Source organism: Trachemys scripta, chromosome 3, assembly GCF_013100865.1.
Source record: "Trachemys scripta elegans isolate TJP31775 chromosome 3, CAS_Tse_1.0, whole genome shotgun sequence".
NCBI lineage: Eukaryota > Metazoa > Chordata > Testudines > Emydidae > Trachemys > Trachemys scripta.
In genome coordinates this window covers 158,183,177-158,327,355 of record NC_048300.1, presented here as the reverse complement: position 1 = coordinate 158,327,355, position 144,179 = coordinate 158,183,177, and the positions used below count along the sequence as shown (strand labels likewise).

At 40.8% G+C, this 144,179-nt stretch overlaps 1 protein-coding gene and 2 long non-coding RNA genes across 10 annotated transcripts; 2 read left to right on the top strand and 1 right to left on the bottom strand.

Annotated features, from left to right (window-relative positions):
- Positions 1 to 24,347: 24,347 nt before the first annotated feature.
- BMP5 (bone morphogenetic protein 5) lies at positions 24,348 to 97,402 on the bottom strand. Of its 3 annotated transcripts, XM_034766299.1 has the most exons (9): positions 96,780 to 97,402; positions 96,205 to 96,572; positions 67,458 to 67,650; positions 59,485 to 59,633; positions 42,331 to 42,528; positions 34,067 to 34,143; positions 30,788 to 30,898; positions 26,352 to 26,477; positions 24,348 to 25,716 (listed from the first exon to the last, which is right to left on the bottom strand). In XM_034766299.1, exons 1-9 carry the CDS (start codon positions 96,809 to 96,811, stop codon positions 25,582 to 25,584), a joined length of 1,389 nt encoding a protein of 462 aa, XP_034622190.1. In that variant the 5' UTR covers positions 96,812 to 97,402; the 3' UTR covers positions 24,348 to 25,581. The 3 variants fall into 3 exon arrangements, with proteins under 3 accessions (XP_034622190.1, XP_034622189.1, XP_034622191.1); XM_034766298.1 differs by having other exon boundaries at positions 96,205 to 97,402; XM_034766300.1 differs by lacking the exons at positions 96,205 to 96,572; positions 96,780 to 97,402 and adding an exon at positions 87,145 to 87,238.
- LOC117875218 lies at positions 45,755 to 86,512 on the top strand. Of its 5 annotated transcripts, none has more exons than XR_004645221.1 (4): positions 45,755 to 46,364; positions 60,903 to 61,048; positions 72,650 to 72,762; positions 74,099 to 74,843. It is a non-coding gene; the product is annotated as an uncharacterized LOC117875218 (long non-coding RNA). The 5 variants fall into 5 exon arrangements; XR_004645220.1 differs by lacking the exons at positions 45,755 to 46,364; positions 74,099 to 74,843 and adding exons at positions 47,495 to 48,220; positions 86,006 to 86,512 and having other exon boundaries at positions 60,906 to 61,048; XR_004645222.1 differs by lacking the exons at positions 45,755 to 46,364; positions 74,099 to 74,843 and adding exons at positions 47,495 to 48,220; positions 82,944 to 85,208 and having other exon boundaries at positions 60,906 to 61,048.
- On the top strand, positions 91,685 to 125,269 carry LOC117875217. 2 transcript variants are annotated; one of them, XR_004645218.1, is made up of 4 exons: positions 91,685 to 93,028; positions 109,721 to 109,775; positions 117,489 to 117,540; positions 123,808 to 125,269. It is a non-coding gene; the product is annotated as an uncharacterized LOC117875217 (long non-coding RNA). The 2 variants fall into 2 exon arrangements; XR_004645217.1 differs by lacking the exons at positions 91,685 to 93,028; positions 109,721 to 109,775 and adding an exon at positions 114,991 to 116,896.
- Positions 125,270 to 144,179: the final 18,910 nt, after the last annotated feature.

Below are 144,179 nucleotides of genomic sequence, written 5' to 3'. Positions count from 1 at the left end.
ATAGTGAATGACAATGGATAAGCTTAAGGCTTGAGTTTCAGGCTTAATTTTGAACCATCATGTTTATAGGGGTAAATTTAATCAGATTCCTGATATTATCTGAATATATTTGTCATGGGTTTTATTCATTTTTTAAATGTTTGAGTTTGCTCTAATTTATTTAGCAGATCCAACATTGGAGGCAGAAATCCCAACATTATTAAATTCAAGAACTCAAAGAAAGGAAGGCATAAAAACATATTCCTTAAGAAAAATCAGTTGATTAATACTGAAGGGCCCTCTAACCAATTTAAAATTATGATTAATCTCAATATATATAATATATGGAAAACCATTTAAAAACTGCAACTTGAGAAACCTAAATCTATTTTTTATTCTTGAAAGGGTTTGGTTACTTTTGCTAGAGCACAGTGAATGTCTATTTTGTACTTTGACTTAATACATGTGTAACTCTTATTCTCCAAAAAAAAAAAAAAAAAAAAAAACTCTCTCTTTAGAGTGCTCAGCAGTGGTGTAAAGTAATCCCTTCTCTAATTTACAGACTCTCCAGGGTTTTGCAATTTGGGGATTGCAAAAAATCAAAATAAAAAATGATTCCTATGCCAAGAGAAGCCCTCTGCTCCATAGTATACACATTGGAATTTTCCATGTTGTTTCTTTATATTCTTGGAATATTTCCAGACATTTTGTTGCATCTAATTATCCTGTCTGTCCATTAAACACAAACATTATCTCTCATTGTGTCTTTTATTCTTACACTGCTTTAGCCCAGCTGTGCTGCCCAGTTCTTACTGTTTTGGTGCCATTGCGGTATGTGCTCTGAATGGACTCTGAATAGACTATAGCATTTCCCCACGTTAGGGTGGAACACAGAATCTACACTGAATGGAAATGTTATTACAAATCCAGTTCATGCTGAGCCTGATAATTTGGCCCTAATATGTGCCTAAGTGACAGTGTTGGGTCAAATTTGGCCCAAAATGTAGGTTTTACCAAAAAAAACCCCTTTCTATTGTATACCCAATATCACTGGTCCCAGGACTTCCTTCCCGCAGTGTTTCCCAATCAAACCCTGCAGCGCTATGCTAGTGCGTGAGAACCAGAATGGAAAAGAACTGGTTTATTTCCATTTTCTGAACTGAAAGCAAAAAGTAAATAAGCAGCGTAAAAACTGAAAAGTAAATGAGATAAAAAGATTCTTTTCTATTTTAATAATAGGAGGTAAAGGTTAGTAACAAGAATAAGGAAATTATATGTGGAGGCTGGCAGTGATAGTTTAAGTTGCCTGATCTTTATTATAAGACCCTGTGTTTTCAATTGTTTATAACTTTCATCAACTTTAAATCTTTGGGTCTTTTAAAATAAAACTGGCTCTGGGTGGGGGCTCAAGCCATATACTCTTATTCTGTCTCTGATAAGTTAAACTAGAATCTCTCTGCTCCTTTCTGCAGATGGTTCTGCCCCACGAGCAAGCCTGCAGAATCCCTGGTAACATGAAACCACAAGTATCTTTTTGGGGGTTGGGGAGAGGGGAATGAAGGAAGGAAAAAAACAGGAAACATGAAACAAAATGGAGCAATAGTACCTCATGAGTTTGGTCAGCCCCACAGTTCCAAAAAGTAATTGTACAGATTGCTGAGATCCAGAACTCATGGTCCCACCACAAACCCTACCACCTAAAACCCCAGCTCACAGATCCAGTTAGACTCAGTGGTAGTCAAAGGGCACCAAAGTGTGGTTCTGCTTTGCCAATCTGCTCCAGTTCAGAGAGAACCACTCTGCCAGGTCCTACCACAGTGTGCAGATACCTGGGGTATCAGCTCTGCTTCTGGCAGGCTGGTGCACCTTTGTGAGGTAAAATCAACTCTTTTCCACTGTTGGTCTGGTCAAGCCACACTGCAAGATCAGCTCTGCATTGCAACTAGTCCAAACTGGTCTAGTCTCACAGATTCACTCCTCAGAGGGCACAAATCTCCAGGAGGGAAACTCAAATCCAAAGTTGACCCTTGAACAGTGCCTGCTTCCAGGATGAAAACCTAGTCATAGGCATAGAACCCTCTATCCTCTTGATGATCTTTGATTTCATTACCAAACCAAAGTTCACTATCCATAAAGCCAGAGTGACCCACTCACTTCAGGGCATATCCCATACATTTTTATGCTCTCTTATCAGTACAGCAATAGTAACAACCTATTATCACTTTGATTATACAATCAAAACATAAATAAATTCCAACTAAAGTAACAAAATTCAGTGGATGGAATTATGGGTAAGCATCTATATAATTCATTCTGATCTTCCACACACTACTGAGTAACTGTTGACTTCAGAAGACTTATTCCAGTTGTATACTGGTGTAATTGATGTGAATCTAGCTCTCTGACTCTATTGGGCCTAATTACGAGAAAGCAGACTCTTGGGAATGATGTTGGAGAACTCCACTAAGCACGCCAAATGAGTTCCATCATATCTAATATGGGATCCTAATTATTATTTATTTGTATAATCATAGTGCCTAGGAGCCCGCTCAAGGACCAAGAGTCCATTGTGCAAGGCTCTGTACAAACACAGAATAAAAAAACAATACCTGCCTCAAAGATCTTACAATCAAAGTATGGTTTCTTCCATAGTTGTCAGACAGGCAGAATGTTTAAAAAGCACCTGACCATTAAGATGAAAGCCCCTGTTAGAGTAAAGAAGAAAGTGATGATTGCCCTAGGGAAGCTGAGAAATTATGCTCACATGCTTACCAGTCAGTGGGACATCAGTTTAGGATTAGAAAGTCCACCTTTGGCGCTGTTTGGTTGGAAATGTGCATGACAATACGTCAAGTGCTGTAGGGGCATTTAAACAAGTGCAAAATGTGCCTGAGATTAGTAAGGGCTTTTTGAGCAGTTGGACTTCCCAAACTGTACCCTCAACAGTTCTTATGTGCTCATCCCATCAATCGAGTATGTGAACAGGAAAGGCTGCCTCTTTGTGACAATCAATGCAAGCCTTGTTAGATCGTCATGGCTATTTCCCAGATGCTTACAGGCCAGGTTAAACTGTATGATGGCAGCAGATTCTCCCTAACTTCCATCATTTAGAAGTTGGTTTACATCCTAAAGTCTGAGGGATTATGTCTCTTTCAAAACTTTTGGCTAGTTCTTGTTAACCCTTACTATTATAACTCTGGACGTTCTTGTTAGCCATATACATGTCCAATTCTTTTTTGAATCCTGCTAAGTTCCTACCTTCAATGAGCTCATGTAGAAATAAAGTTCCACAGGTGAATTGTGCATTGCATGAAAAAAAACATCCTTATATCAATATTACATTTGCTGCCATGGGACCACTTTGTTTTTCCTGGGCTGTCTCAGCTAGCTGATCTTTCCAGTGAATAGGGTGACCTGAAAGTTGGTACACCTGTGGTGTTCTGTAGTTTGCATGGCTAGAAATGCCAAACAAACATTCTATAGAATCTTATATAGAATCAGGCCCCTATAGCTTTAGAAGACTGACACATAGGTGTGGGACTGCTACATCTGTAATTTCTTTCTTTAAATATAGAAATAATGCAATAACCAGTAGTACTAGTTGACATTTTGAATGTAGATAAATTAAGTACAGGAATGCCATTTAGTTGTAAAGCATTTTTAAAAGTAACTGTGAATTATCCCTTTGATGAGCCAAGCCCGAAGGCTGATGACCATAAACATTCCTGTCTAATGGCAGTCTTCATTAACAGACCTCTGACAGTTGTCTTAAAAATAAATAAATAGATAAATTCTGTGAGAGCTGCATTTCCAGTGCTCACCATGGCTTGGGAGAAAAAAAAAAGACATTTTTATGAGTTGAATTTGATGATGCACTTGTTCCTACACTTTAATTTGTAAAAAGCTATTGTTATTTAAATGAATTGCAGCAGATGCAGTTTCCCCAATGGGTTATCATGGAACAAATGTGTGTCTATGGTGCTGGGTTCGTGAGAAATTAGTTGTGACTCTGAACATAAAAAATAAAAACTGTTTTCAAAGTCTGCTATGTTCTAATATTGTCACTATCTTGTTTTTACTGACAGAGGTTGTTCAAGAAGCAGTTTGTTAACACCCTAAAGACGTGCAAAAAGAAGATCTGTTGCAGGTTAGCTTGTTGATGGTATAGACTGCTTTTTCCCCAGCACTTGCCAAATAATGTTAGGAGCCTTTATTAAATGACTAACATTGTTGTAGACTTTTACAAGCTACTACCACAAGATGTGTAACATAGGAAAAATCATACAGCACAGATTCAGTCTGGAAAACATGACATATGTGGGAATTGCCCATCTTGCTCTTGGGAGGTAAACCACACACAGAATGATTTGTTCAATATGCTTATACATTGCCTCCTGTGTGACCTTTGTGAAAGCTAGAGATTAGAACTTCACAGAAGTGACTAACTTTTCCCCCAAATATTTTGTATGAAAAGTTTATAGTAGTATCATAATGGGCTATTTGGTAAGCCAGAAATGTTTTTTTTCCCTACCATGAAACCTCTGTGAAATAGCCATTGCCACAATAAAAATGTGACCTTTCCCATGTTTTTGATACCAAGCTGATTTTTGTTTGAAGACCTTAGGATTTTGTGTTTGAAAACAAGAGTACATTTGAATGAAAGTGAGCTAAAAATGTAAAATGGTGTAAACAAGTTAAATTTTTAAAATTCATAGGTTGGAACCTTTTTGCCAATTCAAAATGGAATGAAAAAAATATTTCAAGTTTTTGCATTTCATTTTGAACTTTTCACAGAGAGAATCCAGGTCACAAGTTACTGATAGTTTTACAGCCATGTTTATTTAGTGAACTGTGACACTCATATAGTCAAAAGTTTGTCTCCGTCTACTAGTTATGGGAATATAGCTATATGGGAATATAGGAATATGGCTATATTCACCTTCTCATATTTTATTACATTTCTAAAATAGGTTTGATAAGGCAGCTTGAATCATGGAGGTATAACCTGTGTGAGCAGATACAAGAAGCAGGTACACCAATTTTTCCCCCAGCAGTACTACAAGTACTTTCCCTGTTAATTGCCTTTCAGCCATTCTAATCCATAATATCTCTGCATACTACCTAACAACTACAGCTAACTCTATATGACTTACCCTGCCTTACCATTTAGACACTTGTCCATAGTATATAGGTCACAAATCTTTTATATATTAATGCTGGTGTAACAGCTGTCTTCATTTGGCAATCACTGGAACTTTAATGCACTCATTCGTACTCTGGAAAGAAGTAACCATATTATGTGCTTTTAAAATAAATGAGCTCTGATTATAAAATGACATTTCCACACACACTTTTTTGCAAGCCTTCCCCCCACCCCCCATAAAAATAAAGTTATGTGAAATATACAACATTGTCCAGAGAAAGCACTAGTTGTGTGACAGTCATGTTATAGGTACCTGAAATGGTTATCTGCTAACTATTTAGAAGCTTATTCTGAAGTAACTTATATTGCTCTCACTCTGATGTAACCCTGCAAAGTTCAACAGAGTTGCTCCTAATTTAAACTGGGGTAATGAAAGCAGAATTGGGACCACTGAGGAGAACCAAGGTCCTATTTAATCCAACACATAGAGAGATATACGCAAGCAGGTTTTTTTAAACAGAGGGGCTTTTGTGCTTTAGTCAACATTACTGTAAAACTATGGGACTTTCCCATCACAATGCTTTAGGTAAATATCTCAGCTGAAGTTAGTATGCTCATAGATGGCCCAACCTTTCCTCTTACGTGGTTTATTTAGTTTGTTCCTCTTTGCTTAAACAATTTGTATATTTGTATGTTACACTGAAGCACCTTTAACAGAGAAATACTATTTGCATATGTAAGTCAGTTAAGGAACTGGAAATATGAGAAAGTCACTTCATGGAATTCTGGCCTAGTATCAGGAAACTGTGGAGAAGTAAACATTACATCTCATCTACTGACCATGAGGTCATAGTACACTCAATTATGAAAAGTCATTTATAAACTATTACTGCTGTTCCTTCAGTTTGCATCTATAAATATTACAAACCTTAGGATTCCACTTTTATAGGAAGAAGCTTGTTAGTAATGCTACTCCATCACTGGATGCTGTTTTTAAAAGTAATGGTTTCATTATTAAAAGACTGCATCAGGGCAAGAGGATAAGCTGTTTGTATTGTGGCCAGAAATCCTTACATTAAGCAGCCTCTCTGCCAAGTGTGATACTGGAATGTAACAGCTGTGGGAGATTCAGCTAACTTGTGGGAGATTCAAGACCAGTAGATTAATTTGCTTTTCACCTATTATAATTAATCTTATATCAGGACTGTTTACATTTCTCCTGTCATCTACATGCATTAGCACCAGGTTAATGTGCAAACCATGGACTAAATTATGCTCAGTATAAATCTTTCCTGCTAAATACCAAAGTCCCTGTCCTTACTTCCTGAGAATAACCTTTGATCTTCACATCATCAACAAAAATAATTACCATCTCCCCCCAGTCCAGAACTAGTCATTTCACTTCTAAATAGCTGCACAGCTGGAGACAGATGTGCACTTCTCCCTGGTTAGGCCCTAAAGGCTCTTCTACTAGTCTTTATATCATACTTGTCATTCGTTTATCAGTGTCCAAATGTTGTACACTGTAAATGCGTGTAAAGCATTCTCAGAATTTCAAACAATAACAAATCAGAGGTGGAAAAAAGGCTGAAAAAATAGAAGTCTCCCAGCTGTGCAAACTGAATTAGTTGTTGTATTAGCAGACAATGAACTCCAAAAGTTAATGCTATTAACATTTTCATCTACAGCAAATAATGACGGACCACAATGCAGACATCTAGAAAAATACCAGTTTTCTCATGCAATTATTAATTGAGAAAGTACTTTTACTATGGAGTCTCCTTCCTTTCTTTTAAGGAGACAAATGCTTTTCCCTTAAGAGCCAGTTTTAGTGTTTGCTTATATTTTTTCCAGAAATATTTTTTGTGAAAATTATATTTTAGTTGCTTTGCCTTGCTCTGGTTGTCATTGGTTTGGATAAATACAAAATTTACTCCCTTCCTTGAGAACAGAATACAGGTGATAAGAAATTCTCATCACTAGAGTCCCTTTTGATTCTTAATCATATGAAAAGAGATTGGAGTAGTTGGATCTGTTTACCCTGAAGAGGAGACAAATAAGTGGGATCATGATAAAGGTATACAAATTAATCAATGGTATAAATAAGGTAGATCAGGAATATCTGTTCATCTTCTTATGATACAAGAAAAAAAAAGGACAGTCAATGAAATCAGGAGATAGCAAACTTAAAAGTGTTAGAAAGAAATATATTTTTACACATTGCACACTTAGCCTGTGAAACTCATTGCCACAAGAGATCTTTGAGGCTAAGAGCTACTCATAATTCAAATAACAATTGGACATTTACATGGATAGTAACAACATCCGGAGTTAATAGTAATGATTTTAAAAATAACCAAGAGTTTTAGAAGGGAAATAAAACATCAAGCTTTAAGGACTAAGCCAACCTCTAATTAACGAGTTAGAAAAAAATTCTGTTGTAGACAGGGTATATTTCTCTAAATCATCTCGTTGCTCTGATCCAATATGTCACCCCTTATCATCCTACAAGGGACAGAAAAAAAAGAACAAATATAGGTAGAAGCAGCATGAATAATTAATCTCTCTAACAGAGTATCTTCTTTAAAATCAGTAAGCTCTAGGGTTTATCACAAAATGTCAGTCATTAAATAAACTGGGGACAGCTCTGTGATTAAGCCATCTTTTTCCTACCTTTTACAGCGGTTTAGTTTGTCTTCTTCTTCCTCCTCCTCCTCTTCTATTTTTTTTTTTTTTGAGTCTTTGTTGAAATTAAGGACAGTACTGGGTGCATTCAGATTCTAGCTCCCCCTCCTCTGATACTTTCTGCTCCTTTCTTCACTATAGCACCTTCAAAATAGTGTCTCTCTCTCCTGTCTGCATTTAGAGAGTTAGGGGAAATCACATGGGCAGAAACAGTGAAGACAAATAAGAGTATGGCCTATTGCCGAGTGAGCATGATGATAGACAGATGAACACTTATCTTGAGGCTCCCCCTGAGGCTTAAGTGAGAGGTAGGCACTAGCTGTCAGGACCGAGGTGGCTTTGTGTATGCCAACCAGCTGAAATCTTCCAGCACAGAGTTAAAACCCTGTTAAGAGAGAGTTAAGTGGCAGCTCAGTAGATGTTTTGAGGATCCAGATTTTGGATTTGGGAAGCTATGCTTTAACATGTGGCTACTGATATTAAACAATTACTTATATTGAATAATCCTCCAACTGTTCTTCCAATAGCAATTACAATTATGGTACAAGATGCTGTTACTAATTTAGTGAAAGGTTGCATGGAACATTGATTGCCATAGCTGCTTTTCTTCACAAACTGCTTCTGTACTGCTTGCAGTAGCTACGGACCAGGACCTGTTTCCACACATAATCAGCTTGAGTTATAGGCACACAAACCTATTCATTCTATTGTTAACAGTAGACAATACAAACAGTGGTCTGATGTAATGTTTTGCTTTCTGCAGAACTCTTGCGTCAACACTTCAGGAAGATTTCACGCACAGGCAAAGACTTTAAGGCCCTCAGTCCCCAAGGAACCTTAAACTGTACAAAGAGAGGAAGTCATTCTCTACTTCCTGCATATCTCTTCAAGCTTTTATGGAAGAAGAGGGCAAGAACACAAGCCTTCAATTCCCTTTAGAGCAACAGCCAAAGCTCTAGCAACATAACGGTGAAGGGGGAAGGATGCTCATTTTCATCCTTGCTGCGAGCATTCTCCTAGAGACAAGGTGGGTGAGATATCTTATATTGGACCAACTTCTGTTGGTGAAAGAGAGAAGCTTTCGAGCTACACAGAGCTCTTCTTCAGGTCAGCATATCAACATTTCTTCAACACTGCAAACAGCATTCTCCTGTTCATTTATGTGTGATGATATAGTCCTGCAGGACCACCAGCAAGCTAGGTATGAAGTCTAGGAAAGGACATGGAGACTTGACTTAGCAGATGAAAAATGGAAAGAAAATATTTTTTTCCTTTGTACCATTTCCATAAGATTCCCAACAGCAGCCAAACTAGAAAAGCATGTGGAGGTCAGGGCAAGAGAAGGGGGCGATGAAGGGACACTGGTTAGGTCTTCCATCATGTAACAACATTCTTGTAAAGACAATTTATCAAACAGGGTGGGGGGAGGAACTTGTAAATTGTTGTGATCTAAAGTTGTTTTCCATTGCTAGTGGAATCCGATAAGATTCAATAGTAAGCCTGTTATTTTTCCATTCTTTGTCAATTATATTTATGTAGGTTGTTAGATAAATTCCATAACTAGGTTCCATCTCTGTATGCACAACATTGTCATTGTGTATGATATTGATATAACAAGAGTGGAAATCATGGTCACAAAACGTAGGGCCAGATTCACAGCTGGTGTCACCTGAAGCGAATGGAGATGCTCCAAATTACACCAGTTGAGGATCTGGCCAAAGAACTGAACACTTGAGTCTCATGCCTTGTCTGTTTGTGCATCACCCAAAAGTAAAGCAGGATGGTGACAAACAACAGCCTAAGCAATAAGGAGTAGCCATGCCAGGATATTGCTGTCTTTTGTCTATGCGGATTGGGACAGACACATGGGGCCATCACACCTGTACTCAAGTGTCCCAGAAGAGAGCCATGGCTAGTCCAAATGAGAAGGTGATAGCCCTACCCACTGTACAGCTATCTGCCTAATCCTATAGGAAGAAAGTCTATTCATAAGCATACTATACACTAACTGGAATAAGCCCCATGCTTCAGCTGGGCTAAAATTCAAAGCCTAGTGGGATCTATCTGCCTACATGTGATTTTTGCGTACCTTCCAGCTAATTTGGAGATCCATTTACAAAATTCAGACCTTGAAAATAGCATATTGATCTCTGACCCTACCTAAGGGATTTAGAGCACATAAACCAATTAATTACACTCAACTATAGTTTCTTTAATTGTTAGACATACTTTTCTACTTATAAATGGATAAACAACTTCAACAATTCCAAAGACAGCATATCTCCACCTCTACAGGAGGTGTTCACAAATAATGCAGGTAAAAGATACTCCCTAACATATTCAACTTGTCAGAGCCTTTTGTATTTATTGCCCTTCTGAGTATATTGTGTAGAAAGGGGGTGGGGGAGACCTGAAGAGCCGATTATGAGATTGTGGAGGGTAGGAAACTATTCAAGAGAGAAAAATAATCAAAATTAATAATCTGTTACATATTACATGTGCAATATTTTTCATTTAATCCAAATATAATTCAATAGAAGTTTTGCAGCATTTTGTGGCATATTGGTCCTGAATAATAAATTGTGCTGGAGTGATAACTAAGTTTTGATTGTAGCAGTTACAAGTAGGGTGTGCATAACAAAGATAAATATCTCTGTTGTCTTTTTTGGTTATACATATTGAACTCTGCACTTCCAACTGAACAATGCTTACTTCTCACATCTCATATGAGGTGGATCTTAGAGAGCGATTTGAAGGAGAAGAGCACAGGAACCTGTATGGACCAGTTCAATGAAGGCAGCACTGAAGAAGATATAGAGACATTTGTCCGAGAAGCTGAGGAACAGACAGACAAGGCTGGTGTTGATGGAGAAGAGGAACCATGGATGGAAAAGCAACAAGAGACAAGACCAGGTAAGGCAGGTGAGGTAATATCTTTTATGGGACCAACTTATATTGGTGAGAGAGGCAAGCTTTCGAGCTCCACAGGCTCTTCCTTCAGGTCTGGAAAAGGTATTAAGGACTTGTCTTCACATATAGCGCTACAGCAATTCAGCTGTGCCATGAAACACTTTAGTGAAGGCGCTCCTATGCTGACAGAGGAGTCCGCAATGGTGGACTGTGACAGGGGAGGAGTGGAATGTCACGAGTATAGACTGGAGCCAGGAGGTTGATAAGAGTCTGTTGGCAGTGTCTGAGGGGATCATGGGAAAGATTTTTGTGACAGTGGCTGTAGGGGAGGGCGAGAGTGGAGCTGCTCAGTTTGAAGAGCTAGTATCACTTGGAGTGTGTCTGCTTGGTGCTGCATAACCTTTAAGAGCCATTCCATGGCTTCATTCTGGCACGCTGTGTTCTCCTTTTGATCCATCTTCTCGCTGTCCTGCCACTCCTTCAATTCCTGTTTCTCAGTGGTGGGGTGCATCATAACATCACTCAGAAAGTCCTCCTTAGTTTTTCTTGGCTGCTTTCTAATTCTGCGCAGCCATTCAGCCACCGATAACAAAGAGGGAAACTGGGCTCCCAAGGTCATCTCTGTGAAGCTCCTGAAGCTCGTGGGCACAGCACCGGAGTGGCAGTTTGCCTCCCGCACCTTGTGGTAGGCGTGCCACAGCTCCTTCATTTTGACCCTGCACTGCAATGTGTCCCGGGCATGCATCGTGAAATCTGTCCTTAGGTATCATAATTTCCATGGCTGGCGCACAGTTTGGACTGGACAGCCTCCTCTCCCCAAATGCTGATGAGGTCCAGCAGTTTGGCATTGCTCAAAGCAGGGGGGATAACCTGGTGCATGGAGCAGGCATGGCCACCTGGAAAGATACACTGAGAGCAAAGAGGAAGGGGATTTTCAAAATTCCAAAGGAATTTACAGGGTGGGGATGACGGTTGGTCACCTGAAGGCAGGGCAGTACAGTTCAAACCGATGACCAGAGAGGCGAGAATAGGCATTGTGGAACACCTCCCGGAGGCCAATCGCAACATTGTAAACGACCACAGTGTCAATTCTGGCACCACAGTGCTGTACCCCCGACGCAGAAAGCTTTACATCTCTTGTCAGGGTGTTTTTTTTACAGTACTACAACTGCGCAGTTTCTGCACACTAAATGGCTTGGCAGTGTGTACACCTCAGGAGTTACAGCACAGAAAGCTGCTTTACTGCACAGAAACTTGCCAGTGTAGACAGGGCCTTAGTGTAATAGATTCTACATCACCGGAAGACACTTTACCACCTGATCTGGATCTTTGCAGCGGTTGAGAGGACAGTGCTATAATCTTACAGAATGTAACAAGACAGCTTCAAAAACATATCAGTGGAACATATTTTATTTTAATTTCATTCTCTAGTGCTTGATTTTTCCTTTCATGTAGATGTAAATTTTAAGAGTTTGCCAAAGTCAAGGAATTCTCAGCTGTGCACAGATGATTGTACTACTTAGTATCTCACTCAGTTAACCATTTCATCAGGTATTTGTTGCAAAAGAGAAACAAGAAAGCCACATCTTTCTATAAATTAGGGACATGTAGAGGTACCAAGTGAAGCAGAGCTAGAAGCAGGTAAGAGCATTCATAAGAAGTCAGTCAGTCAGAAGATGGCACTGTTACAACAGGACTCCAAAGGCAGCAGAGAATTTATAGGGAGCTACAAGCTATTTAGCAGATCATCAGGCAGGGTGTATAGCATGCTCTTTTCCCTCATCAAGAATCAAATTTCATTTCAATGGGAGTTGAGCGTGCCCACACATCACACAATCAGGAGAGGAGTCACTGAGATTTTAGGTACAGAACTTGGTTTTAAATAATAATGAGTAAACATGAAAAGGAAAATTGTCAAGAACATAAGAATGGCCATATTGGGTCAGGGCAATGGTCCATTTAGCCCAATATCTGGTCTTCTGACATTGGCCAATGCCAGGTGCTTCAGAGGGAATGAATAGAATAGGGCAATTATCAAGTGATCCATCCCTGTAGTTCAGTCCCAGCATCTGGCGGTCAGAGGCTTAGGAACACCTGGAGGATGGGGTTGCATCCATGACCATCTTGGCTAATTACCATTGGTGGACCTGTCCTCCACGAACGTATCTAATTCTTTTTTGAATTCAGTCATAGTCTTGGCCTTCACAACATCCCTTGTCAATGAGTTCCACAGGTTAACTGTGTTTTGTGTGAAGAAATATGTCCTTTTGTTTTAAACCTGCTTCTTATTAATTTCATTGGGTGACCCTGACTCTTGTGTTATGTGAAGAGGTAAGTAATACTTTCTTATTTACTTTCTCCACACCATTCATGAGATTATAGACCTCTATCATATCCCCCCCTAGTCGTGTCTTTTCCAAACTGAACCGTCCGAGTGTCCTCATATGGAAGCTTTTCCATACCCCCTGATCATTTTTGTTGCCCTTCTCTGTATTTTTTCCAATTTTAATATAGCCTTTTTTGAGCTGTGGTGACCAGAACTGCACGCAGTATTCAAGATGTGGGCGTACCATTGATTTGTATAGTGGCATGGTTTTGGGATGTACCAGTAATTGGTAAGAATAGGGGAAACGTGATTAACAAAAGTTCTGGGTGACAGTAAATGAGTGTGGCACCAGGCCAGGAAGCAAATGTGTGACTAGAAATGCATTAGCCACAGGAAGAGTAAGTTGTGACTAAAGAAATGTTTAAAGATGTGTGAAATTACTTCTGCAAACTGTTGGGCAATCTCTGAACTAGAGTAGAGACAAACATGTAGAGGAGAAAACTAGATGTAAGTGAGAGTAAACTCACTGAACTGTTGGTGTTGTGGTGTTTCTGAAAAACAATCCTCTACAAACAATAGAGGCTGGGAAAATTTATCAGGTTTGCAACAGTCTGTATTGGGCAGAAATTTATTTTAAACTTCATTGTGCAAAGACCAGAGCATTTTTTTAAACAAGTGTTGTTCATAAAAGAAAAAAAAAAAACACCTAACGAATGGTACATTTGAAGTTATGTTTCTATTTTATAGATAACCGGTAAATTACAGTAGACTCATGCTAGAATTTCCAATTATCTATGTCTAGGTAAAATGTGAATTCCTTGTGAATTACACATGGTTAATTCATTGTTTTTGTGCTATATATCATTAACACTGTAATATGGTTGATGTGTCAAAATATGCAAGCTTCATATTATAGAGGGATTATGTTACTCTGTGTTGGTAAAAAGAATTATAATATTTGTGATACTTTTCCTGGGGAAACTTTCTTATAGGAGAGATTCACAAGATTGGGACTGTTGACTTTAGAAAGGAGACAACTAAGAAAATACAATAAACTAGTGAACAATCTAGAGAAGGTAAATCAGAACTTCTATTCTTCCTGATAGGAAGGAAGGAAGAACACTTTAACCTGTCTGGTCATTTAATGACAGACCTGTGGGTAGCAATTTTGCAACAAAAAAGCTTCAAAAACAGACTCCAATGAGAAACTGCTGAGCTTGAATTGATATGCAAATTAGATACAATCAATTTAGGCTTAAATAGAGACTAGGAATGGCTGAGCCATTACAAACATTGAATCTATCTCCCTATGTAAGTACTCTCACACTTCTTATCAAACTGTCTGTACTGGGCTATCTTGATTATCACTTCAAAAGGTTTTTTTCCTCTTACTTAATTGGCCTCTCAGAGTTGGTAAGACAACTCCCACCTTTTCATGCTCTCTGTATGTGTATATATATATCTCCTCAATATATGTTCCATTCTATGCATCCGAAGAAGTGGGCTGTAGCCCATGAAAGCTTATACTCAAATAAATTTGTTAGTCTCTAAGGTGCCACAAGTACTCCTGTTCTTTTTAATAAGAATATCCAGAGTTTTCATAATTAGTGACAACAAATTTTGAAAAGGATATTAACCTCCTACACCAGGTTTTAGAACAATCTCTATTAGAGATTAGGATAAGACCATCTGCCTACTGTAGGGTTCTTATACCGTCTTCTAAAACATCTGGTGTTGGCTACTGTCTGACCCAGCCTGTCAGTTCCTATGTTCACAGTAAAATTGATCCAAGGGCTATTCAAGGTCTCCTTTTTATTTGAGGAAGACAAGGAAAAAAGACGTTCAATTTTTCTCCACCATTGATTTATTATTGTATAACCCTCATCACCATTGTAGTAGCATTTTCTTTGAAATAACTATCAAGAATCTTCTGGGTATGGTCATTAGAACCACAGCTACTTAACAAGGAAATGTGCTATTTTAGGAGATGAAGGAACCATGCTGCAGATCAGCAAGTTCATAGACACAATTGGACAAGATAAAATGGGTTTTACCACTGGACAGAGTACTCTCTCCTAATAGGAAAGCTCTCGTGTCTTTATTTAAATATCATGAAGTACCCTACACAAACAAAATCAGTTTCCTGCTTTTTTGTATGGGATACATTTCCATTGCAGGTTTCTGATTATGACAGGCACTGTACAAACACATGCAAAGACAGTCTCTACCCCAAAGATGAGTGGCCAATGACAGTGGGGAGAGGAATACAGTTGATACAAACCATTTTATACACACACACACACACACACACACACACACTTTCAATTTTTAACATTACAAATAAAGTGTCAGCTATTCCTCTCTGCCTTTCAATGAGCCATCATTAACTGGGTGCTTTCTTGTAGGTGTCTCAGCAGCAGAGGTAGGTGAGGAAGAGAGATTTGGAGGAGGGAAGGGCCTTACAGATAAGCACAGGGAGGGCATTCCATCATGTGTAAGGGGCAGCATGGGGGAAAGCATGCACATGACTATGTGAAAGGCTGACGAATGGGTGAATGAGGTTGGCATCATTGGAGAGAGTGAAAGAAGTTGGGCATGATGTGATTAAAGACATGGAGCCAACTTGTCTACTGATACAAATGGGCAAAACCCACTGAAGTCAGTGAAGCTGCACCCACTTACAGCAGCAGAGACTTTGGCCCAGCAGTGGATAACTAGTGAGGAGCAGAGCTGTGAAGGGCCTTGCAGAGAGGACAAGAACTTTGAAGATGAAAGAGTTATTTCTTTTCCAATTATAAACAATGCCTGAGGTTGTTATTACTTCAGTGTTAAACAGAAGTAAGCAAAATGGATCTCCATGCTCTAGAAACAGTTTGGGCCAGATTCTAAGCCCACTTATGCCAGAGTAAATATGGAGTAACACCACTGACTTTAATGGAATTTTTCCAGGATTTACACCAGCATAACAAACCAAAAATCTGGCCCTTTCCATCCTAATTGATACAAGTTATTCATGCTCCCCTTTATTAAAACCCCTTTTTATTTTGTAACTTAAACTAGTAGTGATTGCTCTGTCCAGCTACAGTAAATACAATTCAAATGATCTCAGTGACAAGGTAAAATTGCCTTCTCGAATGGGAATACAAACTAGGCACAATTCTTTCACTAGGCACAATCCTTTTTTTTTTTTGAGAGAGAGAGAGAGAGAGGAGGCTGAATGGGATCTGGATGACTGCCCACGATTCCTTTACTTCCAGATTGTTTGGATCAAGCTGCCTTCCATTTACTGTTTTTATTTTCTACTACACATAGTTTTTGATTGCTAAATGCTTTAGTATAATTCAAAACAATATAGCATGGAGTGCCCTGCACTTAGTTATGTATATATATTTCCCTTAAGAGCTTTTATATGAAGGGTACACCAAGAAACTATCCAAATATGTTTAAGGAGAAAAGCAAAAGTAACAAAACACACTTATTTAAGCTGCACATCCCAGTTAAACAAGCAACCAATTTGATAGGTCCTATCTCTCTTCTAACCCTGCAACACAGTGCAGGCAAAATCATTCCCGGTGGAAGTTGTAGTCCTGAATAATAAAACAGATAAAATGCAGAGAAGGGTAGAAAAAAGCTATTTCCATGGTTAAGGGAGAGATGCTGATTTTTAAAATGAATCAAAATGATAGAAGTGCAGTTGGCCCACTAGAAAGGAATGTAGTTTCCTGTGGTAAAATGGTATAAGAGGCTCCAGCATTTAAAAAAACAAAACAAAACAAAACAAAAAACACCACAGCCACGATGATTTGATAGACAGTATTTTAAAGAAGATCAACATGGACTATCTTGATGCAAACATCATGTTTCTACACCCTATCTTGTTCCAGCTTCAATCTCTATGAAATTCACTAGCTAGCAATACTCAAGATTTCTCAGCTCAGATTTCCCACTGTCATAGAAGGAGGCCTGAGGTGTAGAACACTCCACAAGAATCTCCTCACAGTTTTCTCCCTAGAGCATTTGCCCCTCCATGCTGCATGGGATTCCTCCATACAAAAATATTAACATGGTCCCAGGTTTCATTGACTCACTGCTGGGCTTTCCATTAAGCATGGGAAAAATAAATGTGGGGAAATAAATTACACAGCTCATGCTACCACTGCTTTTAACCCTGTCCTCCTGCAGAAGATTACAAATCCTTCTGAGAAGACTCAGCAAGATCTGGGCCAGGGAACAATTGGTTCTGTGGAGGGGTGACTAACACACACACACACACACACACACACACACACACACACACACAGAAAGGGTGTAGTTTGCACAGAGGAGCCCTTTAATGTTGCTGCTATTGGCTTTAACAGCAGCTACCACTCAGACTTCAGAAAACTATCATGAAACTGAAAAATACTCATTAACTGTATAACACAGGCCCAGATATGTTTTCAAGAATGTCCAAAATTAGTAAACATAAGGAGTTGTAGGAGAAGGTGTTCAAAATGTATATATGGCTCAGACAATGTAGCCTAGAAGATAGAGAACCAGACTGAACAGCTCTGGAGACCTAGGTTGTATTCCCTATACTGCCACAGGCATGTCACTGCTCTGTGCCTCTTTCCCCATCTGTAAAAGAAGAAGAATGATACTTACCTCCTTTGTAAAGTGTTTTGAGATCTACTGATGAAAATCTTTCTACAATTACTGTTATTAATCCATTGTGCCCATCTGGATATTAAGCAGTGCAAGACCAGAGCCCCAAATGCCCTATTCTGGCCAGGAATCTAGGCTGCGATTGAAAGTATCCAACTGTGGAATCTACAATAAATACAGGAACCAATGCAAAAGACCACTAATTCAACATGTGATTCCTGGTCAGCCTTGGTCCATGGTCAGTGCTGGGCTACTTGAATTAAAACAGAAAACACTCAGGATTATTTTTTATTAAATGGAATTGTTGCAGAAGAGGAAGTTACTCACCTTGTGCAGTAACAATGGTTCTTCAAAATGTATGTCCGTATGGTTGCTCCACTGTAAATGTATTTGCTTCCCTGTGCTGTAGCAGTGTCCTTTTGGCCCACACGTGTGCTGTCTCCTCCTCGTGTTCTGCCACGAGACTAACCAGTGCACATGGGCGAATCTCCCTGAGTTCCTTCCCTAATGCAGAGTCCTTGACAAGAACTCTGAAGTAGAGGGGAGTAGGGTGGGTGGTGGAACACCCATAGGGACACACATCTTGAAGAACCATTGTTAAGGTGAGTAACTACTACTACTTCTTCGAGGGTGCTCCACTGCAGGTTACTCCCGAGCGGTATTCCCAATGGGAGGTTAGTCCTTCGAAGTCGAGACTGTTATGGATAACAATACTGCAGACCCAAAGCTAGCGCCGGAAGCAAAGTCCCTGGTAATCACAGTGTTTCCTGTGAAGGTATGCGCAGATGCCCGGGTTGCTGCTCTACAGATTTCCGAGATAAGGACATTCTTGAAGAAGGCGACAGAGGAGGAAACCGACCTTGTGAAGTCGATGCAGATTTTGGTTGGAGGTATTATGTTGTGAACTTGGTAGCATGGTTTGATACAGTTCAAGACCATTTGGAGAGTCTCTGGACCAATACTGCTGCACCTTTAGACCTTTCCACAAGAAATAGGAAAAGCTTAGGAGATTTCCTTTAAACTTTTGTCCTGTCCAGGTAAAAAAACAGGGCTCTCCTAACATCTAGCATGTGCAGTATAGCCTCCCTGATATCATGGTGAGGTTTGGGGTAAAAGGTCAGGAGGTGAATCAGTTAGTTTAATGTGAAAAGATGAGGTCACCTTGAGGATGAACTTCAAGTGTGGTCTGAGAGTAACCTTGTCCCGAAATAATATTGTATAAGGGGGATGCGCCATCAGCGCTGCTATTTCCCCTATTCTTCTTGCTGAGGTGATAGCCACCAGGAAGGGCATCTTCATAGACAGATATGCGAGCAAACAAGTAGCCATGCATTCAAAGGGTGGCCTAGTCAGGCTCTTTAATACTAAGTTTAGGTAGGCTGTCTGGGTTGAGGAAAAAGGTTTACTATACCCCGAGAAATCATTTTGTGATTGGGTGTGAGAGCACTGAGTATCCCTCTACTTGTTGATGGAAGGTTGCTATGGCCACTAGGTGAGCTTTGAGAGATAGCCCTGATTACTTGAGAGTCAGTATATAATCTAAGACCATTGGGAGAGTAGCAGATGTCAGGAAAATTTGTCTGGAATTACACCAGACCTGAAACCTGCCCCACTTTTACAGGTAAGTACAATGGGTAGCAGATTTTCTACTGTGTTGTATAGTTCCTGTACTTCATCAGAGCAGGGCCTTTGTATGTGCTGGAACCTGAAGAAACCTTGAGTCAGAGTATCTGCAGACTGAGATGGAGAGCAATCCTTCATTCTGCGAGAGGAGTTATAGAGTGGGTTGGAGAGAAATTGGTGGACACATCGCCAATTGTCACAGGTAATGGTACCACATCTATCTCAGCTAGGAAGGCGCTATCAGTATGATGTTTGCTCTTTCTCTTTTTATTTTTAACATGACTTTTGATAGTAGAGCTGGACCAGGCTACTGTGTAGGCTGCATCAAGCGCTGATTGGAGCACTGTCTTGGCCACCAGTTGTCCCTCCCTAACAATGGCCCAAAACTGTTCATGGTGTGACTCCAGGAGCTGATCAATAAATGTGTTTAAGCTTGGTATAATTGACTTAATCATATTTTGCTGCCAGAGCTTGATAGTTTGCAATTCATAATTGCAGTGTGGCAGAGGAATAGGCCTTTTCCCCAAACAGGTTGAGGTGCTTCCAATCCCTATCATAGGGGGTGGAGCTCACCTGATGTCAGAGACCCTGTGGATTTACTATGTCCACCACAATGGAATTAGAGGTGGGCAGGAAAAAGAAATTCCATATCCCTATCCAGGCTACAATATTTCTTGCCAGCACATTTACAGGTGGGCATGACCAATGTTAGGGTTTGCCATATGAGTCCAGAAGGGCTTTGCTGATGGGGAGGGCTATTCTGGAGGAAGAGGAGGAGTGCAAGATGTTCAAGAGTTTACAATGTGTGTCTTTCACTTCCTCAAGGATATCTGCAACATGTCTGCCACCCTTTTAGCTAGATCTTGAAACAGCCTGAAGTCATCAGCTAGAGATGGTGGTGTGGGCATAACTGCCTCATCTGGAGAGGAGGAAGAGATGTTGGTCTGTGCTGTGACTTCCTCCTCAAATCTGCCTTCCTGTTCCTCCATGATCTCCTCTGGAGGTTTAGAGGTTCTGGATGCTGTGGTTGAGGGAGAGTGCCTCAAGGGTTTACGGTGGGTCACGCTGGATGCTCTGGAGGCATGGAGACTGTAAGCCACCCAGGGATCCCAGTACAGCAACTGGGGCGGTGGAAGGGGTCCCGGTGGTGGCGCCCACGGTTGGCCATACCACAGTGGTTGAGGAGCAGATGGAGAGTATGACTGAGGGGGCACAGGTTGATAGAGAGCATTATAAGGAACAAGGAGTGGTGAAAGATGGCCTCCTCCGTTTCGCTATCTGATTCACCACTGGAGAATGGGCATGCATGACATGGTGCACCAGTGGAGATTCCCACACCTGAAGTAAACTCAGTACTGGAGACCTGGTACAAGCAAGGGAGACTCTGGTATGTCAGATACCATGAGGGCTATAGAGTGTCTCTAAAGCAATGATTCTAAAACTCTAAGTCAGGACCCCAAAGTGGGTCGTGACCCTGTTTCAATGGGGTCTCCAGGGACGGGTTAGATATGCTGGGGCCCAGGGCCAAAGTCTGAATCCTACTGGCTGTGGCCGAGGCCCAAGGACTTTGGCTTTAGCCTCCCTGCCCAGGGTGGCTGGCTCAGACTTCAGTCCCACCTCTTAGGGTCATGTAATAATTTTTGTTATCAGAAGGGGATCACGGTGCAATGAAGTTTGAGAACCCCTGCTCTAGAGTGTCATAACCGGTGCTGATGGTGATTTCCAGTGGGCCGGCAGTTTGGAAGGATCAGGAATCTTGGCCATACTGAGCACTCCAAGGCTGGATGGCTCACTGTTGATGGTACTGATGGTCAGACTTGTACTGGCAGTGTCTTTTTAGAGAAGGTGCAGTCTCTGTCCTTGCCTTTATCTGTCAGTACCATTGCTTCAGTGCCTATGCCCATCAGGTCCTTACACGCATCAATGGTACCTGCTGCTTCAGACCCTCATGAGCTATGGGTACCGTGTTTAGACTATCTTGGTACTGATGATACCAAAAGTGCCAGTGATCTTTTTCGTCAAACTCAGGGCTCACTCTGGGGAGTCACAGGTCTCTTTTTTGAAGCCTTACGTGTGGGGCTGTTTTCTTCGACCGATGATCCTTAGATGTCGAGGATTGTGGGACAGATTCGTGCCATCAGGTGACTCCTAGTGCAGGTCCAAGGAAGGCTGAAGAGCTGCCTCCATGAGGAGGAGTTCTAGTCTCAGTTCTCTGCCCTTCTGAGATCTGAACTTGAGTTGCTGGCAGAGACTACACTTTTAGGAAATGTGGTTTTCCCCCGATACAGCAGGAATGCTTATCCATTACAGGGATGCCCTACTTGCATGAGAGGCACCTCTTAAAGCTCAGTGAACAGGATGTACTCTGGGCAACCCCAGACAAAGGGGAAAATAAAAAGTTTTTTCCCCCCTTTTTCAAGAAAAAGAAAATAAAGAAAGCTCTACAACTAAGAGAAAAAGGACTAACTACTGAAGTGCTAAGAGAGAGATAACAATCCAATGAATGGACTGCTAATAGCTCCGTCTCTAGCCAGACGTGGTTGAGAAGGAACTGAGGAGAGTTCACCCGTGCATGCTGGTTAGCCTCCTGGCAAAGCATGAGGCGGGGACAGCGCATGTGTGGGCCAAATGGACACGGATTTAAAGTTCTCTAAACGGCAGTGCAGGGACGCAAGCGCGCCTATACTGGGCACTAGTTGAAGAAGATAATATTGAGTAAGAATTCAATAAAATATTGTAAATTGCTGTTTACAGGTCATGTGTTTGCAGTTTCAATGCAGCAGTCACAGATAAGGTGCTATGATATACCAGCGGCTCATTTACCAGGGACAAGTACAACATGTCAAACTCTTAATATGCACAGACCAATGTGTGAACAAAAAAGTCAGTACTAAACACAAAGACCTTGATTTACAAAAGCCCTGGATTCAAGGGATCCATATTTCAAACTGTTAGAGAATCACACAGCACCCAAAATGCTTTATTTGGATCAACAGTTCAGAGACTTATGAATAAAGTACAAAAACCTTATTATCAATATCTAACAAGCTTCCTGAATCAAAGACAATTAACCATAAAACTGTTTCAAAAGAACTCAGGGAAAGGAAAATGGAACAGAAGAAATATATTTAAAAAGATGCCCCGTTACCTCTACTGCAAGTGGAGAGGAATGTTGGATTCCAAGCAGAACATGGCTGACAACCTACCAAGGTAGCAGCTGTAACACCAGCATCAAGGTAACAACATTTGGGCAGGGGCAAGGACTGTTATTTACTTTATTTTATCCTGTGCTTAACACAATGGGGTCCCAACCTCTTTGGCTTCCAGGTGCTACCACAATAGAGCTGTTAAATATGCATCATAACCACTCAATGGGTCAATTCTGACCCTTACTTAGATGAGTAGGGCTAAGAAAGAAAAGTAAGTAATGTATGGTAGTAGCTTGATTCTGGCTGAGATTTTATAACAATGATATTAACCATGGGTGGCAGATACCTTAGGCTGGGGGAGGCTGTGCCTCCCCAAACAGCGAGGCATGGCTCCACCCCCAGGCCTCCCCAACCCACTCTGCACGTGGCTCCAGTCCTCCTGTGTGGTGGCCTGCGCCGCCCACCCTTCCAAGGCTTCGGGGCAGGGGCAGCAGCTGCCCACTGCCTGCCCTCCTGGTGGTCTGGGGCTGGGGGGGACTAGCCTAGGGCAGGGGCCAGTGTCCATGGTGAAGAGGGGCTCTGGACTCCAGCAGTGGGGTTGGAAGGGACGGAGACTCAGGTGGAAGGAGCGGGGCTGGAGGCTAGCATCCCCAATCCGGCGGTTCACACACCGCCCATGGTATTAACATTATGAATAAGATAAGGATTGAGGCCAAGTCTACACTACAAACTTACATCAGAATACCTGCATCACTCAGGGGGTGTGAAAAATCCACTCTCCCAAATGACACAGTTATACCAACCTACCCCCAGGTGTCAACAGTGCTATGTTGATGGGAGGGCTTTTCCTTTTGACATAGCTACTGCCACTGATGGAAGTGAATTAACTATGCCAACGGGAGAAGCTCTCCCATTGGCATAGGAGTGTCTTCACTGAAGCGGTACAGGGGTGCAGCTGCACTGATGTAGCTGCACTGTTGCAGCTTTTTAAGTGTAGACCTGCCCTAAGAGTATAAGTGGCAATTGGCTCTGTTGAAATCATTGGAAATACATTGATTGACACCAGCTAAGGATCTGGCCCATAAAGTGCAATTCATTTGAAGAGATAAAATATATATTTTCTCTCTCTTTGTCTTTAGCTCAGTATGTTTATTAGGTACCCACTGTTTTTTTCAGTCTCTAAGGATGATGAAGAAAGTTTAAACTGATTAAAATGGGAACTACTCTCTTATGAATCCTGAATGGAAATGGAATGACCTTAATCATTTACTTAGTATTTTTCAGAGGACAGAAATGTGGAAAGTGTTACATCAGCTACTGTGGGAAAAAGGTGTGGTTGAACATGTGTGTGTTAAAACCCAAAGGTATATGTATGCATTTCTTTGGAGTATGTGAAAATAGTGATGCCAATTGTCTCTCCTCTCAAACAGAGGAAGGACTAGTAAGGAATTGCCAGAGCATTTTTTTTCATCCTTCCTTGTTTGAGCTATATTTTGACTTCAGTTGCTGTTTTAGTAGCTTAGAGAGTTGTAAAACTGTTATTAATACTCAACATGGTTCAAATAATAATTATGTCTTTAAAGTAACCAAATGAAAGCCATTTTGCAACACAGGTCAGTATTAAGACACAGAATTCAGCAAACACTAACCACAGTAATGGCCATTCTCATTTGTTCCAGCTTCTAAAGAACATGAATTTGACTTTCCAGTATAACATGGCTCAGAATCAAAAAGCAAAGCAGAGCAAATTAGTATTACAGGTTTATTAGATCTTAAAATATAGAAACATATTCCAACAACACATTTTAAAGAATAATATAATTTTCAGTTTCTTATTCTCAAAATAATACATCATTATTCAAAAATATATTACTTAATGTACACCAAATTCAGTTTCCATTAAATTTTATTTAGAATAAATTGAATTCAAAATATCATAACCATTTACCTGATTCATAAACAAACCCATAACTTTTCTGAAAGTATCCCCCATGCAGTTTAACGTTCATTATCTAAGTGGTCCCCAAACAGCAATTCACTGAAGAAACTTTATTAATATACCTTATTGTACATGAACTGCAATTAGACATAGTTATGGAGATACATAAAGTATAAAATAGTAATTGAAATGTAATGTTTGGAGAAAATGCTATGACTGAAAAAAAGAAACCCACCCTGTTTAATTTTTCAAAAAGTTAAGTGTATGTTTAACAATTTAAGACAATACTCCAACAGTGAGATAAAATAAATTAGTTTCTGCAAAACACACACATACCTGATTATATTATTCTGCAATAGTCTGTGTTTTGTGGAATGTGCATTAAATAACCATAGACATTGGGATTTAAACGAAAAGATTCTGTAAGGCATGAGAAATGTTCTATTCATTTTAAATAACACTCTAATATAGCAATATTTCTACTGAGGCAATTCCCAATAAAACTATATAAAATAATGACTGGTTGTAGGGATGGGAAATCAGGACCTTCTATTCTCCCATAATAACATGGGGATATTCAATGAAATTAAAAGATGGTAAATTCAAAACCGATAAATGAAAATACTTTTTCATACAATGTGCAATTAGACTGTAGAACTCACTGCCGGAAAATGTAATTGAGGCAAAAAATTTAGCAAGACAATAAAAGGGATGGGACATTTATATGGTAACAGGAATATCCAGAGTATAATAGTTAATGCAAACAAGTTTTGGAAGAGATAGTAAGATTAGAGATTAGGAGAGGACCTATTGTGCACAGAGATTATCCTAAAAACTGCCATATAAGGTTTCTTTCACCTTCATCTAAAGCACCTGCTATTGGCCACTGTGAGAGACAGGATACTGCACTAGACTAACCACAAATCTGACTACGAATGGCAATTTCAATGTTCCTAAATGCCTTACCCAGCAAGAAAAGGAAGCTAAGGAAAACAAATTCTTTCCAGATTTTAATCTTTTACACATTGCACACATTTATTAATTCTTGCCCATATAGTAAGGTGGCTCAGGTGAGTGTGGAGTTTTTTTGTTTTTGTTTTTTTGTTATTAAACACACAAAAAATCTGCAGCAGTAGTCTTATAGATAATAAACTGACAATTTATTTGAGGAAAGAAGGTTGTACTACAAGTGTTTAGTGTTAACTTGGAAAGCTATAGGCACAGACTCAAGCCGATCTCTACAGAATTCCTGAAGCTTTGAGCCTTTTGCAAAATTCCACAAGCCAAAACGTAACATATTCCTCCAGTTACACCGATTCTGTTAAAGAAAATAGCTATAACAATTATGTGCAGTCTTTCAGCTTCTATGTTCTACCTACTGTTTGTTTATTTAAACACTGTTCAACATTTCAATTTGTCTAATGGAGTAAAACTTCTAAAAGAAAAATTATGTTTAGCCAAGCATTTTTTCTTCAGTTTCTTTTTTTAGTGCCTTTTCTAAATAAATATCCAAGTATATATTTCATTTGCACAACATAACCAAATGTATTCAATTTCCTTTAACAATATAACAGTCACAGGAGTTCTGGGCTTTCTAACTTAAAAAAAAAAACTATACAAAGGTCTTACTTTAAAATGTTGAAATGGACAGAAAAAAGTCTCAGTGAGATCGATTGAAAAACAGCTTTGGAGGTTCCCCAACATAGTAAGGTGACCCATAAAATAAACTGTTTTGAAATTTCACCCATAGAAAAGAAACTATATACCTTTAAATAAATAAAAGCTACTATATACATTACTGTACATTAAATGAGAGATGGCATGAAATAGAATAAGTTTAGGGATGCTTTTTCACTAGCAAGAATTGTATTTTGACTTGATTACAATTCTGAACAAACACTGGGTTTGATTTTTTTTCCGTTTTTTATTCTAGTGGCAGCCACACGAACGCACCACCATATTTCTGTATTTTTTCAAAATAACATTGGAACTGTCATCAAAGTAGAGCACTGAGATTGCATTCAGTTTTGTAGGTGCACAGCATGGCTTAGGTACGTGATCAGGGAACATCAGATGAACCTGAAAGAGAGAGAGTGAAATTGCTTGTAGACCAAAATAGAAAGATGTAATGGCAAATCTATGGAAAACACAACTATTCAATTTGCAGAGTTCTGTAGTTACAGATTTTTTTTTTCATTTAGCAACTTTAATAAAAAGCTCACCTCCAGAATGCTCTACTGATTTACATAATAGAGTTATACAATAATAGCAGATGGAGAGATAAATTAGGAGGAATAGCCAAGAGAGAAACTTGGTTTTCAGATGAGATTTGAAAAAGAAATGGAGATAGGTCCTGATTCAGGAAAGCACTCAAACATGTGGTTAATACCATCACTATTCAGAACAGAATTTGAGCATTTGCTTAAGTCCCTGATTTAACTAAACTGTCTTCCTGAATCAGAGCCTCAATGGGGAGGGAGAAAGGAAGTTTGTTCCATACAGCAAATGTAGAGGCAAAGGCTCTCACACGGAATGTCTGGATTCTGTGATGATTCTAAGAACATATTTCTCTTTCAGCATCTATATATTTAAGGTGTCTATTGTCTTGGCATCTGTGATCCCACTGAAGTCAATGACAATTTTGTCAGGGGAAGCAGAATCAAGCCAAAAGATGGGTGTCAGATGCAGGGAAGGGTAAAGAGAGATTATTCTCTGAGGTAGGCTGCAGTATTCCAATGGAATGTTAAATAAAAGAAAGGTAATTTTGAGCAGCTTCTCAAAATGAATGGAGATATAGTGAAAATAACTGAAAATAAGGGCAACTAAACATACTTTCTCCATCCTTCAAAAAAGGCTGGAAGTAATTTTCTACACGTCTGGATAGCTAGAGACTGGGGAGGCCAGAGAGAAGGGAGTTGTGCTAGAGAGGGCAAGAGACTATTATGGTATGGATGAAGACTTCAGCAGTAATGGGTTTCATTTGTATGTTAAGTCTTTTAAAATCTGTTATAGCCATCTTTCTAGGAGTAATATAAGTTGATGGTCTTTGCCAGACCAAGAACAGTCAATCAGGAAGTGATTTTTATGTAACTGTTACCATGAGAAGATCTTTCAAAATGAACAATAATAAATCCCAAAGTATTAGTTTAGTAAGGATGTAGATACACACACACACACACACACACACCCTGCTACCTCAAAACTGATTAACTAATGACAAGCAAAATATTGGAGAAAAAAAAATATTGTCCTCTTTCTAAGCAGACATTTGCCCAGAGCCAGCCTCTGGATTCTATCAAGCCCACAGCTACCACCATCCCAATTCTGGGAACCCCGGGTGGGTGTTGGGGCTAAATTTGGCTTTCACTAAATACATTTCTTGCCTGTTTCATTGTAAAGATAGTTTTGAAAATGGAAGTTAGTCATGAGGATTTGGAATTTGTCGCAGTGATTTTATCTCCTCCGCCCGGGCAATCTCTGCTCAGAGCCATCCAGGGTCAGCCTCCTGAGCCTTTGAACCCCTTAGCTTTGATTTCTGTGATATTTTAGGGATGCCAGTCCTGCTACTGAAGAAGCTAGTGTCTCCACAAGCTACACTCTGGCTGCCTGCCAGTGAGCCAGCTCCTCTTTTAAATAGCTAATTTGGCCTCCCACCACTATAGGTCAGAGAAGGGGAACAGGTCTGACAGTTCAGCAGTGAGAGTGGCAGCTTGACCTGGAGGATTAAATGCAGAATTGGAAGCAAGGAACTCCTGCTCATGAATTTTGGCTCTGACACTACTGCATATATGGCCTTGATCAAATCTCCTAAACATTCTGCCTTACTTTCTCCATCTCCAAAATGGAAATAATAATTAGAGATGGAACAAAAGCCAACCCCTGGATCTGAACACACACGTCCTTTCAAAATCTCTAATAATACTGATACTAGAATTTGTACTGTAGTGAGGATTCACTTTTTAAATGTTTAAAAAGCATTATTAAGGTGGAATTTTCAAAAGCATTCGGCATTGGCCTAACTCTGCTTCCACTGAAGTCAATAGGAGTTTTACCCACGGATGTCAATGGGAGCAGAGTTAGCGCTACTCCAGCGCTTTTTTGACTCCTATGGATACACCTTAGAAAAAGCAGTTTAGCCCCATGCAGAAATGAAGATGTGCTGGACCAAAGATTGTTACAAAACAAACCAAAAAGTCAGTTATATTTGGAAGGGTTTCAAGGAACAATCTTGTCCCAAAACAAAGCTGCTTTTTCAGAATGGTGCAGTCACCATGGACAGGAGTTGATTACATTTGGATTGGGGGAGAGTGTATGAATAATTGTTTCCCGAACTCTCCCTGTGTGAACTCCCTTGAGTAAATCTAAATAATCTGTATAATTTCAAACAAAGTGTTTGGCTACTGCTGACCCAGCTAATTTATGTGCACTTAAAATTCAATTAGCCCGATGGATATCTGGCTGCCCAATAGAATGCATGTGCAGTACAATTTGAACCCCCTGCCCTTAAGAAACTATGGGGGATTTCAGCAAAAACTAGGTGCACATGTGAAAGTTGCCCTGCTATGTTTTACCTTGCATGACACATAATTGCATGAGAGAAACTGTAATCTAATGTCTCACTGAAGCTTGGCAACTTTTCTAGGCAATCTTTGCCATAATAGCTGAAGAGAAATAACAGTTTATTATTGTAAATGTGTTTTTCTTCATCATCACCACATATGCACATTGCCATAGTTCTTGCCAAAGAGCATTACTTCCCCTCTCCAAATGAATCCCTTTCCCACAGCCCATTGCTTACTTCCACCTTTGACTCCCTCCCCTCCTCCTGTCCCCTTCTGCCTCTCTGTGCAGGATCTTGCTGGCTTGAATGTTGGGATGGAAGAATATAAGGTCATTGGCTCTGTAGCTGGGGACTGCTGGGGGTGAGGGGATTGAATGGTGGGAGGAGAAGAGGCACATTTAGTGTATGTTAAAAATGGAACTAACACGAAATGTGCCTGCCATGATCCCAGTCACCTTGCTTGTCCATTGTAGCTCTTTCCCCTGTCCTTCATCGGTCTGCCTTTTAATTATACATGCTGTGCAGAGCATGGGCAGTGGGTCATATCCTCAGCTGGTATAAATGAAAAATGAGAGCCTAACATTAGACTCCTATGTCCATATTTCGGCACATAAATAAGTTCCCCTGATTTTTTGAACTGCTGAGCACCCAGTAGCTCCCACCGAAGCTTTCCTAGGGGACTGTTCCAGCAAATGTAAGTCAGAACATCCCATGGCGCTCCATCTTGTGCTGGGCTGGCTTGACTCCCAGCTGGAACCAGGACTGGGAGAGGTGGAAAGGTGGCTGTAAGGCTCTTCCCACTTCAGCTCCACCAAGCAGAGAATCAAATCCAAATGGTACTATGTTTCTAATCATAACTGGGAGCCAGGCATGACAGCACACAGCACGCTTCTTGCTTGCAACTGCATCAGCTCACATATCTTAGAGGTATTTTTCAGTCCAGTCAACTGATTGAGGCTTTTCTGATAACAATTGAAAACCGAGAGCTGCTGTGCAGCCACGGGTCAAAGTTACTGGAGACTGTAGTGTGAATGTTGATGAGAAACTTCAAAAGGTGCATAAACCACTTGGAAGCAGGGAGGGAGCCCTTCTTTGCTTTACATCAGCACAGTGGCAGATTAGCCACTGGGCCAACGGGGCCCATGCCCAGGGGCCCTGGTCAATTGGGGGACCCCCCAAAATGGGCACCCCTGTGCCCCAACCCTGCTCCCCAGCAGGAATGCCAGGTGGGGTCAGGGAAGCCCCTGTGCCCTAATCCCGGGACTGGAGGAGCTCTAGCTCCCTGCCATGGCCTCAGGGCTGGGGGAGCTCCCAGATGCTGCTGCTGCCTCAGGTCTGTGGCTAGGGGAGGGAGAGAACAGAGCTTCTCCTGTCGTGGGGCCGCAGTGGGGAGGGGATAAAATGAAGGGGGGCCGTGGGAAGGGGCAGAATAGGCTGGGGCTGTCGGCGGGACCGCAGGCAGAAGGAGCGGAATGGGGGAGGGAGTGCAGGTGAAAAGGGGGGGAGGGGCCCTCACTTGCTCTGTCCCAGGGCTCTACAAAACCTTAACCTGCCTTTGCATCAGCAGAACCCCTCAGTGCTGTGACACAGTCTTTTTCATGCATTATTGGGTCCGAAACAAAATGTAAATATATCAAAAGGGGCTTTCTGAGCATTTCATCCACTAGCCATTGAAATCACTAATGCTTTTGTACAAGGGTGTAATTTAAACAAAATTAATCCAAATCCAATAAAATTAATCCGAATCCAACAGTAATAAACCGAGAGGAAAATGTAGCTCCCTGTCCCAAGCTGCTTGCATGTTACAAAAATGATCTAATGGACATACCAGAGTCTGAACTATGGCATGGTTTGTAGCATTCATGTGGGCATTGAGTGGAAAGGAGCATTCTCCATCACAGTAGAACGCAGCATAGCCCTCTGGTGCTATTATCCAATCCTGAAATATAAAACCATAAGCAAACTAAATAATAACAATAACAAACAGACAATCTCAATCCTTCCCAGTTCAATCAATTGAAAACTGTATCACTATCATTCTAATTTGGATCCAGGATGACTGAATAAGGCGTATACAGAAATACAATATTTGGAAAAAAATTGTCCTAATCTCTGTTCCTACAAAACCAAGATGAAAATTGAGTTAAACGTAGAAATATGTACTGAATACCCCCAACTAACCAACCAGTGAAGGAATTTAGCAAAGAAATACATCGGAACTAGCCTTTAAAATACTTTTCCTCCCACTTTGAAATTCTCGCAAGGGTGCTGGAACAATTTGTATAGTGGGGGTGCTGAGAGCCACTGAACCAAACTATAAACCCTGTATAATGGAAACCACTTCAAGCCAGGGAGTGCTACAGTATCACCCACGCTCTTAGTTCCAGCACCTATGAATTCTCAGGCTATTTCTGGTTCACTAAAAACATCCCAAATGCATCATTCTCTGGCATATCCAATGCCATTAATCCCTATGATTTGCTTGAGACTAAGAGTATTTATGGTCTCAGGAGTTGCATGGGGGATGGTGGCATTACTGATGTTACAGAATGATCAGTTTGGGGGGTCTTCAGCAAGCCATAAAACAGATAATTTTTCACAAAGAGAAAAAGGTATTTTTAAAAGTTTAGTTAGAGAATTTTTCTTTGCTGAATTCCCCCATGGCCTGGCTGAGGTGGGGAGGGGGAGGGGAGCATTAAGCACATATTTTGGGGGTTAACCCAATTTTCATTGTAGTCCTGTTCACTGTTAGTTTCACTGACCCATTTTTGAATTGCTATACTTGGTTAGGTGCTTGCATTATGAAATTATCTATTCTTTTTATAAATATGTATTTAGAGAAATCTGAGCTACACAAGCTGCAACATTTTCATGAAATATTATTTTACATTTTCTGTGACACCTTGCTTTGCCCATGATCTCAAAGTGCCTTACAAATGATGGGCCCTGTTGTGGAAAAATCTACGGGAGAACAAGTACCGGGTACTTGGAAAACTCTGAACATCCATGTAGTGAGGAAGGATGGTGCAGCAGTCAGGCACTCACTTAGGAATTGGGAAACTTGCATTCAAGTCCCTGCTCTGCCACAGACTTACTGTGTGACCTCAGGCAAGTCACTTACTCTGTGCCTCAGTTCCCCATCTGTAAAATGACAATAACAATACTACCTTACCTGACAGGGGTTTTGTGAGGATAAAACTCTCAGATACTACAGTAATAGGAGCCCTATAAATACCTAAGATAGATATCTAGAAGCTAGAGCATTTCCAAAGAACATTGAGGGTGTCAGGGCCTGCTGCCTATGGATCTGTCAGGGTGCTTGATATGCTAATCCTATAGCTATCCCATGAGCCACATACAAATAGCACAGGGACACCATAGAGGGCAAAGGCATTTGTGCAGGAGCTGCTATGTCCACATTACTACTCAGATCCTCATCACAATCCCACCACGAGTCAGGAGTCCAGTTCTTCCTTGCCCTAGGCTGGCCTCTCCACCCGCCAAGGGGACGGCCAGACTGAGCAGGAAAACAAAGGAATTAACGTTAATGGCTTTGATGGGAATAGTGCCACAGAGTGACTCTCCTTTAACCACATAAAGGAACTTCTGCTGAGTCAAAAGAAGCTAATGCTGCTCGAGTTCAATCCTCTTTGTCAGTTTTTTTGCCTTTTTAGTGGGGTTTCCAGTACTTTAATCCCCTTTATAGCTAACATTGGAGGCAGATGACATAACCCTAAGAACAGTGGCCAAAAATGTAAAACTTGGGTGCCTAAAGTTAAACATCTATATCCATATTACCCACTCAACTTCTGTTTATGTGCTTAAATATGGATTTAGAACCCTAACTTAAGCCATCTAATTTGAAAATTTTAGCCAGTTGATTCTTTTTGGCCTTATAGCTAAAACCAAGTACAGTATTAGAGGCAATTAAGTATATGCCTCAGCTCATATTTAGGGATTACATCCTGACTACACCTAGCAATGAACACTTTAGTTTTAACATGAGTGTTTTATATTATTTATAGGAATCACATCAACCATCACTGAAATGAAACTACCTCTGGGGTATAATGTTGCAACTGTTTAAGAGCGCACAGCAGTTCTACACATCTAGGAAGCAAAAATGAATTCTGTATTAAATTGATATTGCAGAGGGAATTTAAGTATACATGGAAACCTGAAATGTGTTATCTAAATCAGTTGCTGATGGCCTTCCCATTATTTCCTTAATAAAATATTTCCTTTGCAAACAGCTTTTGCTTCTCTGGAAGAACCCAGCAGAGCCTCTATTTTCTCTGTCTTTTTTTGCCTTACCTCTGCTTTCATGGCCCCACAGGCACCGTCTTTTCTGTTAAACTACGACTGCATAAAGGGGTTGCTGTTCAGTGATTCAGGACACCTTGTAGGGGCTGAAAGCTCTGCTTCCACAGGGCTCCAAACCCAGATGGTATAATTCTCATCTGTCATTACACGGCAAGTGCAGGAACTAGAAAGAGACTCAAGCCAAATCTGGATCTGGATTTCAAATACTCCACAAATTAGCAAGGGTGCTGGAACAATTTGTATAGTGGGGGCTCTGAGACCCATTCAACCAAACTGTATATGATGGAAACCACCTCAAGCCAAGGGGTGCAGCAGCACTCCTACTTCCAGCACCTATGAAGTTTAGGGGTGTTCAGAGCTGGGATTTAGGTTTGATCAAATATTGAAAGAGGGTTGAGTGACAGGATTCTGATGCAGATTCAAACCCCAGCACCACCAATGTACACACGGTGTTCAGATCTGGAGTAATGGTGAAGGCCTATCCCTAGTAAAACCGATTAATTTATCAGGGCTATAAACCTATTTAAGTCTGGGGTATTTATCACACAGCCTCATCAGCTATTTTCCCACAGGACTCAGTGGGTTGTAAACATGAAGAGCTCTATAACTGCTACCAAAGGATTGCATACAGGATCACACATCATTACAAAGTGCACTTTGAGAATTCTTGCCTCTTCAATGCAGCACCAGTTACCACCAGGGAAAATCCCTCTACAACAGACGATAGATTGTAAACGAGATTATAGAAACTAGCACTGATAGGAAAGAGCATTGGTATCCATACCTGCCATCCCAAGTCACGGAAACTCACATAAAGTTCATGTTTTTTACAGGCTTGCTTTTGTTCACTTGTGTTGTAATCTACAGAAAGAAAAAGACACTGTTCAGACATACTGCTCTGGAAGACAAGATTCTTGGCAAACTTGCACAAAGCAAAGGAACAGAAATACTCTCATTTCTACAGGTAGGGCTGATCCATAAAGTCAATATAATTTTTTGAAGTTCAGAAACCCCAATCTCAGGCTGGCATAGAATCATAGAATACCAGGGTTGGAAAGGACCTCAGGAGGTCATCTAGTCCAACCTCCTGCTCAAAGCAGGACCACTCCCCAGACAGATTTTTGCCCCAGATCCCTAAATGGCCCCCTTGAGAATTGAACTCTCAACCCTGGGTTTAGCAGGCCAATGCTCAAACCACTGAGCTAGCCCTTGCCCCATAGTTTGTGTACAGAGTGGAAATAATGCATTCAGGATTAGGGAAAATAACTTTTTATGCTGCCTAACTGCTAGCTATCGAAGTAGCAGGTCCAATAATATTGGCAGATATAATTTTGCAAGCTGGAAAAAGAACATCAAGGGCCTGATCTAAAACTCACTGAAGACAGTGGGAATCTTTGCACTGGGCTTTGGATCAGGTCTCAAGTGCCAAACAAAGAGTGGGAAGGGCCCCAATTTCAAATGATAAATATAAAAGGCATAATTCGAGTTATTTAAATCTTAGCACATTTTGCATAGCTAAATTTTTTACTATGGTAAAAAATATCTGCCAACTAATGGTCTTTAACTATTAATACAAATGTAAGCAAGTAGCACAATAGATGCACTTTAAAGGCTTGACTGTCTCTGGCCCTGGCATAGGTGTGCTTCTCTACACCCTTGCGCACTCTGAAATAATCCCTCTCCTTGGGGAAGTACAAAGATGTGGGGAAGTCCTGGTCCCATCACATCACTACCCTATCTGAGCAGTTGGATGGGAATACAAGACAACAGGCTGTAGCATCTCAAGGGATGCTGCATCTTAGCACATTCTCCTTGCCTGGGATCTGGGAGAGTGATTATGCCTCCTGATGATGTTCAGCATTACAGTCAGTTTAAAAAAAAAAAGATTTTGGTGAAAAAATGTTAAGACAAACAATGGCTTTTTGATCAAAACAAACATTTTCATAGAACATTTTCATTTTGGTAGAAATTTCATAACCCCCCTCCCTTCCTGGAAACTGAAAAACCAAAATACTTTGGTAAATTTGGGGTTTTGAATAAAAATTTCAATGTTCAGAAACTGACGTTTTTAAAACTGAGAATGGTTTTCAAAAAACAAAAGTTTTTGGAGGTTTCAGGGCAGGGGTTTGTGTGTCTGTCTTTTTTAACACATTTTCTTGGGAAATGCAGGGGACCTTTTTTAAAATTTCTGATTACAAATAATTTCATTTTCCAGCCTGCTCTATTTAATGTAGTGTGGAATGACATGGTGAGGCTTTCTTGCCTGGAATAGCTCTGGCATATCCTGCAGGTATGTTAGATAGGTACAGCCATTAAAGGTTCTGGTTAGAAGTTGGGCTTGATTCTGCACAGTGCTCTCCAGCTCAGATCACCAAAATGCTGAAATATGTGCTTAGCTTTAAACATGTTAATGGTCTCATTAACTTCAGCTTAATTTTAAATATTTTTTTTCTAGATTGGCCTGGCGTGCTCACCACTAGGATTGTGACCTTGGTTAATAATGCAAATACACTGAGGACTAATATTAGTTCAAAATCTTAAACAAGTTCTCTTTGATAACTTTCTCTGAATATTTTACTAGTTTTAATGCTCCTTGAAGATGAATTTTGAGCTCGCATGCTCAAACTCTCAAAATTAATTTTAAATTCATGTTCCATGAAAAACCACACAAGAAACTGGATTATAAATTATAATACTCATTCAACAAGGAAATAAAGACAATGCCATGTGTCATTTCAAATTTCAAGCACTAAATTTAGAATAGAAAGCGATAGTATAAATGAAATGTGTGAAAAATATGACTGAATAATTTCAGAAAGAAACACGCAGGATAAAGTCACAATCCATTTGTAGATGGCCACAAACAGAAAAACAGGTGGAAGCTGGTGAATAAATTAGTCTTTATCAAGTTTTCCATCAGATTGAGCTCTGGAATCAATTTCTAATTTTTTCCACTTTTCATGTTTAACACACAACCTTCAGCACCAAAAAGACTGTGGAGGGGGCCCTAGGGCTGTGGGAAGAAGGCTCCATGATAAATATGTATGGCATCACTTCAGATATCTTCACAGTATTGAAAATCCCAAAAAACTACTTTTAAGAAAATAGATTAATGCTGTGTGGATGTGAAAAAGTCCCAGGATACTTGATATGCAGACATGCATTCGACACATAGCTTTCTGAAACCTACCTAACCACACACCTATTTAGAATGCTAAACTACTAAAGCAAATTCATATTCCTTCCCTACATTCTGCCTTTTATATAAGACAAATGTTGTGTGTAATGTAACATTACATAAAAGTAGCCACGGTGACATTTACAACAGGATCTGGTGCCAAGGATCCAGTTTCACATTCTGTAGCTTCAAGGTCCATATGCTTATTCTGTCAGGCATCAAAACCATGGGATATTATGACTGAGTAAACTTTGTACCTAAACCATCCAGGGACTGCAGTTGTGTTCCAAATCTGTATGTGGCAGAAGGAGCTGTGGGGGTAGGGTAAGGGAATCAGATTTGTTATTCCTATGCATATTCACTGGCAGTCAGAGAGTATTTTGGTTTCTAAAGAAGAGATGGAAGTTGAGACATATGAACCTGCCTGCATTTACTATCACAAAGTACCATATGCTTAATTAATTAGTGTGACAGCAACCAATAAAATCCAGGAAATACACTGTTTAGCATGTTTTTCCATTCTTATCTCATAGCATCAGGAATAAAAAGTACCACAGCCTTGCTTTTGAATTTCCGGGTAGATGTCAGTTTGCATCACTGCCTTTATATTATTAAAATATAGATTTCATTTTGTGCCAAATTACTATTTCTCCCCCTTTTCAGAACCACTTTTTGAGGAAAAGGCTGGGTTTTGTTTGTTTTTTGTCCATTTCAGGACAAGTTAAAGAAAGAAAAAATACTTTTCCTCTAATCCCTTACTCAGCTAGACAACTCCATTGTGACCAAAATGGAAGTAGCACCTAAGAACTGAAGAAATACTGCAAATTTCACCCCTCTGCGTGGAACAGAACGGGGGGGGGGCCTGGAGGATACATTCTGCTTTCTGCAGTGTGTTCTTGCATTGCATTTAAGCCATGTGCCCTAAAGTTTTCACTCAACAGAGGGAGGTTAAGCACAGACCTGTCAACATCAAGAAGAAAACTTTTGCCAGATTGTTACAATCAGTAACATTATATATACATATATAGGTTTTGTTCTTATTCACATTTTGTTTGCTTGCGTGCACGTGCAGGAGTATTTCAAAAAGGAGTTTCCCAGTTTTAATTAGCTGTAAAGGAGAAAAGAAATGAAATGAAATATGGGAAGTAGGAATGTCTTTCTTGACTTGGTGAGAGAGTGAAATGAACCTAATTCTCATGAGAACAAAAACAAAAGGTAAGAATGATTGGCTTAAAGTCAAGAAAGGAAGTTCCCAAACAAGTGTCTTCTGATAAAGAAATAAGACTAAATGATAAAGAAATAAGACTAAATCCTGTGCTATACAAATGGCAGCAACCGTAACAGGAGCATGTCATGTGGCTTATACAGAACAGCATTTCCCACCAAACCTACCTGACTCTGAGGCATTTGGCCAGAGGTTACACAACAGGTAAAGAGACAGGAAACCAAATTCTGTAATTACACCACTTACAATTCCATTCACTTTGATGGAATTGCATGGGGTATAAATTGGAGTAGAATTTGACCTACTGACATAAGCTTAGGTATTTGCAGTGTTGTTGTACCCACATTCGTCCCAGGATATTAGAGACACAAGGGGTGAGGCAACATCTTTTCTTGGGCCAATTCTATTGGTGAAGAGGCAAGATTTCAAGCTACCCAGAGCTCTTCTTCAAGGTCCTTCTCTAGCCTGAAGAAGAGTTCTGTGTAGCTCAAATGCTTGTCCCTCTCACCAACAGAAGTTGGCCAATAAAAGATATTACCTCACCCACCTTGTCTCTCTAATAAATGTCAATAGTTAAGCTACTATAATCTGCAAACTCCATTGCCTACGCATGAGCAAGAATGAGCACAGTGGGCAGAACTATTAGGTTTTCTATTCATTTTACAGAAGGGGTCACTGTACCTTTTAGATACTGGCCATTGGTAGGGGCTGTGCAGAACTGCTGCACCCCTGCACACTGGGAGAGTGTGCCTTCTTCTGTACCCCTGCAGGGGATGCAGCATACTTTCCCTTGTGAACCTGCCAGCTCCAGTGGCTGGTGTACAAGCAGAGGAGCCCAGAGATTGTGACTACATTCTGCCACTGTGCAAGGACACAAGACACAAGAAGGCTAGTGGTTTATTTTGCTCTCCTCTCCTCCTTCTAACACCCTAGAGCAGCTGAATAGAATCTGTCACTAAGCTTGCAGCTACTGGTATCTTCATTTGCAGATGGTAACTACTGCAACAATAGCTATTATAGATCTTGAAAAGTTGATATTGTTCAAGTCTTATAACTGATACTTAATAACACCCTAATCAAAGGGACTGGTGTACAGCTACACAGTAATGGGTGATGTGGAAATTGTTCAGAGAAGACGAAAGCAAGGCCATGTAAGAGCAACTTGGTTTGCCATGGTGAAAGTAGGTACCAGGGCTTACCCCCCAGAACAGTTTTGTTTTGTGGGACCTCATTACTTGATTGTCTCTTTTCAGCTACACCATTTAATACTTGAAAACAAATCCTGGAGATGCAAACTAAAAGCTCTTCAGCTATACTGTGAAAATATGCAAACAAACTCCAAGACTACTTTTAAGACTTAGCAAACTCTCTCATGCTCAAACAGACCCTTTTATCTTGAAGGAATCCCAAGGCACTTTGCAACATGAAATATAGATGACTAAATATAATTACAGCACCATTTTTCAAAAGAGTTCTGAACAGACCTGAAATTCAGGAAATATGGGTCATGGGATAAGCACGGGAGCAATTCACAGCATATACAGCTAGTGGGGGATATGACCGGCCATCAGTTAACCAAAGGTCAAATAAATGCAATCATTGTTAATATATAGGAATCATTTCATCAACCACTGAAATGCAAGCATCTCTAGGGTGGAACATGACATTTTTTTTTAACAGTGTAGTACAAACAAATTCCTAAACAGCCTCTATAACATCACAGTGACATCTCCAACACTGAAGCCTGGTGTCAAGTATCAGAGGGGTGGGCATTCACCCACGAAAGCTTATGCTCCAATACATCTGTTAGTCTTAAAGGTGCCACAGGACTCTGTTGCTTTTTACTGAAGCCTGGTTGATTTAAAGGGAATAGTGCTGTCTACAGATAAATGGCTTTGATGAATCATTACAAAATGTACTATATCCAGCTTTTAGAGGAGCTTTCACAAAGTTACTAAAACAATTACAAAACGATGGCACATTCATACAATTTGGTGATGTTGGTCAAAAATCATTGATAAACCTCCCAAAACAATTTGAATTTTTTTGACTTTTTGATTTTTGCCACTACAATTCTGAACAGTTCTTTACCTACCTCTTATTTTAAAATTAGTTTCTCGAGAGATAAGAATAGAAATAAAATACATAATGACTGGAGAATAGCACTACCAAACAGGCCTACTTGACTGAATTATGATGATCAGAATCAGTAAAAATGTTGTGGAAAATATGCAACAATGTTTTTTATATATAATTTATGTAGGAAGTATTATTCACCCTCGAAATCAGTGATTACTTCTTTGGAGTCATTCTGGTTGAATGTATCTGAGTAGGTTTCTTTCCAAAACTTCTATTTATGTCACCTAACTCAAAGCCATTTTATGCTAAGAGGAAAATGCATCTTTCTATGGCAAATATTATTTACTGGGAAGGAACAGTTCCTTAGAGCCATTTCTGACCATCTTGCAATTACACACACAGATACAAACACAGACCTGGTGTAAACAGGTGCAACTCTTTCTATTAAAGTCAATGGATTTTGACAGATTCAGACCTGGTGTAAGCAGGCAAAACTCCATTGACTTGACACAGTGAGTTACACCTGCTAATATCAGCTCTGAATGTCTCAGCTGGTTTAGAACATGCTTAATAGATTTTTAAACCTCAATGGATTACCCCTTTTTGAAATTCTAAACGCATTTAGACCCATAATTACTCTTCATTTCTTAGTAAATATGCTTTAAAACAATCAAATGGGGTTTTCTGATATAAAGCAACAATAAGTAGTTTTTTTTCTTCCCCCAGTAATAATTTAAAACAGTCCAGTCTGTTTTATTTATTTATAATTGTTCCCCAGCCTGATTCTTTCTTGGGTTATCAAGTGCTTTCAGGAACAACTCACCTGCAAGATCATTCGAACCATAAATGAGAGAACTTTACAATACCCAAAAGGGACAGGCAAGAGAGCAATTATAAGTAAAGTACCACTAAGTCTTAACAACTTGCAGGTGCTTTTGAATATATGGAGAGGAGGCTTTTCAAAGGCTGGGCTGTCAGGTTCTCAATCCCCGAGCAATATGAAAAGATGCATGCTTTCTCTCTGCTGCCTGCCTCACAGGATAATTTCTGCTCCAATCCCTCAATGTAGAGTGGGGCAAAGAGGAAGAAGCCCTGCCTTAGTGGACAGCACAGCATTTTATTTATATTTTACATACTAATAAAACCCACCACCACGACAGGTATTAATAATAATAATACTGACTGAGCTCTTTTTCCTTTTTTGTGACATTTTACGGGTGTTGACATTTATTTATACCTTAAAAGCAGGTTTTGGATCCAGTAGATCACCTGGTAAATCTCCATAGCCTCTGACAGAAACACTTCGACAGCCAATCCCAAGTGATCATCACTTTGTTTGTCAACTCAGCAGCAGTTTGTACTCAGTAAAGGTGAAATCCATCCCTGAGCAGATGGCCAGCACAAGGCTTATACACTGCTTAAGAGACACTTAACCTGCTATTTTGAGGGTCTGAATGGAACCTGCATGGTGCACAGGACCTGTACTAATCTCTGCAAATATATGAATGCCACCCTATGGCTGAATTCTGGCCACAAAACTGCATTCCAGGGCACTAATTTACTTACATAATGGACATGTTGGAGAGGCTGGCAACAGCTTTCAAGAAAAATTCTTGATCCACTAGTACTATACTCTACTATAGTATCCTCTAAAAGATACATATTTAGATGTGCAGGTCCTGTCCCCAAAAAGGAAAACTAAGGTTTCTTCAAAAGGGGGAGATCTTGAATTTCAAACAAGTTCTTCATATTCCTCTAACTGGAAACATATCAGGAAATAATTTATTGACCATAATTAATTCCAGACACCTGATGGAGCAAGCAACCACCTTGAGCATCCTTGTTTGCATTAGTGTCTGACTATGTGAGTTTTTCAACACCTTTCAAGTAAGAAAGAGATCAAATTGCACAAGGCATACTAGCATTTAGGGATACCATGTGGATTTATAACACCAAGAGAAATCTGAGTTGTCTAAAACAACAAATGGATTGCACTCATCCCACTAGATAGCTTTTTCTTCTCTGAAAGATGAGACATGGAAAATAGTTTTCATATAAGAACCATTTAAGTGACTTATCAAAAGGTTCAAATTCACCACATTTGGAATAAGTAGTACTTTAATTATCTGCATACCATGTACACTGCTATTTGCGAGAAGGAATTTTAGTTGGATGGCTCACCTGCACTGGTAAAACATTGAAAAAGTATACTGAGTTACCCAATCACCCTCTAGTATATTAAAAGTTCACACAGCCCAGTACACATTTAACCGAGCAAGACATGTACTGGTAGCTGTAGCTGATTTACACATTTTCAATCTCATTACTGACTGTTTCTTTAATTTGAGTTGGATCTTTCACCTTTTCCCAGCCAAAGTTCTCAGTGAATAATTCATCAGCCAAGAAGACTGAGGCTGTTGAACCATCATTGCATTATTCAACTGGACCAAATAACCTGAGAATGGACACATTTATTTCACAGCACCTAACTTTTGAAATGTGCCAACTTGCGGTTGTACTCACAGATGCCCACTATATAGATGGTACTATGGCTTCTTCATCTTACCTGCTACACTGGGCATCCTGGAAGAATCCTGATGGCTACTGGATTTGTTGCGGTTCTGATTTTTCTTTTTATTGTTGGCTGCTCGGACAGATCGAAAAAGCACTTCACTTGCCTTGAAGAATGCAACCATAAATGGCTGCTTTGATTGAGGCCCTTGTCTTCCTATAAGGCCAGCTGATTTAACATTGATACTACGACCTATAAAATAATGCAGACATACAATTAATACCACACATACTGTCAAATTTTGCTTTTTCTGGTTGCCAGATAAATATATGGGTGAAATCCTGGCCCAAATGATGTCATTTTTGCAATTGTCTTCATTGGGGCAAGGATTTTACCCATGATCCTGAAATTACAATATTAGAAACCTTAGCCTTATTTTGTTGAATGTAATCTAAAAGGAAGAGAACTCAACAGATTTATTTACAAAAGTTTCAACAACTTCACAGTCTACCACTGCATGAAAACACTGTCTACACATTCTACACAAAACCCTGATATATTAATTCAGTGGTATATGTACTGATCTATTGCAAAGAAATAAATCAACTCCATTAACTTCTATCCTCTTGGAAAAGGATAACATGATGCAGTCATCTTATTTTACATCACAAGTATGTTAAATCTAGAATTCTATTTCCCTAACTCAAATCAGTAGGAATGAGAAGCGTAGGCAATAAATATAGTTATGCTTTAAACAATGTAAAGCATTACTCCAAGTTCATGTGAAGTCATTACTATAGATACGGGGGCACTCAATCTTTCAGGAGAAATATAAAAGAGTTTGAAATATGTACATGATTGACTCCGGTTCTGCTCCTAAGGGATGTACATACTTCTTTGAAATATTTGTTCAGTCAGGACTGTGTGGTAACCTCACTGTATTGGAGGAACTGACCCTCCCTAGAAGAAAAGTAAGCAAAACAAGTCATTGAAACTGCATCAGTGACATTTTAACAAATAAACCCTTGCTCTTAACAGAATTTATTTTGGCAGCATAAACACTTTTGTGTGTACGTGTATTATGCAGAGCCCTTCAACCGTCAGAAAATGAGACAGTGTCACATGAAGCTGTGCAGCTGTGCAAGGGTGGGGGACACAGAGGTCCTGTAAATGTGAAGGTATTGGTAAAGAAATAGTCTATGCACTGGTGTGGGCAGTATCAGGGCATTCAACTATTGTCCTAATAGATTGGAAGGTTTGTTAAATAGCTACAAGGATAATAAAGGGGAGCATCTGCCTCACAAATGTACTGTATAATGCCATTAAACTTAATTTTACTAGAAAAAGACCTTACAAATAATCATAGGAGTAAACCTTAAACAAATAAGCCTATAGGTTTCCTTTTAAACGCAAACTTACAGTGGCTCCTTGCCAGAGTCTATATTTCTTAGAAAAACTCTATCACTGGCGTAAATGAAAGAGGCAGTTTGATTTGTGGTTAAAGCAGTTTCCATTCTACTTCCACTGTAACAAATGTATTAATTCAGCTCAGACTTCCTCCTTCTGGCAGCCCTTTTGCTGTAAAAAGAGAAATTAGAAGTTCCAGCCAAATACCATACCTTGAACTGACCCACTTCAATACATAAACACTTTTACAACATGTTTATTCAGGTGTAGCACTTTAAATTGGTTTAAGATGTTTCCAGTGACAGAGAACCCAGCAAAGGCAAAAGAAGAACTGAGAAAGTTAGCAGTTTTGGAGCAGAGTAACTGGCAACATATTCTGAACTATTTTGATAATTGCTTTTTTGACTAGAAGGGAAAAATTATTTGTTGAAGCTTCTGATTTTATTTTTAAATGGCTTTTTAGTTTTGTGTTTATCTAATTCTTCTCTTCATCTATTTAAATGACTATGAAATAACACATTAAAATTAATCTCTGAATGTTCAAGTCTTGTAGCAGGTCAGATATGAAACACTGTACAGACTATTCTCTATTCATTACAACATGGACCGACCAGCCACTTACCACAAAGTTCCAGGTTTCCTTTACTTTTCTAGAGGGAATTCTTTTTGTTCCAGTGACTTTCAGAATTTTAATTTTATCTGTAAAAGATTAATACCTTACTGGCAGACATTTTAGGAATCCTATTAGATTTATGTACTGAGGACTGTAAAAGATGTGTGTAGGTTCTCTAAATTTAAATCTAGGTTCACTGAATTTACAAAGGTGGATATTGTGTGAGAAGCAAAATACCCTTCAAACCCATGTGAACACCCTTTAAAATAACTTTTAATATTATTAAGTTTCCTCTTGGTTTCCTTTAGACTTCAGCAGTGAGATGACTATTAAGATTCCACAAGTTAAGGTTTACTTACTTACTCAAGGTATAGAGATATAAACCATAAAAAAAAAAAATCGAAGCCCATAACCCGCACTCTTTTTAGACACAGAAGCAGTTTATGTGGCTCTATACCTTCTGTTTATTTGATCTTTTGAGTAGCCAAACTAAGTTTTTTTTAGGAAAAGAGGTTTTTTCCTCCAACTCTACTGTGGATAAGGACACAATTCTACCAGAACTCAAGTCAATGGTAAAAGTCCAACTGACATTTTACTTCTAAACACTTTGAGTCCCATTATCTACCTTGGTTTATTATATGCCTTAGGTTTAATTGCATCTTTCAGATGATTCCATATAAATATACACTTTTCCACAAGTAGCTACATTTTACATTTGGTAATTACCCTAATTTATCTAAATACATATCAAACTATGTACTGTCTCCTGTAGGTTATTTCTGTGCAGACTACTGAAAGAATCTAAGAATTTGTGTTTACAGAGCGTCCATAAGACTGCTCCCTGGGAAGAACAGGAATCCCACTCAGACCAAAGAATATAGAAGTTTGCCCCTCCCTAAACCTGGGGATCCCTCAAACCCCATGCCTCTGAACTGCCTCAAGCTCCCTGTCCCTACTCTACTTCATCCAATGTGCTAACGGCTTGCTTGTTAGCCACTGCTCCCAGACTAAACCTTCATCTGTAGTGCAGATTTCAGGAGGTGTGCTACACTGTGGCAAGGGAAGTGGATAAGTTAATGCTTAACAAGGTCTGTCAACATTAGTTTATCAAAAAGTCTTGAATGGCTAGTGACAGGAACAGTTATTACTCAAACCTGAATATATCTAAACAGATTAGCTTGAGAGAGAGAGAAAGACAGATTCACTTTGCAAAATTTTGAAAACTGTTCTATTCTTTGCAGCCAAAACCTGTAGTTCTTACTCCACGTGCCAGCAAACCCTCTTTTGATTTCACTGGGAGAACCGTAGGTTCAGGTCCTCTTGAGACACAATTCTCCATGATATAGTATTAGTGTGATATATTCCAAAAGTTGTTGCATCACTCAGGTTGCACCACCCCTTTCAGAGTCATATCAAATGGCAAAGTGCATCTCTGACTCTTCACAGGAGTCAGTTAACTCTTCTATTAATAATTAGATCACAGTTACATTTATCTCGCACCTTTAATCCTGAAAGATTTCAAAGCTCATATCTCCAGTACTGTATGTACATACAGAATCACAAAAATACCATCAACATTGAAGTGGAGGGCAGCAAGCTGGTGATCAACTGGCACCCAGCTCACTGAGCCAGAACAAGGACCAATCCCTACTCTTGAAAAAAATATGCACAGCAGTCAGCAATTACTTTTCAAGATGAGGATCCAGAGAGCTCCCATAACCTTCTCTATCCTAATATGCCAGCATGCACTTCGCAAACCAATGAAGATAAATGATGCTTACTTACTTGTAACTAGAGTTCTTCAGGATGGACTTTGAACATTCACACTCTTGGGGATGCACTGACCAAGTGCATCCGGGATGATGGAATCTTCTAGTTGTAGTGCCACCCTTCCTTTCCCTGCCCTTTGCTTGGTCAGAGAAGAGGCATGGCACGCATTGCCACCTCAGTTTCTTCCAATCACTAAAGTGGAATATGAACTAACCCTAAAATAGGACTCTGCAAGAGAAGGGAAGGTGGATGGAGAAAGTGAATATGCAGAGTCCAGCTCGAAGAACTCCTGTTACAAGTAAGTAACATTCATTTCTTCTTTGAGAATCCTCTGTATATTCCTATTCTTGGGTTGGTTTGGTGAGCAGTACTGTAAATTGGAAGGAGGGCGCACAGTCCTACCTAAACAATGTACTCCCCCGCCGAACTGTGTACTCCCCCGCCGAACTGTGCATCAGACCTGGATGTCCTAGCCAGTGCATAAATGTCTTGTAAAAGTATGCATGGAGATCCATGTAGCAGCCCTCCGTATATCAATAAGGGGAATATGCTTAGTGAATGCTACAGATGTCACAACTCCTCTAGTGGAATGTACTCTAGAGAGTGAAGCTGCACGGTAACACTCTTCAATACACAGCCTGATCCACCTACAGCGGGATTGTGCTAAAATGGCCTGACCCCTTGAAGAACCAGCATATGAAATAAATAATTTGGGAGAAGACCTAAAGCTCTTAGTTCTGTCCCGGTAGAATGAGAGCTCTCTCTTCGCATCTAAGGAACATAATTTAGATTTCCCTTTACCTGTAATAGTTTTTGGGGAAAGAAATAGGTAAATATATACTTTGATTTACATGAAATTCTGAAACCACCTTTGGAAGGAATTTAGGGTTTGATCTAAGAACCATCTTATTTTTTATGAAAGGCAGTATCGGGGGGTCCAGCATCAATGCATGTAGCACATGGACACTGCTAGTAGAAATGATTGCTATTATAAAGGCTGTCTTCACAGAGAGATGAAACAAAGAATAGCTCATGTTAAAGCTAAGTTCAAATTCCATGGAGGGACAGGGTCCCAAATTGGGGGATATAGATTCAATAAACCTTTTAAAAAGCTTTTTGCCAAATTGTTTGTGCATTATGGATTTACCATCAGTGTAATATGGAATGCTGCTGTTGCTGCTAATTGGACTTTAATGGAGGAGGGAGACAAGCCCATTGTCCTTAAGTGTAACAAGTATTCCAAAACCAGTTGCATAGGGACAGAAACTGGATCAATACTCCTATTACTTACCCAGATAACATATCTCTTCCATTTGAAATTGTAGCTGCTTTGGTAGATGGTTTTTGAGCATTAATAAGAATTCACTGCACTTTAATGGAGCATGATTTTTCCAAATCTTGTATTTTCCATTGAACAGATGGAGTAATTCCTTATACCATGTTGTCTTGATCATGCTGGGGCAACTAGAATCATTCTGGCGAATCTTGTTTTATTTTCTTTGAGGGTTAGGAGAAATGCATTTACACCAGACACATTCTCCAATGTAGGAGGAATGTGTCCTTCAATGACTGTTCATCTGAGCCTGGTCTCAAGCAAAAACAAGCACATTTTGTAATGAATCTTTCAGTGACTAGATCTAGGTCATGAATTCCCCAAAGGTTGAAACTGTTCTGAATCATTGAGTCCTTAAGATACCATGTATGCATCTGCAAGGAATCTCTGCTCAGATGATCTGCAAGCTCCCTGTGTCGTCCTGCAACACATAAGGCAATTGGAGAAATGTTGTATAGGATACACCAGTCCAAGTTTTGTCACCTCATGGCATAGGTGAGATGATTAAGTTTCTCCTTGTTTGTTCACATAATAAACTGCAGACATGTCATCCATGGCCACCTGGATTACCACATCCTGAATCTCCAGAAGAAATGCCTTGAGAACCAGCTGAATGGCCTTCAGTTCTAACACATTTATGTGTAGTAAGGATTCCTTATCGTTCCAAAGACCTCAAATGTAAAGGTTGAGGAGGTGTGTGCCCCTGCCTATTCTGGACTCATCTATTGTTTGCAAAGGAGGAAGTGGATTGAACAATACTCCCTTGAGGACATCTTGTGGTTTCAGTCACCATATTAGAAAGAAGCACCTTTCTCAGAATGGTGAGTATTTTGAGCATATTGTCCATACTGTGTTTGAAGTTCTTTAATAGCCAATGCTGAAGTGGCCTCATTCTGACTCTGGTATATGAGGACATATTCGTTGCAGATACTATGAAGCCCATTAACTCCAGGAAATACATTATCCTCTGAGAGGCTTGCAGCAGCAGTCTCTGTATAGTGGTCTTTAGTTCCAAAATTGTCTCCCTTATGGAATTGAGGATCCCCCAATGAAGGGAATCTTTTGCGATGTAATCAGAAGCGACTTCTCTTTGTTTATGAGAAGACCTATGTTTTCACACAGAGAAAAAGTGACTTGAATGGCTTTGTTTAAATCCTTTTCCTACAGGGCCTTGAGCACCCAATCATCTAAGCAAGGGAAAACAAAGATCCCTTGTCTCTTTAAATGTGCTGCTACTGGAGTCAATCATTTGATAAAATCCCTGTGCACAGTGGAGAGGCCAAAGGGTAAGACTCTGTATTGGAAATGATCCAAACCAAGGACAAAATGTAGATAGTTGTGGTGAGATGGTCTTACGGGAATGTGGAAATATGTATCTTTGAGGTCAACAGCAGCAAACCAATCCAGGGTTGACAGGGAGGGAAATAATCAGAGCCAGAGATAGCATTCTGAATTAAAACTTCCTGACATATCTGTTTAGAGCCCTGAGATCCATAACTGGTCTGAAACCTCAATTTTTCCTTCAGGATTAGAAAGTAGAACCCCTTCTTTCTGTAAATTAAAGGTACTTTTTCTACAGCCCCTGCATGCAGTACAGCTTGTACTTCTGTTCTTAATCTCTCATAAAAGGGAGAACAGTGGGGGCTACATGGCAGAAAGGATTTGAATTGGATGGAATAAAACTTTCCCTTAATATTTTCCCCTTTGTTTCAGTTAACTACATGCACACAAAACCCCCCCTCAAGAACAATGTGGGATCAAGTAGAGTCTGTGTGTTGCACTGCCTAGGCCCAACAAAGTCAGGCCACTCAAGTCCCACCATGCCTAGGCCGAAGTCAAAGCTGAAGTTTTAGCTTTAACTTCCGGCAATCTTCCTGTTGTTGCCTTAAGTCCAACCAGCAAAATTAATTTTACATATTTTTTGTGGTTTATCTATACTTGTTGAAAGTGGTATTTGAAAAGCACTTTAAGGCAAGCTCCCTGGATAATTTATGAACATCTGAGGAGCCATGGAACAGTATATTCTACTATAGTATGATATATTATTTAAAAGAAAAATGTTGTAATCATATAAAAATATGGCCCTTTAAATATTTGACCTATTCTTTAAATTTAATGCACTTAAACTGTGAATGGTATGTGGGAGTCTTTCAGTTTTCTTGGCATGCTTAGTATATTTTCAGCAAGAGGATAAAATAGGGAGAGATTGGATTCTTCAGTCATCTATTAGAAGAGTTAAAAAGAGCCAATAGCCTTCAAATAAAACTAACCAAACTCCTATTTTTTGCATCTGGAATGCTGGCAACTATCTAAGTGATGCAGTGGGCCTGATTCTGAACTCAGATTTATCCCAGTGAAAGTCAACTGATCACAGTGAAATCACGTCTGATGTTCTCTATCTGCTTAAGCTCAAAAGACTGTCTCTTTCACGAACAGAAGTTGGTCCAGTGAAAGATATTACCTCACCCACCTTGCTTTCTAGTATGAGTGACTACAGTCTCAGGCCTAGTGTTTCTACTATTTAAGATCCAAATGTGTACTCAGTTCTGTAACGTATGGTCCCTCTTTTAAGGAGCTCATAATCTACTTTATCTACAAGCAGAGGCATCATGGAATGCACAGACTCATGTGGCTCAGTTTACCTACAAATAGAGATATAGCTAATAGATGGGCAATATATCAAACAAATGCCCCATACTTGGTGGATTAATATTGATGGGCCTCATGGAGGAAAAAAATGAAGAAAGGATCTAAAAGGAAGGGTTGCTCACTGACACACAAGGAGACGGGGGACACCCAGTACAATGTGGCCCTGATCCTCACTCTAGCCTTCAAGCATTACCAGAATAATAATTATAGGGGGAGCAAGTAGGTATTCATATATTTAGGTTGCCTAAGATTTTCCATTAGAAAGCATTCTTGCAACCATTTTTCTCTGAGAAGCTCTCACACCTAAATTGTTTGCAGTAGACCTTTGGTATTCTCCATTGGGAGGATCCACTTGCTCTATAAAATGCCTTTTCTTTGTCCCATGAAATTCCACTCAAATTTGGCTGAGACATAAATTAAAAATACAAACAAAAGTAGAAGTAAAATACAAGTAAAAGTACAAGTAATGCTCTCTCTGACTTGCCTGAGGAAAACTTTGGCAGCCTGCCAAAATCATGGAACATTCAAAGGCCAGGCTCATGCCGCCATGAAAGCATCACCTCCATCGCCACCAGATGTTGCATGGAAGCTGGCCAGCCCCAACGCAGCATGTGGTCCCAGTGGCCCAGTTATTCTCTCACCCTTGAGGCACTATAGGAGGCAGGATCTTCCCCAATTCCCAGGTGGTAAGAAATGGAGGCTCATGGGGTAGGAGGGGGGTGAAAGAGAAAGAGGCAGGCCAGGCTCCAACCATCCCCAAAACCCAGCACATGGCACAAGTGGCCAATCTCCCTCTCTGTGGGCAGCACATGGGGCAGGAGCTACCTCAAATCTGGGGGAGAGGAGAGAGAGCACATCACTCCAAGTTGGGCTTCCCTGGACCCAGTTTAGGTAATGGAGGCAGACTTGGGGCAGCTGCTCCACACAGCATGCACATTTCAAACACTGACAGAATTCCAATTCACAATAATAAATGCTGCTAGAAGCAGCTTTAACTCTTTCAAAGTTGCTCTGAGATTCTAATCCCATAATGCTCAGCAACAGGAGAAAGAGCCAAGAGCAGCATGGGCATAGAAAGCTGCATGGAAAGTGCAGGGTCTGAAAGCTCTCCTTGAAGCTGAACTGAGATCTGTGTGTCTGCAGTCTGCTCTCTCTGTGGATTTTCTGTCCTTGATGTTACAGAGCTACATCTTCTTTCTCCTTTGTATTTAGGAGAGAACGTGTTGAGTTCTCTCTAGAGTGAAAAACATGACAGCAAAAGAAATACTGATACTTTTTCCTCTACCGTGGGTTCTTATGTTCCTGTAGCACAAATGATGTGCAAACTGTCACTAATTTCCAATTATACCAATGTTAGGCATGAAAACAAAAGGTGCTGAGTCACTCACACCATTTTTAGAGGCCTATGGGGTGCATGCTCGATATTCAGCATACAATGAAGTTTTTCAAATTGCTTCTGCATCTGCATAAATGATATGTTGGAATTCATCTAGTACCCCACTTGTATCAGTGTGAAAGAGATCACCTCATTTTAAACACCACAGAGGCTTTCAGCATCAAAAGGATGGAATCAGCAAGAAGAATACTGAGGAGATAAATGCAGACATTTAAAAAATAAAAAAACCCACATGATCCTTAATTTACCACAGCTCCAGGGAAATGGTAAATTATATGTTGACAGCTTCCATATGTGTTATGCAACTCTTCATTTTTACTATTCAATATATGTCCCATTAACAGAAAAATGGCTACATTTCATACCAAAGGATGGCTGTGATACTAAATACATCTTAAAGAAAAAACACATTACAATGCCATGTGAACATTTGTACGTTTTCAGCATTTTCAAGGGAAAAAAATATGAACTACATTAACCAGACATTTCTTATTCTTAATGCACTATTGTTTTAAAATAGTAATCATTTAGATTTTTAATGTAAACATTATTTTTCAGACTTCACCAAGTGGGATGGCTCAAGAAAAATATCCATTTTTCTAATTCCCCGAAAATTCTTCTACAAATGACATTGAAAAAATAATTACTAATCAATATTGTATTGCAGTAGCATCTGGAAGGCTCGATCATGACTGGGGCCATATTGAGCAGGTGCCATAGAAATACATACAAATAAATACAGTCTTGTCCTCAAAGAGCTTATCACTTTGGGTCCCAATCTTGCATCTGGATCCCCTGGCATGGACCCTAGCACCCAAGCAGAATCCCATTTATGTCACTGGGACTCCAGCTGGATGCAATGTTCTGTACCCATGGATCTTAACTGAGAAACAGGGCCTAAAATCTCTGCTTTTGCCAGTGCACAGCCCAGTCCTGCATTCCTCACTCACTTAGAGCTCCAGTTGAAGTCACAGGGAATTTTTCTTGAGGACTGCAGGATCAGGCAGGGCCTCCCAGAGTGGGGGGCAGTGGGGGAATTTGCCCCAGGCCCCGGGTCCCACAGGGGCCCCCATGAGAATATAGTATTCTGTAGTATTGCAACTTTTTTTTTATGGAAGGGGCCCCCAAAATTGCTTTGCCCCAGGCCCTCTGAATCCTCTGGGTGGCCCTGGGATCAGGGGTCTGTTCTAATGCCCCCTGAAGTCAATGGCAGGCTTTCCATGGAGTCGAATGGTCCCTGGATCAAGCCCCATATGCACATATAAAATAGATGGGAGGCGGGGAGAGGGGGTTCAATGACTGAGGAACAGAATCTGTTACATACTGAGTCGTGTAAAAATACATATTCCATCTGTGCACAAACATGTCATTCAGTGTTCTATGTTTATAGTATAATAGTTTCCAGAAATAAAAGCAATTCAACAAAAATAATGAAAACCTTAAGCCCAAAATTCTAAAAGTATCTAAGGATGATTTTCCAATTACTAAACTAAGGACGTAGCACAGCATAACTTTCTCCTAGAACTTTACCAAAATCTTTACTCACTATGGATGGGCATTCTTCTGGCATGAATAAACTGAAAAGTTTAAAGAGTGGGGAAAGAGGGGAACTACCTTTCAAAATGAAGATCTTCATTTAGCTGAAACATCACAAAAATCAGACAAGTCAGGCATAGAATTTAAAACTGCCTGTGGCACTTGCACTTAACAGATAGGTAATTTTCTGCTTATCTGACTTGGGGAACTAGACAGGAGTAAAATCTATATAAAGATGAGCTGTACTTATACAATTTCTTCAATGTGTAAGTTAAAAGATTACTTTCTACCTATACAATCTCTCATTATTTACTGAATTTTGATGCTAGTACCAACAAATCGGTTCACCTTTTTCTTTCCAAATTTTCGTACTGAATGCCTCCCATAAGGTATTCAAGAATATTAACTTGTAAGTATTTAACTCTTTAAAAGAAGATGAATTTACATGAAGCCCCTGAAAAAAAGCAGGTAAAATTTATTCTGCAGTAGGAATGCTGTTTTATATCCAATACTGTGTTTTATATCCATGTTTCCACCCAAAAAACTATGTTTAAAGAACATTAAATGTATGTCTGCACTGCAATGTAAGCACAGGGTTAGTAGACCCTGGGTTTGTTAACCTAGGGCTGGAGCATCTACACTCATTCGTAACCCTAGGTTAGGAATTGTTGAACCCTGGGACTCCAGCATTATTATCCGAGACCTACCACTCATATCCCAGACTTCCTACCACCCTCCCAAAATGTGGTCATTCTAGTCCTTCATTCATGGTGTAGTGTGGGAAAACTTGACTGTTCACAGAACTTGACTGTCCAGAAGACAAAAAAAGTCGGACGATGGTATTGTGGAACACTTTTGGTGGACTCCCATAGTATGATTCTAGTGGGCCTGAGTCTACACCGCAAAGCAATAAAGCTTGAATACTGGATCCCAGCTTCACTCAGTCTCAGACCCTCCACCCCATGGGATCTTGAGACTAAGCCCTGGTCTCAAGCATGACTTGTGTGTAGACGGATGGAGGGTTAGGCTTGGGCCTGAGTTCGAACCCTGTTCTTACACTGCAGTGTAGACATATTCTAAGGATGCAAAGCCAACCACTCAAAAGTTAAGAAATGCCAGTATTAAGGTTGCCCGTGCAACCCTAATTTAACCCCCTGGATAATATGCATTATGATTAGGCTAGGAAGAATTCATTTTTTAAATAATTTTGATACATTTTTCCAATTTTTTCCAATTTACATTTTCACACTCGTGGGAAATTATGGGGTGGTGGGAAGGAGTTAAAACCATAATTATTTAATGCAGTAGATGTGGCGATTCAAATAGCTAAAAATTTATAACAGTTAAAATACATATTGTCAACATATACAAAGGAAATATCCTTAAATCAAACTGTAATAAGTTCTCAAGCAGAATTTTTCTTACTTTGCCTATCTGTAAATATTGATTATTACCAATGGAAATATTTTTGCTCAGTTTCTGTGTGTGCAGTGAAATCAACATTGACTGAGGCCATGTCTTTACTTACGGCTAGATTGGCACTGCTACGATTGATGCAATGGTTTCGATTTAGAGGGTCTCATGAAGACCTGCTAAATCAGTGGCAGAGCACTCTCCTGTCAACTTCTGTACTCCAGCTTCCCGAGAAGCATAAGATAAGTCAGCAGGAAAGCATCTCCTGTCAACACAGCGTGATGTAGACAGTGCAATAAGTTGACCAAAGTTACGTCGACTTCAGTTACGCAACTTATGTAACTGAAGTAGTGTAACTTAGGTAGACTTATTGCATCAACCAGCCCTGACATATACCAATATAAATCTAATCCTTCCAAGCCTAGTTATGATACCTTCTTTAATTACATGATCACATACTATTTTTTCCCACAGCAGCCAGGAGCTGCAATTGCAGGGAAAATCCTACTCAGCCCTTGCTGCCCCGGGCTGGACCATGTTCAATGCAGATGGAATCTTTGGATAATTCAGTTGCCAAACTCCAACTAGTCTCTGCAGAGAATGAATGAACTGAGATTTTTTAGAGATTCATAATGTAGCCAGATCTGGGTGGTATTCCATGGAACAGCAAAAGGCACATCCCTGACATGAGGGCAATCGCTCTGTCTAATTTCAAGCACTAGCTCTAAACCATGGAATTTCTCAATGAAACAGCTGTAAGCATTTTTTTAGCATCGGCAAAACAAAGTGGGCTCCCCCACTTCTCTTTCTAGCAAAGGCTGAACCAATTTTGCTGAAATTTAAAAAAAAAAAATGCAGCCTCAAGCATACACTTCATATGGAAAATTTCAGCCCAAATGGTTAAAGTTTGGCAAGTTATAAGCAACCTAAAACAGAGTCTCATAATGGGAAGTGTCAAGCAACCAATAACTTTAGGCAGCACCACAATTCGAACACATACTGCTTTTCAGTGTTCTGCTCTATATCACCTTGTAGGTAGTCATCCTGAGAGTATATTGATTTACAATAATTGCTGATGAATAGGGATAGTAATGTATGGATTAAAAATATATTGTTGGAATAATGCAATATCAATTTTTGGGAGGCAGACAGGAAATCACCTATTTTTATTTTTCATATTAGTTTTGCAAGGAGAATTAATCACAGTTTTAATCACACTGTTAAAAAATAGAAATATTTTTGATGTTCTTCTACATTTTCACATATATTGTATACTGTGTTGTAATTGAAATCAAATTGTATATTATTTTAATTACAAATATTTGCACTGTAAAAACGATAAACAAAAGAAATAGTATTTTTCAATTCACCTCATGCAAGTACTGTAGTGCAATCTCTTTGGTGTGAAAGTGCAATTTACAAATGTAGTTTTTTTTGTTACATAACTGCACTCAAAAACAAAACAATGTAAAACTTCAGAGCCCACAAGTCCACCCAGTCCTACTACTTGTTCAGCCAATCGCTAAGAGAAACTAGCTTGTTTGCATTTACAGGAGATAATGCTGCCCTCTTCTTATTTACAATATTACCAGAAAGTGAGAACAGGCATTTGGATGGCACTTTTGTAGCCAGCATTGCAAGGTATTTACATGCCAGATATGCTAAACATTCATATGCCCCTTTATACTTCGGCCACCATTCCAGAAGGACATGCTTCCATGCTGATGGCACTTGTTAAAAAATTAATGTATTAATTAAATTTGAGACTGAACTCCTTGGGGGAGAATTGTATGTCACCTGCTCTGTTTTACCCGCATTCTGTCATATATTTCATGTTACAGAAGTCTTAGATGATGACCCAGCACATGTTGTTCATTTTAAGGACACTTTCACTGCAGATTTCACAAAACCCAAAGAAGGTACCAATGTGAGATTTCTAAAGATAGCAACAGCACTCGACCCAAGGTTTAAGAATCTGAAGTGCCATCAAAATCTGAGGAGGGACAAGGTGTGGAGCATGTTTTAGAAGTCTTAAAAGAACAACACTCTGATGTGGAAACTACAGAACCCGAACCACCAAAAAAGAAAACCAACCTTCTGCTGGTGGTGTCTGACTCAGATAATGAAAATGAGCATGCATCGGTCTGCACTGCTTTGGATAGTTATCGAGCAGCACCCATCATCAGCATGGATGCATGTCCCCTGGAACGGTGGTTGCAGCATGAAGGGACAGATGAATCTTTAGCGCATCTGTCATGTAAATATCTTGCGATTCTGTCTACAACAGTGCCATGAGAACGCCAGTTCTCACTGTCAGGCAAACAAGAACCAGGCAGTATTATCTCCTGCAAATGTAAGCAGATTTGTTTGCCTGAGCGATTGGCTGAACAAGAAATAGGACTGAGTAGACTTGCAGGCTCTAAAATTTTACATTGTTTTATTTTAGGATTCAGGGTTTTTATACATAATTCTACATTTGTAAGTTCAACTTTCATGATGAAGAGATTGCATTACAGTATTTGTATTAGGTGAATTGAAAAATACTATTTCTTTTGTTTTTTTACAGTGCAAATATTTATAATCAAAAATAAATATAAAGTGAGCACTGTACACTTTGTATTCTGTGTTGAAAATGTAGAAAACATCCACAAATATTTAAATAAATGGTATTCTATTATTGTTTAACAATGATTAATCACACGATTAATTTTTTAATCTCTTGACAACCCTATTAATTTTATATAATTTCTTGAATGAGTAGACATATGTCTTTGCTGCATGTCAGAAGATGATGCAGCTACTCTGGATTTAGCCCACTTCTGTAACCAAGAGCTGAATTTAGCTGAGAATCACCAGCTGTCAGTAGAGAATATGATAGTGGGAGGATACTTTATCCGATCACTGCATTATGGTTTTTGAAAAAGAACTCATTTTGGTGGAAAGAAATCAAAGTAATTTTTCAGTTAAGAGTTCACAGGCATTTTCCATAACAGCAAGAGAGTAATTTTAAACCAATAGCTTTCTTGAAAAATTAAGATGGTGATTTACCCCCTTCGAAAGCCCCAATGTGTGTTAATTACCTAACAGCCTGATCTACTAACACTTACTAATGGGTACATACTTATTACCAAGGATATTCCCACCGATGTGCCTATGTTCAGAAGCAAACATTTGGTAGCTTATGGTCCTGCAAACATTTGGTAGCTTATGGTCCTGCATGCAAGCTACTTTGTCAAAGATTTGCAGTCTCCCAAGAACCATATACTAAAATGCAGCGCCAGATTAAAAAAAAAAAAAAGACAGAAAAACTGTTGAAGCCTCATTTATTTATTATTGTCTCACTTATTGAAAACATCTGTCCCCACAGTAACTTCAGCAAAAAGGAGCTCTTAACATCAGTGAATAAAACCGGGCAATATCTTCATAAGGCAAGGGCCTGTGTGGGGACCTATCAGAGAAGGAGTTGAGGAGCCTTGCTAACTTTCTAAAGCTGGGAATGTTCACAGACTGATGAATGAGAAATGCAATTTCTGAATCCAGATCGTTAACAATGAGAAAGTGCTGCCTAGACATAGGAAAAAAGAAAAATATCAATCCTGACCCCAGAATTTCTTCTGGTCCTTATTAACATCATGTCAGCTAATGTTCAGATTAACTGACACCATAGATCACCTGACCTCCGACACAAATACTAAACTGACAGGGCAAGAATTTAATTTGGAAGACTTTTTGTGGAGTATGGGCTAGTTAAACCATTTCAGAGATAATATAATAACTCAGTTTACTAGTATATTCACTTTTAATTGGTTTTTAATAATGTATATGCAGTGGCTAAATTCTCTAGAATATTCTTTGTAACTAAACTTTCATTTACGCATAAACTGTATGCAGCTGTGTTTAGAAGACATACTTTTAAATGACTAGTATAGCCAGGGGTATGAATGTCTGGTTGAGCAGAGACAAGTCACTACGTTAGTCAGCTGGCAGATTTTTTTATTCAGCAGGGTACTGGGGTTATTCCCTTCTCCATTCCTTGCCTTAAAGCTATTGGAGGGAAAGTGGTATGAATTTTATCCCAGGTTACTCCATAGGGTCCAAGTATTCACTTTACAACTGATCAGGAATTTTGCAGGATAAGGTAGGTTTCAACTAATCTCCCCATTCAAAATATATATTTTCAAAATAAAAGTTTAATATTTTGGTTTGAAAACCAGATCTTTTGACATCTTAGTTATCTATATTTTTAGAAAGGTCATATTTTAAAAAGGTTGAAATGTATCAGTTGACCCAATCTAAAAAAGTTTTTGACTTAACAGTTTGTGAAATTTTTTAAGATTTCAACTTTTTGTCCCAATTCAGGATGGAAATTTTTTTTTTTTTTTTTAAATCTCAAAAATTCTCACAGGAAAGAAAAAAACATCCAACCCAGTTCTTTCTTCCTCCACATCGTTCTCTAGAGGAGGCAGCTCAGTGATGGTTCTAGGGGAGAGGACTCTGGGTAGTTTAGCCAAGGCCAGGGCTCTGGAGGTAGCATGGGCAGGAGCTATGGGCCCTGAAAAATCATCATTTTCAATAGAGGACTGTTGTGATAATTTGTCTTGGATGAAAAATGAAGCCATGTGCTACCTAGGGCAATACTTTTTTTTTTTTTTTTTTTAAAGAAGGGCCCATCTAAACTCTATGAATGTTCATCTTATGGGTATCCTCAGTGTTGCAGACCTGAAGAAGAGTTCTGTATAGTTCAAAAAGTTTGTCTCTCTCATCAGCAGAAATTGTTCCAATGAAAGATATTACCTCACCCATCTTGTCCCTGTCATCTTATGGGTAATCATCAGTGGCAGTCCCATACAATAAATCTTACCTAACCTAAGTGTTCATTAGGCGTAATCAGGTTCACTCCAGTTTGTAAAGTCACCATACTCTATTACACTGAGAACATGTTGTGGAGGTGACAAGGCAAGTTAGCAGTCTCATCCTGCCTACCAACAGCGAATACAACTTTTACCCATTGCAGTTCAAATCGGTCCTGCACACAGGAGGCTTGCAGGCCACACCCCAAGCATATAAAATGAGGTATAAACTGTAACTTACCATCCCCGGTTTCAACACAGAGTTGCAAGCCTAAATTGTTCTGTGGATTAATCACCCAATGATTGCTGGTCACAGTGATATCAAATACAAGCCAGCCCACATTAAAAGCTTGAGTCTTCCTTGTGTCCAGCAGGAACAGTTCTGCATCCCTATTTTAAAAACAAACAGCAGAAAGTTAGGGCAATAGCAAAGTCATTGTTTCTTGTGTTTATCTGCTCTCCTGAAAGTGATTTGCCAGAGCCCATATGAATAATGAGGCACTGTTTTTTGGTCTTCCTTTGCTGTGACACAGGGTATTTTAGCTGTTTCCCCTGGAAAGAAACTGCCTATAACAGAGTCCTTGGTGGTTCCTTTCTCAGGGAGTGGGGAAAACCTGACCACGTCCAGTTATCTGTACAAGACAGTCATATCAGAGACATGTGCCATTGCTGCTGCTGCCTGTGCTACCATGGCTACACTACTATTTTTAGCATGCTAGCTCAGACACACTCAGATGTGTCCTTTTGTGGACACACTAGCAGAAGTGTGTCCACAAAAGCTGGGAGTCAGTCTGGATTGTAGTGTAGACATACCCTAAGTGTTTGGTGTGGATCATCTCTTTGTGTTTGTACAGTACCTAGCACAATAAGCCCTGATCCATGATTGGGGCTTCGTGGGCACAACTGTACTACAAATAAATAAATAAAATAATAATAATGATATCTGTATCCATTTGTTTTTCTTAAAGCAGCATGCAAGTTCAAGTTAAATATTCTTACCACTATTTGCCATGGTGAGCAAGCATTTGTAACCTCAGAAATCTTTTAGTAAGTAAAGTATCTGATTCAAAATTATTTCTGTCTGAATTAATGGTAAATGATTCAAGTCAGACTTAATCCATCCTTTTTTAAAATTATACTAACTGCACACACCAAGATTATATGTTAAAGAAATACAAAGTGACAACAAGCTTATAAAATACTAAACAAACAGGTTAAAAATTATGGTGGCCTTGAGTAAATGATACTTCAGCCAGCAGCTGTGCAGATGGGCATCACAGTGACATGATGGGTGGAACTGGCATGTCTAAAGTGTCAGTTTTAAATGCAGACATAGGCTCTGATTCTGCAAATTTATACAGATGAGAGTAATTTTACATACAAGATTTTGAGAGATATTGCGCACCTACAGCTCTCATAATAGTCAATGGGAGCTGCAAGGGTTCGGATTTTCTAACAATCAGGCCAACAGACCCCCAAGAGACTACAGTATACAGAAGTGCATAAGTATTTGCAGGATCAGAGCTAATAAAAGGTGACCTATGGAGAGGAGACTGGCTTTTTATTAAAACAAGATCAATTACATTTTGCCAATGCTCCCCCTTTTCTTTGTTAAATTATAATGCTTGTGTTGACATTCTCCTATCTATTTGATTATAGCAGAAATGTGTTAATGACCACACAAGAAGAAAACGTACTGCTTCCTCTGGGTATAACTAACATGAAAACAATTCTACAATTCACGAGACCCTGACTTGCTACTCAAGCACTGAACACATTAACAGCGTACCACAAGCTCATAAAAGGTATTCTCTGGGGTCTTAAATGCCTAATTTTCCTCTAATAAGCAGTTTTAATCGGAACTTTAAAAGTTAAACATCTAGCTGTAAACGGGATGCCCTTTTAAGATAGTTATTTATAAATATTTTTATATCACTTAGTAACAAATGTACACAAAGATGACAATTCTGTAATTCTATTTTGGAGCAAAAATACGAGATTTTTAAAAATTGACTGTTTTAATGTTTACTATTCTCTTCAAGAACAAATTACTTAAAATATTAAACACAAACAGGAAAAAATGTTTACAAAACTCAGGATTTTGTAATAAATATTTAAAAGACATCTGAAACAACTTTACAATGATAGAACTGGTAGTTTCATGCACACTCCCCACCAAGGAGTCCATGTGATAATGTCTGTTAAACATCATTTTCTTTAAGATTCAAATTAGCCTTTAGTCCAAATCTGTCATTTTTGCAGGAGAGCCCTTTTCAAGGGACCTGGTCTACACTACACAATTATGTCAGTGTTCACACTACAGCCTTGTCCTACTGATGTAAGTGCCCTACTACATCAGCATAACTTCACCTCCAGGAGAGGCATATGCTTATGTTGGTGTAGTTAGGGCATCCCAGTGTCTGTGTGGACACTGCCTTACTTACATTGGCTGTTGGCTGCCTTGTCAATTTCAGGGCTCCATGCTGGAACCATGAAATTGACAAGAAAGCCAGGCAGCCAGAGCTCCGCTGCCCCTGGGCTGGCAGCAGGGAATTGTGAAGCCCAGGCAGGAATGGGGAGGCAAAAGCTGCAGGGCGGAGGGTGGGGGGACAAGCTGGGCTCCCCATGTGGAGCTTCCCAGAGCTCAAGCCCTGGCTTTCAGCCCCCCACACACTGCCCCTCTTCAGTTGGTGGAAGCACTCCTGGAAAGGATGTGCACCACCCACAGAAGGTGGGTAGCGTGGACATCAGTAATTACTGCGGTGGCTGTAAGTTGACCTAACATAGGTCGACTTAGGGCCGTAGTGTGGACATGCCTAAGGAGTTAGAAACCTTTGGATTTGCACTCCCTCTCTTAGTTATTCTCCCTTATTGATTCACAAAGCTGCTGACTGCTATGTTTTTGACTTGTACGAGAAAGATTCCAAATATGTCCTCAGATGTATCCATGAAAAAGCCAATTGGAGTTGAACATTATTATACAACAAGCCCCTAATAATCAGGGCCGGCTCTAGGTTTTTTGCTGCCCCAAACAAAAAAAGTTTTGGCTGCCCCCCAGCCCCCCCCCCCGCGCCTCGCCCCCCCCCCCCCCCCCCCCCGCCCTGGGCTCTCCCCCCCGACCCGCACCCCACTGCCGCCCCAGCCCAGTGCTCTCGCCCCCCCACTCGCACCCCCTTGCTGCCCCAGCCCTGGGCTCTCCCCCATACACACACCCTGCCGCCCCAGCTCTGAGCTTCCCCCTACCGCCCCACCATTGCCCCCACACACACACCTCCTGCCGCCCCAGCCCTGGGCTCTCCCCCCCGCCGGCCCTGCACCCTCCTTCCGTCGCAGCCCTGGGTCACTGGTAACTCGCTCCCAGGGCAGGTCATTCACCAGGAATTTTAGATGTGCACAGAACACCGACAGGATTGGTTCCCATATGGTTACAGAAGTGCAGTAAAGTGGAAGAATTTTCAGCTTGTGTGATTGGAGGATATCTGGATGCATATTATAAAACTTCCTACATAAATGAGGAAAAGTTGAGGTGCCTTTATTATTCTTTTGTTCCACTCTTTCTTTCTATGGGGAATTTGCCAATGCAATATCACTGTCTTCCTTTTAAACAAACAAACAAGCAAACAAAAGGCAATGGCTGTTGAAAATAGCAATTCCAGTCCTAATAACCACTGGGAAGCATTTCTTGCTCACTTTTATCCTATTTTTTCTACAGCAAGTTACAGTGGATCAGTATATTTGATTTGGGAGAAATGAAGTAACAGCTGCCCAAACTGAGCTTGAGCACTCCTGAATTTTGAGGTGTTCAAATCTGGAAGGCAGGTGCTGGGGGGGCCTATGGCTCCACAGGGGAGCACGGCAGCATGTATGGTGCTGCACGAAGCCAGACACACTGGTCTGAGTGGTACGGTAAAGGGGCTGGGGGGTTGGAGTATGGGGAGGGGGTTCCGGGGGTGCAGTCAAGGGACAGGGAGAAGGGAGGGTTGGATGGGGCAGATGTTCGGGGGGGCAGTCAGGGGACAGGCAGTGGTTGGATAGGCATGGGAGTCCCAGGGGTTTGTCAGGGGACAGGTAGGGGGTGGGGTCCTAGGAGGGATGTTGGGGGGGGTCTCAGGAGGGGGCAGTTGGGGACAAGGATAAGGGAGGCTTAGACAGGAGGTGGGGTCCTGGGGGGCAGTTGGGGCAGGGGTCCCAGGAGGGGATGATCAGGGGACAGGGAGCAGGGGGGTTGGATGGGTTGGGGTTTCTGTGGGGAGCAGTCGGAGGGAGTGGATGGGGGCAGGGTGGGTCTACTCTCCCTCCCCATGGAGTGTCCTATTTTTTGAATGTTAAAATATGGTATCCCTACTCACAGTGCAGCTCTCCATTCACAGCAGGCTGCAGCATGAGGTCTCAGCTTCCTCACTCACTCCCCCTCTTTCCTGTTGGTAGTAGCCAAGGGAATGCTGGGAAATGTAGTTCTTTCCCTGCTCCAGGGCTGGCTCTATAGGCAGGGAGCTAACCAAGGAACTACAACTCCCAGGGCCCCTTGCTAGTTCTCAGCTCCTATGCTGGATCCCTGCCGCCCCTGCAAATGGGCTGCCCCAAGTACCTGCTTGCTTTGCTGGTGCCTAGAGCCACCCCTACTAATAATGAGTCTAGTCCTCAACTCCTTATTAGAGACAAAATCACCAAAGGGAGTTTTGCCCAACTAAGGATCTCAGAGGTGGCCAATATGACTTGCACTGCTAGAGCTGACATGAACTTGGCTACTCTTTGGCATTGGCACTTCGATCTTTTGGTTCTTCCTTCTTCATGCAACAGGATCAGGTAGTGTAACTGGTTGTAACATAGGGATTATTCTTCCTCCTTGGCTTTACATATGGACAAGTTATTCATTTTAGGGAACTACAGAAAACAAGAAATGATAGCTCAAGGGAATGTGATAAAATATAGAGAGTTTCACTTCTGGATCACTGCAAAGAATCTAGCCCAGGTGAATAGTAACTTACTACAAAACATTTGCAACAAAAATTTGATTTTTTTCACATTTTGTTACAAACTCAAGGTGAAGTACTGCCCACCATGAAATCAGTAGGAGTTTTGCCATTAATTTAACTGGGGCCAGGATGTGACCCTTAATTTGGGCCCATTTCACCCAAAATGCACCACATTTTGTGGATATTCTACTTTTATCCAATGAAAAGCAAACATGGAGACATTCTGAATAATGGGCAGCTTCAAAATTCAGATTCAAAATGAAAAATTTCCTATTTTCTATGCAAAAGATAGCCTATCACGTAATGAAAACGTGAAGGGGGATGAAGTAGCCTGAAAGAAAACATTGAACAAAACAGTGAACATCTGGTTACAAAATTCAGGGAAAAAATTGTCTCCACCACAACATACTCTGGTTGTAACTGATAGATTTTACCATGAGAAAGGCTATTGTGTGTCTAAGCATAGTGTGTTTGGTGGCTTCAGTCCAGTCCCTAGTGGTCAACTGTCCACAACAGAAAATCCACCACAGTTTCGAATCTCAGCAGAGGCAGCCCTGGACAGAATGGATGTGCAGCTCCTGATTCCCAATGGCCAGCTGAGCTGCTCTCTGCTTGCAAGATTTGGGCAGGATAAAGGTGCCCAAAGTCACCTTTGTAAGCCCCTGAATCCTGGGGCAGATCTGTCCCAGGCCACCTCAGGACCACTATGGGAGGTGGCCAGGACCAAAACCATTTAGGGTTTTTAATGTCAAAACTAATGTTTGGTTTCACTCAGGAGCTAACTGATAGCCCCAAGTAACTATTGCTTACTAAGCAGTTGCAGAATGCTGCAGCCAACTGCAGCTTCTGAATGGTTCCCATGTAGCCCACTTGTAGAGTACAACCCAGAGGTGACAGACCCATGAATAACTGTAATCAGGTCTGCAAACCAAAACAAAGAACTTCCTTGCCAAGCACAAATAATAAACACATTCTTGGCAACCACTGCTATTTGGCAGCTGGGAATCCAACAAGCTGTGCAGGTTTCAGACCTCATCACAAGCAAATGGCAGCGGAGCTGACTTTGGACTTGGACTTCTTTATCAGTCTTTTGAATTTATAGTGAAGACCCTGTTTCATTTACACCTTCATTTATATCTATTTAAAGACATCTATTTGTGTCACCTCAGGTTCCCCTCCTCCTCACAGTACCTTTTTAGAACCTGTTGTCACAGTTCTTTTGAATTATTTTGCAACGCTCCTGCTCTGCAGATCTATATAGGCAATATTCTGGTTACTGGTGACCATTTTCTGTGGTGAGTAATATTCTGAATAAGATTCTCATTTTAACAATATTCCTTCGTTTTGTAAAATGAAATCCAATTTTGGGTTTACATTTCCCTTTCCCTGCTACTAACCCTGAAAACATCCCTTCTGGATGATGTATGAAGTCTCCTGCTAAAACAGAGGTGGGCAAACTACAGCCCGTGGGCCACATCTGGCCCGTGGGACCCTCCTGCCCAGCCCCTGAGCTCCTGGCCCGGGAGGCTAGCCCCAGCCCCTCCCCCGCTGCTCCCCCTTCCCCGCAGCCTCAGCTTGCCCTGCCGCTGGCGCAATGCTCTGGGCAGCAAACCTGCAAGTTCCTGGGGCAGCGCAGCCGCAGAACCCGGCCTGACCAGGTGCTCTGTGCTGCGCGGTGGCGTGGCCCGGCTCCAGCCGGGAGCGCAGCTGTAGCACCGTCAGCCACCGGTGCTCCAGGCAGCATGGTAAGGGGGCAGGGAGGGTTGGATAGAGGGCAGGGGAATTTGGGGTGGTGTTCATGGGGTGGGGGTGTGGATAGGAGTCAGGGCAGTCAGAGGGCAGGGAACAGGAGTTGAATGGGGGCAGGAGTACCGGGGGGGCAGTCAGGAACGAGAGGAAGGGTTGGATGGGGCAGCGGGGGGCAGTAGGGGGCAGGGGTTCTGGGGGCTGTCAGGGGACAGGGAGCGGGGGGGGTGGATGGGGCACAGGTCCCAGGGGGACCATCAGGGAACTGGGGGGGGTGGGGGGGGGAGGGGGTCCGGGGGGGGCCATCAGGGGGCAGGAAGCAGGAGGGGTTGAATAGATGGTGGGGCCAGGCCACACCTGGCTGTTTGGGGAGGCACAGCGTCCCCTAACCGGCCCTCCATAAAATTTCCGAAACCTGATGTGGCCCTCAGGTCAAAAAGTTTGCCTGCCCCTGTGCTAAAACATGTAGGGCCAGATTTTCAAAACAGCTTAACATCCAGCGGTTCCCATGTAGGCACCTAAAGAAGTGGCCAGATTCTCAAAAGGAAGAATGTCCATGGAAGCCAAGTTCTGAGATCTTTTGACTATTTGGACCCATATATTTAAGCAGGAGATTCTCTACATCATTTTGAAGTACTATTTTCAGGGTTAGTAGTAGGAAAGGGAGAACCCAGGATTGGGCTTGCTGCTAGGTTTTAATGAGCACTTCTGGGCGCTGAGCTCCTCTGAAAATCAGATTGATTATTTAGGTGCTGGATATACTTGACAATCTGTTTCTGTAAACTTCCAATCAAAGATTATTGCTTTGTCCACTTGTAATGCTATATTTGCATTAAACTTTAACATATAGTAAGCCCCGTGGAGCAAATGTGTATCTCTCTCTCTCTCACCAACAGAAGCTGGTCCAGTAAAAGATATTACCACACCCATCTTGTCTCTTTAATATCCTCGGACTGACACGGCCACAACTACCCTGCCTAACTCACTCACAGAAACACAGATCAGTCCTTGGCAGTATTTAAAAAATAAATAACATTTTTAAAAAATCAATACAGCTCTTGCTTTGACAAAAATAAATGAAGCTGAACTGCATAATATATAGTAGTTAAATGCTTGTGGTATCCATATTTCAATGAAGGTAAATTTTTTAACATTGGCCACTTAAATTGGGCATGCGATTCTGACATTTGCTCATCCAGAACAGTTAACTTAACCCATCTGCACACAGAAACATGGAGAGTGTATATATGTATGTGTGCACAGATTAGGTAATCAGGCTGGAAAAACTCTGCCAACACTGAAGACATTTTGTACAAGATATTTTTTTAGCTGAATTTCAGTTGTTTCCCAGGAATTAACAGCCTGTTAAATTAACTGATGGTGACAATATCTTGCAGATGTCCAGATGCAGATGAATTTGTGAAAGATGTCCAGTTATCACTTCTCCATTTGAGAGAATGCTAACATGAGGACTTTTAAAAAAAAATAGTACCTGTTTGGGTATTCCTTGATGATCTGATATATGCTAATCTTAATTGTTTCATTCTCAAACCGATTGTGGCTTCGGTCCTTGTAAATCCGGAATTCAGCTGCTGTCACTGCTTCTCCATGTGGGATTTGAGTCAGGTCAAATCGAAACTCTTTGTAGTGCCTTCTTTGATGAGAAAAGTCCTTGTCTCTTTCAACTATGAAAAAAGATTAAATTAAATTAAAAGGAGTGAAATGTATATATCAATCCAATGATTAACTGTGCATTCACTATGTTTAAAAAAAATCCCAACAAACTGGATGATATAAAACTGTGCAAATAATAAAGCCACAAATCCAGACATACTTCCAGTTAAAGGAAACTCCACAAGCCAAATGGTCTTCAGTTCAAGAGGAAAAACCCTCTGTGGTTTTTTACAAATTCCAGAAGTCAGAGTGGAAAGAATATCAAGAAAACTGAAAGAAGTCATGGTGTAAAGAAACTAGAAATATGGACAAAATGAAAGTTGCAGAAGGATTTGATACTTGGGTTTAGTTACATGTACAGCAGAAATTATTTGAGAGACACAAATGATCTTGGTGTACATGACTAAGTAATAATCGGGAAAGAAAACAGGGAAAGAGGACTACTTCTGTCTGAGGCAATAAATTTTGGAACAGTGTTAAGTGCACCATAATTGCTACATATTTAAGAAGAAACTACATCATATAAATTAACACATGCTGTCATCTTATGGCATAAAAGTGTCCTCTTGTCAATGGTATGAGCAAGAGAACCACAAGTCAGAGCTAAGTGGTTCTGGCACCCAAACTGCAAAATGAAGCAACACTCCTAGTATAAGAAGTCCCCTCCACACATATATATTAATTCTCTGCCACGTTTTTGTTTATGTATCGTTTCTGATGCTTCTTTATTTGCAGCAAAGTTCCACCAGGAGCTAAAATCTAACCTCAAAACTAGTTAATCAGGATTCCACAGTATTTTAAGAACAGAGGGCCAAATCTTCAGCTGAGGTAAATCAGCACAACTCCATTAATATCACCAGAATTATGCTAATTTACACTAGATGAGGTTCTGGCCCAGTAGATGAGAGGACATCTTCGCAGAATATTTGTTTTGATGCATCGAAGAAGCCCACACAATTACTCAATGTGATTTTACATGTATGAAAAACAAGATCACCTGTCATTTTTATGCCCATGGGGTAATCCGTGGTAGATCCCCAACTGCATTAGGGTTCTGTACCTTACTAGATTTGGGAAGTCCAGAGTCAAGAGTTCAGATCCATTCATCTGTTTCATCAAGAGTTAGTGTGTGTCTACTAGTGATGGAAGAAATCCAAATGGTTCAGAGCTTCAGTTCAGCTGGGATGAGCCGACAAACTGAGTCTCACTCAGCCCCACTACACTCTTTTCCCACACAACCCCTTCTCTTACTTTCAGATCTACTATTTTCATTCCACTGATCCAAGGTAGTAACAGTTTTGGCCCTGAAGCACTCTACATTAAAAAAGGAAAGGAAAGGAAAATAGAGCTAGATTTTGACAGTGCATAGTTAAGGACACAGATGTAAAAGTTTCAGAGTGTCCTTCCAAAAACTTTGAAATTATTTTCAGAACTGTATTTAAAGCACCTCTGTCAACTCTCAATGCCAGGCCCTAAGTATGCACCTATTATTTAGTCTTTTAAAACATAACTGGAAATGGATTTAATTAATATATAATACTTTAAGTGTGCAGATCTGTTGACAAGTTTTGCTTTGTCAGTATGTATAACATACTGCACAGACAGGTTTCAGAGTAGCAGCCGTGTTAGTCTGTATCCGCAAAAAGAAGAACAGGAGTACTTGTGGCACCTTAGAGACTAACAAATTTATTAGAGCATAAGCTTTCGTCCACGAAAGCTTATGCTCTAATAAATTTGTTAGTCTCTAAGGTGCCACAAGTACTCCTGTTCTTCTTCATACTGCACAGACTATATTATCTATAAGAAAGTATATTTACTTCAGTGAAGATGAAATTTCTCTTGACTGACAAAGAACCATAAAACTCCTCTCTAAACAAACTCAAGGAGTTAGGTAGCCCAAATGCACATTTTGACTGTAAGGATCCCAAAATTTTGTTCCAAGTTAGACAGAAAGTCAAGACAGAAAAGAGGCAGAAGCATGTAAACTAGCCACTCTGCAGCCAAAGATAAATGGGCTGCCACTGAAGAGAAACAGGATACAGTCTATTTATTACCTCCATCACTAGCTCCTAAACAGCAAGATATATATTGATATCAGACCAGTTTTTAAAGAAATGAGATCCCCTGACCGGCTTACTTAATGCACCAATAAAGGATCTATATTTTAAACACGACGACAAATCAATTTCTGTTTTATTGTTCGCAGCTAGACTTTGTACTGCACATTCTTGGAAAAGTGGACCCTTTGAGTGGAATTACAGTATAGAAAAATATGGCCTATCCTTGAAATGGAAAAGCAATCACACCAAGTACATACACAAGAGAAGTGTTAAAAAGAGCATCAGAATTTAGAAATTTTGTCAATTTTTTTAGCACACTCAAAGGAGGAGGACACCCCAGCCAACAAGCTAGAATCTTTAGCCAGGTTCTTGGAATATTAACCTGATCCTGAATAAGTAATAAGTAATGTATGATGTAGTATGTTAACATGTTATTGTAACTGTGCCTCAACAAAAAGTTTTTAAAAATACACATTAAAACTTTCATTACTGAGACGGAGTACAGCATGAGTTAGCACATGCAATCACAATGAATTGTTCAGGGATGCTTTTGGTTTGTTTTTGTTTTTTAATAGAGTGAAGATCTTGCTATAAATTATTAATGTCATAACTGAGAATTTGAAGAGTACTTGGGAGCAGAATGTGCCAAAAGTTTTCATTTTAAAAATATTTTAAAAATAGAATTAATTCAGGGCCCAATTCTGCAACCCTTTGATTAGTACTTATTGAGGGAGTTCAGTGGGAGTTCTCATGTGGGTAAGTGCTACTCACTGGTGGCAGAATTAGGCCCCAAATGGGGATTTCAAATCCCAGGATTACTGGTCTGGTTTTCATGTCTATCTACTTAGCAGTAAATTCAAATTAATAACATTTGTATGGAAACAGTAAGTATCCCCCATGTCATAACTCGGACACAAATAGGATCAGTATTTACAACACACCATATTACAGCATTGATAGTACTCTCCTAGAAGTACACACAACTGCTGAATGAATACTTAGCATTTGCTGTTGAATTAAACAAAATTAAATGTATTAAATAGGGCTAACACGCATTTTACTTATCTATTTATATTATTTCAAAGAAAAGGCACTGCTGCAATATGGAACACACACACACACACACACACACACACTCTGTTGTTCTAGTGCATTTCTTTAGTCCTGATCTTCTACTAGACAGGACAGAAATTACAGTCAGACAAGTTGAAAAAAACAGAGGTAAATTCCAGAAAAATAACTGACTGTCCAAATAAAGAATTGAATAAAAATAAAAACCATAGGTGAAATCCTGGCTCTACTGAAGTCGATGGATAAACTCCCACTGACTTCAGTGGGGTTGGGATTTCACACTGTACATTTCAGTATACCAAGATGAGAACCTTAAAAGCAAACATCGGTGAACTAGAATGCCTAGCAATTAAAGTAAATTTTGAAATAGACATTACTGACACATGATGGAATTTTTAAAAAAAAACAAACAGTATGATGTACTAATAGCTATCTACGAACCATAAAGGAGGTCAGATTAGGTCATAGAAGTGGGGGAGTAACATTCTTCCTAAGGAAGTCCATATAATCCATTGAAATAAAACTTCTTAGTAGAGAAGGTAATACAATAGAATCTGTATTACAAACCACACACCCCTACATTAACTCTATATTAGTAAGGGATTCCCTTCTGCCAAGGAAATCCTTTTCTGTCCATTCAGGGCAGCTTTCAGGTCCTTTTGCGTGCTAAAGTGGCACAAAGGAAGCCATGGTGTCATCCAGGATCTGGTCCCATGACAAAAAGATTTTAGCTTCATAGATGGAAGTTTCTGAAAGTTATAAGACTCTGAAACACAGGTTCTTATAAAGGAAACACTTAAGCAACCTTAAATATTTACTCCTCCAATTTTCATATGCACACACACACACACACACACACACACCAATTCACTAGCTGAAATGCAGCCATCACAGGGATGGATCACAACCGCTATTTAATGTACAGCAATACTATGCAACAGTTAATAACAGGAAGTGAGGAAATATATCTTAACCATTTGAATTGGAAGGGGAACTTAAATAAATGGAATATAATTACTCAAACTGGAATTTGACTAGAACATCAGAGCAAATGCTGTTATAAAAGGTCAGAAGAGATCTTAAGTTGTTACAATTGGCCAGGACCTAGGTTCCAAGTCTCAACTTAAAAACAGAACTTCCAACTTACATGTTTAACATTACATTGGGGCACCAGTTCACCACCAGCTCAGGGGGATATTAACAAGAAATTACTGAGTAGATGGCAAAGAACGTTTTTTTGCCAGCCATCAATATGCATTCATACTAAAGTAAATTACAAAAAGAAAAAAAGACAAAAGCCACATCTAAGAGTTGCTTTATAAAATGGATCATCATTGATCTCAAGAAAAAATATTGGGTTCATTGATATCGATGGAACTGCACCAATTTTCACTAGCAGAGAATTTGATCCGCTGGGGGGGAAAATATATATAGTATGATATCCTGATAGTTTATAATTGAACTATATATCTCTAAATAGGTATAGAATAAGTCTGAGTAAATATAATATACCAAGCACCATTAACAACAACTTTATCACAAAGGGACAGCATACAGTAAGTAAAATTAAATTCTTCATGTCGGACTATTGGTGACATCATAGCAGAATTTTCATAAGCCTTCTTGATCAATTGCTAGCTCTCCACACTCAGAAGCTGACCTCCTAGTGATCTACCTCATACCATCTATCCATCTCTTCACTGGTCATCCCCTAGTAGGATGACCTACTACCATCCCTTCCACAGTAACTTTCTCAAGGTTATTTTCATTGCTATGCCTGATGTGCAAAGTACATAAATTTGCACTTGCTGATTTCTGACAACTGGGTTTGCTTGTCTCCAAAACTGCTCCTAACATATGCATTCGTCTTCTTTTCCAGCCAGGAGATACCCGAGAGTCTTTGTCAGCACTGTATCTCAAAGGCTTCAATTTTCTTCTTGATACGCTTCAAGATGCAAGAGTTTTTCCAAACTTTCATGAGGGAGGCCACGGGTAAGCAAGCCATTCCTAATAGTCTTCCAATTTCTTGTACAGCGTAATATGGGATATTACGCAGGCTATTTAATTGGATAACTAATTTCATATAAGAGTTTGTGTCTTTCAAGCTTTAAAAACATTTCTCATTCATGCTGGTAAATTGCGACAAGTATGTAAAATCCAAGCCTTCTTAAACTACTGAATAAAAATTAAAGACATATTGTTATAGGATGATTTTTACAAGCAATACTGTGGACAAGATCCCAGTTTGTCTTCATAGATTCCAAGGCCAGAAGGGACCATTACGACCAGGGGTGTTCAGAAGTGGGGGCAAGCAGGGTCATGCCTCCCACAGTAATGAGCAGGGGCACAGAACTTCTCTGGCCCTAGGGAGATGACAGCTTTTTCTGCCCTTCCCCCCCCCATGGGCTGTGGCAGGGGCATAGAAAATGCCCCATCAAAAGTGGTCACATTTTTATTCCTGCTCACGCCCGTTTTTATAACTATCTAGTCTGACCTCCTGTATAACACAGGCTACACTTCTCCAAAATAATTCCTTGAGCAGATCTTTTAGAAAGACATCCAATCTTGATTTAAATATTATCAGTGATGGAGAATCCACTAAAAGCCTTGGTAAGATGTTTTAATGGTTAATTACTATCACTGTTTAAAAGATATGCCTTATTTCCATCTGAATTTGTCTAGCTTGAACTTCCAGCCACTGGCTCATGTTATACCTTTCTCTGCCAAACTGATGAACCCATTATTAAATATTTGTTCCCCTTATAGATACTTAAAGACTGTAATCAAGTCACCCCTTAAGCTACTCTTGGTTAACAAAATAGACCAAAGAACTCAATCTATCACTAGTTTTCTAAACTTTTAATCATTCTCATGGCTCTTCTCTCAACCGTCTCAAATTTATCAACAGCCTTCTTGAGCACCAGAACGGGACACGGTATTTCTGCAGCTGTCCCACCAGCACAAATATTGAGATAAAATAAGCTCTCTACTCAAGATTCTCCATTTTATACATCCCAGGACAAAATGGGAGCTCATGTATAGATGATTATCTGCCAACCCCCTCCCCAAATATTTTTCAGAGTCACTGTTTGTGACTGCTTCCCAGGATAGAGTCCCACATCCTGTAAGCATTGTCTACATTCTTTGTTCCTAGATGTATACATTTATATTTAGCCATATTAAAACAAATATAATTTGCTTGCGCCTAGTTTACCAAGTGATCCAGATTGCTCTGAATCAGTGACCTGTCCTCTTCATTATTTACCACCCCCACCCAAATTGTGTGTCATCTGCAAACTAACAGGGATGATATTATGTTTTCTACTAGGTCATTGATGAAAATCTTGAATAGCTTGGAGTTAAAAAACAATCTCTACAGGAGGACCTCACTGGAAACAAACCTGCTCAATGACAATTTCCCATTTACATATTACATTTTGAGATCTAACCATTAGCCAGATTTTAATCCACTTAATATGTGCCATGTTACTTTTATATCAAGTTAGTTTGAAAGGATCTATTTTCCAGAAACCCATGTTGATTTGCATTCATTACATTACCCTCCTCGTTTTTTTATTAATCAAGTCCCATATCAGCTAGTTCATTATCTTGCCCAGGTTCTATGTGAGGATGACAGGCCTATAACTACCCAGATAATAATGTTTATTCTTTTAAAAATTGACACAAAATTAGGTTTGTTCCATTCTTCTGGAATTTCCACAGTGCTCCAAGACTTATTGACAATCCACATTAACTGTCCAGTTAGTTTCTCAGTTAGCTCTTTAAGAATTCTTGTGTGCAAGTTGTCTGGACCTGCTGATTTAACAATGTCTAACTTTCATAGCTTCTATTTAAAATCCTCCATAGATACTCAAGGAATGGAAAGACTATCACCTTATGATTAGATGATATCATCTGTTTCTTCCACAAATATGGAACATAAATATTGACTGAATGCTTCTGTCTTCTCTAATAGAATTATTATTGATAATTCTACCATTTACATCTAATAATGGATCAATGCCCATTGTCAGGATTCTTTTTGTTCCCAAACCTCTTTTTTTTAAAAAAAACCCTGCTTTTTATAGCCCTTAACTGTGCTGGCCATAGATTTTTTATGTCCCTTTGCCTCTGTTAGGAATTGTAGAAAATTGATAACTTCTGATTTATATTCATTACTATCAACTTCCCCTTTCTTCCATTTATTTTATATAATACATTATTTTTAAGAGCTGCCTTCAGTTCCCCTGTAAACCAGATCTGTTTCTTAAGCAGTACAGAATGCGGGATTGTGGTTTTTGTCATTTAATAAGGTGGTCTTAAAATGATTCCTAATTATAATTCACAATGTTCTGATTAAATTCTTCCTCCCAGTTGATATGCCTCATAACTGCTTTTAGCTTTGTGAAATTGGCCCAATTAAAGCACCACCTATATATGTTAGTAGTCTGGACTTTACTCTGGTTGCATGTTATAAATGTGATCAACCCATATTAAAGCTGTGATATTTTACTACTTAGCTTATTGTCACTGTTTCACTGTTAAATATACTTGCACAGGCAAAATATGGGGCTTATAGATCATGTGACTGTAACAGGTCACTTAGCCTAATCTCACTAAATTTCACTGTTTGAATTCTTTGCACAAGCACTAAAGTAAACTAGTCAGTTTTAACTACCTCAAGGTGAGAGAGGTTACAGTAAGCTGATATACTACAAACTACATTCGTTTACATCTTGAATACAATGAAATGATAGTTTATCTACAGTAAATACTTGTGGTTATCTGACAAAACAGGCCAAAGGTTCCAGGAGTTTTCTCCTGAAGTTACCCAGTCCTGCCTCTAATGACTGATAATTGAAAGCAGAGGCTGGAAATATCAAATGTGGTAGGTGACAGATAAGCAACAGATTAATGCAAATACTCTGTTACAGGACACTAAAAGGTCAGAGGCCCCAGGAATTAGCTATTGTGCTACTGTGAAAAGACAGACATCAAACAGCTATTTACAGCAGTCTTACTCTTCTCTCCAAAAATTCAAATGACTAGAAATCTATTCTTACTTCCTTTGGCTACACTTTATATAACATTATATACAACAAAATAACAAGAGGTCTGATCTAGAGCAAGGTGAAAGATAAAACCATTGTTTTCCCATATGCAAATATTTTAATTTAATGCATTGAAGAAAAATTATGAGCCATATTCAGACCACCATTCATGTTCTACACTTCAAGCACACGAGGAGACCAAGCTAATACCCACAAACTGTAATATCAAGCTGTGTATCTTTGTGCAGGCTTGCACAGTGTGGAAAGCAAGGAGTCTAAATTTTACAAGCCAGAAATAGGCTTAATTCAAAAAAATATATGTTTCTCTGCTGTACTCTGGAAGCCCTAAAAATGAAGGACCCAATCCAAAGCCTTTTCACTAATCTCAGTGGCCTTTGGATAAGGCCCACACTCTTCTGGAAGATTCAGGAATTTTTTTTTGGTTAAACAGAATCTTAAAATTGAACTGCAGTGAAAAATACTTTAGTTGTTAAAGTGATAAAAACATATTTTAACTGAGAACTTAAACAACAGCATAACAGTAACAGTTTAAATACTATAAGCTTTACTCTGTTTGACAGAACACTAGTAGCCAAATTCTGCACTCCCTACTCAGATAAAACCACTACTGAAATCAATGAGAATTTAATTTGAGCAGAGTGTAAGTCTGCAGTAAGTTAAATTTTCGTTGCAGCACTTTTGGTCCTTGAAGAGTACTTTTATTGAAGTACTATCTATCCATCTATCTATCTAGATATTTAAATGGTGCTGCATTTGTTATTACCACCCTGGTTTTATTTAAGCTAATTACAGGTCTCCAGATGTGGTTTTGAAAGGGTAATATAAATAGATTTTATATATAATAGTCTTTTTTATTAAATTACAGAACATGAAATCTGATGGGTCAAATTCTGCTGCAAGTTACACTAATTTATGTAAGTCCAGAGTCATTGCACTGAATCCAAGGAGGTTATTTGTTTACCAGCTCAGCTGAGCAGAATTTGCCCAGTTGTCCTTAACTGAACTAAAAGATATTTTCTACGAACTGTTTGTCAAAATGCTGTGCAGATCATTCCGGTTTCAATTAAAAAAAAAATAGCTGACTAATGTTTATTAAGTCCAGTCATTTGATAATATCTCTTTCGTACTTACTCAGAATTATTGAAATATATGAATTAGAGCCTGATCCAAAGCAGTGGTGGAGTCTATGGAAAGACTTTAATTCACTGCAGTAGACTGGATCAGAACCTTAGAGAGGAAGGGAACTATTATGGTTAAATCAATCAACCATACTGCAACAAAACTGCACTTTGTTCACCTCTTACAAGGATAGATTAGTTTTAATTATTTATCATTCATAGAATTTTTGTAAATAATTTACTGCAGTATTCAGTATCTTGTAAAAGTCATGAATTCTTAGTATTAAAGGATTTCTCCCAAGCACTTTGCTCTTAAATCTTTGCCAAGAACTGCTGTAACACCACAGGGTTTTTTACTTTTGAGAACAAAAGGGTTTTTATGGGTTAGCCAAATATGAATTTGCAAATGTCCTAGCTATTGGTTAGCTGGGTCTTTGTGACATTCCTCTCAAAACATCCATGTGACATAATCAACTTTAATAAATGGCCGACACCAATTCTGCTACCAGGAAAAAAAGAAAATGGTGTGTGAGAAAAAGTGAAGTGTAGAAGGGTTTGTAGTAAAATCTATTTCCTTCTCCTTTTAATTCCTTTAAGACTCAAAGCTTGAGCAGTTAAAGTCATCAGAATATTCTCCCAGACTTGCCTTCCCCAAAGTTCCCTCTCTCTACAATACTTCCAAGAGCTCCAAGGGACAACATCACAGTGTCTACCAGTGCCCCTCTCCTGCACAGACTCCAACGTGCATCAGTGCAAAGAGACATAACTGGATCTTATCACAAATAAGCTACCAGTATGTTCTACCAGCAGCATCTTCCATTCACTTTATATAGGCTAAAATATCCATGAAATAAATATACATTTTGAAGAAATAACCAGTCTCACTTCATTAACTGTTTTGGTGAAAAGCTAATTTGTAAACATATGGTACTCATTGCATTTATGCCTTCCAAGTCACATGCATTTGCTTTACAAGTCAAAACAAGTATTACACTACAGCTGATCCAAAAATTATTAAATTCTAGAAGGTTTTCAGTTATTGATATTGTAAGTGGAAAAACAGTGCTTCATCTTCCCTATGCTAGTTTGAACCTTGCCAATGCAACAGTATGGATAAGTAACAGCAAAAAAATATGGAGTCTAGTTTCTACTGGAACAGGGTTTGGGAAGTGAAAAGCATTGTGAAAAGCTAAGTATTATTAATTACTATCATCATCATCATCATCACCACCACGCCCACCACCACCACCACCACCACAGAAAGAACTGAAAGTAATTTCCATTATTTCTTGTTTCCATTGTATTTAAGGCTTGAACCTTTGGAGACAAAACTTCCACTGAATCCTGTAGCCCTGATATTTAGCTGTAACACACAGCACAACTATCTCCGCACTTCACTAATCCTGGGCCAGCTGTGTATCAGTCCAGTCCCCTGGCATAAATCAGAGCAGTTTGAGGCTATGCTCTCTTTCCCCCAGCCATGTCACTTATAGTTGGTGGAGGTAGGACTAGCACGGGATCTGTCACTGTGATTCTATGCCACCAACGGCAGTTCTAGCTTTGCTGGGGTAATTAATCCTCCCATAGGCAGCTGAGACAGTTTCAGGACTGTTCTATGCTGCTGATGTGCCATAAAGTGACATGACTGAGGGAAGAAGCTGGATCAAATAATTTTTCTTGTGAAAAACAAATAAGAACCCTTTATTTCATTCTATTACTTTAAATGATATGACAACATTTATTACATAAGCATGCTAGACAGCGATAACCTCACTCAAAATAGTATGCCCGTTAGATACTGGATTGGCATTACCATTTCACTAAGGAAAATAAGTCTTTCAGATGAATAAAGTATCATGTAGGTCTAGATCAGAATATATTAGAGTTCCCATTTCAATCAGGAAATCAAATTTTCCACATTTATTTCATGTCCTGTTAGGAGACTAGTTTTTACTATACAGCCCTTTATTAATGAAGGCATCTAAGATAATTCATCCGAACACCATGTGAGCAAGGATATTTATTTTCTCTGCTTTTTCAGTTAAGTCAACTATTCGGACGGCTATGGTTTAGAAAAATCAAGTACATATTGATATGGTCTGTCAATAATCTATTATTTTTCCTAATATTTAGCTCTAGTTTTCTCCCATACCAAATGGTTGCAATGAAAGGTAACAATTATAGCCAGGTTTCTTTCCAAGCCTAAAGGTCAGGATGTCAGGCCAACGCAGCCTGCAGATTAGTGAACCACAGGGGGGAAAAAACTGCTTGAGAACTAGCTGTATACAATGAAAGCTCTGAAACTTTTATTGCTATTGAACGTGTCAGGTTATATTTCAAATCCAGATTCCTGAGCTGAGTATACAGTACATGCAGGAATCGAAGGAATACACACACACACACACACACTTCTTTTTCCTCATTCTTGAAACTTTCAGCACCAAATTCTGCCCTAACCTACACCGAGTGCAATCTCATCCAAGTCACTTGCTTTTTGATTCAGCAAAGTTTGAACAGTAACTCAATTTATACATCGGGGAAAAGTTGGTCAGAATTTGGTCCGAAAATGGGTGTACGTTATAACTGATTTAGCATTCAAAGAATTTGAAGATGGAGTGTAACTTGTGAAAAGGCTGAAGGAAAATGTAGGACCATAAGGCAACTTTCAGGAGTGTATAAGCTGAAGCACATTTTATCTTCTCGCTTCCTGTTAGTTACTTCTCTTACTATATACCCCCTTCCACTGAATCACGGCAAGTTATTTGACCACTGCTGAATTCAGCTGAGAGTCTTCCCTGTGAGCTCTACCTTCTTACTTCAGGGTCAACTTGCCCTACTAAGGTATGAATCAGTTTAGTATTGCTCTTTAAATTTACCTACTTTTAGTGGGTTACTGATGTTTTAACATTACCCACACTACCAATTCAGAATTATCAGTGAATCACATTTTACATGAAATAAGAAATAAAGCAGGAAACAATTTCTGGTTAAGAAAACCAGGAATTAAAATTTAACCCTTCAAATACTCATTGACTGAATAGGCAACTATATGCTATGACTACTAATAACTGTGCTGAATGATGAACTTCCAACTATTTCATTTTAGAATGCTGCATTTTAACTTTGACTAAACATTAAACAAAATCAAGCCAGCTGTAACAATGATCATAAATGAATGAATAAATAAATAAATGAAATTAAAAATATCCAGAACATACAATTTCGAGAAAACAGAAAAAAGCATATTATAGATGATCAGTTTACGAGAATATTTGATGTGTCAAAGTAATTCTAGTGAGACATTGTAAATACACTGATGTTTGCAAAAACAATATAATTTAACATATTTTGGGCCAGATCCTGACCTATTAGAAGTATGTGTACCTCCACTGAAATCAGTGAAGCTACACAGATTTACACCAGTGGATTTAAACCACCCTATATATTTTATGCCTTCCATGTTCTAGTTCTGCAATTTATGCAACAGTGTCATTTTATTGATTATTGTAAAAGTACAAGGAAGTAGTTTAGTTAAAGCATACCAAAAATCTGCAAAGTGAAAAAGGACATTCATCCTTACTGATAACATCCTTATACTGGACATGCTTGTCATAGTAATCAGAGCTGAAGTATTTGCTTCAGTGTGTGTTTGGATCATGATTTATTCCTGGCCAAACGATAGGATGGGAACAATGAAAACGTTTCTTATGCACCCTAACATTTCTTACATTGGGCACCTTTGCTGAACTGTCCACCATGAAACCCAGAACTCTTTCCTGAATAATTAAAGTGAATTCAGAACTCACCAATCTGCATGAACACTGAATAATTCTTTCCCAATGTACAGTACCTTACATTTATCAACCGGTTAAAAAGAGATGCATTGGATTTGGGGAAGATTGCATGACTATGGATCCATCATGCTCCCCACTACCAAAGTGCTCCAGGTGCTGCAAGTCAAGCAGCATGTTGAAAGCCCCCCAATTTTCTTCCCTGCCTCTGTAGTAGTAGGAGCATTCGGCTGATGCCAGTTTGTCTGCCTGCGAAGAACTCATGCGAAGTTTATCCATGGGCAGCACCACAATAGATGCCTACCCCTAACCTAGCATGTAGCTGTTGATTGTTTGGATTACTAGGAGCGCGAGACAATCAGAACAGTCATGTTGATTGTAGAGTCATACATCAATATAATTAATCTCTGGAATAATTAACACAATCTCAAGATGCATTTTATGTGCTACAACTCCAGCTGCTTGGCTGTTAGCTGAGCTTAAATTTAAGAGACGGATACTTGTGTTTGGTAAATTGAGCACTAACGTGGTACTTCATATTTTTATTTCAAATGGTATGTTTTAGAGCCAGACAATGAGGAAAATTTGACATTTACAATACAGTGCAGGTTCTACCTTTTTCTTGGCTGCTGTTTATACTATGCTCTTGTTTCTCCTAGGACTAAAAATGACTACTGGCCTAATCTCTGATGATAGGCCTATTTTTCTATTAAATGTAATTTGGAACCACTTGTTGCCCAGCCCATGATTGCACCCTACCTTTTGGGGCTACCGTGCTTCCCTGTTCTTAATAATATAAGTTCCTCTCCTGAAGGCAAGCTGGAACAATTTGGTTGGAGCTGGCCATAATATATCCCACTAGTCCAAAGGGATGTTCATGCCATGTTAACAAAGCAGGCTTCTTTCACATCCTGCAGCAAGTAGTGATGTAAACACAGAGCTTGAAATTCCCTTTTAGGAAATTGTACTATAGAGTCTAGTATTCAAATCATCCGATGCTTGCACACTAGTCTGGTCTAGCATAGGTGCACAACTCCTCATTGTATGTTCCCTTTAGGGAATCTGCACATATGTATCAAGCCTGCAATAGTGGGCATGCCCTTTGGTATATATCCATTTGAAAAATCTGGTCTTTAGTTTCAGAATTTAAGTTGGAGGGGGGAGGGAAATATTATTCTCATATATTTAAGTCAGTGCCTTAATTGTAACATAAAAAACCAACACAAAATCCCTATCGTCTGTTCACTCTGTACCATGGGCTACACTCTGGATTTTCTATGATAAAATAAGAAAAAGTACTCTCTAGCCACATGATAGTGTATGCTATAAAGCCTCACTAAACACGATTCCAGAATGTAAAAGGGGAATCAAAAATGTATTGCTGGAAGACTGCTGGTTATAAGGGAACACAAGCACACATAATGAGCTATGGTAGGAAATATCTGAAGTGACTCACTGTAGGCATTAAAAAGAGGAAATGGCTATATTCTGATGTGCCACCTAAAACTGAATTGTGCTGATAAACTTTACTATCTTGTCTTACAATAAACATCCATCACAAAGTTCACCGGAATACAGGCAGCGTTTCCTTTAAGTCATCACATCATATTCTATTATTTCAATTATATTTATTTTTGGCTGATACCATGAAGCTCATTCATGTCTTTATCTCCTTTTGATTAGACTACTGCAATATTCAGCTTGTTGGGGTTGTTTTTTAAAACCAAACAGGATCATGACTAAGCAACTTGAAAGAAGGATAGCATCTTCCATAAGTAAATTCGAACATAGGAACCTAACCTGCAGATTTTGCCTGTGCTACCTCTAAAACTTAGTATTTATTTCAAGATCTTTCAAGAACACTTTTCTTTTCAGAGCCAGGTTCATGAGTAGGTACCAGATCCATCTAGGTTCTTACAATCCAGAGTCAAACAATTTGTAAATTCCAACTAATACATGGCAAACACAGTGTAACTGGACTACTTCTACAATACTCCACAACCACAGTTAGTTCTTCACAAAACACTTAGGAGGTTAATTATCTCTATTTATTCTTTCATACTTCTTAAAATCTTTGGGGCAGCTGGTGTTAATCAGCATTGCTCAATTGAAGTTAATAGAAGTGAATTATTTTACACCAGCGTGGGATCTTGTTTTTCATTTTATTGCTTCTTTTCTTCATCTATTTTCAGACATGAAGCACTCTGAGAACTTCCTTATGAGATCTGAACAACAAAACAATAGCAATGCTATTTGTTGGGAGCCTCTCCCATCTTGCTACACAGTGACATGGAAATCAGTCCCCCAGAGGGCGGAGAAGCAGTATCTTCAACCCTAATGTTCCAAATTCATTAGACAGACATCCTCGCACACACAAATCATGGGACTGGCTTAAAAATCGTGCATTTAAAAAAAATTAAGTTTGGGTTCTTTTTACCTTGTGCTTTTTGAACATTTAAGGGTCACATATTTCTTTGCAACCATAGGACTAGAAACTTCATTGAAACAAAAAACCACAAAAGCTGAGATTCTCACATAAGTGTCAGGACTCCAAGAAGACCACCAAACATCATGAGACTCACAATCAGCTCAGGAGAGATGGCAGCATTAGAGAAGTGAAAGGGGGAAATTCTGGAAAGACAGAATAAGCTCTCTCATGGGAGCAGAGGCACAGATCCCAGGTTATCTTCTTCAAACTCCACTCATTGCTGCTGATACCAGGGACCTATGCTCCTCAATGCAGCATTGAGGCCTTTTGGAAAGCTCCAGGTCCTTATCAGCACTGCCGATCCTGCTCTTCTTACAAAGTAACTGGGACCCTACTTGTGAAATATAGGAGTTTAAAGGATTTATTTTGCAAGCTACTAAGCAACGCTCAACTCCTACTGAACTAAATTGGAGGTTACTCAGATTCTCACAGCACCAGGCTCAAATGCTGTTATTAGTCCTCAACTCCTGGGAGCAGATCCATGAACTCTCTCATCCTTATTTCAAAATGTTACAACAGGATGCAATTAAGTGCAATTAACAAAGGGGTCAAATGGTCATCTGATAAACCCTGGTCCAAATAGGCAGCCTGGAAAGGTCAGGCTGCACAGTACTGATGAGAGAAAAAATAGTATAATTTAAGGACTTTTTTAAAAAGGAAAAATAATAATCCCAGTGTATTAAACTAGAGAGACTTGTGTGCTTTCTGTGTTTTATCTTTATTATGTAGAGACATTTCATAGTAAGTTTGCACAATTTTATACCTTACAGTCAATAACTGGGCAAGTCTCACAATACCTGAGTGAGTTAGGCAGCTTCCCTGGAACTTAAATCTGAGTTTTACTGCTTTAGTCTTAATAATTCTTTGTTTCATCTACATGACTGTCTGTCTTAATAAATATGTCTTGAAGATTATGATTCACACCAATCCACTGACATCTCCTTTTAGAACAATGACACTCTGAAATCCCCAGGAAGAATGCACAGTACAAGCGCAAGGGACTACAAAGCTCTCAAGAGCTAAATCCTATACAAAGTTCACAGCCAGAGTAAAAATAGGGTTCGTGGAGGACAGAAGCCACGGGATTTATGTGGTTGCAGATCCACCACGTCTACCTCTACTGGACAAACAGGGGCTCAGACCTCTTGTTGGTCCCCCAAATTCTGCCTCCACCACTGGGTGAAACCAGTCTTAGACCAATTCTGAAACATCTTTGGCCCTCTGTGCTTATGGAGAGAAAGCAAGGTTTGTCCTAGGGTATTAGAGCTCACAAAGCATGTAAGCTCCATACAAGCATCTTTATTTTACAGATGGAGAAACCGAGGCAGGGCATCTTCGTTTAGAAACAATCTCTCTGGTTTTCTCCCTAATTGTTTCTTGGACACCCCAGGGACTGTCCTTTAGGTCTGGGCTGCAACCATGGCTGAGGTAGACTCTCCAGCTGCTCAGCCTCCATATAGCTTTCCACGTTCCACACAGCAAGTACGACTCACTTGAGGGTGACCAATTAGACCTCAGAATGGCAATCTATTTCATCTAGGACAGAGAAGGACTAATACTCACTGGCAACCTGGGAGATGCCCTGGGTTAAAGAACCTCTGGAGAAGCTGCTCCAAAACTATCTTATTATAGGGCCATTGCCTGAGCCTGCTATTTTCCATCATAAATCACAGCAAAACCATTTGCTGTTGGTGGGCTGCACGCTGGTCTTGCTGTTCCATCATCCACCCTCAGGATCTCTACCATTTTCCCCCTTCCATACCTTCTTTGAAGAGTGGGTTCAAAGAATCCTGTGGCACCTTACATGATGTGTGACCAGGTGCCATTCTCCACCTGATCTAAAGCAAAGCCCTGTGTAGAGTCACCACTACCTCCCTTCCTGTGGTTTGGTTTTATTCATAGATGCTAAGGCAAGAAGGGACTACTGTAATCATTGAATCTGACCTCCTATATAGCACACACCATAGAACTTCCCCAAAATTTTTAAAAAAACATCCAGTCTTGATTTAAAAATGGAAAGTGATGGACAATCCACCACAGCCATTGGTAAATTGTTCCAACAATAAATTACTCTCACTGTTAAAAAATTACACCTTACTTCCAGTCTGAATTTGTTTAGCATCAACGTTCAGCCATTGGTTTGTGTTATACCTTTCTCTACTAGACAGATGAGCCCATTAAATATTTTTGCCCATCGAGATTCTTATACACTGTAATCACGACACCCCTTAACCTTCTCTTTGTTAAGCTAAATAGACACAAGGAGATCAATCTATCACTATAAGGCATGTTTTCTAATCCTTTAATCATTCTCAGAACTTTTCTCTGAACCCTCTCCAATTTATCAAAATCCTTCTTGAATTGTGGGCACCAGAACTGGACACAGTATTCCAGCAGTGTTCACAACAGTGCCAAACACAGAGGTAAAATAATCTCTCTCCTCCTATTCAAGATTCCCTTGTTTATGCATCCTAGGATTGCATTAGCTCTTTTGACCAGAAAGTCATACTGAGAGGTCATGTTCAGCTGATTATCCACCATAATTGCCAAATCTTTTTCAGAGTCGGTGTTTTGCAGGACAAAGTCCCTCATCCTGTACGTATGATCTATATTCTTTGTTTCTAGATGTATACATTTACATTTAGCCATATTAAAATGCATACTGTTTGCTTACACCCAGTTTACCAAGTGTCTCAGATTGCTCTGAATCATTATTTACCACTCCACCAATTTCTGTGTCAGTGATGATTTTATGTTTTCTTCCAGGTCATTGATAAAGATGCAAATAGCGGAGGGACAAGAACCATCCCTGCAGGACCCGACTGGAAACAGACCCCCTCAATGACAATTTCCTTTTTACAGTTACCTTTTCAGACCAATGAGTAAGCCAGTTTTTAATCCATTTAATGTATGACTAGTTAATTTTATATAATTTGTTTTTTTTAATCAAAGTGTCATGTGGCACCAAATCAAATGCCTTACAGAAGGCAAAGTATATTACATGAACACTAGTACCTTTATCAATCAAACCTGTAATCTCATCAAAAAAAATATATCAAGTTAGGGTCAGACAATTTTCCATAAACTCATGTTGATTGCATTTATCACATTACCTTCCTTTATTTCATTATTAATCAAATCCTATATCAGCCGCTCCAGTTTCTTGCCCAGGATCAATGTCAGCCTGACAGGACTATAATTCCCAGATCATACCTTTTATCCTTTTTTTTTTAATTTGACACATTAGCTTTGTTCCAGTCTTCTGGAACTTCCATAGTTCTCCAAGACTTATTGAAAATCAATATTAATGGTCCAGCTAGCTCCTCAGCTAGTTCTTTTAAAACTCTTGTATGCAAATTATCTGGAACTGCTGATTTAAAAATGTCTAACGTTTGTAAGCTTCTGTTTAACATCATCCAGAGAAACCAGTGGAATGGAAAGAGTGTTACCACCATATGATGAGACTGCATCATTTGTTTTTTCCCCAAATATAGAACAGAAATATGTACTGAATTACCTCTGCCTCTTATGCATTATTATTGATAATTCTACCATTTCCATCTAGTAATGGACCAATACCCTGTCAGTATTCTTTTCTTCCTAATACATTTTAAAAACTCTTTCTTATTGTCCTTAACCTGCAGGCCAAAGATTTCTCATTGTGTCCCTTGACTTCCCTTATCAAATTATTAGCACAGAAATTAATATCACCACAACATAAAAAAGTCAGCTTAACCTTCTCCCCAGGCAAATTATACTATTAGTAAATTACTAATTAGCCATTCTGTCCACATCAGGAAGACTATCAGATGTGTTTTTGACACACACACACACACAAATATTTCCATATATCTAATTGTATATAAATAATTTTAAGAAAGAGTATTTTACAACTGAATACATACATTTTTGTTCTGTGTTTGTATAGCACCTAGCAGAATGGGCTCCTGGTCCATGACTAGGGCTCCTACATGTTACAGCCATACTGTACTATATATAGATAAGAAAGAAAGAAAGAAAGAAAGAAAGAAAGAAAGAAAGAAAGAAAGAAAATGGATGGCTATATGTATGCACACCCATCCTTTTAAAACTTCACAGATTAAAGACCGTTTCCTTCACAAATAAAAAAATGGTTAAGAGCCATTATCATTATCAAGACAGTAAATATCATAAAACCGTTACATACTATGCCCACACCTTAAATACTGCATGCAGTTCTGTTCTAAAAAAAGATATCAGCACTGGAAATGGTACAGAGAAGGGCAACAAAAAAAGATTAAGGGTATGGAACAGCTTCCATATGAGGAGAGATTAAAAAGACTGGGACTGTTCAGCTTGGAAAATTGAGGACTAAGGGGGGATATGACAGAGGTTTATAAAATCATGACTGGTGTGGAGAAAATGAATAAACAAGTGTTATTTACCCTTTCACATAGTACAAGTACCAGGGGGTCACTCAATTACATTAATAGCAGCAGGTTTAAAACAAACAAAAAGAAGTGCTTCTTCATTCAATGCACAGTCAACCTGTGGAACTTATTGTCAGGGGATGTTGTGAAGGCCAAAAGTCTGACTGGGTTTAAAAAGAATTAGATACATTCATGGAGGATAGGTTCATCAATGTCTATTAGCCAAGATGGCCAGGGATGCAATCCCATGCTCCAGATGTTCCTATGCCTCTGACTGCCAGATGATGGGACTGGACAACAGGGGATGAATCACTCAATAACTGCCCTGTTCTGTTCATTCCCTCTGAAGCATCTGGCACTGGCCACTGTTGGAGGAAAGAATACCAGACTAGATGGTCCATTGCTCTGACCCAGTATGGCCATTCTTATGTTTTTATGTGCAGGAACTGGGTAGGCCATTGGGACTTTGCAATAGGTATTCATTTAATTTTATTCTTTTTACTGTAGTTTAAATACATAATACAGTGGTGAAGAAATCTAATTCATTTAAAAAAAAACTATGTGTAAAGGGTCTTCATGGGCCAAATTCTCTGCAAACATGAATGGGTAAAATATTAGACATTATAGGTGACATCAGGTACAGCAGCAGAGAATTTAGCCCTAAATATTAGGTATTTATATGGATGAAAATACTATTGGTCATACTGCTAAGGTCTGATTCAGCCTTCAATATTGTATCCCTTCAATATCCCTTCAACAAGGGAGAACTGGAGGAATTTTTTTTCTAGTTTGTTGGTTGCCAACAATGGATGCATACCATGTACTAGCATTGATAGTTCAGGTTTTCCTGACTAGATTTCTAGGCTGCCACTCATTACTTTAGTAATGTGCCTTTGCGCTGGCCCCCACTGTGTCATTGCCGTCTATCAGTTGTGCATGCCCCTATCTGCAAAAGAGGATGGGCCGCTCCAAGTTCTACTCTTATCATTGTGGGTACTACACACATCATTAAATAGGAGGAGACAGAGAGTGGATAATACCATAAGCATAGTCTAGTATACTGGCACAATTGCTCAAAATGGTTGGAAACAACTGGCTTGGTTTGACTACTGAAGGATCTCTCTCTAATACTCTGGTCAAAATACAGGACCATAAAACCAATACTGTTGTACTCATTTTACATAAATTTTTGCACAGAAATCAAGTCTGAAAATACAATACAAAATACAAACCAACTCTTGCCCCCATGAACCCCACCCGCAAACTAAATGAGCTGTTGTCAGGCCTGACAAGTTCTGCCTGCTGTAGGACTTGTGTGTTTTATAGGAAATTTTAGCCAGGGGTGTTATTTTAAGAGAAGAGCAAATGGGGAAACCCCATGGCCTAGCCAATAAAATATGAACTTTAGGTGCAATGAAGTACTCATAAATATAACTTGGAACAAGAGGATTCATTGTTCCTCCTGATCCCTTTTAGATGATCCTCTGATCTCAGCCTCTCTGAATGCGTCATGGCAGCCCTCATCCTTTAACCTGTGGCTTTTAAAAGCTCGCTACTATGTTATTTATGACTATAGTGTCCATAGCCAGTCTCTGTGCGCCCTACACACACATAATGGGGGAGACGGGGCTTATTTTGTTTTGTTAGGATGAAAGGATTTGTATCTGGAACTGAATGGTTTGGGGACATTGAAGAAGTTACTTTGCTATAAGGGAGGAATTGGAGGATAAAGTATTCAATTCCCTACTTCCACCTGCATGGCTTAAAGAGCACCTCCTCACTCCCGTCTTCATCTTGTGACCTTTCATTCTCCTGTCTCTCTTTTAACACCACCTCCAATCTAAGAACTTTATTGGCATGACAAGGTATACAAGTGTCGCCAAAGGGAATACATCACGTTCCATATCAGCGATTCCAATGGGGTCACTCTGTCGAACTGCCCTCATTCATTCTCTCCTTTGTCATCTTTATCTCATTCATTTTTCTTAAAGCATTATTCTAATTCACTGACTCGGCAGCAAAATGAAACTGCATAAAATTAAAGTTCAGTGACCCACCTTCGCTGACAGGGAGGAGGACAAGGAGGAGACAATGGAAAGAGTGTGGGAAATAATCACAAGTCTCATAGCAGCCAGAGTTCTCCTGAAGCCCCGGGGGAGCCTTTCTTTAGCAGGAGGCTGCAATTGACACTTCTTAAACTGGTCGTCCTCAGCTATGTGGGAATACAAGACTGCACCTCAAATGATTATCAATTTTCTGCTAAACTCAGCCTGTAGGCCCAAGAAAAGCAGAGCAAAGGAAGTGTCATGGCTAGAAAGGGGCTGCTCATGTCAGATATCCAGTTACTCAGGCTGTAGGTGGGTGGCAATGGTAAAACTCACAATATCACATTCAGATAAGGCAATAATAGCAGCAGTAAATGTAAAAGACCACATCTGTACCAAGATTGGCCTGTTATCTCAGAATTTCTAGCAAGGCTGGGAGTTAGGAAAAGGGCAAGGGCATGAAAGTCAAGAGGGCATCTCCACATCCCCACTAGAGACTTGTTACTCCTTGAAGATCCTCCTCAGAGAGTGAGTCCTCACCAGCCTCTCTCTTCCTCTTTTGTAGCTAGTCACTAGGAATTGATGTTTTCTGAGGAAAATATGTATTGTACAATACACACAATCCCTATGTCCCCACCCCAAGCTGCGTTTAGTTTGGAAAAGCAACACATATTAAAGAAAAAGAAGCAGAACCAGGTCAACCATCCTTCCAATGGGAAAATATTAATATTTTAAATATATATTTATGTACAATTTTAGAGAGAGAGAGAGAGAGAGAGAGAGAGATTGATTCTAGATATCCCTTCACCATGCACTTCTGAACATCTGCTAAATCAGTTTCTCTTCAGTTATCTGCAATTTCTTTCAAATCTGTCGGCAAGGGAAGTCAGACAGTTTTATGCCCCAGTTAATGGAGAGCTTGACATATTTTTGGCTGAGTTGCTACAACAATTTACTTGAATGTAAAGTGTTAACTTTGGCAAAGAATTAACTGACAGTTATAAAAATATTATTTTGTTAGATGATATTCATGCAAAACACACAAACCTATCTAGAGGTATGTCTATATAACTCATAACATTCATGTAACATGAGAAATTTCCAAGGAAATATATAAATATGAAGTGATAAAGCGATATAGTTTTAGGATGCAAAGACGGACAAATATTTCCCTTTTGAAATCCTAACAACCTGCTCTGTCATAATGTAAAAATTGGTTAGCCCTGACTAACAAATTATTAGAGATTGGTGAGTTATTGGTAGTGAATAAGTTATTCAATGAATTTGTCTTTTTGTTCCTGTAACAAATTTGTTCATTACTCAAAACTGTTTGGGAACTTTAATTTTATATATTTACATATTCACTTGTTACTCATTGTTTGTGGTGTTTGATTGGACTTCTAAATCACATTAGATTGTTTCTGTTCGCTAACTGGATGACTAAAAATTTTATTGTGAAGGGAAATCAAAGGAGATTTTAAGTTGCCAGCATGGCTCTTGTTTGGATAGTATTAGCAAGACTTACTTGCTACAAAGTTTCTTGCAAAACTTTCACTTGTATGAAAATTCACAGAAAACAAAGAAAAAACAGTGATTTTTGTAGTTTCCATTCAACATCGTCATGAAGTTTTTTGCAGTATTTGCCCAACTATACAAATAGTTAAGTTCTGTGGGCTATTTTATTTAATCTTCATTCATTTCTATAATAGCATCTGTCTGTTTAACACAAGATAATAAGAGCACCACTTGCATCACTTTCATTAAGGATGTTTCAATGTTTCCATTAGAAACTTGTATTTTTGTGAGGTAAATACTGTACTACATCCAAAGAAATTCACTCATAGCTAAAATTAAGCCTACAAGGTCAGAAACTGACCACCTTTTTTTTTTAAACCATACAAAAAGTTTGGCCATTCCTAAGTGCTAAATGAATACAGAAGTTAATAGTTTCTGATGCTCTTTGAATTCATATATTAAAACTAGCTCAGTTTCCGCTATTCTTGACATTTTCTTGCTTAGTTTGCCATATCCTTCACTAATGATTGGTTACTTTAGCATGGGAGTTTATAGCAAGTCAATTATTTTGGTTTAAGAAACTAGCTACTGTACAGACACAATGGCTAAATATGGATAGGAGCCCCTGTTTTATTTTACATAACTCAAATAGTAATAAATAGATTTGTAAGTATTTTGAGTAAAAACATAGTACAGCCTTAAAATGACTTCAGAAAAGTTGTTTTCTATCATATTTGTAATATAGAATAAACAATAGGCTGTAATGAGTCCATACATGATTCACATTTTACAGAGGAGCGTAAATATGCCTTAAACAAGCAAACTCTCTTTAATTTCAACCTCTGATTCAGTAGCTGACTCCAAAGGGTCTAGTGTGGGGACACTTAATTAAATGTGCAGAATCTAGCCCAAAAACTCCTTATGAAAGAGTAGTTTCTGTTTATGGACATTAGCTGCTTTGTAAAGCTAAATATCACAGTCAGTTCCTTTTTTAAAATAGCATGCAAAGTTCTGGCTGACAAATATAATAATGACCTTCCTATCTGCATTTTTAAAAATTAAAACCATTTTAATGTTAGACAAGAAAATAATAATTGAAAACCAAAGGTTTGATTATTTTTGTATTCCATAATATTACAGTGGCCAAATCTATTCAAACCAAATACAGGAAGACAGAAAACGGAAAAAGCTTATTAAAGGCAAATATCTGCTTACAGCAAGTTTTACAGATGACTTGTAAACAAAAGAAAATATATAGATATATTAATAGAAATGTGGAGAAACCCTTAAGCACAGTGATAGCAGTGCTCATTGTGATGGCATATGGAAAACTTAATCCTTTTACTGGAAATGTTTGAACATAACTGTAAAAATCCTGTCTGTTTCTTTGGTCCAAACTCGACCCAAATTTTCTTTAATTCAATCTTTTTTTTAAGGTTTGGGGTGGGCAAATCCTGACACTTTTTTTTTTCAGCTAACTCCTTCCTTTGACATAATTCCCACTGGACACAGTGAGCAAGGACTGTATAATTATTATAGGATTTAGCTCTTCCCTGGTGAATACGGTGTCATATATGTCATTTTGGAGATCAGCCAAAAAGAAGATGCCAGAACTCTAAGCTGTAGTCACTCACTTGCAACAGTCTGGGTCAAAATGTAACAGGAAAAAACCACCCATGAACAAAACAAAGAAGCTCTGAAGTTGTAGGTTATACGATCAGATTATTAAAAAAACTCTGTAGTTTATTTTGGTGAGGTTTTAGTCTTTGTCTTCTGGACCAACCCTGTTAACGCTTCTGTTACAATCATCAATATTTATGGTGAGTTGCCAATATGCTCAGCATTGTATAAAACATAGGAGAATACGTAGTCCCTGCCCTGTCTATATCGTTTGAAAAAGAAGGGGCCATAATACTGGTGTAAGCAGCATGTGCTTACAGTTTTAATTTTAGACAAGATAAATACGTTAATTTTTTGCTCCTGGTTGCTTGAGGGAACTTGTATAACTTCAGTTCCCTGGGTTGCATTTTTAAAATGTATTTGTAAAAGGTGAGAAGTTTAGAACTCCATTCTGACAGGTAGATTTTTATTGAAATTAGCATGTAAGTGCTGTTTTTGTTCTTCAGTAGAAAGTGATTTGTCCTTCACTGATTTTTATTTTCCCCCAGTTTCTTTTGTAATTTATTGTGTTTCCCATAAGGATGATTTTATTTTTGTAGCTCATAGCTAATAAGACTTCTCCAGCAGGATACTTACACATTTGTTGTTTTACCATATGTGCTTTAAGTAATTATAAATTGGCAATACAATGGTTTAAATTTAAAATGCCAGGATGATTAATCTGCTTTGGAAGCAGTATTGACCATATTAATACTGGCATATAATTAATTAAATACATTGTATCAGTGCAATCTAGGATTACAAAGATTTACTAATTTGATAAATGTTGCTCAATGCTTCAAATCTAAAATGACTTGTGTTCTTTTACTAACAATACCTCAATTTGTATTGATTTTAAGGTATAGTGTTAGCATTAATTTATCAATGCATATTTTCCCCATTATATGTTAACATAGCTTGCTCTCATCTGTCGGGATCTTAAATCATACCAAATGGTTACCTGCTTTAATGACTTATTTAGTCGTACGTTATTATGCTAAAACATGGGCTCATTTAATAAAAATGTTAAAGCTAATCTATATTAGTCATCAATATTTATTATGAATGTTACATAGTGAAGCATGCTATAAACCACAATTACACAGAATGCACACTGTGGAAGGGCATTCAAACTGATTTAGGGTTAAGCCTAATTTAGGTTTAAAATACATTTTAATGGTTTATAGATACCAAACAAAACCTGGAATTTATATAGTATTCTTGAGATTTTAATCATGTCTAATTACTGTAACCACTAGAAAACTCTCACTCCAAGTTTTCAGTTAAAAAATGTAAGACAAAGCATATAATGTTATTTTAAAGGTGTTTTTTTTTAAAAGGAACATGGACCTCAGGGCAGAATGAGAAGCAGAAATATTAAGACACATAGACAAGATTTGCATTCACCTGAATGGGAGTTTTGCCTGTGTAAGCACTGCAGAATCTGGCCAGTCCAGTCTTGATCCCAATCCTGCAAAGACTTATGCACGTATTTAATATTTCATCCTGTAAGAAGTCCTATTAAAATCATCAGGCTTACTCAAAGGGTCAGATCCTCAGACACTGTAGATGGATGTAGCTCAATTGACTTTAATGGAACTGAACTAATTTACACTAGCTGAGGATGTGACCACAGTGTACTAAGTTAAGTACATATGTAAACTTTTGTAGGATTGGATACGTGACTATTACTTAGGAGATCATAGAGTTTCCTATTTTTTTTTAATAGTGGAATTTTAACTTCAAATGCTGTAGAGTACTTTTTGTGAGTTGTATCATGTTGCCAATAATTTTTAAACTAATAAGCAGATAATATAGAAGTATAATATTTAGAAAAACCCTGGAAAGGAACTGAAAAAATAAGTTTTTTTCTGAAAAAAAAATTCTTTTGAAAAAATAAGTTTTCTTCTGTTCAACTTGTTGACTTCTGGGAACAAAAAATGTAATTAAATTAATGTATTAATTGTATTTGGAGTTGCAGATATATGTTGCTGTTTTTGTAAAAAAAAAAAAAAAAAGTTTTGAAAATTGAGCACACTAACCTGCCAACTATTTAGTGAGATGTAATTTTATTATTATGGCAACTGAACTCTAGGGTGTCATTTTCCTACAAATTCTGGTAGCTAAGAAGGTTAGTGATTAGAGACATGTTCAATCCTGCTGCAGGTTTTAGTAACCTGGAAGACTAAAAAGCTTATCACACATTTTAATGTGCATTTCAGAACATGGGCCAATATTTAAAAAGTTACCATAATAACTATTACTCTGGAAAGCAAGAGAGTTTATCACATCTTTTACAGCACTTGTAGAAAACTTTCAGGTTTTCATTTACACTCTTTTGCTACTAAAGTCAAATTAGAAGTTGTATAAATAGTGCTGTCAGGCTTGCAGCATATTCCTTTTTTATTTTTAGAGATTGTAAAAATAGTGAGTAAATTAAATGAATTGTTTGCAACATTCTTAATGAAATTTAAGTTGCCTATTCTAGTTAAGAAATGTGCAATTGATGTTTTGTTTGAATTATGTAATGCTTCATAACTGGTAAACATGTTGCTACTCAAGATCAAATATAATTGGGTTTCATCCATATACCTTAATTAACATACACTTTCAAAAGTCCTGGAACTGTTCTTTTTGACTTGTTTCTGGTATGAAATATTATATCTATTATTTATGTTATAAATAAACACACAAAAGACCTAACCCAGGTTTCAGGCACCCTGACAAAACACTAAAAATACAATCCTTGTTACAAAATAGAAATAACAAAAAATCAGCAGCAGATGCCACAAAATCCAGCCATCCAGCTGAAAAGATAACAAAAATTTGACATTTACCAACAGAAAAAATAAACAAAAATAACCTTCTCTTGTTAGAAATGGTTTGATTCCCCACCCTCTTAACATTCTAGCCTTTAAAATATTAACATCTGATGTTTATTTATGTTTGAGCTTTACATAAAACGGAGGGGGGAAATAACCCACCAATACACATACGAGTTTGATTTTTTTTTTTTTTTTAGTTTAAAAAAAATGGAGCTGGCCTAAGGCTAGCACTTTCATTACATCAATGAAAGAAGGAAAACAGAAGCCAGGAGAGGGGAGTTATAGAAACTGACTTTATATAAACAGTGAGAAAAACCTTTTTCCATGGCCACCTACAATGTAGCTACTTTACCATTAGTACAATTTCTATTTTATTAGTAGTACAACTTCTAGGGCCCAATCCTGTTTTGTATATACAAGCTAATCTCCCATTGGGAGATTTGCCTCTGTACAAACTACAGGATCAGGGTGCTAGTTTGTCAAACAGAGCAGAAAAAAATGTTTAGACATACCTAAATTGACAAAGCTCATGACCATGTCGGCATCATTCAGAAAGTTGGTATCACGCAGGCTGGCTAAGGGAGGACTCTGTGTGGTCAGGGGGGTCATGCGAGATAATTGTATTCTCCGTGAGTATCCATTTGGAGATGCGGAGTATCCTTTTCTTACCCCTCTGCTCTCTCCTCCCATTGATTCCCTCAGTGAATACGCCAGTTCCTCAGTATCCTCTTCATTTGTCATGGCATTGTACAGGTCCAGCATGAAGAGGGGTGCAGAAGAAGCCTGCTTTCCAGGTGAAAATGGTCTAGGTCTGTGAGGTAAACCCAAGATAGAGAGAATCTCTCTCTGGATCTCCCTTCTTTCATGGTTCCGCAGCCTCCTGTAAATAAAACTTGAATGGACATGATTGTCTCCCAAGCCTCCCTGTGCATGACCCACTAGAACCCAGCAATTCCAGAGCAAGCCCAGGAAAGCTTTGAGTGCCATTAGGTTCATTGTTGAAAAGAAAAAGAACAAAAATATTTCTCCTGCTTATTCTGAGCTCCTATGAGGTCTGCTTTACCAGTGGCTGAAAAACAAAATTTACCTATTCTTCATGTCAATGTCATCTCTAAACATAACATCTTTGGTGATTCTCCCCTGCCCGCCGTTTAAATATTATGGAATGTGTCAGGTTGCAGTTATTTCTAAGAAAGCTGAAATTCAGACTTCCAATTTTCCACTGTTGTTATCGTTTTTTCTGCATTTATGGAGCAGAAGACCAGTATTTTGTCAGCTGACCTAGGCATTCCTATTAAAAACCTTAGATAACCAGGTCTTTAGTTCAGGGTTGTGTTAGCAAGAGCTGATCTTCTGATACACTGTAGTTGCCAGAGTTATCTTCTCTTGTTATTCTGAGTTCTTCTCACACCTTGCGCTCTTTCCAAGATAAAGTCCTGAGTCACAGATTTGTCTCGATCTGTACCTTGGTAGTATAATTTATATTTGTCCAGCAGCCTGGTGATAACTTTAACATCTTTTGAATCACCTTAGTATAAACTAATTCTAAAGCATGTACTAATCTAATTCATATGTTTCCCTGAATTTACTTGAAAAAACTTCTGTAAATCCATTCAACCCCAGTCAGCTTCTTAACTGTTATTTCCAACTCTAGCAGGCACAAATATAACAGCTCTCTTCAACAGAGATCTAAAGACTAATGTAAGCACAACCCTGCTGGGAAAGAAGAGGCTTCTCATTGTAATTTGAAACGGGCAAAGCAAAAAAGTCCTTAACCCTTCTGCTGCCAGACAAAGCTTCACCCCCCCAGGACCCCAATGTACAGTAATATATGTAAATTGGCTACATACCTATTTTGACATTTACAAACAGCTTCTAGAAAACCCCAGCTCTATCATTTAGCTTTACTTTAACTACGTCCTAAATTTGTTTATGCTTCTAATATAAATCTTTGAGTCTGCAAATTAGAAAATTTGAATATGACACACTCAATCACATGACATATTAAATTAGGATCTCATTCGGAGAAGTGATTATATTTTAAGATGCTTACGTAAATAGAGATTACCTTTTTTTAAAAAAAAAAAAAACCTGTAGGATAATTTATCAATTAAAGCTCAATTTATTTCTCTGTTTAGCTGAAAATTAACAGAAGGCAATCTAAATTAATGTCAGCAAGCAATATATTCAAAATGCACATAGTTAATGGTGTAATTATACATTATTGCTAATTACAAATTACAACCTATGTAATCATTTGTTTAAAATGTATTTTGTATAATAAATGACTGTACTGCATTTCCAAGTAAAAGTCCAGAACTGAGATTTAAACTCATAGCCTGCTACCAATAAACTATTTCTCCAATTTAGTATAACTGGCTAGAAAGCTAAACAGCTACTCACAAATGCTTTAATTGAAATTATGGTTCTTGTCTCGACTTTATTAAGGCCTGCACCTTGGATTTTCATATAATTTACACAAAAATCATAGTGTTGTGTGTCACTATTGCTTAAAATTACTTGCAGCCAGTAACCTCCTTCTTAAAATTTGGTTTAAGCATTAGGGAAATTTCCCTTGATGAGGGGGAACAACTGGAGAGTGAAATGGGGGCAAGAAGAAATAGAACCAAAAAAATGAAAAAAGTTACTGAAATGCCGGACATCAAAGGAAAAATAGGTTCCTAAATTGCCTTCAGGCAGCTTTCACTCATGTGACCAGCACCTACTCAGCAGATGACCATAGTTCTCAGTGAACTTACGAGCATTACAGAAATGATATTTTTTTCAGAGTAGTAGCCGTGTTAGTCTGTATCCGCAAAAAGAAGAACAGGAGTACTTGTGGCACCTAATGAGCCACTCATGAACAATTTCTCTAGTACAGTGGGCACAAACAAGCTTTTCTCATACGTTCTAGTCCATATTCTGCCCCTGGGGCCCAATTCAACTGCCATTAAAGTATATTGAACACTTTCCATTAAATCAAGGACCCATTCAAGGCAACCCCAGGCACCCCCATTGAGTTCAGTAGGGTTTACGGACATTGCCAGGGGAAGGATTTATCCTATAATGGGACTGCTACAATTAACACCGAAGTTGATGACAAAATTTTTAGTCCTTTATGGGAGAATGATCAGGACCCTACTGAGATCTTTTTCCATTTATTTTCCCTCAGCAACCATTTGCTGTGTCCGCTATAAAGTAAATCTCAGTTTGCATTTAAGTTTGAGCTCCCATTTGTCCTATTCACAGGGGCATAATGGTGCCTAGGATGTTATTGTAGACCTGGCTCCATTATATCTCTCGTAAACTTGCTTATTTCTCTTTTCCACCAAAATGGCCCCATTTTTCTCTAGAGAGACAATCTTTTATAAGACCAACTTCTGTTGGTGAAAAACACAAGCTTTCAAGTTTACACAGAGCTCTTCTTGTGAGTAAGCACAACAGCTTGTCACTTTCACCAACAGAAGTTGATTCAATATATTCATTCATCTTGTCTAATATCCTGGGACCAACATTGCTACATCATTTTTTTCCCTCTAAGCATTCATAAAAGGTCTTGGATGGATTGCCCTGGAGACTTGAGTGAGACAATGTAGGAAGTTTGTACTGCTGCCTGCTGCCCCTTAGACAAGCTGAAGGTTAAAGTGCCTCAAGCACAAACCCAGTCAGTCAATCTTTGGTTTCTCTCCTGCGAGTACCAACTAATGTTCTCAGTGGTGAGGTTGCTTTTTAATTATGTAAATAGCTGTCTGATAGGAATCAGAATAATCATATAAACCACTAATCATACAGCTGATGGTGACAATTTCAGTCACTATCAAACTAAGTCAGAAGCAAACACTTGATCTACATATGAAAGGTTACCTACTCTGAGCCAGCAAGTCCACTTGACTAGAACTTTTAAAGAAAAGCCTTTAATTTTTATCAGAACAAACACAACATCCTTCCATAACAAGTTCATGTTCTACGACAACAGACATTTACCACAGATATCTCACACATGGGGTGCCAGAACCCTTCAGCTCCAAAAATTAAAGGGTCTATTAGTTGAGCTAAAGGAAATCTCCTGCAGCAGTTAAGGTAGAAAAGGTCCTTTCCTTATATCTTCTGTAGGTGGATTGGCTAGCAAATGGAGACATCACACACAAATCTAGTATACTGGTGTCTTTTATTGGCAAGTCTTCTTCTTAGTTTATGCACAACATGCCTCAAGTGGCACATGACCAGGATTCATCACCGAATTTGGTCCGCTGGCTGGATTATTAGCTTGCCCGGGCCGGATACTGACAGGGAGTGCGACGAGAACGCTGATCCATACCCCCCCAAGTTTTGACTACAGATGAAACAAGAAGTGATGTTTGGCTCTGGATTGGGTTGAGGTGAGGATTCAGGTTCAACATCAAATTAGTGCTAGGATTCATATTTTATGACAACATAATCTTGTGAGCTGTTTGCATGAGATTTCAGTTTAAAAGTAATGGAAACTGTATGAAACCAACTAATTTCATAACATTTTAGCTGCGTTCAAATCAGAATAGGAAACTAGGCCCCTGGTGGTTTTGTATCTGATCCAGAACCAAAACTGCAGCAGTGTGTTTGAATCCAAAATTCAGATTACTTTGGATTTGAGGTTCCAGTTTTGGCTCTCTCTAAAATCAACAATCCTCATTCTGAAATATAAAGATGCACAGTTTGATCATCTTTCATCCCCAGGGGTTCAACTTGGAATTTACATAGGAGAGCATGTAAGCAATCTCTCTCCAGACCTTGCAAATGGCAACATTAGCATCATCGGTGTGTTCAGATCACACTACAACTTGGATGACATTAAGAAAAAATAATAAATCCTGGGAATCCCTGTGTTCAGGAAATAGCCATTCACAGATTCAGGATACTTGGCCATAGCATTTCAACAAGTGAAAATTCTTAACTCTGCGGCGAGTTACTGAAGTCATTGGATATGTCATTGTTTTTATGTGAGGACACGGTTTGGTGCTTAGAAATATATGCAGCCAGTGGCTGCCAAGAGGAGCACTCTGCTGGATTCTGTATATCACATTGGATTACAGGAACAGATCATAGCAATGGTTCTCTATAAATAACTGTGTTTTGCCACATTTAAAATAGAGGAAATCATGGTCCCTTTCCCACATGTTTAAAATTTATATCAGTCACAGAGAATACAGCTCAGGGCCCAATCATCCTGTCTATTCTATGCATGCAACCAATGGGATAGATCCAGCGTCCAGATCTGTATTATACATAAAATGAAGGTCCAACCTTAAAGCAGTGCAAGTTTACTCTTTGTTGGTATACTTGTTCTCTCTCATGAGTTGGGGTTAAAAAAGGAAGAAGAGACTTTTATGGAGAGATTTCACTACCCAGGGGGAAAACATCTGAAGAACAAGGAGAGGGTGAGATTTCCAAGTACAAGAGGCAGCATGGAAGGAAGACTGGCATATATATTAAGTGTATTTAGAGATAGCATGTCTGCCACACTCTTACTGGGATAGGATCATTCCATAAAGTGCATAGAGTATCATCAAACTGAAAAATGCATGTGTGTTACACCACCACCACCACCAAACTTGGACCTACTTGCAATGGCAAGGAGAGGTTGAATTGCAGGTTCCTGTGTTGGACATGTTAGACAGCTCAGGAATAAAATCCACAAAACTGCTTTCAATTGGATCTCAACAGAAATGGATAGTTTGTGTTAAGTTGTATTTTTACTTTCTGTACAAATGAAACAACTGCTCTGCATAGGACTGCACTTGCGCTATGCATGGAACTCTGAAAGGGAATTCTGCTGGCAGAGGAGAGAATATGATCTATGTTGGAATTTTTAATTATATTTAATGAGTCAGAATAAATTGCTGGGATATTGCTGAAATTAACTGCTGGAGACAAGTGAAGCAACATACCCATATAAACATTGTTCATTCGGGAGGATCCCAAAGCATTTAAGAGTTACATATAGTGGATAGGGATAACTTTATCTGCCACTACATCACAGCAGGAAGAGGAGGATACCATATTAAATTTTAACCACAAGGGAAATTTAGAGTAGGCTTTGGCCTTGAAATGTTACCAGGAGATATTTCTGCTATCCGTATTGTTATGAGTACCATCATGGAATCAATAAGAACCACATGGAATCAATAAGAACCACAAGTAGAAAGGACCTCTATGTCTTGTTTTATTCAGATGAATGCATTGCACCACAGTGCCCACTACATAGAGGCATTGGTTCAATACTGACTCATAGCTGAGTGCCACCAACTCAGTCACCAACACAACTTCCTAGAGGAACTTACGTTTTCTCTACAGGTTTCTCATCCAATTCTTATAAAGTTCAGACAAGTTCACAGCCCTGCCTATGTGGTATGTCTCCAGGCATTTTATAGAAAGCATATAACAGAATAAGTCGTCTTTGTTTCAATCTACAGGCAAAGAAGGACCTCTAGCTTAAAATACAATAATCTGTGAGAGTTGTTCTATGTAGAGCTCCATGCACTATGCTGTAAAAGCCATCAGCATGGTGTTGTCTCTATTATAAAAAACACCACAATATTTTTAAAGTTTCAAGAGTCAGAAAATGTTTTGCAATGTATAAAATGAGCCCTTTTAATCATATTTTGTTTGATGATTAAAAAAATGGAAGCTTTCTTTCACAAATATTCTTTGCAATACTTGAACCACAGAACATACAATTAATAAAACGATCTATCATCCAAGCATTGTCATTTGCATATTTTAGAAACCAAAAGAGCTTCCAGTAACCCCCTTTGGTTTCCAATAAGGCTCTAATTAGTAAAAAGAATTGCACAATGGCAAATGCAAAACACTTGGACGTGGAAAACATTTGTAAGTAGCAGTGCATAGCTCTTTTTACAAAGTTTATGCTTGGCTTAGCCTTAAAAAAAATTTCTTGTGCCCCAGCTGCAAACTGGTACCTGTTAGACTCATTGTCCTCTGGCTGTGCCATATCCTTTCTGTTACGCCAATGCTGTCCTAATTTCTGTGTCAGGGACATCCTCCAGCTTGTGCTCTGCGTCTTCCTTTGCTTTTTCATTCTTTACTGTGCAATATATTAAATGACTGTGTTAATAAATCATAGCTCGTTAGTTTGAATGTCTGTGTCACACTATTAATCTTCTCTTGAAATTCTTCATTCTAAAATTCCAGGATTTTTTCTCCATTGTGTATTCTACCTGAGTACTCTACCTATCTCTTTAGCACCTTTCATGGAAATATTTTGATATGACTGTTTCCCACTCTCTTTTTGCCCTACAAACTTTTGGTCTTATTGTTTTTTCTATAGGTTGCTTGTGTGCCCTCTCTTATTTTGCTGCCTTACACCTTCCCACCGTGTGTTTCTCTCCTTTACAGAGTGTTGCACTGACGTGTTCTCTCTAATTCCATATGCACATGTCCATTTGTTTTCTACTTTCTTAACTTAAACCCTTTCCCAGCATAACTCTTTCCTTTCTCCCTCTTCCTGCCCCCACATCTCTTCTACTCTTTCTAACATCTCTGGAGACAGATGTAATTTTCTATTTTTTCTTTTTTTTCTTTTACAATTTCCCTTCTCCCTTGTTTAGCAACACTTTCCTCCTCTTTTTGTAATAGATCAGCATTCCTCGAAGCATAGAAGGAGCTGTGGCTGCAATACTTTCAATTAGTTGTACTACCATAAGTAACACAGCTGACCTGTGCCTCGGTTCCCTATCGTAAAATGGAGATAATACTTTCCCTACCTCAAAGAATATTGTGAGGATAATTATATTAAAAATTGTGAAGTACTTTGAGACCTACTGAAGAAAAGTGCTATATTATTAATTATTATTAAAGGCTTAATCGCCCCATGCGGTGCAAAGAATATTACCAGAGGAAAAGAGGTGCATAAAAGTGTATAATATTAATGGGACACAACACACACCCTAAAATCTTTGGATTATGCTGACTGAGCTTTGTGAACAGGTTTCTTTGGGCATCATCAACAGTAAACCATTCCCAATGAAGGGACCAGGGTACAAAATACCTGTACAGCAGCTTTGGGACAATACACAAAAGTGGTATCACCGAAAACACAACCAAAGTATGCAATCATGTGAAATGCCCATGTGCTGCACGAAAAGGGATTTTTGTAGGCACAGTACTAATACTGACACAGGAGGGCAGGGGTTATTATTATTAATTATTTGTACTATGATAACACCTAAAAGCCACAACCAACATCAGGACTCCATGATGCTAAAAGCTGTATAAACACATAGGGACAGACTAGAAACCATTCAGTGCAGGAACTGTCTAGTTCAACAAGGCACACAGAGGGGGTGAAGTGGCTTGCCCAGGTCACACAGCAGTTGGCAGGGCTGAGAATAGAACAGAAGGGTCCTGAATCCACAGCCACTGAATCATACTGTCTCTCCAGGGCATAGTGCCCACATGCAGCAGGATGGGGACCATCTGCCACATGTGATCAAACTTATTTCACCATTGTTAGGCAGGTGTTGCTAAAATTAACTGTCAATACTTGGGTTGATGAAGTTTGTCAGCACAGCTGCTAAAAGTACAGGACTGGAAGTCAAGAGGTCTGGGTTTGTTCTATTCTATCATTGGGTGATCTGTCGTTGCCCCAGTTTACTTCCTCTGTAATAACAGAGAAAATATTCACACACTTTTGTAAAGTGCCTTGAAATTTGCAGATGAAAATATGAAAATTATTAGCAGCTACTGACCCTCCATTCACATAGCTGGTGTTGTGAAGTTGGGATTTACAGAGCCATTGCATGGTTATGGCACAGAATCTAATACCCTTCACCTACCTGAGACACCCAGGTAAAGAACCCATGGCCGAGAGTAGAGTAATCTGTTCCCCACCCCCTTCCCCAAAAGATTTAGGAAGGATAAAGATTAATACCACTGGCCCATCTCAGGAGAGTAAGAAAAGCACAAGTTACTCTAAGCAACAGGCTAATTATTTACACGTACAGGCTGCGTCCTTGCATGGTCAAAGAACGATCCCAACTTCCATATCTGAAACTACACCATAGTGTAAACACTGCATAATCACACAGATCTGCCCTTATTTATATTTCTATAGCCTCACAAACTTCAGTGCTGTTGACCTGGCATTTTAGTGGGTATGAGCTGTGCATCATGGAAGAACCGCAGACTAGGACTGTCAATTAATCGCATTTAACTCATGCAATTAACTCAAAAAAATTAATCATGATTAATCACACTTATAACAATTGAAATTTATTAAATATATTTTTGGATGTTTTTCTACATTTTCAATATTGATTTCAATTACAACACAGTAATTGCACAGTGCTCACTTTATATTATTATTTCTGATGATCATTTTACAGTGCATATATTTGTAAACAAAAGAAATAGTATTTTTCAATTCACCTCATACAAGTACTGAAGTGCAATCTCTTTATCGTGAAAGTGTAACTTACAAATGCAGATTTTTTTGGTTACATAACTGCACTCAAAAACAAAACAATGTTAAACTTCAGAGCCTACAAGTCCACTCAGTCCTACTTCTTATTCAGCCAATCACTAAGACAAACAAGTTTACAAGTTTGTTTACATTGATGGGAGATACTGCTGCCCATTTCTTATTTACAATGTCACCTAGAACTGAGAACAGGTGTTCGCATGGCACTTTTGTAGCCGGCATTGCAAGGTATTTACATGCCAGATATGCCTCGGCCACCATTCCAGAGGACATGCTTCCATCCTGATGATGCTCTTTAAAAGAATTAATTACTTAGTGACTGAACTCCTTGGGGGAGAATTGTATGTCTCCTGCTCTGTTTTACCTGCATTCTGCAATCTTTCATGTTATAGCAGTCTCTGATGATGACCCAGCACATGTTCATTTTAAGAACACTTTCACAACAGATTTGACAAAATGCAAAGAAGTACCAATGTGAGATTTCTAAAAATAGCTACAGCACTTGACCCAAGGTTTAAGAATCTGAAGTTCCGTCCAAAATCTGAGAGGGATGAGGTGTGGAGCATGATTTCAGAAATCTTAAAAGAGCAACACTCTGATGTGGAAACTACAGAACCCGAACCACCAAAAAAGAAAATCAACCTTCTGCTGGTGGTATCTGACTCAGATTATGAAAATGAACATGTGTCAGTCCACACTGCTTTGGATCGTTATCGAGCAGAACCTCTCATCAGCATGGAAGCATGTCCTCTGGAATGGTAGTTGAAGCATGAAGGGACATATGAATCTTTAGCGCATCTGGCACGTAAATATCTTGCAATGTGCCATGCGAATGCCTGTTCTCACTTTCAGGTGACATTGTAAATTAGAAGCAGGCAGCATTATCTCCTTCAAATTGTAGCCAACCTTGTTTGTCTGAGTGATTGGCTGACCAAGAAGTAAGACTGAGTGGACTTGTAGGCTCTAAAGTCTTACATTGTTTTGTGTTTGAATGCAGCTTTTTTGTACATAAATCTACATTTGTAAGTTCAACTTTCATGATAAAGAGATTGCACTACAGTACTTCTATGAGGTGAACTGAAAAATACAATTAATCGTGATTAATTTTTTAATTGCTTGACAGCCCTACCATATACATGTAAAAAAAATCCTAGACTGAGACTTTAAAAAGCATTTCTACTTTGAAAAGTGACTGGCTTCAGGGGTTTCCCTGTTGCCTCAATGATTGCAGATCAAATTCATCCAGAAAAGTATCTTTGCCTGTTAATTAACTGCCTTCCTGCAAATAGAGCCTTGGATCTGAAAATGAAACTGGGTTTTTTCTGTTCATGCCTTATCAAGGAGAGCAGGTTATGCAATGGAAACTTAATTAACGATTCCATTGATAATGCACAAGTAGGTATAGCTCATGTCCAGCAGCAATGTTGGCTTGGAGTGCTAGCAGAGTGAGCAGAAATTATGAGTACACTCAGGAAGTAGGTCTAATCTTTTCAGAGTCTCTTTTCAGAGTACAACCACACTAGAATATTCTCTCAGTGGGCCCTACGTTCCCTGGCTGTGTAAAAGTCTGCACAGGAACAAATTAATGATGATATTCCACAGCACTGTAATGTGTGGCCTTGGAAAAGTATTCTCCTTCCCTGTTCTATGGGCTCAGCAGCGATGCAGAAGGGCTAGGGCATGGAGACTACATGGAGGCCAGTGAGCTGCAAAGAAACCTCAGCCTTTTTGTTTCCATGACAGCCATAATAGGCACTTCTCCAATAATGGAAGCACAACCAGCTTGCAACCCTTCTGGCATTGGAATCTGGCCAACACCAGTCTCCAGTGGGGGCCCAAAGAGTACAGAGGTAGGAGGTTGTACCAATCAATCAATCATCTTATCTTCCCTGGATATTGTTCTACATAGGCTGCAGAATGTCACAAGTCACTTGATCAATAATAATTTGGAATTTAAGTCAGGCAGTGCTGTTTGATTGACTGACCATGTGCCTGAGGGACAGGAACTCTTGAGTTCCAATCCTGGCTCATACAATGACTTGCTATGTGGCCTTGAGTTACTACTGAAACTCTCTTTGTCCTAGTTTCACCATCTGTAAAATGGCAATATTCATACCTCTCCATTCTCAGGGGTATTGTGAGGTCTGTTTTCATGTATGTGTGGATCTTTGAAGAGGTAAAATCCTATGTAAGAAGCAGTGAAGGATTCTAGTCCAGTTTATGAACAGATGCAGTTTTAAAAAGCAACTATGTTTATGTTACAGGATGGATAGAAAGCTTCTGAAACCATAAAATTTCTGGTTTGTTAAGTGCGCTCCTAAAAAAAATATAAAGATGACCAACCACATTTTTTTTTCAACAAAAACAAACACAAAACCCTAAAAACTTCTTGGTCTGAAACCTTCCATGCCAAGTTTCAGTCCAGAATGATTTTTTACGGCTGAGTTATAAATTGCTTAAAAATGGGGTTTATAATGGAAACGGTGACAGACTTAACTATGGCGGCACTAGCAGGCGCCAGTATAATTACAGTCTTCTCAGGACATAACTTATTACAGGCTACACAGCAGAGCCAGTATTTTGTATTTTAATTAAGAAACCTGGATTTTGTTTGTAATAATTGACTGTTATGCTGCCCCTCTTGCCAGGATACTCTTGTAAAAGAGACTCTTGCCTCAAGTGGTCTTTCCTGGTTAAATTTTTTTTAGAATTTAGTATTATTGACTGGATTATTCCATATATTTTATAGCTCCTTATTAGCTGTCTTTTGGTAACTTCAATTGTCCAATATTTCCTGTAGGGAACATTTTCATTCCACTCATCTGTGACTAGATAAAGTTTGCAGTTTAGATTGTTAAATAGTTTAATCCTCCAATACGCAACTACCTGCCTGGTCCTGTACCACACAAGTCTTTTAAGGGGAAAATAAATTTTTGACTATACACTACTATTTATAACTTTGTTATTAACTTTGTTATTTGAGGGCAATCTTTGAGGTAGAGAGCAAAAGGACTACAGAAATTCTGTTAACTAATGATATGACTGCTGTATAAAACTCTTATACACTGCTTTGGAAAATGTATCCTTATGCATCCTGCTGTGTATTGTCCATTGTTGAGATACACTGGATGTTTTTATGTTCCTGGTGCTAAACAATATTTACTTCTCACACCTGATGTCATTTTGCATATGGCATTCAAATAGACTAGGAATCATACAGGGTAAAATTTGTTTTATTAGGATGAGCTTGAAAAAGAATGGGTAATTGAAAGAGCTGTTCCTTGTGAATATTGAAAGAAATGCTGCCACCTTTTGGTTATACAGACTAGTCACATGACACGAACATTATTTTGCAGCTAATTGAATGGCAGTGTTCAGCTTTAATAACAATGTTTTTGTTTCCATTAATAGTAGTTTTTGGTGTGTTTATATACGGTAATTTGTCAGACTTCAAAACCTGCGCCTTATTTATTTTCAACTAATTTATTATTGTTGGTGTGCATCCCCAACCTTCTCCAGCACCTCTTAACATTTTCATGCAAATGCTTTCAATTCTTTATGACTAAATCTGCCATAAACAGGCAGGTTTGTAGCTTGGGACAACTAAAATCAAGTGCATGAGTATGTTCATGGGATGGGGAAAATGTGTGCTGTAGGGAGAAGCGGAGACTGTGTGTATGGGTAACACACTTCAGAGATTGAAACAGCAGGGGAAGTAATTACTGCTAACATTACCAGACTATCAGATAGTGAATATGAGAAGGGGGGAGTTCCTTTAACATTTAAAAAAAATCTCAGACTAGAAACTATGGGGCAGATTGTCTGCTGGGTCCCCTTTCACTGGGTGCAGCAGAGAATTGTGATGCTGGTAAACCAAGTGCCAGCTCTGGCCAAGGCCATAGGCTTTAGCTAAGAACTGATGAACTCATAACTGGAAGCCAAACCAGCTCACCTATATGTTATTTTTGTTCAAAACTGATATGTTTTATAAGAACGTATTTAGTGTTTACACTATGAAATGCTTGTAAATTGCTGCATGAATTAATCGCACTTGTAATATCTGTATTCCATGCTATAAGGAACTATGTACGTTTTGCTTTACCACTTTGAAAATGTTTGCTCTGCACTTGTGAACCCAGGCATGGGAACTGTCCCCCTCCCCCTCCCAATCCAGGAGAACTATCAAAAATTAAGTGGACATTATAAGCCAAAAGCTCTATTAATTGACCCATCCACCCATGGAGAACTATGTGCCTCATCCCATCGGTTTATATACTGGAAGAAGGAAATAAAAATAGTTGACATAAAGATTTTTCATCTCTTTGCTGTTTGAACTCTCAGAGGGCCAGAGACATTAAACTAAGGCAGAGATCCCTAGGGTTTGCCACTACTTCTGCCATGAAAGACACTTTGAATTGACATATTACCAAATCTCTGTCATCTTTAGGAACCATATATGGTAATTCATGAGTGTGTATATGTTTGCTTGCTTTAACCTGTAAATAACTCATCTCTTTTTCTTAATTAATAAACCTTTAGTTCATTTATTACAGGACTGGCTACAGGCTTTGTCTTTGGTGTGAGATCTAAGATACAAATTGATCTGGGGTAAGTGACTATTCTCTTGAGTATTTTGTGACTTTTGGTGTAAGTGACCATTTATCACCAAGCCCAACTTGCCTGGGTGGCAAGATAGACTGGAGAGTGTAACCCACACACTTTCTGGGTCTGGTGTTCTGTCTCATATAGTAGCACTGAGACAACTTAGAGAGATTAATGAGTCTGCTCTACAGCCATGTGACTTTTTGCCCATGCAGTAGAGGCTCATGCATTTAGCTCCAGAGGTGCCAGGTTCGATCGCACCTCCCGATGACCAGGGTCTGTTGGTGTTACAGACAGTCTCAGGGGACGGTCTGTGGGTATGTCTACACTACGAAATTAGGTCGAATTTATAGAAGCCGGTTTTATAGAAATCGGTTGTATACAGCCGATTGTGTGTGTCCCCACATAAAATGCTCTAAGTGCATGAAGTTGGCGGACCGCGTCCACAGTACCGAGGCTAGCGTCGACTTCCGGAGCGTTGCACTGTGGGTAGCTATCCCACAGTTCCCACAGTCTCCGTCGCCCATTGGAATTCTGGGTTGAGATCCCAATGCCTGAATGATGCAAAACAGTGTTGCGGGGGGGTTCTGGGTACATGTCGTCAGGCACCTGCCCCTCCATCAGAGCAACGGCAGACAATCGATTCGCGCCTTTTTACCTGGGTTACCTGTGCAGACAACATACCACGCCAAGCTTGGAGCCCGCTCAGCTCAGCTCACCATCACCATATGTCATCTGGGTGCCGGCAGACGTGGTACTGCATTGCTACACAGCAGCAGCTAATTGCCTTTTGGCAGTAGACGGTGCAGTATGACTGGTAGACTTCATCGGCGATCTGGGGGCTGGCAGACGTGGGACTGCATTGCACACAACAGCAGCCCCTTGCCTTTTGGTAGAAGATGGTATATTATGACTGGTATCTGTCATCGTTGAACTGCAGTGGCTGTCAATCATGGGTACCTGGGCAGTCTCGATGATGATGGCTATCAGTCGTAGTATGCTATTTTCTGCCAAGCACCCAGAAGATGCCAAGGGCTATCAGTCATGCTGCACCGTCGTCTGCCAGCTTAAGATGTAAAAAATAGATTTGTTCTGTATTCATTTGCTTCCCCTCCCTCCGTGAAATCAACAGCCTGCTAAACCCAGGGTTTTGAGTTTAATCTTTTGGGGGGGGGCATTCTGTGTGACAGTTGTTTGTGTTTCTCCCTGATGCATAGCCACCTTTCTTGATTTTAATTCCCTGTACCTGTACGCCATGTCGTCACTCGGCCCTCCCTCCCTCCCTCCTTCCCCTAGTCCGTCAGATACTAGTTTCGCGCCTTTTTTCAGACCAGGCGCCATAGCTAGCACTGGGATCATGGAGCCCGCTCAGATCACCGCGGCAATTATGAGCACTATGAACACCACGCGCATTGTCCTGGAGTATATGCAGAGCCAGGACATGCCAAAGCAAAACCAGGACCAGCCGAGGAGGCGATTGCAGTGCGGCGACGAGAGTGATGAGGAAATTGACATGGACATAGACCTCTCACAAGGCACAGGCCCCAGCAATGTGGAAATCATGGTGTTACTGGGGCAGGTTCATGCCGTGGAACGCCGATTCTGGGCACGGGAAACAAGCACAGACTGGTGGGACCGCATCGTGCTGCAGGTGTGGGACAATTCCCAGTGGCTGCAAAATTTTCGCATGCGTAAGGGCACTTTCGTGGAACTTTGTGACTTGCTTTCCCCTGCCCTGAAGCGCCAGAATACCAGGATAAGAGCAGCCCTCACAGTTGAGAAGCGAGTGGCGATAGCCCTGTGGAAGCTTGCAACGCCAGACAGCTACCGGTCAGTCGGGAATCAATTTGGAGTGGGCAAATCTACTGTGGGGGCTGCTGTGATCCAAGTTGCCAGGGCAATGAAAGACCTGGTGATATCAAGGGTAGTGACTCTGGGACACGTGCAGGCCATAGTGGATGGCTTTGCTGCAATGGGATTCCCAAACTGTGGGAATCCCACAGTGGGGCCATAGACGGAACCCATATCCCTATCTTGTCACCGGAGCACCAAGCCAACGAGTACATAAACCGCAAGGGGTACTTTTCAATGATGCTGCAAGCCCTAGTGGATCACAAGGGACGTTTCACCAACATCAACGTGGGATGGCCGGGAAAGGTACATGATGCTCGCGTCTTCAGGCACTCTGCTCTGTTTCGAAAGCTGGAGGAAGGGACTTTCTTCTCGGACCAGAAAGTAACTGTTGGGGATGTTGAAATGCCTATCATGATCCTTGGGGACCCAGCCTACCCCTTAATGCCATGGCTCATGAAGCCGTACACAGGCAGCCTGGACAGGAGTCAGGACCTGTTCAACTACAGGCTGAGCAAGTGCCAAATGGTGGTGGAATATGCATTTGGACGTTTAAAAGCGCGCTGGCGCAGCTTACTGACTCGCTCAGACCTCAGCGAAAAGAATATCCCCATTGTTATTGCTGCTTGCTGTGCACTCCACAATATCTGTGAGAGTAAGGGGGAGAAATTTATGGTGGGGTGGGTGATTGAGGCAAATCACCTGGCCGCTGATTACGCGCAGCCAGACACCAGGGCGGTTAGAGGAGCACAGCAGGGCGCGGTGCGCATCAGAGAAGCTTTGAAAACGAGTTTTGTGACTGGCCAGGCTACGGTGTGAAACTTCTGTTTGTTTCTCCTTGATGAACCCTCCGCCCCCCCCCAGCCAGTTCACTCTACTTCCCTGTAAACCAACCACCCTCCCCTCCCCTCCCCACTTCGAGCACCGCTTGCAGAGGCAATAAAGTCATTGTTACTTCACATTCATGCATTCTTTATTAATTCATCACACAACTAGGGGGATAATTGCCAAGGTAACCCGGGATGGGTCGGGGAGGAGGGAAGGAAAAGGACACACTGCATTTTAAAACTTTAACTCTTATTGAAAGCCAGCCTTCTGATGCTCGGGCAATCATCTGGGGTGGAGTGACTAGGCAACCGGAGCCCCCCCCACCGTGTTCTTGGGCATCTGGGTGAGGAGGCTATGGAACTTGGGGAGGAGGACTGTTGGTTACACAGGGGCTGTAGCGGCGGTCTCTGCTCCTGCCGCTTTTCCTGCAGCTCAACCATATGCTGGAGCATATCAGTTCGATGCTCCAGCAGCCGGAGCATTGACTCTTGCCTTCTGTCTGCAAGCTGACACCACCTATCATCTTCAGCCCACAACTTGCTCTGTTCATCCTGCGATTCAGCCCGCCACCTCTCCTCTCATTCATATTGTGCTTTTCTGTAGTCTGACATTGACTGCCTCCACGCATTCTGCTGTGGTCTATCAGCGTGGGAGGACATCTGGAGCTCTGTGAACATATCGTCCCACGTTCTCCGTTTTCTCTTTCTAATGTTCAATAGCCTCTGTGAAGGAGAAACATTTGCAGCTGGTGGAGGAGAAGGGAGAGGTGGTTAAAAAAAGACACATTTTAGAGAACAATGGGTACACTCTTTCATGTTACATTTTGCTGTTCACATTACACAGCACATGTGCTTTCGTTACAAGGTCGCATTTTTCCTCTTATAGTGAGGGCCTGCCGGTTTCGTGTGAGAGATCACTCACGCAGTGCCAGGCAACAGATTTCGGCTTGCAGGCAGCCATGGTAAGCTACAGTCTTTTGGCTTTTTTAACCTTCTTAACATGTGGGAATGGTTTCAAACAGCAGCGCCCTCATTTCCCATATCAAGCATGAATTGGGTTGGCCATTTAAAATGGGTTTGCAATGTAAAAGGAGGGGCTGCGGTTTCCGGGTTAACATGCAGCACAAACCCAACTAACCCCCCTCCCCCACACACCCAATTCTCTGGGATGATCACTTCACCCCTCCCCCCACCGCGTGGCTAACAGCGGGGAACATTTCTGTTCAGCAGAGCAGGAACGGACACCTCTGAATGTCCCCTTAATAAAATTGCCCCATTTCAACCAGGTGACCGTGAATGATATCACTCTCCTGATGATAACAAAGAACGATAAGGAATGGATGTTGTCTGCATGCCAGCAAACACCAGGACCATACACTACAATGCTTTGTTATGCAATGATTCCAGACTACGTGCTACCTGCCTGGTGTGGTAAAGTGTCCTACCATGGCCGACGGAATAAGGCAGCCCTCCCCAGAAACCTTTTGCAAAGGCTTTGGGAGTACATGAAGGAGAGCTTTCTGGAGATGTCCCTGGAGGATTTCCGCTCCATCCCCATACACGTTAACAGACTTTTCCAGTAGCTGTACTGGCCGCGATTGCCAGGGCAAATTAATCATTAATCATTAAACACGCTTGCTTTTAAACCATGTGTAATATATACAAAGGTACACTCACCAGAGGTCCCCTGTGTGCCCTCAGGGTCTTGGGTGAGTTTGGGGGTTACTGGTTCCAGGTCCAGGGTGATAAACATATCCTGGCTGTTGGGGAAACCGGTTTCTCCGCTTCCTTGCTGCTGTGAGCTATCTACATTACCTCCATCCTCATCTTCCTCATACCCTGAACCTGCTTCCCTGTGTGTTTCTCCAGTGAGGGAGTCATAGCACACGGTTGGGGTAGTGGTGGCTGCACCCCCTAGAATGGCATGCAGCTCCGCGTAGAAGCAGCAAGTTTGCACCTCTGCCCCGGACCTTCTGTTTGCTTCTCTGGCTTTGTAGTAGGCTTGCCGTAGCTCCTTAATTTTCATGCGGCACTGCTGTGCGTCCTTGTTATGGCCTCTGTCCTTCATGGCCTTGGAGACCTTTTCTAATATTTTGCCATTTCGTTTACTGCTTCGGAGTTCAGCTAACACTGATTCATCTCCCCATATGGCGAGCAGATCCCGTACCTCCCGTTCGGTCCATGATGGAGCTCTTTTGTGATCCTGGGACTGCATCACGGTTACCTGTGCTGATGAGCTCTGCGTGGTCACCTGTGCACTCCACACGGAGCAAACAGGAAATGAATTTCAAACGTTCGCGGGCCTTTTCCTGTCTACCTGGTCAGTGCATCTGAGTTGAGAGTGCTGTCCAGAGCAGTCACAATGAAGCACTGTGGGATAGCTCCCGGAGGCCAATAATGTCGAATTCCGTCCACACTACCCCAATTCCGACCCACTAAGGCCGATTTTATCGCTAATCCCCTCGTCGGAGGTGGAGTAAAGAAACTGGTTTAAAGGGCCCTTTAAGTCGAAAGAAAGGACTTCGTTGTGTGAATGTGTCCAGGCTTAATTAGATTTAACGCTGCTAAAGTCAACCTAAACTCGTAGTGTAGACCAGGCCTGTGACTCCATGGCAAGATTGTTATAGTGATCCCAGGAGTTCATGTTTAGTACTGGGTTGGTGAAGTCTAATTATAAAACATACCACCAGTTTGCTCTTAGGTAGCCACTCACGGTTGTGAGCCACTCCAGACATGATTGGTTGGCTCCCTGATCTCTCTACCTGGCTGAGGCTGCTCTAACATGCAGCAGGTACTTGGCTATGTTTCCCAAGAGACACCCACCAGCTGGAGAGAGCCAGGATACATTATGGTCCAACCACTCCCTCTAACATTCTCCCTGTACCAGGGAGAATGGCAAAGGAGCTAACCCGAGAAGTTCCCCATACCAAGAGAACCCTCAGCAAGAGGGTTACGGCCAGTCTCTGCTCTTTGTGCCTTCTGAGTGGTGCAAAAGAAACAGAATACTGACAAGAACGTGTCCCTATATCATTTGAAAAAACAAAATAGCTGAAGATGTCTGCAGGCAAATATTAATCAGGGCTTATACTTATAATTGTTTAAACCCATCAAAGACCTTTAGCTGTCCTTAAAATTACTATGAAAAAAAAAATAGTGCTATTACTATGGGCAAGCAGCTGAAGACTGAAGTACAATACAACTTGTTTATAATATGTCCTCTGTGCACAGATTTGCAGAAAAGAGAATATAAATAGTGAACTGAAGTTCCACAGATAAAATATGATGAGCTTTAAATTCCATAGAAAATTCACAGAAATTTTATCAAATGGTTTCTGCAAAATATCTGTAGCAACTGGTTCCTCTCTACCAGCTAATGATCATGATAGAATTGATTTCAATTGCAATGAGTAAGGGAGGAAAGTGCTGGAAAGCTCATTTCAGTGACAGGGTTCTGCTCAGCACCCAAGTATTAGAAGTCAATCAATAAGCCATGGAGTACCAGGGAACATTCAGCTAGAAACATGAGAATTAAAACATCTCACAAGAGTCCCAGTAGGAGATTATGGCCTTTCCAGTGGAGAACAGCAAATCCACAGGATTCTGTAGATTTTTTTCTGAGATGCAGATTTCCAGTGGCCTTAATCATGAGAAAAAGAGAGGGTTTTAAGATGAGATCTAAGGTATGGAAGTGACTCACTTATTCGGAGAGTTCCAGACAGATGATGCAATGTAAGCAAAAGAGAACTCTCTGTCTGAGAGGAAGAGACAGAAAGGAGCATGTGGAGAATGAAGTGATATGAGGTCAAGGAAATAGGGTGGAGTAAGTCCATGGAGATTTTTGAAAGCCAGGAGAATAGTTATGGAGTTGATTTGGAAACTGATAAAGAAGCATTTTGACAACGTAACTGCAACCGTAGGTTCGCCTTCATTGAGATTCTTTACTGGTTATACACTAGGACAAATTTAGGAAATCAGAGCTAATGGACAGATTGACAGACAAAGGAGATGTGGAAGTAAAAGAAAGTAAGAGACTTAGGATAATTTGAAAACTTCTAGCCTTTGGAGAAAAGCTCACATCTGAGTTCGAGAGAATGATAGTGGATTCAGAGATGTTGAACAAGCGCTACCTTTTGTACCCAAAAGCAAAAACTTCAGTCTTTGAAGCATTCAGTAGTGTGAAGTTAGAGTGTAACCAGGATTTAGCAGACAAGAAAAGAAGAGTGAAAACCAAAAGACCAGTTAGTAAATTGAGGGAAACTGAACTATTATCCTAACAGGAGTGAGGTCCAGACAAGGAGCTAACAGTGAGGTGCACCAGAGACAGAAGACAGATAAAGAAGGAGATGATGAAGATGTAAAGATCACCGGGAGAAGACAGACTAAAGGCCTCTATTGAAATGAGAGTGAAATAGTCTATAACAGAAATGCTGACAATAGAATACACTGGAGGTAAGGACAAAGGCTTTATTTGACTGAATTAGACTAAAGTTTCAGATTCTGTAAAGTATTACTTGGAGTTTCTGAAAAGACCAACCAAAAATTTCTTCATAAATAAAGAAGGTTGATGACTGAGCACTCAGCAGGAAGTTAGGAGCCAGATTATGTGTCATTAGCTATTATAAAACTTATGTTCAGGTCCTGCAGCAATTCTCATTTTCAAACTTCAATCTCATCCACTTCCAAGGACAACTTTATTTATTTATTTTTTATTTATTTATTTAAAAAATACACAAGCATGCCTAGCTGTATGCAAGTGCAAAACATAGTTTCTGTTCAGCTGGAATTAGCTTGGTGACTTCTGTCATACAATGGGATGGTGACAAACAATAGAGCCAATCATGCAGTCCTTATTCAAGTAATGCTTTTAATTAAGTTGGGAGTTTTTTCTCTCCACAGACTGTAGAATTTGGAATAGTTTCATTATTCAGTCACAGATGAATGATCTCCTATCGTTTATTGCATGGCTCTGGAGTTGTGGTTCAAACACTGTCCGCTTGGCTAGTAAGATAATTCTGTCCTTAATGCACTGTTTCTCTCTTAGGTAGTGAGCTACTGGAGACTTTCAGAGGGTTTGACTTGACTTGGACTTAAAGGTATGTTGTTACAATGTTTTAGCTAACACGTTCCTGGCTAACCCATTGTAACAGCACTCTGACCCCAATCCAGCACATGCTTAACATCAATTAAAAGGACTGTTTATATGTTTCAGTATCTTGCTGCAACATGGCCAAAATCTATGCTGTTGTATTAGACAACAGCTGTAGTTGGCCCCAACTGCAAGGAAAGACAGATCACAGTTTCAAACCTCAGGGAGTTTCATACAGCAAGTCATAAGGAGATGGAAAGCAGTTAAAAGCTGAGCCTCTGAAGAGGCAGGAGATGCTGACTGAGGGCCAGCCAGCCAGAAGCAGAGGCTGTAGGGCTGCAGTCTGCCTCATGCAGCCTAATGCTGGGGAATGTCTGGGACAAAGGGGAATCATTTTGGCCCTGCTGAGGACATGGTTGGTTAACAGAGGAACTGTAACTTGGTGACACTCTCAAAGAGTGTGTGTTTGGGGGAGAAAGGAGGGAGAAATCACAAGACTCTGCCCCAAGAAAAGTACAAGCTCGAGCCTGTGGAAGGGGTGCCCTTTGAGGAAACAAAGAGAGAAGTCAAAAGAAAAAGCTCACCTTGGAACCAGAACATAGTCCATGATAATTTCATGGTGAGATGAACTATTCAATGCAATACTCATAGAAAACTTATTCAGTGAATATTTCGGCCTAAATTCTACTAATTTTCTGCCATTTAGTAAATACGACTCATCTGCTATGTTGTTTGCAGTGTTGTTGTAGCTGTGTTGGTCCCAGGAGCTATTAGAAAGAGAAGGTGGGTGAGGTAATGTCTTTCATTGGACCAACTTCTCTTGGTGAAAGAAGAGCTTGAAAGCTTGTCTTAACAGAAGCTGGGCCAATAAAAGATATTGCCTCATCTGCTGCAGGTTGTTTGACAATTTTTTCATCCAGTTGACAAACTTATCAGCAATCACTTGTAAAAGGAAATCCCATTGTTCGTTTTATTGGTAGTTATAAGGGCAGTTAAGAATTGGAGTAATTTCACTCCCATGCTCTCTGGACTAAGGCCATGTCTACACTACCCACATGTCTGACTACGGGGATGTGTGAAGAACAATGCACACCAAAGTGCTGGGCTGTAACTCCCCTCTATGGGCTGTGTGAGCGCAAACTAAAAGCATTCCTAATTTGCTTTCATGTAGTCCTCTTCAAACAGGACTACATTAATATCAAGTAGGAACCTTATAGTTCATGCACACAGCATCCATACAGGGGTAGTTATAGCCCAGCACCTTGTCTGAGGTGCAGGGCATTAGTAGCAACTTGAAATAGCTAACACTTTAATTATGTTATCACTAGCAAAACAAGGCAAAGCCATTATTTAGCTCTCTTCCTACTTCACACATAAATTTGCCCTGAGGTGGCCAAAATAATTTAGAGATGATATCTGAATATTATTTTTGTTCTTAGCTAAACCAGATTTTGTTTCATTTGCACAGTTTCCTGCTGGCAGCTACTGCAAAACTTAATAGTCTAAATAGATTGTGCCTCATTGTTTGCTAACTTTGGTTTAGGAACACCGGAAGCTCCATAGAAGTGGGGAGGGCCCACCAGCACCTGAACTGTGGCCCCCGTCCCCCGCTCCTTTCCCACGAAGCCCCCACTCTGCCCCTTCCACCAGGCCTGACCCCCTGCTCCACTCCTCCTCAGCTCCGCCTCTTCCCATGAGGCCCCATCCCTGCTTGCTCCTCTCCGCCCTCTCTCCCTGTCACTCGCACTTAAGGCAGGTAAAAAAAGTCACGGGGCAATGGCCTCTCAGCTCCCCCCGTTCCAGTGTCTCTGCCTTGGTTACTTGTTAATGGACCACCTTATCCCAGGCAGTGACTTCATGCCCATTTCAAGTGTTGAACCTGGATCCTGGCAACACGAGACAGGAAGGGAAAGGAACACATGGCATCTGAACTGATGTCCCAAGGAAGGGGCAGGACTTGGAGGCACTGTGTGTGTGCAAAAGTTCCATGTGTCTTGCTCCTCACATTCAGAGGACGTTGATGGTTGGAGATAAGCAAATCAGATTCAGTTCCTACCAATGGGGATTTTCTTTGAGAGAAACACCAAAGTTTACCTTAGAAAATATTTGATATTGTTTCATTCTCAGCACTGTTTCTCGCACCAACAGGATTTCTAAGTCCTTCTTGTCTAAAATGCCTTCCCCACTATAAAATTTTCTATATTCCTGCCCATCTGGCACATATAATGTACAGTGCAAAGGTTATACAAATACATAAATGAGATTATCATACCTGGCAAATTATAACATTTTTGCAGATACCTTACATGGTATATCTGGCATAACTCATGGCAATTTTATAGTACTGGTATTCATAATATCCTAAAGTGTCCCCCAGATTCCATACAGTGTCACAGCCCCACTAAACTCTATCCTTTAGACCAGGATAAGGGAAGACTTCTTAGTTCATTCAGTAAGAGGCCCAGTGTATTGAAGGCCGATTGGATGAGACAGATGTCAGCTTCCACTTAACTCTGGAGAGGTCTTTGACTAGCCAGTCATCGAGATACGGAAATATGTGGACTCCGTTTTTTCTGAGAAATGCTGCCACCACTGCCCTACACTTGGTGAAAACTCACAGGGCAGCTGAGAGGCTGAACAGGAGCACTGTGAACTGATGCAGACTTTAGTTCACTATGAACCTTAGGAAACATCTGTGGCCACAAAAGATCAAGATGTGGAAGTAAGCATCTTTTAGATCGAGGGCAGCATACCAGTCCCCGGGATCCAGTGAGGGAATGATGGAAGCCAAGAAAACCATGCAGAACTTTAAGTTCTTGAGATACCGGTTGAGATGGTGATACAAGAGGCTTTTAAATGCTCTATGCTGTGTAAGGAACAGTACCATGGAAAGCAGTCAGGCCATGCAACTGTAAACAGACAAAGAGGAGCAGAAAACATCACAGAAATCACCTCCCCCAGTTAACATAACAAAAGGTGGTGACAGTATCATAATGCTTAAACATGCATAGAAATGTAGTTAGTTTGAGATCTAAGGCTTTTTGATAAGTAATAAATATCGATAGTTTATATCTAGAAATCCAAAATGGTGACCGCAATGATTTTAAATAAATAAAAAATAAATAAAAATAAATTAATGGAGATATCCTATCTCCTAGAACTGGAAGGGACCTTGAAAGGTCATCAAGTCCAGCCCCCTGCCTTCACTAGCAGGACCAAGTACTGATTTTGCCCCAGATCCCTAGGTGGCCCCCTCAAGGAGGGGGCTCACAACCCTGGCTTTAGCAGGCCAATGCTCAAACCACTGCGCTATCCCTCCCCCCCATTCTGATGTCTCTTTTATATTAGAGACATCAAAATGGAGGATTCAGACTAAATTGACCAATATCAGACAGGAGATTAGGGTGACAAAGTTCAACAGGGTGGGGCTGAACTTACTACAAAACACCTGAAGGAAGCGGTGAGGAGGAGGTTATCAGCTAGGTCCAGCTTAAATGACAGGTACAGTTGATTGGCTAAGCCGGTATCACCCCACTGGGGACCTATGCTAATAGCTGGAAGTGAGAAAGCAACCAATCAGAGAAGGCCAAAAATCATATATAAGGCATAGAACTGGCAGGCTTGGGTGTGGGTGTGAGAGTGGAGGAGAGCAAGCAGGAGAGGAGCGAGAGTGAGCAGTGGAGAAGGTGGCAGCAGCAGTGCAGAAATTGCTGACAGAACAGAAGCACTCTTAAGATGGCACGGAGAGATTATAAAGAAGAAAAATAGGTATATAATTTTTCTTCAATTATAAGGAATGCATGAGTATGATTGTAAGTAAAGCCTATGTTTGAATGGACTTGTACCCCACCAACTCTGTGACTGATTAAGCATCACTCATAGAATGTTAGTGCTTAATGTTCTTTAAGGCAGGGGTTCTCAACCTCTCACTCTGAGGCCCTCCTCGACATGCTATAAAAACTCCAGGGCCCAGTGAGTGGGACTCGGGGTAGGGGCCTTGGGCATAGGTGTAGTTTGACTTCTATTTGGGGGGGCAGGAGCCAGTGGGGCTTGAGCCACCTCTGCATGGCAGGGTCCAGGGAGGGAGAGCCACCTCCCCCTCCCCCCAACTCATCTCAGCAGGCCACCCAGCCTGTCGGGGGGGAGGCACAACCAAAATTTATAACTCAAAAGGTGGGGGGCTTAGCTCAAAAAGTTTGAAACCAGGTTAGGGTGTAGGGAGAGGGTAGCTAGGGGCTGTGTGGAGACAGGGGTGGGGTAGCTGAGGCTGTGTGCAGGCAGGAGGTAGCTCAGGGTGCAGGGAGAGGGATATTAGGGGCTGTGCTGGGAGGACTCCCCTGCAGTCTGTGTTCCCAGAGGGGTCTGCCAGCCACAGAGCTGGGTCCAAATTTTGGGGTAACAATGGCACAGCTCTAAAATGGGTCTGAGACCACCTTTGGCTTTCAGCATTAGGAAGTAATGGTAAGAGAACCCCTTTCCTCTCACATGAAACAGAACTTTTTCCATGGCTGCCACCCAAAGGAGGGACTGGACTTCTTGTTCCAACAGATGATCGTGAGAAGGGTGCCTCTGGATCTGATACAGGGGGGATTGCAATGCCAACCTCAAGCGTCTTATGAAAATGAGTGTTTCAATGATCCCAAGTGTCTGTGCCCAGGTTGAGCGGGACCTGATGAGGAGGATGTGGGAGGAGGTCTGTGCCTGAATCCCCTGTTCTTTGTCATGTCTTGGTCTTACCTAGGTGGCTGAGAGAAGTAGCAGCTTGTCTGCTGTGGACTGTACTGATTCCTTGACCCTGCTGGTATGCAAAGTCCCAGAGATTTCAAGTTGCTTTCAAGTCCTTGAGAACATGCAGATTGGTGTCTGTTTGCTCTGAGAAGAGCGACGATTCCTCAAAACGGGAGGTCTTGAATAGTCTGTTGCACCTTGTGAGGGAGCCCCGAGGACTGCAAGCAAGAGCTCCGGCACATTGATACCACTGTAGCCATTGATCTGGCTGCAGACTTAGCTGCATCTAGGGCAGCCTGCAAGGAGGCAGGAGTTACGATTTTCCCCTCCTTGAGCAGGGAGGGAAACTCCTATCTGGAGTCTTTAGGGAGTAGGTCCTTGGATTTTAACTCCCACATATTAAAATCCTAATGACCCAGCATGGCTTGCTGGTTCGCTATGTGGCACTGAAGGCCCCCTGTAGAATAAGCCTTCCCATCCAAATAGATCCAATTTCTTTGTTTCCTTTGCCTTGGGCATAGGAGCTGTCTGTCCCTGGTCATCTCTTTCAATGGCAGCCACTAGAACCAGAGATCCCAGGGGAGGGTGAGAAAAGAGGAATTCGTACACCTTGGCCAGTATGAAATACTTGCACTCTGTGCACTTTGCTGTCAGAGCAAGGGAGGCAGGAGTCTGCCACAAAATCTTTATTGGGTCCATGATGGCTTCACTTAGTGGTAGGGCCACTCTCGAGGGGTCCACTGGTGACAAAATATCCAGGAGACCATGTGCTGCCTTTCTGACCACCTCTGCTTGGACTCCCAAGTTCAAGGCTATGCGTTTTAACAAGTCCTGGCAATCCTTGTAGGCATCCTGTGGCGGGGAGATCCCTGGTGTTATCAGTGCTTTGTCCATAGAGGAGGATGAGGAAGCTAAAAAACAGGCTGAGGAGTCTCTGCTGGTTCCTAAATGTCCGCAGGAGTCTGCTAGGCTTCCTCCCAAGTCTTGGTGACATATTTGGTACTGGAGTCCAGATACATAGCCTCTTTGCACAGTGCTGGGGCGCCTGGACCTCCGAGACAACAGAGTATGAGCATCTGGAGGGGGTGCCATATATTGGGGTAAACCATCAAGGGTTCCAAAACAGCCATTGGATAGCTGGCAGTCCCCATGGACCTGGTGGCCAAATGCCTGGAGGCATTGCATAAGTCGGGGTCATGGTGGGATATGAATGGCGTGCAGAGCAACGAGATTGGCTGTGCTGAGAAGGGGAATACAAGCCCGCCTCAGAGTCCAATGAAGATGGAAAGTGTGGTGCAAAGACCAGGGTGGTGCTGGGCCACTAGGTGCTGGAGAGGGTCACTGAGATGATAATGGGAGATATTCCCCTGGACAATGGGCATGGCACCAGGTGAGGTTCTGGTGCTGGCTCCCTGCTACTCGGTGGTATCAAGTCTTGACCCTCCAAGGACCCTAGTACCAATAGGATAAGAAGGCCCCTGGCAGATGCAAAAGCCTCAGGAGTTGACGGCTGGTGCATTTACTCTGAGGCTTCTCCCTTTTGTAGGTGTATGAGGGGCTTGCTGCAGCACCAGAGTTGAAGGCATCTGATGATGTAGTGCCGGGGAGGAAGAGCGGCCTGACGCAGATCTCGCTCTCTCCCCGTCTTCTTTCGCCGTTGGTACTGGTACTGCTTGTCTTGATGTTTGCAGTGCTTCTTCTTGAGCACTGGGGAAGATGCCCGGTGCCGAAAGTCCTGGGTCGATGGAGAAGCGCTCTGCACCAATGCTGAGGTACTTGGTGCCAAGTCCGAGTGTGGCTCTGAGGTAGGTCTTTAAAGCCACCTCTATGAGAGGACCTTCAGTCAAGTGTCTTGGTCCTTCTTGGTCCATGGTTTACACTAAAGAGTGGAGGAAAAAAACCCATCAAGACAAGGATTGCCTGAGCACTGAGGGGTTCCAGCAACCATTACTGGTGGTAAGAAGGTAGGGTGACCAGATGATAACTCCAAAATATCGGGACCGCCGCAGGGGGAGCGCCTTTGGCGGCACTTTGGTGGTGGGTAATAAACCTTGCTGCCAAAGAAAGAAGTACTGTACCTACCGCCGAAATGCCGCCAAAGGACCCCTAAAGGACTCCACACCCTATATCTTGAGGCAGGTGCAGAGTCCTTTAGGGGAAGGGAAGCAACTGGGATAGTGCAATGAGAATAAGAGGTGGGGGGGAACATTAAGCTCAGAGATCCAGGCAGCAGCAGTGGGGTCAGTACAAACCGGTTCCTAGCCGTTCATAGCGCTAGTGCTGCTTTCCCTCCCCTCCCCATTTGACACAGGGAGGGCAGGGATGGGTCCTGGCTGAGTGAGTGTAACAATTGAAAAGGCGCTCCCCCTGCCTGTCACCGCCACCTAAGCAAAAAAAACTAAAATAATAATAAAAAAAAAAAGGCTGCCATGCCCGAAACAAAATATCGGGACAAATGGTGTCCCGACCGTACAAACTGCTCGATATCAGTCTACTTTTATTTTTTATTTTATTTTATTTTGGTGTTCTGTCATGTAATTTAAATGAAAATCCAGGATTATAACTGGAATTCAGGGTATTAGTTACAAATACTTCGTAACTATCATTCATGTGTTTAAGAAATCCTGAATAGTTAATGTGATTTTTTTCAGTATTGTAGTTTAAATAACTTATCAAAACAATTGAAACTGGTGTGATGATGTTGAATTATTTTGACAAATAAAATGTGCAGAATTTTTAATTTTTTGGTGCAGAATCCCCCCAGGAGGAATATATAAGAATAATAGATATATGTGGGAGAGGGACTAATAGTGGGTAAAAAAAAAAAAAAAATCTGTCAAATATTTCATTGAAATATATTCATGAAATTCATTGAATAAATTTGCTGAATATGTTCATTAACTATTCAGCCAGCTGTGTACTTTGGATGAATGATAGGGAAAATATTCAAATCATGTATTTGAGAACTATCATAAAATTGATTAAATAAACTATTATTCAGCCAGCTCTAACAGTTTATTTTTAACAACGTTTTTCTCAGTTCATTCCAGAAAAATATATTTTAAAGAGGGACTTTGAAACACAGAGGCTTTTCTTGATGTTTGGCTTTGAGTGACAGCAAAGTCCAACAGCTTAGAGAAATGGTGGTTTTCTATCAAGTAGACAGCCGTATGACACTCTTATTTGAGATGCTGATCATATTATGGGCAAATTTAACAAAAAAATAAAAAGTGTTAAGATAATTCTCTAAGGAAACTTACTTCATTTGAGCAGAAAATAAAGTTTCACCAGTAACCATAGTGAGTTCATATTATTGCCATTGTTTTTGTAAGTAGTTGCCATGACTTTTTTGACTTTTGGGCTAAAATGGACTTAAAACACAACAGATGGCTACAATTATGCATCTAACTTTTTTTTCCCCTAGAATAACTAAACAGAGCACAATAAAATAAACAGATCTATTCCAAAAAGACTCTTGCCATTTAGGAGAACCATACATAGTTATAAAAAAAATGCCCCTCAATAAGATATGAATGAAGCATAAAAAAATATTAGTGTTGAAAATATAACATAGCCATTCAGTAGGTGATGTGTTCATACAATTTTATTTTTGGATTAACAGTCTTACAAGCTCTCATTACAATGAAAGTATACTTTATAATTATTTGGGGCCCAGTACTGCATACCTTTAATCAGGCAAGACTCCCCCACTGCAGTCGATGAGAGTTTTGCCTGACCATGAAATGCTAGCTCAGGCCCTTGATTTTAGTTGATTATCTTTAAGAAAGTCAGATTGCATTGTTACATTTATTATTTAGTATAATTACCGTCAGCTTTAATGCAGACTTGGAGCAATAGCTCTTCTTTACAAAAAAAGAACAAACAAAAAACCACACTCAATTATTCAGTAACCTCACGGGTCAATTTCTGTGTCAGACAGCCAGATAATTTAGTAGGCAGAAAGGGAGGGGAGAAAAAGGCAGGGACTAAGCAACAACCAAAGTAATTTCCTATGAAGTTATATACAACTTGTATTGACATCAGGCCTACTGGCAAAATCTACCAAAATGTTAAGTACGGTGTGAATCACCTATGTCCTGAATCCATCTTGTTGTATCTAATAATGAATGCAGAGATTACCTTAACAGAGGGTAATCTAGGGATCTGAATGGTAGCAGTTGTTACAATAAGAAAAACAGGATGGATCGGATTGGAAATTTCAACTTGGACTTTGAACTTTCTGGCTATCGTATTTTTTAAAAATCATGTCTAACAGTATTCAATGTATTTCTTCTATTTAACTTCCCATGCCCTGAAACCATATTTAAAAAACAAAATTTAAAAGACATTCAAAAGTTTCTCAAGGCTGTGTGCAATATGTGCCAATCCTCATGCCAGTGTTCAGAGAGGAACTGAACTGGACATATGCAGCCTTTCATCCCTCCCCTCCTAGGAGTGGAGTCTGCATGATGATGGGTCCTTAATGACGATATTAGGGAAGGCAATCCCTTAGCTTTTGCGTTTTTGTTTGTTTGTTTTTAAAAGACCTCTCACCCTCCATACGATTCTGTGCACTACAAGCAGGTTAAATTGGAGGAAGTGAGCTTCTGACATGATGTCTGGTTAACAGTATGTTGGAGAAAGCAAAGCTAGTCTGAAGTAAACAGCTTCTTTACTCCACAGAGCATAAAATCAGCTCCATCACTTCAGTCCTTACACACACACCTGTTCCAGTCAATCCCTGCACATCTTACTTCTTGGCCCTGCTGTAACATGGTTTTCACAGGACAACCACCTTCTTACCTTGCAGTGCCACACTTCCCACCCAACGCAGAAAGTACTTTCAGAGATCAGAAACTGTGTGAAGCTGTGAGAGGAACAAAGGTGACAAGCACAAGAAATCGGTTACAAAGTGTAATAGAAACCATGTACAAATCACACACCTATTGAAGAACAAGACACAAAACCAGCAGAGTAAATAGGGTCCCTAATCAGCAAAGTACTCAAGCACCTGAAGTCCTGTATTGACTCCAGACCCAGCTGGGGAAACCAGTAAGTCACAAAAAAGCCAAAAGGGCTCTATGGACTTGGGTGGTTAGTTTTGGTGGAGGGAGGTTGTTTGTTCGTTTGTTTTAATTAAACTTAGGTATGTGCAATTACTAAAGATTGCAAACACAAAGCAAGTTATTGTAAATGCACAGAGGCCAGAACACCCAACTTTTTACAAAAAGACACCAGGTTTGCTGTAGCATTATAATGAAATCTACAGTAAAATACATGGTAACTTTGAACATACAATAAATGTTTGTCAGCGTGGCTAATTTACAATTACTTCTCAATAATTATGGAAAACTGCAAAATAATATAAAGAATGGAGAAAGCCAAATATAGCACCAATTTAAAACCAAAAAAGCAGATAGTTGTTAAGATTGAGCAAGCTTAATTATGAATAAATATTTAGATTTATGATTTGAAAGTATTACAGTGATTTGTGTGTGTGTGTCTATTGCTTGTAGAATGTGGAGTCTCACATGTACTTCCAAAGGACATTGTCTGTAATCCCTACCCTAACAATTTTCAATAAGGTGGGGGTTTTGTTTGTTTTGTTTAAGTTTGGTTGTTTTTTTAAACTTAATATTCACTTGTTATTTGTTGAACACCTGTGGGTGCTGACTCCATTCTGGGGAGGGGGGGGTAGTTTTCTCCATTGTCACTGGCATATTGTAACTGGCCAGTCAGATGCTGTACAATTTCTCTGAGCAGTTGAGGACACCATTTCTGTGGCTGAAGAATAAATGGAGACCACCACGAAATGAGGATGAAAGATTTAACACCGCCTCTTTTACACTGAAGCAATGATTTGAACACAATTCAGTGGCACTGCACATCTTTCATCTTCCTCAGCAAAAATATAGATGACATACCTGAAGCCATATACCCTTCAAATGATTGATTTTTTTTTATATGGATTTGAAACAGTCATGTCTTGCATCATTCTAACATATAGGAAAATTCCCTTACCAAACTAACTGGGAATGGCCAGATTTCAGAGTTTTGTGCACAGAATTTGTGTTTTGACAGACTAAAGTATAATACCTGAGCTTCTCTCTCCTACAAAAAGAAGAACAGGAGTACTTGTGGCACCTTAGAGACTAACAAATTTATTAGAGCATAAGCTTTCGTGGACTACAGCCCACTTCTTCGGATGCTCTCCTACAAGAGTCCTAATGGAGGAGTTTTATGTAACTTGCATAAGTTATGAAAAGGAGATTAGTTCGGTTTTAATTTAGCCAACTAAATTGAGTGTTGTTAATGGAAGCAGCTCTAAGCTTTACAATTCCCCTAATGAGGTCCACATTTCTACAGATGCTACCACCTGAGACTACTGTTATGTTTTATTTGGATTTAAATCTTTAAATTGGCAGCATTGCTGTGTCTCCATGGACACCTATCATTTTAGTTTTATATTCTCCCAGGTGGTTGATTACTAACCCCAGTAACAGGATTCCTTTTCAGATTGAATAGGGTTCGGTCTCTACCCCAGGAATATATTGAAACTTGAGCAGACATGGATGGGATGGTGTTTTTGTTTTGTTCTATCTATCAAGACCAAAGCAATCAGTATGCATTTGATTTATTCGATATGATTTTTGCTAAGCTTCTTTGATTCTTCACGACAGTTGGAACTAATGTCTTTTGTTAACAAAAGAGCAAATTGAGAGTCAAGACTTTTATGGGAGCAGGAAACATTTTTAAGGGAGGGCTGTATTATCTTGAACAGTGACAAAAAGACTATAGGCGAATAAAGCCCCAGTTGGCCAAGCCAAAATTTTTTTCCACTGGTTTCTAGCTCAAGTCTTCTCAGGCTGTTTATGTGGTGTGAAAGGCACCAAAATCTGCTTACAACTATATCACTGTCAAAGAGTCTTCCAATGCCCTTATCTTCAGTCATAGAGGACTCAGTTCTGTAGCCACCCCATGCATGGATCTCCAACTGATCTAAATGAAGTAAAAATCTCATGAGAAGAAACTCTCATAGGAAGTCCATGAACATCCTTAAAACTTTCCTGTGATGGACAGGGATAGAAGAAATACCATTAGTCGATTTCACCCAGATAATTACTCTCAATTAATTTGTTAGTGAAAAGAAAAAAAAAATCTTTAGGTCCAATATTGTAACCTCTTTCGCAGAAAGGAATTCTACTGAAGCCACATGCAACACCTTCAATATCTACAAGTATCTCTCAATCCTGTCTGTCTACTTCGATGAAAGACCTATTGTTGATCGGGGTACTGGAGAATTAGATGCATGTTCATGGATCAAGTAATCATATTTAGTTCCAGTAATATTTCCCTATAGCCACCAACTCACATTTTTGTTGCTTTATCTGAGTATCTTCTAATTCATCTCAGAATGTCTGGTACTGCTATGACCAAAAACGTACACAGCAACTCATATCTGGTTTCATCTTTACTCTATACAAAGGATATGTCACCTCCAGGGTCATGGACATGATGCCTTGCCCAACCAGACAAAATCCCAGTTTCCCTCTCCGCTTCCAGGGGCACTGGAACAATCTGTAAAGTGGGGGTGCTGAGAGCCATTGAACCAAACTATAAACCCTGTAAGTGATGGAAACCTAGTTCCAGAACCTATGGACCCACTCTCACTAGATTCCTTGTTGCAGTCAACTCCTTTTAGGATGACCAGATAGCAAGTGTGAAAAATTGGGACAGGGGTGGATGGGGGAGGTAATAGGTGCCTATATAAGAAAAAGCCCCAAATATCGGGACTGTCCCTATAAAATCAGGACATCTGGTCACCCTAACTCCTTTCCCTCCACTCTGGTTTGACTTTTGTCCCCTCTGCATTTGAATTGGATGGCTTCCTCCTGCATGCTGCCCGGGTGTTAGCAGGGGATCACTGAGAGCAGCGGAGACGGGCCCCCTGCTTTCAGTTCCAGTGCTCAGATCCACCCCAGCCCAGAGCAGCTGGGAGTAGCCTCTGAAGGGAAAGTCCAGCTGTGCCCCTGTAGTCCTGGGCTGGAGCACGCTCAGGTGCTCGCTCTGTGGGGATAGCATATGCACAACCTTGTCTCATGGAGCTAGCTGTTAGGGGATGCAGCGAGCTTAGTCACTCAGTGGGGATAGCACATGTTCTCTAGTCAGCAGTGGGAGCTGTGAACAGATGGAGCACGCTCAGTTGCTCTGTTGGAATGCTCCATGCAGTCTGGGAAGCACTAGACATTGCATGCTCAGTCAGGATGTAATCTTCAGATACTTTAGCTGCTAGAAGTTTCTACTGAGCATGTGCAAACTGGGATTTTTCAAATGCTTATAATTTGGCCAAATTTGGGTGGATTCTCACAAGGATATCAAAAAGGCACATCCCTAACACAAAGGCTACCACATGCCAAATCTCATGTCCCTGCTTCAAAGCATGGGGGCACTAAAATTGTTCAAAGAAAAGTATGTTTTAAAACACACACACACGGAAAAATATATTTCCCTAGGCTTGTTCTCAGAAATGGCTGAACCATTCTGGCTAAAAACTTTCAGAAAAATATTTCAGTCTGACGTAGACACCTACAATGTCAAATTTCAGCTCAAATGGTTAAAGTTTGGCAAAAAGTTATAAGCAACTGTAAGCAGGGTCTAAGAATGGAAGTCTTGGACAACCTTTATAACAGGCTCTGCCCATAATATGCAATACATACAATAGCTAGGTGGTGGAGTGGGAGCCTAATTACCCAAAAGCACTAAACTAACTAATGGCTGAAATATTTTTACTACATGAATTCTTTGGAATTATGGGAGTGAAAACAGCATCTAAATCCAAAAATGCTTGGCATTTTCATAAAGCTCTCCTTTGTAATTAGGCTTGGAAGGATTACATTTTTAAAAATCAGTAAATGTCAGTTTCCCTGTACACATACAAACCAACAAACAAACATTTCCATCAATGATTATCAAAATGTATATATAGCATTTTTATTAATTTGCCTGTTTGAGAACTTATTTGAGTTTAAGGATATTTACTCTGTATATTTTGACATGTGATATTGACAGTTTGTGTTTTAATGGTTATCAAATTTTAACTTTTGAATCTCTGTGTCTATGATTAAATAATTATTGTCTGACCCTCACAGAGTTTCTCACAACTATTAAAGTATAGATTATAAATTAAAAAACCTTAAAAATCATAATTTTGTTCAACTGAAAATCTGAATCAATAAAAATCAAAAAGGTCTTAAAAACAAAACATTGATATCTGTCAAAATTGTTAAAAAAGAACAACCGTAATTCTGCCAAGCCTCATTATGAGTTATCTTCTTGCCCAGAGTGTCTTTTGCCACCTAGTGGACAGTCTTTTTATATGTGTATTTTTTGCAGCTTTGATAGGTACAATATAAAAAAGGACGCAGGCTGATCTGTATATATTTGAAAGCAGTCCTAAATTTCTCCAGAGTCAGTAACAAAAGAGATTCTCTTCTGAAATCCAAATAGCTCTGTGGCCAAATTTTTTTTGCGGGGTGGGGAGGGGGAGTTGAAAGGGTGGGTGGATAATAAGGGGAGCTACTTAGTCTCAGAGGTGGAGGGTGTCCCCTGTATTCCCATCCTCTCAGTGGCTAGTGTCCTGTGCTCTCTCCCACCATACCCCACCCCTGGCAGCTGGCGCCCTGCATGCCAATGTCCCCCTGCTCCTCACGCAGGTGTTAGCATCTCAGAAGTTATTTCTCAGAAATACATGGACACAGATGTACTAAGTATATTTTTTATCATTTCATGCTTGACTAGGTCTCATGCAGAAGTACATTTTTCATGTGCTGTATCCTCAGACTGACATAATGAAATGCAAATATTAAAGAACACCCAGATCTCAAAATAAGTGAAAAATTCTGTACAGAATTTTTACATTCATGCTTCTAATTTGAAAGCTGTCAATACATTTTTAATGTATAAAAGCATAGAAATGTAGGGCGGGGTGGGAAGGGACCTTGAGAAGTCGTGAAGTCCAGCCCCCTGCTCTGAGACAGAACCAAATAAACACAGACCATTCCTGCAGAGATTTGTCCTACCTGTTCTTAAAAACCTCCAACGATAAGGATTCCACAACCTCTCTTGGAAGCCTATTCCAGAGCTCAACTGCCCTTATAGTTAGAAAGTTTTTCATAATATCTTACTTAAATCTCCCTTGCTGCAGATTAAGCCCACTACTTCTTGTCCTGTTGACATTTTCCGTTAGTTCCTAAAATTGTGTGCTTCTGTTTTCAAAGTGCTGAACTGAATTAAGCAGTAAGTTTACTTCAAATAATATTTATTAATAAAATACTGATGGTGCTGCAATTTAATCCTAAACCCCCCTAAAAGCCAGAATTTTTTCCCTAATTTCAGAATCAGGAGCTGAACACTGGTTAATGGGAGTCAGAGGCTAAATACAGACCTGCTGAACTATAGTGCCAGATAGGTTAATAATTTTGCCTTTCCAATATCTAAAATGGGCACTAAAATAAAACTTTTTTCATCTCTAGTTCACGAGGCACTTGTCAAAGGTGGAGAAGCATATATAAATAAGCCCAATTTACAGATCTAATGAAGCACTCTGATCTGAAACATTTGTTCTGAGAACAGTGTGGGCTACTTGGAAAAAAAAAAAAAAAGCTATGACATATACAAGGATCTGGGTTCTGTTTCCATTTCTGCTACAAGTTACCAGTGACACCACGGGCAAGTCACTTAATTTCTCTGCCTCAGTTACCCCATTTGTAACATGAAGTTGTTATATTACTGCCTTCTAGCATGCTGCAAAAGTGCACTACATAAGAGTTGCAAAGTGCATAAGGATTAAAACTACTCAGCAAAGAGGTGGAAACATAACTGAAGACATCATAGCTTTCAGCTATGGGCACACTCCTAAGTAAGGAGGCATTTTGGTGAGAGGGAAAAAAATGCCTTTTCATTCACTCCTCATGTGCCTTACAAGGGTGTAGGGGGTAAGGAAATTATGACTTGCTGTAGTATTTAAGATCATGTAATTAAAAACTGTTGTAATTCATACAGACAACGAAGCTCAATCTGAACTTTCGCACTCACCTTAACTGTTTCTTAATGTAGGTTTTTAAGCTGAATTTCCTAACTGGGTGGTTTTTGTTTCTTCTGCTTTTTTTGCTGCGTCCCACACAAAGGTGCACATCAGAGTATGTTAATAGCCCAAGCTGATGCAGCCTTAAGGAGCCAGAGTTCTATGGAATTATGCCTCATTTAATGTGCACTTTAGAAGAGGCACTGATATGCAGCAGAGCCCATCTTCGCCTGGAGGTGTTAACCAATCATTCCCAAAATACTATACATCAACAGAGTCTGACTTCCAAATACTCAGTTCAATTTTGATTACATTATAATTTTCTCCAAGACATGCCAAGTCATTTCTTTTTATTGAAGACTATTTTGCTTCTCAATTTCAACTTTCTACCAGTCATTTCATGACTAGAGCTGTTCAAAACATGTCACAAGTTGCACCAATGGTAGCAGTGACAAGAAACAGACATATTCCCCAAGCATTGTAGATACCTAAACTGATGGTGATCACTGCTTTAACTCTAGATTGTAAACTCTTTGAGAAATTGACTGTTTGTACAGCACCTAGCACACAGGGGTCCTGGTCCATGACTAGGGGCCCTGAGTACCAAAGCAATTCATATAATTAATAGTAATATAGATGGAGTCTTAAGGCTCCAAGAGAGTCATACTGATCTATGGGAAGGTAAAGAATTGGGGTTTAAGGATGTAATTTTTTAAGTTGTTTTCAATACTTTTGATTAGTATTTAATCACACAAATTTTATTTGTATTTTATAATACAGCCCACACCAGATTAAAGCATACATCCATCATGAATGAGAATTGTTCCTATAAACTTACTTCTTGTGACCATTTTTGTAACCCATTAAGTCACCACAGATAAACATGGAAGTAAGTTTGTAAAGCCAAACAGATCTTGATGGATAAATGAAACAAACCCATGTTTGTTGTTAGAAGGACCAGAGCCTAACTCAGTAACCCTATGTGTTTGTTCAGACTCCCAAAGAAGAAAAAAAAGAAGGTATTCAAGATCACAAAATTAGAGATTATTATTAATCATGTTTATTATTACGCAAGTGCCTATGGATCAAAGAAGCTTGGGACCCAATTGTGCTAGGCACTGTACAAACACAAAGTAGTGGCCAGTCCCTGACAAATCAGCATTGGCTGGAGGCCATTATAATAGCTTTGTGACGGGGCAGCCCCGCCTCGCACTAGCCCCAGCGGCGTCAGACCAGTAGCTCTGACAGAGAAAGTCCCGCCCCTTTCGTACTGGGCATGCTCCAAGTGCTCTGGGAGTATAAAAGGAGGGAATTCAGCTCAGTCTGACAACAGGAAGTTCCAGACAAAGGGGCGGGCCAGGCAAAGGAAATCGCCAGAGAACGGGTGCCCGCCCCGTGACCCCAAAGTCCCTAGCCCAGAGCCCAGACACAGGGCTGCCCAGGTACTGACCCAGAGGGACTCATTCCTACAAGAGAAAGGGAGCCCACCAGGTGGAGGCCCAGGACCCACCGAAGCCCGAGAGATATACCTATATCTATCTCATAGAACTGGAAGGGACCCCGAAGGGTCATCAAGTCCAGCCCCCTTCCTTCACTAGCAGGGATCTGGGGCAAAATTGATCCTAAGTGGCCCCCTCAAGGATTGAACTCACAACCCTGGGTTTAGCAGGCCAATGCTCAAACCACTGAGCTATCCCTCAGGGGTGCTGGGAGCATGGACAAGAGGGGCATTTTCGGCGAGACTGCCTGTTTATGGACTACAATTATGGACAAGCCTGGGTTGCCAGAAGAAGGGCCTGGAAGAGGACTGGGAAAGCTCGTGGTCCCCGTCCGGGTCAAGGGGATCCTCACAAATGCCCTCGTGGACTCTGGGTGCAGCCAGACCCTCATACGGGAGGTGCTGGTCCCCAACCCCAAACTCTGACACCCAGATCCACCTACAATATGTACATTGAGACATCCACCCTTACCCCTTGGCCTGGGCGAAGATAGAAGTCTGCCACCAGGAGGGGGGCCTTCACGTGGGCATAGCCCCCAGATTAGCCTATCCAATAGTATTGGGATGAGACTGGCCGGGCTTTGGGGAGATTCTCCGGAGGTACCAACAGCCTGACCCACGAATGGATAGGTTTAGGCCCCCATGACTGGGGCTGCTCTGACACATGCCAAGTGACAACCCTGGAGAAGGGACATTGGCGCTGGGAGAGACCTCTGCGAACAACCCCCCTGTAAGGCCCCTGTCAGTCAAGGAGGCTCAAATGGAACTGGAATGGGATGTGGACTTTGTGCAAGAACAGAGAGAGGACCCGACCCTAAGTAGAGCCTGGGAACAGGCCACCAGCCTGGGTACAGACGCAGGCTCAACCCCTGGGCCTCCACAGGGTCCACGCTTTGAGATATGGTAAGATCGCCTGTATCAGGTAGTGCAAGAACCGCAGACCCAGAAGACATTCGGTCAGCTATAGGTCCCTCGGAGGTTGCGACAAAGCCTCCTCCAACTAGCCCACGCTAACCACTGGGCTGGGCACCTGGAGCGGGATAAGACCCTCCAGAGCAGGCCTGCACAACATGCGGCCCGGGGGCCACATGCGGCCCGCATGGGCTCACTGTGCGGCCCGCGGGGGTTGAGTAGGTGGGCTCACTGTGCGGCCCGCAGGGGGGTGAGTAGGCAAGCGGTGGGTGAAGTGGGGGGGCTGAGTAGGCGAGCAGGCGGGGAGTGAGTAGGTGAGCCAGGGGAGGGGGGCTGAGGAGGCAAGCGGTGAATCGGTGGCTGACCTGTTCTACTGATCTGGTCTGGCTCCCATCCCCTCTCCCAGGGCCAGCTCCAGGCATCAGCAAAACAAGCAGGTGCTTGGGGCAGCATATTTCTAGGGGCAGCATTCTGGCGCCGGCCATCATAGGCGCCAACTCCGAGGCATGGGGAAAATCTGCCCCCGCCTCCCCAGCTCGCCTCCGCTTGCTCCCCTCAGCGTGCCGCTGCCACTCCGCTTCTCCCCCTTCCCTCCCAGGCTTGCCGCACGCGAAACAGCTGTTTCACACAGCAAGGCTGGGAGGGAGGACAAGCCGAGCGGCGGGGCGCTCGGGGGAGTCAGCGGTGGTGGTGGAGCGGAGGTGAGCTGGAGCGGGGAGTGGTTCCTCTACCCCCTGTTACTTCCTGCGCCCCCCCACCCTAGCTCACCTCTGCTCCGCTTGCTCCCCTGAATGCGCCGCTGCTCCGCTTCTCCGCCCTCCTTCGCCTGAGACGGAGGGGGGAGAAGCGGAGCGGCAGCACACCCGTGGGAGCAGGCGGAGCGGAGGTGAGCTAGGGCAGGAGGTCACGGGGGGCCTGCAGGAAGCAATGGTGGGGGGGAAATGCGGTACGCCAGGGGAGGAGGTGGGGCTGGGGATTTGGAGAAGGAGTTCGGAAGGGGTGGAATTGGGGCGGGGCCAGGGGCAGAGGGGCACGAAAAAAGGGGGGGGCGGCCAAAAATATTTTTGCTTGGGGTGGCAAAAATCCTAGAGCTGGCCCTGCCCTCTCCAAGAGTTGCAGCTGTCTGGAGGTGCCTGCCTTCCACGCCTTCCTCATTCACACCTCATTCATTCAACAGGGCAATTGATTACAAAGTGGAGGGAAGATCTTATTCTACTTCTAGCAAAAAGACATTTTTCTTTTACCTTAATTATACTACCTTAGGGGCCCGCTATAACAAATTACCGAGGTTCAATACTGCTGGTTCGGTGGGATGGCGCTGGGGAAGGAGGGTTTGTTTCCGTGTGGTGTGTGGCGCTGGGGGGGGGGGGGTGTTGTGTTTCGAGGGGGCGGGGTGGCACTGGGGAGGGGTGTTTGGCAGCGCTTGGGGGGTTTCGGCCCTCAGCTGTTTTCTTTGGAGTAATATGGCCCTCGCCGCTTTACAAGTTGTGCAGGCCTGCTCCAGAGGATAGCTCGCCAGTTCTTCTGGCTTGGCATACACCGAGAGAGGTGGGACTACTGCGCATCTTTCCCGGAATGCCAACTGGTGGGACCAAAGGGTGTGTCCTGGACATCCCGATCCCTATGCCCATCGTCGCCATACCCTTTGAACGGATTGAGATGGACCTGGTCGGCCCCCTTGAAAGAAGTAAGATAGGAAACCGCTTCATCCTAGTGGTAGTGGTCTATGCGACATGTTACCCTGAAGCGGTGCCCCTGCGGATGGCCACAGCGCCAGCGATCGCTACCGAACTAGTGAAGATTTTTGCTAGAGTTGGGATACCGGTGGAAATCCTGATGGATCAGGGTACGAACGTGTCTTCTAAGTTGATAGCTGAATTGTGCCGCCTCCTCCATATACGAACACTCCAGACTTCAGTCTATCATCCCCAGACAGACGGCCTGGTGGAACATTTCAATGGTACACTAAAATCCATGTTAAGGAAGTTCGTGGAGGAGGACCCTACGCATTGGGGCACCCTGTTGCCAGCCCTGCTGTTCGCCATCAGGAAAGTACCCCAGGCATCGATGGGGTTTTCTCCCTTTGAACTCTTGTACGGCAGGCAGCCCCGGGGGATCCTGGACCTCCTGAAGGAGGAGTAGGAAGCCCAGGAGACCCGAATCCTCGGGACCACCCAATACGTATTGCAACTCTGAGAACGGCTACAAAAGCTAGGTGCGTTTGCCTGGGAGAACCTGATACAGGCCCAAGCGAACCAAGAACGCCTCTATAACAGAGGAACTAGGGGATGGAGTTTCGGCCCCGGAGATCGGGTGTTGCTTTTGTTGCCATTGGCAAAATCAAAACTGCTAGCCAAATGGCAGGGACCCTATGAGGTAATCCGGAGGATTGGACCAGTAGACTATGAGGTCCGGCTACCAGGGCGATGGAGGAAGACGCGCATCTACCATGTGAATCTTCTGAAGACCTGGAAGACCAGGGAAGCCCTGCTCATCGGCCCGTCCACCCCGGAATCAGAACTCGGACCCCTAATAGGGGACCCCCCTGGACCCAAGGCCGGTGACGTTAGGGGCAGGCCTCGCCCCCGTACAGCAACAGCAAATACAGCAATTGATAGGGGAGTTTCCCCGACGTCTTATCGGCCCACCCAGGACAAACTGCCATGATGAGTCATCATATTGCAACCACTCCTGGTCAGAAGGTAAGAGACCACCACCGGCCCTTACCCCGGAAAATGTGGGACACAGTCCGAAAGGAGCTGGAGACAATGCTGGAGATGGGGGTCGTGGAGGAATCAAAGAGCGAGTGGCGCAGCCCCATCATCTTAGTCCCAACACCTGATGGGACTACCCGTTTTTGTATCGACTTCTGAAAGGTCAATGCCATCTCCTGCTTCAACGCATATCCGATGCCGCAGGTGGATGAACTGTTGGAACGGCTCAGGGGAGCGAGGTACTTGTCAACCTTAGACCTAACCAAGGGATACTGGCAGATCCCTCTCACACCAAACTCCCAGGAGAAGACTGCCTTCTCAACGCTGTTCAGCCTCTTCCAATTTATAACTATGCTGTTCGGGCTACACGGAGCCGCAGCTATGTTCCAGCGGTTGATTAATAAGGTCTTACAACCCCACGACCAGTGGTGTATATAGATGACATCGTAGCTATAGCAACAACTGGGAGGACCACCTACGCCATCTGGCTGGGGTGTTGCAGGCCCTTAGAGCAGCCGGCCTTACAGCCAACCCAGCGAAGTGCCACCTCGGGCAAGAGGAGGTAACCTACCTTAGATATACAGAGCGGGGGGGAAGGAACTGACGCCCCTAATCAGCAAAGTGCAAGCTCTCAGAGACGTACCCATCCCCAAGATGAAGAAGCAAGTGAGCCAGTTTTTGGGCCTAGGCAGATATTACCACCACTTCATGCCAGACTTTGCATCCATAGCCACCGCCTGTCGGACCTGACAAAGAACTTGCAGCCTCGACAAGTGCAGTGGTCGGAAAAGTGCAACGAAGCCTTCGAAGCTCTGAAAGACTGATTTATGCATGAACCAGACCTGCGACACCCAGACTTTTCAAAAGAATTTATACTTCAGACAGATACCTCGGAAGTTGGCCTGGGGGCTGTACTCCCCCAGGAATTGGACGGGGAAGAACACCCGATACTGTATTTAAGCCACAAACTGTTCCCCCAGGAACAACGTTACTCCACAATAGAGAAAGAGGCCCTGGTGGTGAGATGGGCCATCAACGCTCTACGTTATTATCTGTTGGGGAATAATTTCAGGCTGATCACAGACCATGCCCCCTATGGTGGATACATAGTATGAAGGACACGAACCCCCAGATGCTACGGTGGTACCTCTCCCTCCAACCCTACGACTTCCGTGCATTTCATTGCCCGGGTAAAGCCCACGCTAACGCAGATTTCTTTTCCAGACAGGGGGAGGAGCAGGCGGCCCAACCCGGGGGATCCGTCTTGAGGGGGAGGGTGTGTGACGAGGCAGCCCTGCCCCGCACTAGCCCCAGCGGCACCAGACCAGTAGCTCTGACAGAGGAAGTCCCGCCCTGTTCGTACTGGGCATGCTCCAAGTGCTCTGGGAGTATAAAAGGAGGGAACTCAGCTCAGTCTGGGCTGGCAGCTGCAGGGGAAGGACCTGACTGGGAAGTTCCTGCAGAGGATCAGCCAACACTCTTGAAGCTGCTGGGAATGGAGGCTTCTACAGGCCGGCACAAACCCCCTACTGCGGGAGGAACCAGGGGAGGCGACAGACCCGGAGACCCGCAGAGAACCTTGGGATTCGTGGGAGACCAACTCCCAAGCCAGTAGGAAGTGACCCGGGGGGGCGTGTGTGACTGACTGGTACCTTGCCCCCGGTGAGCCTGAGTGTGTTTCAGTAGGACTCCCCTGCTGAGCCAGTAGTAAGGTCCTACTACCCTGAAATGAGGGCTTATTCTATGCACTCTGGCCACTAGGCCGTGCTGCCCTGTAGCGAGGCGCATAAACCCTCACAAGGTTCTAGAGCAGGGGTTCTCACAACAAATTTTTTGGTGGCCTCAGAGTGCAGCCACCAACTCTTGCTGGTGACCTGGTTACAATTTTAACTAAAATTCCTAATTTTATTCGACATTGGTGAGGCCTCATCTGGAATACTGTGTCCAGTTTTGGTCCCCACACTACAAGAAGGATGTGGAAAAATTGGAAAGAGTCCAGCGGAGGGCAACAAAAATGATTAGGGGTCTGGAGCACATGACTTATGAGGAGAGGCTGAGGGAACTGGGATTGTTTAGTCTCCAGAAGAGAAGAATGAGGGGGGATTTGATAGCAGCCTTCAACTACCTGAAGGGGGGTTCCAAAGAGGATGGAGCTCGGCTGTTCTCAGTGGTGGCAGATGACAGAACAAGGAGCAATGGTCTCAAGTTGCAGTGGGGGAGGTCCAGGTTGGATATCAGGAAAAACTATTTCACTAGGAGGGTGGTGAAACACTGGAATGCGTTACCTAGGGAGGTGGTAGAGTCTCCTTCCTTGGAGGTTTTTAAGGCCCGGCTTGACAAAGCCCTGGCTGGGATGATTTAGCTGGGAATTGGTCCTGCTTTGAGCAGGGGGTTGGACTAGATGACCTCTTGAGGTCCCTTCCAACTCTGATATTCTATGATTCTATGATTCTATTCTAAGTTTACGAAAGAGAAATAAATATGCACATATACATGTCCAAATCATTGCAATTTATTTATGTTGGGATTTTTTGCAGACTCCGTAATAAAAATAATGTACACTTGTCTCTATTCTTCACTGGACCTAAACAGAATAGAAACACAAAGAAGGTGCTTTGAACGTTCTTGTCTTTTTTGTTGTTGTTTATTTTGCTTTTTTGGTTGCTTTTTTCAAGACTTGCTTGCTACTAAGTCTGCTGCTGTGCAAAGTGATGTTCCCAAACATACAAATATCACTTTTCACAGTAGACAACTTACTCAGCCCTGGCAAACCCAGAGACAAATTAAGCCCTGGATGGGGAGGTGGGTAGGGAGGTAGTGAGGGCCGGGGGGAATAGATGGGGGTGAGCCCAGGGCCAGAGCCTGCTGTCCGCCACCCGTGGGAAAGTGGGGAACTCGCTAGCAGCCTGCTTCTCCAGCATTTGTCTCTCCAGAAGGGGGCAGGACCCAACCCCTGCTGGCAGCCTTGGAGGAGGGGCCACTGTACTCCCCCTCCCCCCATCACTGCCCAGGAGGCTCTGGCTGCAAGAAAAGCCCCTAGCGGCCACAGTGGCCCTATTTGAGAAACACTGTTCAAGATACACGGCATTCAGCAATAAGAAAAAAAAAAAACCACACACACCGGAATCGTTGTTTAAAACACAATATAGTTAAATTATTTTCACCTTAGGAGGACAGTTAAATAGGATTCTACATCCTAGAAGTTAGAGATGGTCCAGTTCTGGACCCTGGAACTGGTATTCTGGGTTGGGCTTCTCTGCTGAAAGCAGATCTAATCTGGGCTTTTCAGACAGTTCACATTTTCATTTCAAAACCACTTTATAACAGGTATTATGCAGCTCTTCCATTGTATCTAATTAGTACATATTCTTAGCAGGATAAGCTCTAGATGGCCATCAATAAAACATTCCAACAACTGTATTTCATTTACCCAACTCTCTCTTTACTGCAATCATTTATTACTGATACAGCATAATTTATGACTGATATCTTACACTGGACCGTCATTTTAATTCAACATCTTGTAACTTCACAATTGCTGACATTCACAAGGGTTCCCTACACCATATCTGACTTTATGGGCTTAAGACAGTTTACTCTGAGGATCTGTCCCCATATTTTTAAGTGTCACTGTCCAGGATGTGGAGGGACTTGGTTATACTGAACCCCAATTCAATTCCAACCATATCATGCTCTGGCCAATCTACAGTCTTCCTAGAAGCATGGATCAGGGCATTTACACCAGGCAGGGTTCCTTACACTTTCCTCTCAATCATAGATAACCAAGAGATAGCTACAAAAGTTACTTTTTAGCCAAGTAGTTCAGTCACACAGGGATGCTGTTTAGTTTATTATTTAGACTCAAGTCTTTAGGGGACCCTGATGACAGGACAAACACTGCGAGCTACAGAAGATACTCTCCTCAGAGACAGTACCCTTCGAATAGTAAAAGCAAGAAAAGTTCAGCATTTTGTACACCAGGGGGCAATGTATTCTTTAAAATGGCCAACCGAGTTGCATTTTATATGAAAATCTTGTGTTTTGTCTGGAAAAGCTGGCTAACTTTTCAGAGAACAGTATGTGCTAAGGTAACTTTGGAAACATTGCTGCTTGTTCTTAAATCCAGATCAACCCACTGATCTACTGTAATAGTTACTTAAAGAAGTCAAAGCATTTACTAGAACAGTGCAAGTAACAGCGTGAACACACACGGGAAGGATTGCACTTTCTCCAAACCCCTCCTCTATTCCCCCCCCCCCCCCCCCCCCCCCCCGCTGAACCAAGACAATCATCATCATATCAATAGAAGACAAGATCTTAACAATAAGTTCCACCTCCTGGTTGAAATGCTGCCTGCACTGATCATTACTCATTACTATATGATGGGAAATGAGGCCAAACCAGAACACCTGATCCATACAGCCTCTACCTTTGGGAAGATCTAGTTTTAGATCTGAACTTCTCAGCACAAGTCCATTTCAGTAGGAGGGATCCTAATATCCCATCAAGCTCTGGAGATCCCGCTCTTAATCTGGATCCATCTCTAGATAGAATATAAAATTCTAGTTGGTTAACTTGCGAACTCTGACTTGTATGGTCACTTATATTGTAGGTTTTTTCAAATGACAATCACAGTCTGGCTAAAACAAATCTCCAGACATAGGAATGGACTAAAACAGAAGCATGTGGAAGTCTCCAGGCCTCCAGCCACACATGTGGAACTTATATCTCTATAAGCATTTCTTAGCCCTTCCTCCACCAGTGGCAGTACAGCTGAACCATACTGACATTGACAATACAGAACCAGTTACTTGTCTGTCATCCCTTCACTTACTAGAAAGCTACAGATGGAAGCCTAGTGCTGAAAGCCAATTTAGTAATGTATGTAGGGTGACCAAGTGTGAAAAATCGGGACAGAGGAGGGGGGGGGTAATAGGAGCCTATATAAGAAAAAGCCCCAAATATCGGGACGGTCCCTATAAAATTGGGACATCTTGACACCCTAAATGTATGTAGTACACTGCCACATTAGTTAGGCCTATTTCTCACAGAACTCTTACTTTATCTCCAAGTAATGCCTCAGTTTCTCTTAGCCTCAATCATCTTTAGCTTGGTAAGCATGACCACAAGAATCACTTCAATGCCAATTGGCAGAGGTTTCACTCTTCTAGAACACCAACTCTTATCAGGCTTGCCAAACTCTACATGTAGCAGGCAGCTTTCACAATCTTTATCTATAAAGAATGTCATGTAAGTTCTTAAATGAAAGCCAGGATCTCGCAGATCATTAATATCACTGTGAAATATACATATTGACATTATTTAAGGAGTTAAATGTATATATACACACTGGAATATATGTTTTAAAGTCAGAATCAAAGCACTATTGACAAACAGATTTTTGCCAGACAAAGGATGTATATTCACCTGTCTGCCTCAGTTCAAATGTAAATTAAGCATTGCAAGCCAACACAACGGAAGCCGTGTTTGTATACAAAGTCAACACGAGTACATGAAGACTTCATGGAGTCAGCACACCAGGAAATAAACAACAGGGTCATCCTGACTCTGGAGACAAAACAATGAATTTGGGGGGATATAAGGAAAAGGCAAAAGGACATCTCTTGATCCTTCACTGAGGAAGTAAAAAGGATAGCACTTTCTGCACTCATGAAAGAGGGTTGTTGGCTGGAGATGTTGGAAGATTGCAT

Excerpts from the sequence above, each read along its gene's own strand:
- BMP5 (XM_034766298.1), bottom strand. The coding sequence starts at position 96,688 with ATGAACCTAATGGCACTCAAAGCTTTCCTGGGCTTGCTCTGGAATTGC. Across the intron at positions 67,651-96,204 it reads CATGAGCTTTGTCAATTTAG|TTGAAAGAGACAAGGACTTT; the intron begins GTATGTCTAAAC and ends CTTTTTTCATAG. Across the intron at positions 59,634-67,457 it reads ATCAAGGAATACCCAAACAG|GGATGCAGAACTGTTCCTGC; the intron begins GTACTATTTTTT and ends TTTTTAAAATAG.